At 41.7% G+C, this 144179-nt stretch overlaps 2 protein-coding genes and 1 long non-coding RNA gene across 4 annotated transcripts; 2 read left to right on the top strand and 1 right to left on the bottom strand.

Moving 5' to 3' along the window:
• Positions 1 to 53263: 53263 nt before the first annotated feature.
• HSPA4 (heat shock protein family A (Hsp70) member 4) lies at positions 53264 to 95952 on the bottom strand. Its single transcript, XM_079918970.1, has 19 exons — positions 95563 to 95952; positions 85081 to 85138; positions 82878 to 83018; positions 80918 to 81040; positions 75819 to 75918; positions 75036 to 75169; positions 72114 to 72358; positions 68099 to 68175; positions 66458 to 66609; positions 65859 to 65965; positions 65301 to 65434; positions 63900 to 64081; positions 62774 to 62863; positions 60869 to 61021; positions 59857 to 59982; positions 58969 to 59076; positions 57135 to 57254; positions 55664 to 55825; positions 53264 to 55481 (listed from the first exon to the last, which is right to left on the bottom strand). Exons 1-19 carry the CDS (start codon positions 95667 to 95669, stop codon positions 55278 to 55280), a joined length of 2523 nt encoding a protein of 840 aa, XP_079775096.1. The 5' UTR covers positions 95670 to 95952; the 3' UTR covers positions 53264 to 55277.
• Positions 95953 to 96046: 94 nt separating this feature from the next.
• On the top strand, positions 96047 to 118747 carry LOC307185151. Of its 2 annotated transcripts, none has more exons than XR_013827896.1 (5): positions 96047 to 96362; positions 101388 to 101522; positions 103223 to 103277; positions 110171 to 110250; positions 118620 to 118747. It is a non-coding gene; the product is annotated as an uncharacterized lncRNA (long non-coding RNA). The 2 variants fall into 2 exon arrangements; XR_013827897.1 differs by lacking the exon at positions 118620 to 118747 and adding an exon at positions 110764 to 111315.
• A 316-nt stretch (positions 118748 to 119063) lies between these two features.
• Positions 119064 to 140704, top strand: ZCCHC10 (zinc finger CCHC-type containing 10). The gene is made up of 4 exons (XM_079918983.1): positions 119064 to 119259; positions 133205 to 133366; positions 137007 to 137048; positions 137701 to 140704. The coding sequence occupies exons 1-4, from the start codon at positions 119219 to 119221 to the stop codon at positions 137966 to 137968; spliced, it is 513 nt and encodes a 170-aa protein (XP_079775109.1). The 5' UTR covers positions 119064 to 119218; the 3' UTR covers positions 137969 to 140704.
• Positions 140705 to 144179: the final 3475 nt, after the last annotated feature.

The raw sequence follows: 144179 nt of genomic DNA, 5'->3' as shown, positions 1-144179 counted from the left end.
TGCTTGTGTGCTGTTGAAACCAGCAGACCTTAGACGGAGTGCAAAGGGGAGGGTACTGGTTGACACTTTAATAATCAGCTTCCGATGGATCCTTGGAGCTCAGGAAGCAACTTCTGACCTCGCAGGGCTGCCGCCCAGCTGGTTCTCACACCATTATCTGATGAAGTATGTTCAATAGGTGGCAGATGACTATCTCAGGACTCTGGGTTATGTGCCCATTGAATCAGATTGCTAATAAGGAGGTTTTAATGTAGAGTATGAATCTTTGAGCAGTAACTGTTTACCTCAAGTTTTTGTACTAAATAACACAAAATGAATCCCTAAACAAAAGAACATCTGTCACAGCAGCAGCTTTAGTCAACATTGGACAGCTGGGCCAATCCCAAGTCTCTACCAAGCATAGAGAAGCTTTCTTAGACACACACACACACACACACACACACACACACACACACACACACACACAAGCACAAGCAGCCTTCTCCTGCTGAGGAGTGGACAGATGATAATACAGGGTCACCCAGACTTGCCACAAGAAGGTCTTTTTCACCTGCTCCAACCACACATAGAATCCTTAAGCACACCAAACATTTCTCTTTCTGCCATGGTCACACTGTCTATACTATAGGCAGAGATAACCTGAAACAAAAGAGAGTCTTCCCCAAGCAGGGAAGCATAGAGCGGGCTGGAATCCCCTTCCCAAAGTCCTTTTATTGGACCACAGAGTAAATTACTCTCAGAATCAGAACCCACATGACTCTACTCTGGGAAGAAGAAAGACCACAGACACCAGAGTCTGTCTGGTAGCATGCAAGAGGCTAAAATCTAAATTCGGCATGAGTTAGGGATTCTAAATAAGAACTGAACTAACACTATGCCTATCCTATATTTAACATTTGTGATGTGCCAGGCCTAGTGGTGAGCACTTGTCTCATTTTATTGTCACAACCACCTGTGGTTGTCATCTCCAACTTAGAGATGAGAAAACCCAGGCCCAAAGAGGAGAATGATGTGCCCAAGGTCACAGTGCTAGTATGTGATGGAATCTGGATTCAAATCTGCTGTCTCAATTACTAAGGGCCTTCCGGCAATTAAAAAATTATGCACACACGCCTTGTGAGAGGACACATTAAAGGAAAACAGATACAAGGGCCATGACTTTCCTAAGCTATCAAAAGTTGTCACTCTGTTAATACTGATGGACACTGTGGGCCACACTTCTTCCTCATCAAGACCCACAGGCTTAAGATTTGATCTCTGACCTTGCGGCATCACCAAGGACTTTCCCAGGATAGCTGGCACTCTCTTGGTGCTTTGCATGGGGCTCCTCATGCGAGATCCACGCCTAAAACACGGTATTTACGTAACGAGCATCTTGACCACCACATGAAGCACATAACAAGGCAGAAATAGGGTATCTCTGTTGGATTTCAAATTGCAACACCACTTGTGAGTTTAGGAACATGAAAATCTACTCGGCTTACAGCCCACCAACAATGGCAACAGGGAACAAGCAGCCCTGTGAAGCACACAGCCCTCAAGTGCAGCCAGAAATTCGCATCAAAGAGCAAACCTCAGAACGCAACGGAAAACTGAACCCTGACTTAAATTCACTTGAATCTCAACAAGCGCCCATTTCCATACAACGCATCCCCCTCTCAAGGGGTCAGGGCGGTTTCCTGGGTGGGGTGCTTCAGCAGCTGAGGCCAGGCTAGGATCTCACCTTTCTGGTGCTTCTCCACCCTCCCTCCACACATGCCACTTCCCAGTAGTCTGTGCACTCGGCCAGCCCGTGGAGCACAGGAACCCGCGGAAACACAGGGTGGATGCCAGTGAAAGCAGACAGCAAAGGGGCTACACACTGTGCTTCTTCCCAAGAACTGGAAGCTGTGAAGGGGCTTCATCCCACACTTGCCCAATACCTACTACACACTGCTGATGTTGAGGCTGCAGCCCAGCGAGAGCTGGACCTGCCCTCATACAACCAATGAGCTAGCGGGGCAGCTGGGCCAGTGAACAGCCGCTGACAGCCCAGTGTGATCAGAACTGTGATACAGGATGTGCAGGGTACACTGGGAGGACAGGCAGTCACTAGACCCAGCAGAGGGTGAGAGTCATGGCAGAATCAGGGAAAGCTTCCTGGAGAAACCTCTAAGCTGAGGCTTGAAGGATTAGAAGTCACCTTGACAAAGCAGAGAAGGCGGTGGGGAGGGGGTGTAGCGGGAGGAGGTGTCCCTAAAAGAAGAACCAATATGGCCAAAGAACTAAAAGCTGCCGCTGCTGCTGCTGCAGCTGACGTACGGCATGCACTCACCCCGAGCACCAAAAGGATGAGGAGCAGGTCCACCAGAGCTCAGCAGCCAAGACCCAGCCTCCTCTGAGCACACCCAGGGGGTGCAGACTTGCCTCAGGCCAGCCTGTCCGGCTGTGCACCCCATATCTGACGCATAGTAGAGGCCCAATACATGATGGCTATCATTCTCACTATTATTACTGAAGCCATATGGCTTCTCTTGCAATCATGTAAGTTAAGAATGAATGTTCTTCAAGCCCTGCTAGAGAGTTTCTATTACAATTAAGTATTAATTAACTTAACAACCATTGTAGAATTCCCATTATAACTCTGCATCATGGGTTTTCAAATTTAAGTTCGGTTTCTCCTTCCATTGCTTCCTCCCATCTCCCACAATAAGCTGTTTACCATTTCAATTATTTTAGTTCCAACCACTGTGATCACTGTACTTACAATTCAATCAGGCCTCTAATTTTAAGCATCTTTTTTGTGTATAGCACCAACAATTGACAAGTGTCCTGAATTTAACATCTGCTCCCAGCAGTAAACGGTTTTAAATTTGAGAAGTGAAAACACACATTAGGCAATTATGAGCAGTTCGCACACTGTGATTCATGGCTGTGCATCAGCAACTTCCTCCACGACAGCCACGGTCCTGATGGATGGGACTGCAGCCAGAAGCATTACTGCAACGCAGAGCCTGAACAAGCCACTTGGACACCCTGCTGCCACCAACATACCTTTTGACTAACAAAAAAACAACCTACTGTGCACCAAGAAACCTGCTGGACATTTTTCTAGGCTCTTTCTCATGTAATCCTAGAGTAAGCTGAATCTGCCCAGAACCTGGAGTAAAGACTGGATCTCATGCACTCAGACAGCCCCCTCCAGGAGTCTCATTGATGTCCACAGCCAAGAAACCATGCAAGGTGGCCTCACCCTGCCTTAGTGTCTCTGTGGCGTTATTGATGTTTGTGTCAAGGCTCTGTCTGCTGTTCAGGGGATGGTGGGGCAGGGGGAATCCAGCCAGAAAGTGTCCCACTGGGCTCACAGACCTCAGGTAAGAGGCTATGGAAAGAGCAGAGACAATTACAGCCAAAGGTGTTTTTCATTCCGACTTGGGAGGTGACACATCAGTTGAGACACGTGAGGAATCATTAAGTGCGCAGAAAGAAAGCAGCCATTTCTTTGGCCTCAACCAAATGTTAATTATACATAAATTGGTAAACTGTGAAGGGAAATAAGTATAAAATGCTAGAAATATACTATATTATTAAGACTGTCTAAAATTTTCAATTAGGAATTTTAATATCTATAATTCTCTAGGACAGAGCTCCTCTAATACCTCAGCCTTCCACTAGGGCTTCTAGAACTACAGCTCCATAATTTTAAAATTCTCCCATATCGAAAAGGACAGGAAATAACTGTGACTGCAACTTGGATAGTGTTTTACAGTTAATAAAGCATTCTCTCAAATCTAAAAAAAAAAAAATTCTCCCATATCATCAGCCTCTATTCAAAAGCCTGCCTTCTCTGCAACCTGACTTTCCATGGAAGATGCCGCTTCCCCAGGCCCTCGGGGATGGGAAGTGGAGTCCTTTCCCTCTCTGCTGTTACATCAATACTTCCCTACCTTCAATAGCCTCCTTATCGTGTCACCCATTGATTGGCAACTCATTCACCTAAGACTTGTGCGCCTGGCACCCATCATCCCCTTCACCCATGAATAGAGAGACCAATTCAACAGGTTTGTCTTTTTCCTCGTGTAAATTTGAATGCCTTTATATTTCATCAGTAATTATAATGATGGCTTAGACTTGGGGTGTATGTGCACGTGATTTTTTTAAATCACCCTAAGAAATTATATCAATCTATAGAGGGGTGGTCAGGAAAGGTCTTTACTACATTTGAGCACAAATCTGAAAGGAAGGAAGAGAAGGAACCGCAAGGTTTTCTGGGAAGAACATTCCAAGCAGCACAAACAGTAAATCCAAAGGCCTGCAGGCAGTAGCATGCTAGGCAAAGACACAGACCTACTAGAGACCGGACTTGAGGATATGGGGAGGGGGAAGGGTGAGCTGTGACAAAGCGAGAGAGAGGCATGGACATATATACACTACCAAACGTAAGGTAGATAGCTAGTGGGAAGCAGCCGCATAGCACAGGGAGATCAGCTTGGTGCTTTATGACCACCTGGAGGGGTGGGATAGGGAGGGTGGGAGGGAGGGAGACGCAAGAGGGAAGAGATATGGGAACATATGTATATGTATAACTGATTCACTTTATTATAAATCAGAAACTAACACACCATTGTAACGCAATTATACCCCAATAAAGATGTTAAAAAATAAAATAAAATAAAGAACAAGGATGCCAGCACAGCAGGAGTAGAGTAAACAAGGGGGAGAGTGGTGGGCGGGGTAATCAAAGAAATGGATCAGGATGGCAGCAGGAGGCAGACCACGGAGAGACTCCAAGGCCACGGCTTTTATAAGCCAAGGCTATGGCTTTTACTCTGATGGGAGGGTTTTGAGCAGAGAAGTGATGTGCCCCAAGTTGCATTTTGAAAGGCACGCGCTGACTTCTGGTTTCAGAATTGCCTCTAGGGCAGAGCTAGAGTGGAAGCAGGGGCTCCAGGTAGGAGGCTATGATCAAAATCCAATTAAGATACAGGAAGATAGAAGTAAGAAATGGTCAGATCTACCTTGAAGATTTATTTTGAAGGTAGAACCAACTAGACAGATAAAGATAGATGGTTAGAGAGATTGTGTAGGTGCGTATATGTATCTGAAAGCACATCCCCAGTCTATGGTTGAGTGAGAAGCATATTAGAGCCGAACATATGATCCTACTTACACTATAAAAATGACATATTTATACATGCATAGGAAGCTATTCGGAATGACACTCAAGTGCTAACAGTCATTTCCTCTGATGAATAGATTTAGAAGGGACATGGGAGAGCTATCATCTTCTACTTTATATGCATTTTTGGTTTAAACAATGAGTATATACACTCATCACTCACGCTGAATGGGACAGGTCATTTGGTAGTAAGCACCCCTCCGCAAGAGGTGGTGGCCCTGGACTGGAGGACCAAATGGTCAGCCCTCTGGTGACATGGGTAAGTCACCAAAGGAGTCAAACATCAGATAGCATATTGGACCTAAAGATTCTCTGCAAGCCTTAGGCGTCCTCCTCAAGATAAACAATCTTGTAGGATCCCCTCACTTCTCTGAGCATCAGTTCCCTCACTGGTAAGACAGGGATGACAGTACCTGCTCCAGTGGAGGCTTGAGATAATGTACATAAAGTGTCCAGGACTTCCCTGGTAGCACAGTGGTTACTGTGCCTGCCAATGCAGGGGACACGGATTCGAGCCCTGGCCCGGGAAGATCCCGTGCTGTGGAGCAACTAAGTCCACGTACCACAACTACTGAGCCTGCGCTCTAGAGCCTGCGAGCCACAACTACTGAAGCCCGCACGCCTAGAGCCCATGCTCCGCAACAAGAGAAGCCACCGTAATGAGAAGCCCACACACCCCAATGAAAAGTATCCCCCGCTCGCCACAACTAGAGAAAACCCACACACAGCAACAAAGACCCAACACAACCAAAAATAAATTAATTAATTAAAAAAATAAAAAAGTGTCCAGTACAGGACCTGACACACAGAGACTCTCAGTGAGCATCAACTCCCCTCCCCTACCCAACAAGGATTCCAGGAACGTCCAGGAGGTGGGGCTGCTCCCAAAGGCTCAAAACACCCTAATATTGCAGGCTCCAGCGAGACAGGAAGGGTGCTGGCCTAAAAGGGATTCCAGCACCCATCCCCCAAAAGCATGAGCGTCTCCCTCAGAGAGAAGGGCAAGGCTGCTTCCCGCTGACCCTCTCTAGAGAAAGGCAAAGAGTACTGTAGAAATACCCCCACTCTACTAGCAACAACGTGTGGCTGGACTCCCCAGAGTTCCAAGTCAAGGTCAGAAGTTCCTGACAATGTGTGATTTTCCTCTCTTGGCTTGAGAGAAGGCCATGGGGAGAGGAAAAGAAAAGCTGAATGCTATTTATCTAAAATCACTAATACTTTTCTGAGAAGCTATAAAATGTGCATTGCTCTTGACAAATGGATGTCGAAAAAGCTTTGATCTCCATTGTGGCTGGAAATTACCCGTTCCCTTCCTAATGCAGATATATGGTTTTCATGTCTCAAATCTGCCCAGTCAGATGCACAGCACATTCCTAATTATTTTGAAATGATTAAAAATAGAGCCATAAATCTATGCTTTGACATGACATGGTGATTTGACCCCCCAGACATAACGTAATGGGTTATTAACAATGCTTCCCAAATCTATTGAAATTTTTACCAAAGCTATTCACTAATTAATAGCTATTCAGACAATGATCATTTTTGAGTAATTATGAAACTGTGTCGCATTATTTTGTGATGAGAACATAATTATGTCCATTAAAATTATTTGTATAGTTTTTAACCTTCTGCTTAAAATAAATGAGGTTGGTCAAAGGGTAACACACACTTTATGACAATACCTAGAGTACTTCCCAAAGTTTGTTTTGTAGCCCAGAAACTTAGAGGTCGTCCTTCAGCTTTTTCAGAGCCCCTGGAAGCAAATGGCACTGAAGAAGTACCTGGGAGAGAGGGTCCCCGTGATCTTACAGGATTCACATCTCCCCTCTGTAGCCATCAGGCTGCTCCCCCTCAGCCTCTGGTCACCTCCAGCATGGCTCCCTTGCCCACCTCACCCCTCCAGTCTGTCCTTCTGGCCAAGCCCCAGCACTCAGTTTATATAACCCCCAGTCCGCCCAAAATACTATTTCCTGGCCCCTTGCCCCACCTCCTCTGACTTACTGGGACCTGCTGGAAGGCAAGCGCTCACCTCACTCACCCCTGTATCCAGCAGAGCCCGTGAGACAGAACTTGCATCTCCCAAAAGGCCATCACCAAGAGGAAGAAGGTGTAGAGAGCTTGCTTAGTTCACACTTGCATTTGAGGAGCAAGACTGAATGGGATGAGTCTAATAAGGACTTCTAACGAAGGCTTCACTTTTTGCTGGGACTATCTTAGGGTGTGTTTGGGTTGGAGGGGATGCGTGCCTTACTGCCCTCCCAATGAGTCGTCCCTTCCAGGTTCTAGGAAGCCTCATGCCTCAGATCTGGGTAAATCAAGAGGCCTCAAATCTGTAGGGCTTGTGTTTTAAAAATAATTGTCATTCATCTGAAATTCTAATTTAACGGGGCATCCTGCATTTTATCCTGAATCTCTGGATGGAGATGAGATGGATGCAGGTGTCCACCGGATGGGCACCTCCCCAGCCAGCCCAGGCGGTCTCTCTTGTTCCTAAGGCACAAGCTGCCGCATGGTCATTCCTATCCTCAACACATCAGGTATCCTGGGCTCAGGCTCAAAACTCTGAAGGGCCACAAATGAAACCTTACCTGGAGGTCTTTTTCATCAAAATAACTGTGTGCTCTTGCCTCAGTCCCTGCCCCTGTCCAGCTCCTGCATCCAGCTGACTCATCTCTTACCTAGAGTTCACCTTCACCTTCCAGGAGACAGCCTTCTCCACACCTTCACGCTCTTGCCAGCATCTCTAGCTGTGGCCACAAGAGACTTCACCACCAGAAGCCAAAGGCCTACGAGGATGGAGCTCAAAAGGGCCTGGCCCCTAACACTGGCTACCACAGGTTCCAAGAGTTTCCTTTGTAATGTGTGGGGAGCCGGCTGTGGGCGGGGGAGGGAGGAGAAGCAGGGGCAAAAGCTCACTGTGCAGTCAGGCCTGTGACCTGTCTCCCCCTCCTCCCCGTCCCCCAAGAGGTCTTCCCAGGAGAGGAGGCTTCCGGCAGCTTCCAACCAGTTCCCTAGATTCATTCTTTCATTTGGCCAATAAATACATATTGCACCCGACTATGGGCCAGGAACTGTTCTAGATGCTTGTTCTAGATGTTCTAGATGCTTACATCACAGAGAAAAAGAATAGAGATCCCTGCCTTGTAGCTCTGATTCACACAGCAATCCAGAAATGCCAAAACTCAGCAACAAAACAGTCATGGATCAAACTGGAAGTCAAACTTTCATCAGCTGTGTGAAAAACAGGTAATACTGACTTGGACTGAAAACATTAGATTATTTAAAGAAAAACAGAGAAAACTCAAACATAATAAAACAATAACATTAATAAATACATTTATGACTCTTCTTTGGGGAAAACCAGAGTTAAAACAGTCAAATCTCTGGCAAATAACAAAAAAGATATGCTAAATGATAAAAAATGAAGAAGATATAGGGAAAAAATTAAAACGTGTAAGGCACTCATAATACCTATGGACAATTAATCTTCAACAAAGGAGGAAAGAACATACAACAGGAAAAAGACAGTCTCTTCAGCAAGTAGTGTTGGGAAAGCTGGACAGCCACATGTAAATCAATAAAGTTAGAACACACCCTCACACCACACCATACACAAAAATAAACTCAAAGTGGCTTAAAGATCTAAATATAAGGACACTGTAAAAGTCCTAGAAGAGAACATAGGCAAAACATTCTCTGACATAAACCATACCAATGTTTTCTTAGGTCAGTCTCCCAAGGCAATAGAAATAAAAACAAAAATAAACAAATGGGACCTAATCAAACTTACAAGCTTTTGCACAGCAAAGGAAACCATAAACAAATGAAAAGACAACCTACAGACTAGGAGAAAATATTTGCAAATGATGCAAGTGACAAGGGTTTAATTTCCAAAATATACCAACAGCTCATACAACTCAACAACAAAAAATCAACCCAATCAAAAAATGGGCAGGAGATCTAAATAGACATCTCCAAAGAAGACATACAGATGGCCAAGAGGCACAAGAAAAGCTGCTCAACATCACTAACTAATAGAGAAATGCAAATCAAACCTACAATGAGGTACCACCTCACACCACTCAGAATGGCCATCATAAAAAAGTCTACAAATAACAAATGCTGGCGAGGGTGTGGAGAAAAGGGAACCCTCCTACACTATTGGTAGGAATGTAAATTGGTGCAGCCACTGTGGAAACATGTATGCATGTTTCCACAAGTATGGAGGTTCCTCAAAAAACTAAAAGTAGAGTTGCCATAAGATCCAGCAATCCCATTCCTGGGCATATATCCAGACAAAACTATAATTCAAAAAAATACATACACCCCAATGTTCATAGCAGCACTATTCACAATAGCCAAGACATGGAAACAACCTAAATGTGCATTGACAGATGAGTGGATAAAAAAGATGTGGTGTATATGTATACAATGGAATATTACTCAGCCATCAAAAAGAATGAAATAATGCCATTTGCAGCAACATGGGTAGACCTAGAGATTATCATACTAAGCAAAGTAAGTCTGAAAGAGAAAGACTGGGGACTTCCCTGGTGGTGCAGTGGTTAAGAATCCGCCTGCCAGTGCAGGGGACACAGGTTCAATCCCTGGTCCAGGAAGATCCCACATGCCACAGAGCAACAAAGCCCGTGTGCCACAACTGCTGTGCCTGCACTCTAGAGTCTGCAAGCCACAACTACTGAGCCCACGTTCCACAATTACTGAAGCCCGCATGCCTAGAGACCGTGCTCCGCAACTAAAGAAGCCACCACAATGAGAAGCCTGCACACCACAACGGAGAGTAGCCCCTGCTCACCACAACTAGAGAAAGCCCGCATGCAGCAACAAAGACCCAACGCAACCAAAAATAAATAAATAAATATATCTTTAAAAAGAAAACAAAGAAAGACAAACACCATATGATATTACTTATATGTGGAATCTAAAATACAACACAAAGCAACACATCTACAAAACAAAAACTGACTCAGAGATATAGAGAACAGACTTGTGGTTGCCAAGGGCAGTGGGGAAGAGAGGGAAGGACTGGGAGTTTGGGATTAGCAGAGGCAAACTATTCTAGTATATATAGAATGGATAAACAACAAGGTCCTATTTTATAGCACAGGGAACTGTATCAAATATCCTGTGATGAACCATAATGGAAAAGAATATGAAAGTTATATATATAACTGAGTCACTTTGCTGTACAGCAGAAAGCAACATTCTAAATCAACTATACTTCAATAAAATTTTTTTAATTTTTAAAAAACACTTTCACCCTCCCCCCCAAAAAAAACTGCAAGGCACTTAACTATTAATATTTTTTACTAATGAATTTGAAGATCTCAACAATATGGATGATTGTTTGGAGAAAATAGAAATTATAAAAATCAATCCTTTAAGAATTCTTTAAGATTAATAATCAAGGAAAAAGTTACCAAATATTTACTTCCATAAAAGTCTACATGTCCACATGTCAAATTTAACTTTTAAGAAACCGCTAATTCTTGTCACGTGAACAATTTTACTACCTGAAAAAAAGTTGAACAGCAATCTAATTTATTTTATGAATCTATCCTTACTCTGACACTAAAATCTGAGAGAAATATAAACAACATGGATTCTCCTCACTTAAAGAATAAGTGTAGAGGGACTTCCCTGGTGGTGCAGTGGATAAGAATCCGCCTGCCAATGCAGGGGACAAGGGTTTGATCCCTGGTCTGGGAAGATCCCACATGCCGAGGAGCAGCTAAGCTTGTGCGCCACAACTATTGAGTTTGCACTCTAGAGCCCGTGAGCCACAACTACTGAGCCCATGTGCTGCAACTACTGAAGCCCACGCACCTAGAGCCCATGCTCTGCAACAAGAGAAGCCACTGTGATGAGAAGCCCGCGCACTGCAAAGAAGACCAGCCCCTGCTTGCCGCAACTAGAGAAAGCCTGCACACAGCAACGAAGACCCAACACATCCAAAAATAAATAAAGTTTTTAAAAAAGAAAAGAAATAAGTATAGGGATTAGCATATATAAACTATTACATATAGAATGGATAAACAACAAAGTCCTACTGTATTGCACAGAGAACTATATTCAACATCCTGTGATAAACCATAATGGAAAAGAATATGAAGAAGAATGTATGAATATGTATAACTGAATCACTTTGCTGTATAGCAGAAATTAACACAACACTGTAAATCAACTGTACTTCAATAAAATAAATTTTTTAAAAAGTGTAATAATCCTAAATAAAATACCAGAAAATAGAATTCAATAGAATATTAAAAGAATAATGCTTAACAATAAAGTAGGATTCATCCCAGGATTGCATAAATGATTTAGTGTTAGGAAATTAGTCACATAATCTCCCAGATCAGGGCATCAATTTTTTAGTGACAGCCTTATGCTTAGACTCTTGTTAAATTCAACATGTTTACCTCATGAAAATTCTAAAATCTGGGAATAGAATGATACTTGCTATACATAATAAAGTATATATTATACAAAGAATTTATCTTCCATGAGGATCCTGGTTATATTCAAATAATTGTGTATTTAATTATATGACACTATCAATGGGAAGAAAATATATAAATACTCTCCTTGTTTATTCTATTTCTTTCACATTGTTGAAATAATACCTTTCGATCAATGTGTAAGGTTAATATTAAGTAATTCCTTCCCCTCCTCTTCCCATCAAGTTATCATTAACTTGGTACATCTCAGAACAAATAGCTTAAATCTGAGGAAATCAGACATATCTCAAATGAACAATTCACTTCACACCTACCAACGTAACACTCAAATTTTGATGTGAAAATCAGGAACAAGACAGGGAGGCTTGTTATCACCATTATTAACTAAGACTGTTCAGAAAGGCCTGATCAGTACAATAAGAAACAGCATTTAAATCTATAACTATTAAAAATGAGACTATACTATCATTTTCATTCATTCATTCATGACAAGATTGTATTCTTGTAAAATTCAAGACAATTTGATCTAAAAATGTATCAGAAATAATAAGAGAGTGCAGTACCATGTTACTAATAAATATGCAAAACTCCTGAGTGGGCAAGGGTGTGGTAAAACTGACATACTCATATGTTGTTCGTAAGAATTTTTAAGTTGGTACAACCCTTTTGGAAACAATTTGGCAATAGGTATTAGGAATCTTAGAATATTCACATAAAAATAAATAAATGACGGGACTTCCCTGGTGGCACAGTGGTTAAGACTCCTTGCTCCCAATGCAGGGGGCCCAGTTTCGATCCCTGGTCAGGAAGCTAGATCCCACATGCATGCCTCAACTAAGAGTTCACATGCCACAACTAAGGAGCCTGCTTGCTGCAACTAAGACCCAGCACAACCAAATAAATAAATTTTAAAAATAAATCAAAAATTAAATAAATAAATAAATGTTAATTCCCCTTATGACAGATACTCTTGCTTTCCCAAAATCTATTCCTGCTTCTTTCCTACTAATAGAATCTAGGGGCTTCCCTGGTGGCACAGTGGTTGAGAGTCTGCCTGCTGATGCAGGGGACACGGGTTCGTGTCCCAGTCCGGGAAGATCCCACATGCCTCAGAGCGGCTGGGTCCATAAGCCATGGCCACTGAGCCTGTGTGTCTGGAGCCTGTGCTCCGCAATGGGAGAGGCCACAACAGTGAGAGGCCTGCGTACCGCAAAAAAAAAAAAAAAAAAAGAATCTAAACTTTGGGGAGCAATGTACTCAGCCCAGATCTAAGGCAATCATGGTATGGTAGTCTTGTTACCTTTTGCCAGTGATGGGTGTAGGAGTACACATTTGACTTAGACCACATAAAGGAAAGTCTGCTCAAGACATTAATCTCTGCAAATAGAAAGCTCTTAAGAAGAAATCCCTTTTGCTCCTACCTTCTTCCTTCCTCCTTGGGATTCTACCAAATAATGATGTGATGCTTGGAGCTATGGCAGCTATTTTAGACCATAAGGGCATACATTATCAATACACTGAAAAACAGAAAGCACCTGTGCTCTTGATGATATCACTGAGCCACTCCTCCAGGCTGTATAGTCTTTCCTCTAAATTTGCATCTGAACACATACTAGGCATCCATCATTCATGGCTGTCTGACATCTTTTTAATAACCCCATGATATTTTGGCAGTCTCACATGAGTCTTACCTCCCTGTACTAGGAATCCAAAGATCCACTTATCAGACTTCCTTATTACTAGACTGAGGACGTGGGTCCCAAGTTCTGCCAGTATGACTCACCCGCATGAGACCTGGATTCAGAAGGGAGAGGTGAAATGACAGCCATGTGCAAAGAGCTCAGTTTTCTAGTAGTGTGCTGTTGGAGGCAACTGGTCCTCCTAGAGAATATGTGGCAGAGTTTCTGGAGCCCAAAACCCAGGAGTCATTAGAGCAAAGCATCAGGAAATGGCAGCAAGAGTGTTTCACTAGAAAGTCCCACAGTGGGATGGAGCAGATTCCAGCTGCACTGTTCCTGGTTATATCCAAGCCTAGTTCTCGGCATCACCACCCCCAACCCCCCAGAGATACCTATTATCTTGTGTAAAGATTCCTTTCTGCTTAAATATCCCCAGTAGATTCTCTCATTTACAAACAAGAGCCTGAAACTTTAATTCTACCTCTAGCAATCTATTCCAAAGAAAATAATACAAAACCTAGAAAGCACCTTACACATAAACATGACTATTGCTCTATTATTTATAATGGTTGAAAAAATTTTAAACAAGTTAAATGTCCCACAATGAGAAAATTATTAAGTAATTTATAATTAATCCAGTTGAAGTCTATAAAATATATATAATAATATGGAAAACTACTAAAACAAGAATGCAATAGAACAAAATCATATATAGTTTGATCACAGCCATGTTAATAGCAATGAGTCTCATAAGCATTCCTCCCACTTTTATTTATCCAACAAGTACCTCCTATGGTAAACACCTTAGGGGTATCTGCACAGCCCATGAGTCAGCCCATTTCCCTGAGAATTTGCCTTCCCACACCACAAGTGTGGGTCCTGGCACCAATGTTTGTGCCTCATGATCCCTGCTCCCTGACCACAGTTGACCAGACCTGGGGAGACCACTTGAGCCAAGCTGAGTCAGTGAGAATCTTCTCCAGGTATTTGAACTCAAAATGTTAATGTTAATTTCTTCATGTGACTGGAACTGAGTGCCAAGTGAGAGAGATGGGGAGAAGGGGGATGAGGGGGAGACCGAGGGAGGGGAGAGAGGGACAGGGAGAGAGTGGGCCACTTTCTAGATTCTAGTCTCAGCCCATTCCTGAGTCCCAGCTCTCTCCGTCTCTTTGGGTTGTGAAAGAAATTCCTATGCCCTTGTAATAATTTTTTGACACTAACTAGTTTGAATGGGCTTCTGTTCCTCAGAACCAAAGATAGTTTTACTAGCATATTTCTAACAGTGAAACCTTAGGATGCCGTACACAATCTGAGGGCACCTCACCCTCAGCATCCCTGACTTCTTTTCTGTCCACCTTCACCTTCCCAGAGGCTGCACCTTGTACCTCGGCCTGTGCAGCCCGGCCAAAGTCACTCCAGGCAATTTGGCCAAACCAGCTTGGACACCAAGCTCCCTTCATTGGACTGGTCAGAGTGGGGAACCAGAGAAGGATGAGAATGAGGAGAGCCAGAAGGTAACTATATAAGAATGGATTTGTCTTATGGAATACTACTCAGCCATAAAAAGGAACAAAACTGTGCAATCTGCAGAGACAAGGATGGATCTAGAGACTGTCATACAGAGTGAAGTAAGTTAGAAAGAAAAAAATATATATCGTATAATATCACTTATATGTGGAATCTAGAAAAATGATACAGATGAACTTATTTGCAAAGCAGACATAGAGACACAGAAGTAGAGAAAGGACATATGGATACCATGGGGGGAAGGGGGGGTGGGATGAATTGGGAGATTGGGATGGACCTATAGACACTACTATTAGATAACTAATGAGATCCTACTGTACAGCACAGGGAACACTTCTCAGTGACCTAAATGGGAAGGTAATCCAAAAAAGAGGGGATATATGTAAACGTATAGCTGATTCATTTTACTGTACAACAGAAACTAATACAACTTGTAAAGCAACTATAGTCCAATAAAAATTTAATTTTAAAAAAAATAGACTTGAGGCTTCCCCGGTGGCGCAGTGGTTGAGAATCTGCCTGCTAATGCAGGGGACACGGGTTCTAGCCCTGGTCTGGGAGGATCCCATATGCCGCGGAGCAACTAGGCCTGTGAGCCACAACTACTGAGCCTGCGCGTCTGGAGCCTGTGCTCCGCAACAAGAGAGGCCACGACAGTGAGAGGCCTGCGCACCGTGATGAACAGTGGCCCCCGCTCACCACAACTAGAGAAAGTCCTCGCACAGAAACGACGACCCAACACAGCAAAAGTAAATTAATTAATTAATAAACTCCTACCCTCAACATCTAAAAAAAAAAGAAAAAAATGGACTTGTCTTTACTGGAAGGAAAATAAAAATGTTGGAGATGGGAGTTGCTTAAAAAGCCTTGGCCAGAGCCAGAAGGAATAGTGAAGGAAGAAAGACAGTCTGGAGATTGGGCATTTTGAAAAGAAAGCAGAGATCTGAGCAGTTGCTAGAAGATCCAGTCTTCAAGGACACAAAGGGACAAAAGAGAACATTTAGGAAGTTTGCTAATAAATCCTCCTTGGTGATCCCATTAAGAAAACCTCAGTAAATCTGTTCATTTTCCCCATCGAGGCTTTGAGAGACTTGTGCATTTCTTCTAGATGTTTAACTGTATTGAGACTGTCTTAATGAAAAGAGGTCCAGTTTTTTTTTTTTTCTGATTTCAAAGGGGGGAAAAAACGATCCACGCACTACTTGGATGGAGTGTAGAGGATGAGATTTGGTGGTTGTGATCCTAAATATAAGAGGAAAGGGAGCACAGGAAGGTTTGTGCATTTTCTGAGGAGAGCGCCGCCGGCAAGCGCACATTCCCCCAACTTCCCAGAGTGCAGGATGAGCTGTGGTGTGCAGAAAAGCCCCATTGTCCTTCTGCACCATTTGCAACAGAAGCTCTCCAGGAACCCTGCTTGAAACGTAATTTAATTAATGGTGATGAGTTGACTGCTGATCAGGATGATCAAAGCCTTTGCTGATGCAGAAAATCCGGAACTTTGAAAGGACCAGAGCTGGCATGTCTCCCCCGATTTCCCCGGGCAGTGATGCAGTCCAACCAGGATGGAGAAGTCTGGTCTCCCCTCCACACCCGCAGGGCCCCTATCACTAGGGAGACAAAGAGCTTCCCATTCCAGCACCCATTCCTGCCACCTCCAGAGAAACAAGTCAAATCCAGAGATAGGAGGCAATCCTTTCTTCTCTCTGATGCTCATTTTCCTCAAAGGAGACAGGCTTTCCCTGTGGCCTCCTGGGACTGCTGAGAAAGGAGACTGGGGTATCAGAGAAAGCACTTTCTGGAAGGTCCATGTCTGCATATGTGAGGACAGTCCCACATGGGTCAGGAATAATGTCCTGAAAAGAAATTTATTTCTATCTTGTCTCCCCCATCCCATTAACTCAGAATCCTTTCTCCTCCTTCTCCTGTCACACTCTTGATTCCTTGATTATTTGGAAAGACCTATGAGGTTTGTATAGAAAGATGATTGACCTGTCATAAAGAATTCCCCACACAATCTAGCAAACACATCATCCCCTGCACCCCATGCACATCATGTCCCAGCCTGATCCCGACAACGGAGAGCATGGCCCACCCAGGGAGCTGACAGTTCTAATTAGGCAGAGAGACTTCACTAGCATAGCCATAGCAATGAGAACTCTCTGGAGAACACAACAAAAGCCTGGAGGATCTCGAGACATGTCTGTGCAAAACAGGGGAGAGAAATGTGCCAAGAAATGTGCTGACCATAAGATGTGATGTCCTCAACAGGCCCTGACAAATGCTTGTGTTGGAATGAGCACCTCATTCATCCTCTCCATTCTCCATCAACCACCACCCAGTTATCCATCCACCTAATCACCCATCTTCCTTTTATCCACTCCATCTATTTATGCATGCATGTATCCATCCATCCATCCACCCATCCTCCTTTCAGCTATCCATCCACAGATTCACCACCCTCTTTTTCATCCACCCTTTTATTCATCTATCTTTCCACCCAACCACCCATCTGTCCATCTCTCTGAGCTCCATCCAGCCAACCATTCATCCAACTGCAATGTTTTCAATCTCTAGGTTCATTTATGTCCTCAAAAAACCATCCTGCCACACATCCACTCACCCATCTATCCAACCAGCCTACTGCATGCAGGATCTATGCCAGGGTCTATGGCTACAGAAATGAGTACCAGCTGCTCCCCACCCATAAAGACCTCTCAGTCCAGTGAAGAGGGTCCTTTATGAATAAAGCCCATGCAGTTAGCTCCTCTGGAGACCTGAATGTGTTCTCTGTCTGGGATCCTCAAGCAGCACATTCTGGTTTCCCACCCCATCAGCTCCATCACAGCCTGGCCCAGGGACGTTTTCCTAGCAGACCCAGAAGGCAAAAGAGGGGAGCAACATCCCACGTGGAGCTGCCAAGAAGTGAGCTCCCAGCCACCCAGAGCAGTGCTGCTCAAGTCCCTGACCGGGTGGGGGGGAATCTCTTTTCAAGGTACAAAGGGCCCCTCATCTACACCGCTTCCTCCCTTCAGCCTCTAGATCAGTGCTGTCCAGTAAAAATATAATGCAAGTCTGGGGAAGGGGAAGGGGAAGCTGGGACGAAGTGAGAGAGTGGCATGGACATATATACACTACCAAATGTAAAATAGCTAGCTAGTGGGAAGCAGTCTCATAGCACAGGGAGATCAGCTCCGTGCTTTGTGACCACCTAGAGGGGTGGGATAGGGAGGGTGGGAGGGAAACGCAAGAGGAAGGAGATATGGGGGTATATGTATAACTGATTCACTTTGTTATAAAGCAGAAACTAACACACCATTGTAAAGCAATTCTACTCCAATAAAGATGTTAATAAATAAATAAATAAAATGCAAGTCACATATTGAATGTTAAATTTTCTAGGGGTCACATTTTAAAATGTCTTTAAAAAGGTGAAATTAATTTTAATATATTTTACTTAACACAATATATCTAAAACATTATCAGTTCCACATGTATTCAGTATAAAAATTATTGAGATAGTTCACGTATTTTGGTACTAAGTCTTCAAAATCCAGTGTGTATTTTATACTTATGGTACATCTCAATTCGGTCGAGCCCCATTTCAAGTGCTCAACAGCCACACGCAGCTCGCAGCTACCATATTTTAAGGCCAGACCCAGACATGAGGCCACCCTAATAATGTGGGGCCTTTTCAAATTGATATTTGCTAAGTGTTTGCTAAGCAGTTAATCAGAGAACTAGCTAAGCAGTGTGACAGGAAGGACAGGAAAACAAAGGGCACTGCAGATGATACTCACAGCCCCTCCTCCACTGTCCTGAGCAATTAAGGTCCAGCCCCAGACCGGCAAACCCTCTCTGCAAAACTCAGGCTCTGCAGTCACCAGACTGGCCTCCTCCAAACACAGTCTAACCACCTTGAGTTACTTAACCGTGCTCCCCGGAAGACTGTCCCCACTTCTTAGAAGACCCTAAGGGAATTCTTCCCAACCATAGGCAGTGAGACCTGTCATCACAGCTCTGTCCACGTTCAGGTTTCTCTTAGCTCCCCTGAGAGATGGGGTTCCAGGATGTTATTCAGCCAGCCCACCTCTCAACCAGCTTTATCCCTGCTCAGATTCCATTTTCTCTGTTCAAGTGAATTCTCTCTTCTCCAGGACCAGCCAATGAGGCTGGAGAAATATACAAATATTGGTCCCAGGACAGAGACTGCCCAGTTCTTACATACTTGGAGAACTTATAGTTTCTCTGAGACCCCCCAGCAGCTTATGGGGTACAGAAGCCTGTCTCATTCTAGAGATGAAGAAACTGAGGCTCAGAGAGGCTGAGTGCCTTACCCAGAGTTACATAGGGTATCAATAAAAGTGATGCAGCAGACTGGACCACAGGCTGCCCACTGTCTACGTCGCTGCCCTCTTCCCTCCCACCCTTCCCCACAGGCAGCCCCTCTAGACAAAGAGAACAGGCAGAGGAGAGGGCTCTCAGAGGGTCTCCTCCAAGGTCGCAGAGCCATTCCACCGCCAAGGCAGGCCCATGAAGAGGAGCCCTCACCAACCAGTCCCACCTTCCTCCCATCCTGTCTCCCAGAGACAGCACGCCTTGGAGAGCGTGACCTGCAGGTGCCTTCAACAAGCTCAGGGACTTCACACCTCCATGCCTCCACCCATGCTGCTCCTTCTGCCTGTAATGTTCTCCTTTCCCTTTCCTGCTCAAAAAAGTCCTTACAGCCTTTGAGGCTTGACCAGAGCTCAGCTCAGTTAAGCCTTCCGTGACAGCCCCAAGAAGAATGACTGTTCCACCTGCATTTTTCCCTGTGAACAATACATTTGCTGATTCAGGTGCCCCTCCATACTCTGACCCGCACAAAGAGCAGATATGGATACTGTAACCAAAACAGTGCCCAACAAGCAGGGACTGGCACACAGTAAGGACTCAGAAAATGTTTATAAATAATCAGGTGGGAAGCTTATGGTGCATTAATAACCTGTGTCACCGATGGGCTGTCTGGGTCCCCATTCTTTTTTTATTTTAATTTTATTGGCATACAGTTGATTTACAATGCTGTGTTAGTTTCAGGTGTACAGCAAAGTGATTCAGTTATACATACACATATATTCTTTCTTTTTTAGATTCTTTTCTCACATAGGTTATCACATAATATTGAATAGAGTTCCCTGTGCTACACAGTAGGTCCTTGTTGGTTATCTGTCTTACATACAGTAGTATGTGTATGTTCATCCCAACCTCCTGATTTATTCTGGGTCCCCACTCTTAATCTCAGCCTCCTCCCATTTCTCCAGAAGCCCATGTGCCTGTGGACATCCCAGCCTTGGTGCAGCAGGGCCATTGGGAAAACCCTGCACACATGTTCACATGCAGAGCCCCTCCTGGAGTGACTCTCCTGGGGTCCCAGCTTCCATCTTTAACTGTCTGTCCCCTTGGCAGCAAAATTCCCAGGGATCTGTAGTCTCTCCCCTTCCCTACGCACCCAATGAAAGCGACATCCTCTTGGATCTAGATGGGAGATATCAAAAGTCACAGGTAATTTAGTTTGCTCAAGAGCATATCGGGAGATTATTTATCTGTGTTCTCTAGAAAATGAAGGCCATAGTAGATCTCGCTGATTATATTACCCCACTGAGAGGCAGAAATAATCCTGAAAGTGGCAAGTTAAATCACTACTTTGTAATTTACTGAAACAAAACTAATACCAAAAGAAATATTTTCTCCACCGTTTTATAGCAATTTCACCATTAAACTGTCTTTGACTGCAATTCATAACAATGAATAAAGAATAGGAAAAAGAATATCTTCAACCCAGCCAAGAAATTTATTTTTCTGAACACTAAAAATTTTCCCCATTTCCTCCAGGCAAAAGCACTGGGTGTCATTTCCAGAGTAGCCACAGCCCACCTAAAATGATGAGTAGGAATGATGAGGGTCACACTGTGTGTGCAAACAGCTTCATCCTCCCTCCTCCCCTGAGAAAGCCACCAAGTCCTCTTGCTGGGACTGAAGGCTGGACGGCCCTCACTGGAGCAGCCCACATGAGTCAGCATGGCAGTGTTCCTCGTGCAGACTCCCAGAGAGCCTTGGACTCTGGGGGTCAGCATCTTTGGCCTTCAAGTCCAGGGGTATTTATGGTAAGGGCTCCTGGAGGGGGTGGGGACCCAGCTCCCAGGTACAGATGGACTCTGGGAGTATCTAGACATCAACCCACACAGAGGCTGGCGACGGTCACTGAGAGAGGGAGGCAGGACCACTGGCCTTCTTCAGCCACAGCCCCACATTGAAGGAACTTACCTCCTGCACTTTTGGGTTCCTGAATCTCAAAGAGAGCAGCTCCACAAAGCCTGGGATGGAGAGACAAGAAGGAAGCGGGGTACTGGGCACCCTGCTCAGCTGGGTGACCCTTCCTCACTTAGACACTCCCCTTAGGCCATCCCCTGCACCCCTGTGGACTCTATTCCCACGTGACCCTCAGATAGCTATCTCCGGCCATCTCTCTACTCCACGTGCCGGACTAAAATAGCCAACTGCCATCTTGACATTTCCTCTCAGACATTTCAACATCATTACAAAGTCATGGACATTTAAAACTCAACCATCCAAATTTGGGCTAGTGATTTTCTCCACCAAACCTGACTTTCCCTACTTAAGGGATTGGCACCTTCCTCCAGCCAGCCATCCCACAGGGCAAGCCAGACACCTGGAAGCCACCCTCAGCACCTCCCCTCTGCTCACACCACATGCCTGACCCTCCCAAGTCCCAGTGATTCCACTTCTTTATTGCCTCTTGAATAAGTGTACCTTTCTGCATCTCCACCTCCACCACCTGGTCCAAGCCACCACTGTCTCTCACCTGGACACCTGCACTCATCCCCTAATGGGCTTCCTTACTTGCATTCTGGCTCCTGGACAATTCATTCTCAATCAGGAGCCAGGGTCACTTACCCTCTGCTTAAAACCTTCAGTACTATCCCACTGCTTGTACATAAAGACCACATTTCCTCTCCAGCCTTCATGGCTCTGTGTGCTCTGGCTCCAGCCTGCCTCTCCCATTCCACCTCCCACTACAGACACTTGCTCTCTGCACTCCAGCTATCATTTGGTCTCTTGAACTCACCTCGACCATCCCATCACAGGGCCCTTACCCTCCATTCATACCCCACCTTTCTTGCTTAATTATCTCAGGTTATCCTTCAGGTCTCAGCTTAAACATGCCTTCCCATGGTAGGAAGTCTTCCTTACCATGTACACATTTTCCTTACAGCACTCATCACAGTTTACGATAATGCTTTCATACATATGATTATTAAATACCTGGCACCGCTAGAATATAAGCTCCATGAGGGCAGGGACCATAGATTTTGCTTATCACCATGCCTCCAGTGAGTAATTATTATGTAGATGAATAATGAATAAGGACAAAATCAGGGTTCTGTCATGGCCCAAGTGCCTTTTCTCAAAGGAAGAATATACTCTCCACATGACTCAGCCAAAATGTCAGCCCCCAGTGGCCCTAGATTGACCCTTGGCCCCAATAGCAAACTGACTTTGGAGCCAGCCCCTCATTTATTCCTCCCTTGAGTGAGAGTTTGTGGATGGCTCAGGGCCACTTGTCCACATACTTGAAGACATACACCCCAGTGCTCTCCCAGGCACACCCTGTAGGCACACCAGTGACACAATGGGAAAAGGAGCAATAGGCAGAGAGTGATCAAGATGGCAGAGTAGTAGGACGTGAAGCTCAACTTCTCCCACAAATGCATCAAAAATACATCTACACCTAGAGTCTGTCATACAGAGTGAAGTAAGTCAGAAAGAGAAAAACAAATAACGTATGCTAACACATATATATGGAATCTAAGAAAAAAAAAAGGTCATGAAGAACCTAGGGGTAAGATGGGAATAAAGACACAGACCTACTAGAGAATGGACTTGAGGATATGGGGAGGGGGAAGGGTAAGCTGTGACAAAGTGAGAGAGTGGCATGGACATATATACACTACCAAATGTAAAACCAATAGCTAGTGGGAAGCAGCCGCATAGCACAGGGAGGTCAGCTCGGTGCTTTGTGACCACCTAGAGGGGTGGGATAGGGAGGGTGGGAGGGAGGGAGATGCAAGAGGGAAGGGATATGGGGATATATGTATAGCTGATTCACTTTGTTATAAAGCAGAAACTAACACACCATTGTAAAGCAATTATACTCCAATAAGATGTTAAAAAAAAAAAAAACTACATGTGGAACGATTCCCACAGAATATCTACTGAACTTTGGCAGAAGACCTCAGACTGCTGAAAGGGCAAGAAAATATCCATGTAACCAGGTAGGAAAAAAGAAAAAGAAAAAAAAGAAAGTGAGGAAGGAATCAGGATGGGACCTGCACTCCTGGGAGGGAGCTGTGAAAGAGGAAATGTTCCTGCACCCTGGGAAGCCCCCTCATCAGCAGGGAGATTTGCAGGGACAGAGGGGACTTCAGAGCCTCGGAGGAGAACACAGCAGCTGGTTTGTGGCAGCCAGAGCAGAGGGAGAACTACCCAGACAGTCAGTGCTGCCACCCTGCACTCTCCAGCCTTAGACACATGACCCCCAGTGTGGCTGAGGGCTGGGTGCTAGAACTCAGGCTTCAGATATCAGAACCAGAGAGAGGACTGGGGTTGGCTGTGTGGAAACAGCCTAAGGAGGCTGGAATCCAGTGCGCCCACAACTGAGGGTGTAAGCAGAGAAAGTCTGGGCTGCCTTAGAGGCCAGTCGCCATTGTTTGAGGGGAGCATGAGGTGAGAGGAGGAACCCGGGTTGTAGTCTTTTTCCCTGTGTGCACACTTGCAGAGAGCAGGACACTACCTGTACGGGTTCCAAGTGCGGTCGCAAGCCTCCACCACCGCCCAACCAGAGGCCAGGAGTGGTCGCAGGCCCCTGATGTCTCCCTCCCGGACACCAGGAGTGGTTGCAAGCCCCCACTGCCTCCATCCCAGACCCTGGGAGTGGTCGCCAGCCACCACCACTGTCCTCACAGACTCTAGGAGTGGTCAGGAGCTACCTCTGCTCCCATCATGTGCTCCAGGGGCACACCTGAGCTGCCACTGCTGCCAAGAACCCTAGGACTGGAAACCAGCCACCACATCTGCACACCCCCTATCAAGGGGATAATGACGAGCACATGCTGAGGAAAGAGACGACAGGCATCGGTACTAAAAACAGCCCTCGCACCAAATATATTAAAGCCACACAAGCTACACAGGGACACCCATACATATAAATAGCCCTCCAGGATCAGAGTAGATAATTGTTTCTCCTAAACTCACAGAGTAAGAGAAATATAAGTAAAATGAAGAAGCAGAGGAACCACTCCCAGTTAAAAGACCAAGAGAATTCCCCTGAAAGAACAAACAATGAAACAGAGCTCTTCAGCCTATTAGACAACAATTTCAAAAAGGAGGTAATGAAAATACTGAAGGAATTAAGAAAGGCTATCAACAGAAAGGCAGAGTACTATAACAAGGAACTAGAAACTATAAAAAGGAACAAAGAAAAATTATAAAACTCATTTGCAGAGACAAAAGCTGAGCTGGAAGACAGAATAATGGAAATCACCCAATCAGGACAGCAGACAGAAAGCCAGATCAAAAAAAAAAAAAAAAAAGGAAAGAAAGCAAGCAATATAAGGAACCTATGGGATAATATAAAGTGTGCCAATCTATGCATAATAGGGATTCCAGAAGGGGAAAAAAGACAAAAGGGGATCAAAAATGTATTTGAAGAAAGTATAGCTAAAAACTTCCCAAATCTAAAGAAGGAAACAGATATCCAGGTACAGGAAGCACAGAGGGTCCCAAACAAGATAAACCCAAACAGACCTACACTAAGACATGTTATAATAAAAATGGCAAAAGTTAAAGATAAAGAGAGGATTCTAAAGGCAGCAGGAGAAAAACAAAGAGTTAATTACAAGGGAACCTCCATAAGGCTATCACCTGATTTCTCTACAGAAACACTGCAGGCCAGAAGGGAGTGGCAAAATATATTCAAAGTCCTGAAAGAGGAAAATCTGCAATCCAGGATACCCAGCAAGATTATCATTTAGAATAGAAGGAGAAATAAAGAACTTCTCAGACAAGCAAAAACTAAAAGAATATTAAACCTATCGTAAAAGAAATATTGAAAGTTCTTCTCTAAATAGAAAAGAAGAATCTATAGGAAAGAGAAAATCACAATCGGAAAGTAAATCATTAAATAAGCCAGTACACAGATTGAAAAAAAAATCAACAGAATTCTGTGGAAGTGATGATAATGAACAGCTAAAGGATTAACATGAAGATGTAAAAGAGGACATCAAAATCATAAAATGTTAGGGAGGAGAATAAGAAAATGTAGATTTTTTTTTCCTAGAATGCATTTGAGCCTATATGACTACCAGTCTAAGGCAAGTAGAGATAGGAAGGAGTGAGTATACTTGAAAAACAGAGTAACCACAAATCAAAAACATACAACAGATTCACAAAAACCAAAAAGAAAAGAACATAAGTATAATACAAAAGAAAATGAGGGCTTCCCTGGTGGCGCAGTGGTTGAGAGTCTGCCTGCCGATACAGGGGACATGGGTTCGTGCCCCGGTCCGGGAAGATCCCACATGCTGCAGAGCGGCTAGGCCCATAAGCCATAGCCGCTGAGCCTGCGCGTCCAGGGCCTGTGCTCCGCAACGCGAGAGGCCACAACAGTGAGAGGCCCGCATACCGCAAAAAAAAAAAAAGAAAAAGAAAATCATCAAATAACAAAAGGAAAAAAAAGAAAAAGGTACAAAGAAGAAATATAAAATCAATGGGAAAACAAGGTTTAAAATGGTAATGAATACACATCTATCAATAATTACCTTTGGGACTTCCCTGGTGGTCCAGTGGTAAAGAATCCACCTTTCAATGCAGGGGACACGGGTTCGATCCCTGGTCAGGGAACTAAGATCCCACATGCTGTGCAGCGTGGTCAAAATAAATAAATAAATAAATATCTTAAATGTCAATGGACTAGGGACTTCCCTGGTGGTGCAGTGGTTAAGAATCCGCCTGCCGGGGAAAAAAAGCCTGGGAGAGGGGGATGATGGCGGAAGAGTAAGACATAGAGATCACCTTCCTCCCCACAGATACATCAGAAATACATCTACACGTGGAACTGCTCCTACAGAACACCTACTGAACGCTGGCAGAAGACCTCAGAACTCCCAAAAGGCAAGAAACTCCCCCACGTACCCAGGTAGGGCAAAAAACAAAAGAAAAAAACAGAGACACAAGAATAGGGACGGGACCTGCATCAGTGGGACGGACCTGTGAAGGAGGAAAGGTTTCCACACACTAGGAAGCCCCTTCACGGGCGGAGACTGCGGGTGGCGGAGGGGGTAGCTTCGAAGCCACGGAGGAGAGCGCAGCAACAGGGGTGCGGAGGGCAAAGCGGAGAGATTCCCGCACAGAGACTCGATGTCGACCGGCACTCACCAGCCCGAGAGGCTTGCCTGCTCACCCGCCGGGGCGGGCGGGGGCTGGGAGCTGAGGCTCGGGCTTTCATCGGATAGCAGGGAGAGGACTGAGGTTGGTGGCGTGAACACAGCCTGAAGGGGTTAGTGAGCCATGGCTAGCCGGGAGGGAATCCAGGAAAAGTCTGGAACTACCGAAGAGGCAAGAGACTTTTTCTTCCCTCTTTGTTTCCTGGCACGCGAGGAGAGGGGATTAAGCGCGCCGCTTAGGAGCTTCCCTGGTGGCTCAGTGGTTGAGAGTCCGCCTGCCGATGCAGGGGACACAGGTTTGTTCCCCGGTCCGGGAGGATCCCACATGCCACGGAGCAGCTAGGCCCGTGAGCCATGGCTGCTGAGCCTGCACGTCCGGAGCCTGGGCTCTGCAATGGGAGAGGCCGCAGCGGTGAGAGGCCTGCGAACCACAAAAAAAAAAAAAAAAAGAGCGCCGCTTAAAGGAGCTCAGAGACAGGCGCGAGACGCGGCTATCAGCGCGGACCCCAGAGACGGGCATGAGACGCTAAGGCTGCTACTGCCGCCACCAAGAAGCCTGTGTGAGAGCACAGGTTACTATCCACACCCCGCTTCCGAGGAGGCTGTGCAGCCCACCAATGCCAGGGTCTCGCCCCGCACTCCGTGCCCCTCCCTCCCCCCGGCCTGAGTGAGCCACAGCTCCCAAATCAGCGGCTCCTTTAACCCCGTCCTGTCCGAGCGAAGAACAGACGCCCTCCGGTGACCTACACGCAGAGGCGGGGCCAAATCCAAAGCTGAGCCCCTGGGAGCTGCGCGAACAAGGAAGAGAAAGGGAAATCTCTCCCAGCAGCCTCAGGAGCAGCGGATTAAATCTCCACAATCAACTTGATGCACCCTGAATCGGTGGAATACCTGAATAGACAAAGAATCATCCCAATTGAGGAGGTGGACTTTGAGAGCAAGATTTATTATTTTTTCCCCTTTTCCTCTTTTTGCTCTTGGTGCTGCAGCCAGGAGTCAGTGCTGTGCCTCTGAAGTGGGAGAGCCAACTTCAGGACACTGGTCCACAAGAGACCTCCCAGCTCCACGTAATATCAAACAGCGAAATTCTCCCAGAGATCTCTATCTCAACACCAACACCCAGCTTCACTCAACGACCAGCAAGCTACAGTGCTGGACACCCTATGCCAAACAACTAACAAGACAGGAACACAACCCCACCCATTAGCAGAGAGGCTGCCTAAAATCATAACAAGGCCACAGACACCCCAAAACACAGCACCAGACGTGGACCTGCCCACCAGAAAGACAAGATCCAGCCTCATCCACCAGAACACAGGCACTAGTCCCCTCCACCAGAAAGCCTACACAACCCACTAAACCAACCTTAGACACTGGGGACAGACACCAAAACCAACAGGAATTATGAACCTGCAGCCTGCAAAAAGGAGACCCCAAACACAGTAAGATAAGCAAAATGAGAAGACAGAAAAACACACAGAAGATGAAGGAGCAAGATAAAAACCCACCAGACCTAACAAATGAAGAGGAAATAGGCAGTCTACCTGAAAAAGAATTCAGAATAATGATAGTAAAGATGATCCAAAATCTTGGAAATAGAAAAGACAAAATGCAAGAAACATTTAACAAGGACCTAGAAGAAATAAAGATGAAACAAGCAACAATGAACAACACACTAAACGAAATTAAAAATACTCTAGAAGGGATCAGTAGCAGAATAACTGAGGCAGAAGAATGGATAAGTGACCTGGAAGATAAAATAGTGGAAATAGCTACTGCAGAGCAGAATAAAGAAAAAAGAATGAAAAAAACTGAGGACAGTCTCAGAGACCTCTGGGACAACATTAAACACACCAACATTCGAATTATAGGGGTCCCAGAAGAAGAAGAGAAAAAGAAAGGGACTGAGAAGATATTTGAAGAGATTATAGTTGAAAACTTCCCTAATATGGGAAAGGAAATAGTTAATCCAGTCCAGGAAGCACAGAGAATCCCATACAGGATAAATCCAAGGAGAAATAACGCCAAGACACATTTTAATCAAACTGTCAAAAATTAAATACAAAGAAAATATATTAAAAGCAGCAAGCGAAAAGCAACAAATAACACACAAGGGAATCCCCATAAGGTTAACAGCTGATCTTTCAGCAGAAACTCTGCAAGCCAGAAGGGAGTGGCAGGACATATTGAAAGTGATGAAGGAGGAAAACCTACAACCAAGATTACTCTACCCAGCAAGGACCTCATTCAGATTTGATGGAGAAATTAAAACCTTTACAGACAAGCAAAAGCTGAGAGAGTTCAGCACCAACAAACCAGCTTTACAACAAATGCTAAAGGGACTTCTCTAGGCAAGAAACACAAGAGAAGGAAAAGACCTATAACAACGAACCCAAAACAATTTAAAAAATGGGAATAGGAACATACATATTGATAATTACCTTAAATGTAAATGGATTAAATGCTCCAACCAAAAGACACACACTGGCTGAATGGATACAAAAACAAGACCCATATATATGCTGTCTACAAGAGACCTACTTCAGACCTAGAGACACATACAGACTGAAAGTGAGGGGATGGAAAAAGATATTCCATGCAAATGGAAATCAAAAGAAAGCTGGAGTAGCAATTCTCCTATCAGACAAAGTAGACTTTAAAATAAAGACTATTACAAGTGACAAAGAAGGACACTACATAATGGTCAAGGGATCAATCCAAGAAGAAGATATAAAAATTGTATATATTTATGCACCCAACATAGGAGCACCTCAATACATAAGGCAAATACTAACAGCCATAAAAGGGGAAATCAACAGTAACACATTCATAGTAGGGGACTTTAACACCCCACTTTCACCAATGGACAGATCATCCAAAATGAAAATAAATAAGGAAACACAAGCTTTAAAGGATACATTAAACAAGATGGACTTAATTGATATTTATAGGACATTCCATCCAAAAACAACAGAATACACATTTTTCTCAAGTGCTCATGGAACATTGTCCAGGGTAGATCATATCTTGGATCACAAATCAAGCCTTGGTATATTTAAGAAAACTGAAATTGTATCAAGTATCTTTTCCGACCACAACTCTATGAGACTAGATATCAATTACAAAAAGATCTATAAAAAACACAAACACATGGAGGCTAAACAATACACTACTTAATAACAAACTGATCACTGAAGAAATGAAAGAGGAAATCAAAAAATACCTAGAAACAAATGACAATGGAGACACGATGACCCAAAACCTATGGGATACAGCAAAAGCAGTTCTAAGAGGGAATTTTATAGCAATACAATCCTACCTTAAGAAACAGGGAACTTCTCGAAAAAAAACCTAACCTTGCACCTAAAGCGATTAGAGAAAGAAGAACAAAAAAACGCCAAAGTTAGCAGAAGGAAAGAAATCATAAAGATCAGATCAGAAATATGAAAAAGAAATGAAGGAAACGATAGCAAAGATCAATAAAACTAAAAGCTGGTTCTTTGAGAAGATAAAAAAATTGATAAATCATTAGCCAGACTCATCAAGAAAAAAAGGGAGAAGACTCAAATCAATAGAATTAGAAATGAAAAAGGAGAAGTAACAACTGACACTGCAGAAATACAAAAGATCATGAGAGATTACTACAAGCAACTCTATGCCAATAAAATGGACAACCTGGAAGAAATGGACAAATTCTTAGAAATGCACAACCTGCCAAGACTGAATCAGGAAAAATAGAAAATATGAACAGACCAATCACAAGCACTGAAATTGAAACTGTGATTAAAAATCTTCCAACAAACAAAAGCCCAGGACCAGATGGCTTCACAGGCGAATTCTATCAAACATTTAGAGAAGAGCTAACACCTATCCTTCTCAAACTCTTCCAAAATATAGCAGAGGGAGGAACACTCACAAACTCATTCTACGAGGCCACCATCACCCTGATACCAAAACCAGACAAAGATGTCACAAAGAAAGAAAACTACAGACCGATATCACTGATGAACACAGATGCAAAAATCCTCAACAAAATACTAGCAAACAGAATCCAACAGCACATTAAAAGTGTCATAGACCATGATCAAGTGGGGTGTATTCCAGGAATGCAAGGATTCTTCAATATACGCAAATCAATCAACGTGATATACCATATTAACAAATTGAAGGAGAAAAACCATATGATCATCTCAATAGATGCAGAGAAAGCTTTTGACAAAATTCAACACCCATTTATGATAAAAACCCTGCAGAAAGTAGGCATAGAGGGAACTTTCCTCAACATAATAAAGGCCATATATGACAAACCCACAGCCAACATCATCCTCAATGGTGAAAAACTGAAAGCATTGCCACTAAGATCAGGATCAAGACAAGGTTGCCCACTCTCACCACTCTTATTCAACATAGTTTTGGAAGTTTTAGCCACAGCAATCACAGAAGAAAAGGAAATAAAAGGAATCCAAATCGGAAAAGAAGAAGTAAAGCTCTCACTGTTTGCAGATGACATGATACTATATACATAGAGAATCCTAAAGATGCTACCAGAAAACTACTAGAGCTAATCAATGAATTTGGTAAAGTTGCAGGATACAAAATTAATGCACTGGCATTAAATCTCTGGCATTTCTATACACTAATGATGAAAAATCTGAAAGTGAAATCAAGAAAACACACCCATTTACCATTGCAACAAAAAGAAAAAAATATCTAGGAATAAACCTACCTAAGGAGACAAAAGACTTGTATGCAGAAAATTATAAGACACTGATGAAAGAAATTAAAGACAAAACAAACAGATGGAGAGATATACCATGTTCTTGGATTGGAAGAGTCAACAATGTGAAAATGACTCTACTACCCAAAGCAATCTACAGATTCAATGCAATCCCTATCAAACTACCACTGGCATTTTTCACAGAACTAGAACAAAAAGTTTCACAGTTTGTATGGAAACACAAAAGACCCCGAATAGCCGAAGCAATCTTGAGAACAAAAAACGGAGCTGGAGGAATCAGGCTCCCTGACTTCAGACTATACTACAAAGCTACAGTAATCGAGACAGTATGGTACTGGCACAAAAACAGAAAGATAGATCAATGGAACAGGATAGAAAGCCCAGAGATAAACCCACACACATATGGTCACCTTATCTTTGATAAAGGAGGCAGGAATGTACAGTGGAGAAAGGACAGCCTCTTCAATAAGTGGTGTTGGGAAAACTGGACAGCTACATGGAAAAGAATGAAATTAGAACATTCCCTAACACCATACACAAAAATAAACTCAAAATGGATTAAAGATCTAAATGTAAGGCCAGAAACCATCAAACTCTTAATGGAAAACATGGGCAGAACACTATGATGTAAATCACAGCAAGATCCTTTTTGACCCACCTCCTAGAGAAATGGAAATAAAAACAAAAATAAACAAATGGGACCTAATGAAACTTCAAAGCTTTTGCACAGCAAAGGAAACCATAAACAAGACCAAAAGACAACCCTCAGAATGGGAGAAAATATTTGCAAATGAAGCAACTGACAAAGGATTAATGTCAAAAATTTAGAAGCAGCTCATGCAGCTCAATAACAAAAAAACAAACCACCCAATCCAAAAATGGGCAGAAGACCTAAATAGACATTTCTCCAAAGAAGATATACAGACTGCCAACAAACACATGAAAGAATGCTCAACATCATTAATCATTAGAGAAATGCAAATCAAAACTACAATGAGATATCATCTCACACCGGTCAGAATGGCCATCATCAAAAAATCTAGAAACAATAAATGCTGGAGAGGGTGTGGAGAAAAGGGAACACTCTTGCACTGCTGGTGGGAATGTGAATTGGTACAGCCACTACAGAGAACAGTATGGAGGTTCCTTTAAAAACTACAAATAGAACTACCATATGACCCTGCAGTCCCACTACTGGGCATATACCCTGAGAAAACCATAATTCAAAAAGAGTCATGTACCAAAATGTTCATTGCAGCTCTATTTACAATAGCCCAGAGATGGAAACAACCTAAGTGCCCATCATCAGACGAATGAATAAAGAAGATGTGGCACATATATACAATGGAATATTACTCAGCCATTAAAAGAAACGAAATTGAGCTATTTGTAATGAGGTGGATAGACCTAGAGTCTGTCATACAGAGTGAAGTAAGTCAGAAAGAGAAAGACAAATACCGTATGCTAACACATATATATGGAATTTAAGGGGAAAAAAATGTCTTGAAGAACCTATGGGTAAGACAGGAATAAAGACACAGACCTACTACAGAATGGACTTGAGGATATGGGGACGGGGAAGGGTAAGCTGTGACAAAGCGAGAGAGAGGCATGGACATATATACACTACCAAACGTAAGGTAGATAGCTAGTCGGAAGCAGCCACATTGCACAGGGGGATCAGCTCGGGGCTTTGTGACCGCCTGGAGGGGTGGGATAGGGGGGTGGGACGGAGGGAGACGCAAGAGTGAAGAGATATGGGAACATATGTATATGTATAACTGATTCACTTTGTTATAAAGCAGAAACTAACACACCATTGTAAAGCAATTATACCCCAATAAAGATGTTAAAAAAAAAAGAAAATTATAGGCCAATATCCTTGATGAATATAGATGTGAAAATTCTCAACAAAGTATTAGCAAGCTGAATCCAACAATACATAAACAAGGTCATACACTATGACCAAGTTCACAAGGATGGTTCAACATACACAAATCAATCAATGTGATACACCACATAAACAAAAGACAAAAACCACATGATCATGTCAATAGATGCAGAAAAAGCATTTGACAAAATTCAACATCCATTCAAGGGGTTTCCTGGTGGCGCACATTCAAGAGAAAACACTTACTAAAGTTGGCATAGAGGGAACATATGTCAGCATCATAAAAGCTATTTGTGACGAACCCACAGCCAATATAATACTCAATGGTGAAAAGCTGAAAGCCTTCCTGCTAAAATCTGGAGCAAGTTAGGGATGCTCACTGTCACCTCTTCTATTCAACACAGTATTGGAAGTCCTAGTCACAGCAATCAGACAAGAAAAAGAAGTAAAATGTGTCCAAATTGGAAGGGAAGAGGTAAAATTGTCATTATATGCAGATGATATGATACTATATATAGAAAACCCTAAAGACTCCACACAAAAACTACTAGAACTGATAAAAAAAATTCAGCAAGGTAGAAGGATACAAGATTAACATACAGAAATCAGTCACATTTCTTTATACCAACAATGAAATATCAGAAAGGTAATGTAAAAAACAATACCTTTTAAAATCATACCAAATAAAAAATAAAATACTTAGGAATAAACCTGACCAAGGAGATGAAAGAGTTATATGCTGAGAACTATAAAACATTAATAAAGGAAACTGAAAATGATTCAAAGAAATGGAAAGATATCCCATACTCTTGGATTGGAAGAATTAATATTGTTAAAATGGCCATACTAACCACGCAGTCTACAGATTTAATGCTATCCCTATCAAATTACCATGACATTTTTTACAGAACTAAAACAAATAATCCTAAAATTCATTTGGAGCCATAAAAGACCCAGAATTGCCAAAGCAATCCTGAAGAAAAAAAAACAAAGCAGGAGGCATAACTCTCCCATATTTCTGACAATACTACAAAGCTACAGTAATCAAAACACTGTGGTATTGGCACAAAAACAGACATATGTATAATGGAACAGAATAGAGAGCCCAGAAATAAACCCACACACCTATAGTTAATTAATCTTCTACAAAGGAGGCAAGAATATACAATGGGAAAAAGTCTCTTCAGCGGGTGGTGTTGAGAAATTTGGAAACCACATGTGAATCAGTGAAGCTAGAACACACCCTCTCACCATACACAAAAATAAACTCAAAATGGCTTAAAGATTCAAACATAAGACATGACACCATAAAACACCTAGAAGAGAACATAGGCAAAACATTCCCTGACATAAATTGTACCAATGTGTTCTTAGGCCAGTCTCCCAAGGCAGTAGAAATAAAAGCAAAAATAAACAAATGAGACCTAATCGAACTTACAAGCTTTTGCACAGCAAAGGAAACCATAAATAAAACAAAAAGACAACCTAAAGAATGGGAGATAAACCCACACACGTATGGGCACCTAATTTACAACAAAGAAGGCAAGAACATGCAGTGAAGAAAATACAGCCTCTTCAATAAGTGGTGCTGGGAAAACTGGACAGCTACATGGAAAAGAATGAAATTAGAACACTCCCTAACACCATATGCAAAAATAAACTCCAAATGGATTAAAGACTTAAATGTAAGACCAGACGCTATACTACTTTTAGAGGAAAACATAGGAAAACCACTCTTTGACATAAACCACAGCAAGATCTTTTCTGACCCACCTCCTAGAGTAACAGAAATAAAAATAAACAAATGGTGCTTAATTAAACTTAAAAGCTTTTGCACAGCAAAGGTAACTATAAACAAGACAAAAAGACAACCCTCAAAATTGGAGAAAATATTTGCAAATGAAACAAAAGACAAAGGATTAATCCCCAAAATATACAAGCAGCTCACGCAGCCCAATATCAAAAAAAAAAAAAAAAAAAAATCCAGTTAAAAAATGGGCGGAAGACCTAAATAGACATTTCACCAAGGAAGACATACAGATGGCCAAGAGGCACATGAAAAGATGCTCAACATCACTAATCATTAGAGAAATGCAAATCAAAACTACAGTGAGGTATCACCTCACGCCAGTCAGAATGGCCATTATCAAAAAAGCTAGAAACAATAAATGCTGGAAAGGGTGTCATGAAAAGGGAACCCTCCTACACTGTTGGTGGGAATGTAAATTGATATAACCATTATGGAAAACAGTATGGAGGTTCCTTAAAAAACTAAAAATAGAATTACCATATGACCCAGCAATCCCACTACTGGGCATATACCCTGAGAAAACCATAATTCAAAAAGAGACATGCACCCCAATGTTCATTGCAGCACTAGTTACAATAGCCAGGTCATGGAAGCAACCTAAATGCCCATCAACAGATGAATGGATAAAGAAGATGTGGCACATATATACAATGGAATATTACTCAGCCATAAAAGAAACAAAATTGAGTTATTTGTAGTGAGGTGGATGCACCTGTCATACAGAGTGAAGTCAGAAAGGGAAAAACAAATACCGTATGCTAAAGCATATATATGGAATCTAAAAAAAAAAAAAAAATGGCACTGATGAACCTAGTTGCAGGGCAAGAATAAAGAGGTAGACATAGAGAATGCACTTGATGACATGGGATGGGAGGGTGAAGCTGGGGCGAAGTGAGAGTAGCATCGATATATATACACTACCGAATGTAAAATAGTTGGCTAGTGGGAAGCAGCAGCATAGCACAGGGAGATCGGCTTGGTGTTTTGCGATGACCTAGAGGGGTGGGATAGGGAGGGTGGGAGGAAGCCTCAAGGGGGAGAGTATATGGAGACATGTGTATGCATATGGCTTATTCACTTTGTTGTGCAACAGAAACTAACACGGTATTGTGAAGCAATTATAGTCCAATAAAGATGTATTAAAAAAAAGAATGGAAGAAAATATTTGCAAATGATGCAACAGACAAGGGCTTAATTTACAAAATATTAAGCTCATACAACTCAACAACAACAACAAAAAACAACCTTATCCAAAAATGGGTAGAAGACCAAAATAGACATTTTTCCAAAGAAGACATACAAGATGGCCACAGGCACATGAAAGATGCTCAGCATCGCAAATTATCAGAGAAATGCAAATCAAAACTATGATGAGTTACCACCTCACACCAGTCAGAACACCATGTGATCTAGCAACACCACTCCTGGGCATATATCTGGACAAAACTATAACTCAAAAAGATACATGCACCCCTATGTTCATAGCAGCACTATTCACAATAGCCAAGACATGGAAACAACCTAAATGTCCATCAATGGACAGATAAAGATGTGGTACATATATACAATGGAGTACTACTTAGCCATAAAAAAGAACAAAATAGTGGCATTTGCAGCAACACGGATGCAACTAGAGATTATCATACTAAGTGAAGTCAGAAAGAGAAAGACAAATACCATATGATATCACTTACATGTGGAATCTAAAATATGACACAAATGTACCTATCTATGAAACAGAATCACAGACATAGAGAACAGACTCGTGGTTACCAAGGTGGGGGGGGGCGGTTGGGGGAAGGATGGAGTCAGAGGTTGGGGTTAGCAGATGTAAGCTTTTATATATAGAATGGATAACAACAAGTTCCTACTATATTCAATATCCTGTGATTATCCATATGGAAAAGAATATTTTTAGAAAGGAATGTGTGTGTGTATATACATATATATATATATATATACACACACACATACAGATATAGTTGTGTATATATATATGCATAACCGAATCACTTTACTGTACAGCAGTGATTAACACAACACTGTAAATCAACTATACCTCAATAAAAAAAATAAAGTAAAAAATAAATAAAATAAAAACCATCAGCCCTTCCCAAAATTAATTAATTAATTTAAATTTAAAAAGAAGAAGCAATAGGCTTCTCTCTCAGAAATTTGGGGTCCACTAAACTGGAACCACCTACTCCCTCATGGGCAGTTCCATCTGCCCTTGTCTGTCCCCACTCCACATGCAGCCCTCATCTTGTAGGCCTCTCAACATCCTTCAGAGAAAAACATCATCCCTAAACAATCCCCAGGAAAAAACATGTGTATGGGGAGACACTTCAGGCTAAGCCGGGCTGGGCTCATGACCAGCAAGCTTGACAACAGAGTAAAATGGGCTTCCTGGGTGTCCATCTGCTAAGACATTGAAGCATCTCCCAGGAGAGGACTTGTCCTGAGAGAAAAATGACCAAGTCTGACGAACTTAACCCAGAGACCAAGCCTGATGATGTGACCAGCTCTGTCCCTGATGATTCAACCTGGGTGTAAGAGAGAAGAGGGCTATAAATTAAAACCAACAGCCCCTCTCCTACAAACACTGCAGTGCTGCAGAACGTCAGCAGTCTGGCTGCACTACACTCCCTCCAGCTGAGGAAACATGAAAGAGAAAGATGTACCTTCTCTTCACTTCTGTAGAAGCTCAGGGCTATATGCATGAACCTGAAATACCCAAGAAACAGGCTCCAGGGAGAGACAGCAGCACCTTCAGAACCAGGAGGACCTAGCCAGAGTCAGGAGGGCCCAAGGGACCTACCAGAGACCAGCTGATGGACCTGGAACAAATAAGGAGAACACAACCCAGACACACCACCATGAACCCGGCTCAACCTGTTCAAGGACATAAAGGGCAATCACAAAATACATGGGGAGACCATGATGGGAAGCGGTTCCCGATGAGCTGAGAGTCAAAGAAATGTGTGTGAAGGTGGGCCAGCCAGGAGAGAGTTTAAATCCCCCAGTTACTTTACAAAATGTATAAAATCAAAATGGTCCCCAGAGACTCAGACCTTCCAAATCTAAGTCCAGGGAGACAGGTTTATGGATCATTATTAAACTGATGAGAACCAGGAGACTATTAGACATAAATCAGACAAATAAGCCTGCAGCCCCATCTGTAATGAGACATGGACACAGGCCAGCAGCACCTAAATCTCAGGGACACTGGTTCAGAGCAGGTGGGGGACAGGGAAGGGTCAAGGCCTGAGCTTCACTCCCCTCACCCCAACCAAACCCACCTCAATCCTTTGCCCTTGGACTTCAGGCTCGGGAGGCAGAAACAATCTGGTTCCTAGTGTGCTGAGTCTGATGCAATAGGCAGTTCTCATAGCTGCCAACTATGATGAAGGTGCCCAGCCAGGTCCGGAGAGAGGGAGGATCAAGCCCTGGAAAGAGCTGTTCCTGGAGGAGGCCGATCTCCTGGGGAAGAGGAGAACATTCAGTCGATGGGATTTTCCCGGGTTGGAGTTTGGATTGAGCCACAAAGCTCAGGACACCATGAAGAAAGGCCCACACATTTCAAAGAGAACAGCTCTGCCCACTTACTAAGACATGGCCAAGCAGGCCCTTATACACCCTGTCACCCCTCCTGCCCAGAAACTGTGGAAGGTCCCCTCCCAGAGGAGGAGCAGAGAGGATGCTCGGCCCCCAAGTCTGCGTGGAAACTTCGGGAGAGGAGGGAGATTCTCCCTCCTCCGCCAGGAGGGAGATTCAAGCTCATCCCCCTATATGTTTCCTGAACTGTGGACTCACAAGTCCTGGTGGCACTACAGCCCTAGAAGTGTGGCCTAGGGGAGGGGAAGAAGAAGACAGAATTCCTATATCCATTTTACACACTGAGGCTCCCAGAATTTACGTGAATAATCCAAGATGAGGCAGCTGGGTCAGCTCAGCCGCCTGGTTCTCCTCCTGCCTAGGTGGCAGATGCCAACATCTCCCCTAATGTCCCTCTACGTGGACCAAGCACACCCTGAGGGCAACTGGACGTGGGACCACTCCCCAAAGTCCCCTCCATCCTTGCCCAAGCGCCTTCTCCCCAGTGTTCTTCCGCTTCCCCACTGCTCTTCCCAGACTCAAGCGCCAGGCTGGGTGGGAGTGGACACCAGATAAAGGCCAGGCCTTTTACAGACCCCCATGGGAATCCTAGCACCAGAGGGCTGAGGACAAGGCAGACAACACCCCACGCTCCCACCCCAGCATCGCTGTGGGTCTTTTGTTGGGACAGATGACCATTGTGATGAACGAAGGGAAGGGAAGGGAAGGCAAGGACAAGCCTGCCCCCTGCTCCCATCTCACCCACACCACTGTGACCGAGCCACTCTCCTGCTACAGCACAGTTCCAGCCGGTGATGAAAGATACCCTTTTATTTTCCTTTACAAATTACTTTCCTGAGGGAAGGCATAAAACTGAACCAAAAGAGTTGAGTTTAAATAATTTAGAATGTTTTTACCTAGGAATGTCAGTGTAGGGTAAACAAAGGGAACAAAGTTCAGGCCCTCTCTCACCTGAGGCCCGTTCCAGGGCCTGAACTCTGCCATCCACTGAGACGGCCTTGGTACTGTTGGTTTATTCAATGAGCATTTATGGATTACCCATGACATCCTGGGTGTGTCATAGGCACTGGAACACAGCAATGAACAGGTGAGACGTGGTTCCTGCCTTCGTCTGAAGACTATGGCTCAGTGGTTCCTCCACTGAGCTTACAGTCTAGTGGCTATGATACCAGCAAATAGGACAAGTACAGACTGTAATCATAATCATAAAAGCTTACACTCCCTAAGCCTGACTCTATTGGTAGGCACTATTTTCAGTATTTTACATGTATTAACTCATCTAATCCTATGAGGAAAGTTCTATTATTATCTCCATTTTACACAGGAGGCACAAAGTGGTTAAATAACTCATCCAAGGTCACACAAGCCCAGAAATGGAGGGTCATGAACCACAAACACAGATGTGTCTGGTTCTAAGCCCTCTCTCTCAACCCCCTCACTCTGCGTCTCTTGTGATAAGACCATAAAGGAGACAAACAGGGTAACGGGAAAGAGCAACTGGGGGGAGACATTTTTACTTACAGGAACCCAGAACGGCCTCTCTGAGGAGGGATGGAGACCTGAGGAAGCAAGGAACGGTGGGGGCACCTGGGGAGCAGCCTGCCAAGCAGCAGAAACTGCACCACAAACTCCAGATGCAAAACCAAGTGTGGGCGCGACCAGGGAATGAAAGGAGGGCTGCTGAGGCTGGATGCAGAGCAGGAGGAGGGCAGTGGGCGCCGATGGGGCTACAGAGGAGACCAGACCCAGATCTCCTTGAGAAAGAGGGAGGCTTTGATTCAAAGCACACGAAAAGCCAGTCCATGGCGAGCACACGCTGAACCAGTGGAGTGAGGGCTCTGATTCCCACTGGATGGCGGGGGCGTGGGGCAGGGCCCTGACACTGAGTTCCATTTCCTCATCTGCCAGGGGGCCCTGCACGTTCTGGGGCCTTTGGGGAGATCACATAAGATAAAGTCTTATTGTTGATAGAAAGCAGAGATCTCATGCACTCCCCTGGGGAGCCAAACTTCCGGAGAGTAGCATGGAGCCGCCCCAGGGTGAGGGATGGGAAGGGCAGGATCCTTTCCTGGGTGAGGCCAGAGCCCCAGCTGCCCATGAGGGCACCTCAGAATCCAGCTGGCAGACAATGTGGCATGAGTTCCCTGCCAAGCTGGCCTCTCCTGCCACTCATTTCCCATCTGGGGCAAAAACTGTCTTTTTATTCCCTCCCAGATCTGCAAGTACCTGAAAACTAATTACAACCACAGTCCTGTGCCATGAGATCCAAGGTTTTCTTTGATAGTTTAGAGTTCGGGTGAGAAAAATACGGATGTATGCTGAACATGGAGAAAAGCGGGGTGAATTTTTGGGCCCCAGCCCATCCTCACCGTCTGTGCCACATGCTGACAGGGTTTCTCCCCTCTGTCACCACCTCCATGTACATCAGAGCCCTGAACCAGGGTGACGTGAGGAGGAAGAGCACGGCTCAGAAAAAAAACTGTTCCCTTAATGTGAATAAACACGTTCATAACAATGAAACCAACATTCACTGAGCCAGACACTTACTGAGCATGTTTCATCTAATCCTCACAACAAGTGAATGATGTAGGCCATGTTCTTATGCCCATTTTGTAGATGAGGAAGTGGAGCCTCAGAGAGGACAGTAACGTTCCCAGGGTCACACAGGTGACAGAGACAGGATTTGAACTGGGCCCTGCCCGACTCCAGAGTCTGTATTGTTTATGCCTCATCAAGAGGATTCCTTTCACAACCGAGATCCAGGTGGGCTTATCTCACACTGAATGCCTGTATGATTCGTGTACCCTGAGGAATAAGATGAGTTAGCGTTTATTTAGGACTTACTAGGTGCCAGGTGCGGCGCTAAGCGCTGACACACAGTATCTTGTTTAATCCCCGCAGACAGATTCTGTCCTTACCCCATTTCACAAGTCAGGAAGCTAACTGCAGGCTCCAGGGCTGGGTGGCAGGGGCATGGCTTCGGGCTCAGGGCTGTGTGAGCTACATGACCAGTCATGGGTTCGTTGCTGGGAACCCGTCACCCTGGAGTGCTCTGGAGCAGACTGAGTCAGGGATTTGTCACCATCACTGCCACCCCCCGGCCCGCCGCGAAGGAGGCCAGACTGGGGTTTGCAGGGAAGGGAAGCCTGTCTGCGGCCAGGCTGGGAGAGCTATCCTGGGCTATGTCCTCCCCAAAGAAATTGCCCAGCTCCAGCTCTTCCAGGCAGGTCAGCCAGACACGCTGTGTCAAGGCCATTGGGTCAAAAGAGAAGCCCCAAGCCAACCAGTTCCTCTGCCCTACGGCACCTCAAACCCTGGAGTGCAGGTCTGCAGACCTGTTAGGTCCCCATCATCCCTGTGTCCTGGGAATGCCCCACCACATGGACACAGAGAGGAAGTTAAGCCAGAACCCACCCCCAGACAAAGGACATTGAGGACCACCCCACCTCAGGTCCCCTACACCCAACCACAACTCCTACTGAGCCTTGCTCGGCACCTCTGCTCCCATAGGAGCTGAGGCAGGGTGGGTGGACCCATTGGTAGATGAAGAGTCTGGCCAAAAGACTAGGAGAACAACGTGACAGCTAGGATGGAGGCCCAGATGAGCCAGGAAAGACCTTGCAATACAGAGACGCTGCCCACTCTCCCAGCCCAGGCAGTAGTATGCAGTCAGCACCTCCTCCCTCTCCTGCACAGGCCCACACCTGCCATAAGGAAGGCAGCCATACAGAACCCACCAAACCCAGCGCCCTCAACTGCTCCTGTGGACAGCCAGCTGCCCACCCCTCCCAGCTCTTTGGTTTAGCCCTCTCCCTTCACTGCCTGGTACTAATATCCCACTTTGTGGGATCTCTCTGTGTGCCCAGAATGGTGCTGAGCCCTCACACGCAGTCTTGTTACTCCTCCTCATCATCCTCGCAGGCGGGACTATAGCATCATCTCCATTTTATAGATGAGGAGACTTAAATGCCTTGCCAGGGTCACCCAGCTGGTGCATGGTAGAGCTGGGACTGAAGCCAGGCCTGTCCAATTCCAAAGCCTTCCACCTTTTCCCTCAGCCTCCAGCCCTATCAGATCTCTCTGCACCCAAATCTCCAATGCACCAGACCCCAGAGTGCATCAGGCGGTGGGAACCACCACCACCCCTGCCCATGCTTGCACGGCCTCTTTCCCAGGGAGCTGTACCTTCTAACTTCTCTCCCCACCTCCTGTCCTGGGGCTCCCCAGGTTAGAAGCTCTTGGGCTACCCAGGAAAGCACTGACTGGCAGGTCCATGCTCAGATGCTTCAAACTCCCTGGCTGCAGTGTGGCAGCATCAGGCTCCCTAAATGTTGTTTACTAATAAATCCCTGAGAATGTATAACGAAGTTGATGGGGCTTGACTGATGGGTCCAGGGCAAAAGGGAGCCAATTACCCGACACTCTCTGCTATGATCTTAAAACAGATGTTGGAGTGTGTAAAATTATGGCTTGTGGTTGAGAACTGCAGATACAATTCCAACCTTCCCTTTTATTGCCACACATAAATGTTAAATGCAGCAAGATCTACATCTGAAATTCAGTTGTTGCCATTTTGTCCCATGTTTCTGAAGCCAAGGCTGCATTTGGAGTTGGTGTCCTGGTAATTACTTTGAAACCCCAGGAACAACATACAGAAACAAACTGGCACGAAATGCAGCAGAGGACAGGCCCCCAGGGCTCACCTCTGATGACCCCAGAGTACAGGTCAAAGGGGTCACCAGCCCCTGCCCTCTGGAGTTTATACTTTAGGTGACCCAAACCTGGTCCAGCAGACCACCCTTCCAGAACCCAAATCAGCCTGATTCTCGGCACATTTATACGGGCCAAATAGGAAGGTGAGTTCTTGCACATTTGCATGTGATTAGCATTTAAGGTTATACCTGGGCCTCTGGGACTTCCCTGGGCCACCCACAGCAGGGACTCCAGGAAGCCAGCACTGCAACCAGCACTGCTTACATCACGTGCCTCCTCACACAACTGCCCACAGAGGAAGTGGGAGGAGTGGATGCAGGATGGACACAGAAAAAGGAGTCTGCGAAAGTGGAACTCCCTGCACAGAATTCTCAATAGCAAAGTTTCTCGACATTTTGCTCAAACCCGGAGGCCCTTCCTGACAGACCAGCCCCTGGACCTGCTCACAGGGCAATCCCAGCAACTCAGCCGACCCACCCTCGTCTCTGAGCACGTGTGCCCTGAAGTCTCTGAGAAACCCACACATAAAGGGGCCAGTTATGGGTTGACTGTTTCCCCCACAATAAGATAGGGTGAAGTCTTAAACCCCAGTACCTCAGAATGGGACCTTATCTGGAAATAGGGTCTTTACAGTGTTAATCAAGGTGAAATGAGCTCATTAGGGTAAACCCTAACTCAATGTGACTGGTGTCCTTATGAAAAGGAGAAATTTGGACACAGAGACAGACCCACACAGAAGGAAGACGATGATAAGACACAGGAAGAACGCCATCCACGGGTAAGGAATGCCTGAAGCCATCAGAAGCCAGGAGATAGTCAAGGGCAGATTCTCCATCACAGCCTCAGAAGGAATCAACCCTGCCCACACCTTGATTTCAGGCTTCTGGCCCTCAGAACTGTGAGAGAATCATTCAGTTGTGTAAGTCCCTGGCGTGAGGGACTTGGTTACAGCAGCCCCAGCAAACAAACACCCCACTGTCACTGGGATGCTGACAGGGCAGAAGCGGGCCCCCCCTAACATGAGCCTCCTCCAGGCCCTGTGAAAGGCCCTACTAAGGTGTTCACGTGGTCCCATGTTTTTGGTGAAGTTGTTAACTGGGCCATTTTAACACAAATAGGGCTGAAAAGAAAGGAATTTTCATCAACACCAGTGGGCCTATGAAATAAGAAGAAAAAGGTTCAAAAATGGCATGAAGGGGGCATCACCAGAACCTCCACAGAAGCTCCCTCAAATACTGCCCAGCTTGTTCCCTAAGAGCCCAGTATGAAAAGAAGGCAGGAACATCCATCTACCTTTTCTCCAGGAGACAAAAACTGCCACTGATAGTCAGTCACATAGGTCACTACGTGAGAGAGAGAGGGCCGAACAGAAAAGACACAAATGGGGGCTTCCCTGGTGGTGCAGTGGTTGAGAGTCCGCCTGCCGATGCAGGGGACACAGGTTCGTGCCCCGGTCCAGGAAGATCCCACATGCTGCGAAGTGGCTGGGCCCGTGAGCCACGGCCGCTGAGCCTGCGCATCCGGAGCCTGTGCTCCGCAACGGGAGAGGCCACAACAGTGCGAGGCCCACGTACCACAAAAAAAAAGAAAAAAAATAAGACACAAATGACTGTCCCGAAAGATGACTTACACGTGTCCTCCAACTGGGAATGGCAATTGTGATGCCGACACCCACACGCTGGGCCGTTTTCTCTGAGATCCAGGGCAGGTGTTCCTCTTTCCCCCTCCCTTGCAAAAGATGAGGTCACCCAGCTGTCAGGGAGCTGAGGAATGACCTTGATCACTGCAATTATGAGTGGGGGGAGAAACCTTAGCCAAGTCCATTTTAAACGTTGGAAATTCAGGAGCCGGGTTGAACAAGGACAGCAAATGGCCAGTGTGTCCTCGAGTGAGCACTTCCAGAGACCCCTGGGGCCTGAGCTCCGCCTGCCCATCTTCACCAAGTCACCTGCATCCTCACCAAGGCCTCTCCTCCTGCAGAGCCCCCCAGCCTTCATCCTTCACCCTCAACTTCCCCTGCCGAAGGGCCAGGAGCTGGAGGAAGTGGTGGCTGGAGAGAAGACACATCCCAAACGGATTGTCCTGCTTGTGCTCACGGGATCCCCACTCTGAACACATGCCGTGCCTTTCTTAACGTATGGAAACTGTGTGTTTCCTAAAAAGCAGATTGATTCCCTCTGATTCTGCTCATAGCACACGTGAGCCCCCGCCTAATCACAGAAACCTGGCCAGATCTCTGGCCACCCTCCTCCACAGTGAACCACCCAGCCGTAGGATCACTATCTCCCAGAGACACAGGCCCTCTGCCATGACCCCACAGCCAACCACTCGGCCTCACACAGCTCCTCATCAGCCTCCCTGCTGCCAGTCCGTCCCCTCCTCCCCCCTACCCCCAAACAGCGGGACCTCTCTACAATGCAAATCCCATGAACTGTGTCCTTGCTTAGAAACTTACCAGGGCTCATCAACACCCTCAGGAGAAAATCAAGGCCGTTTTTGTCTCTTATGAAATATACAAGGATCCAAGCCCCAGGAATTCCCTCCCCAAGTACTTAGGACTTCCCAGGATGCTGCTTGCACAGGTGACTTACCTGCCACGTCCTACAAGGGGTGCCAGACATCAGCACAGGCCCAGAGGCTGTGCTTGTAGCCACAGACAGTCCCCAGACGTGAGACACCTACTAAACCACCTACCCCTTTGTCCTTCCTGTTCAAGAGAGCCACACTCAGGCAAAGGTGCCTGGGGCCGAGGCACTGCAGGCTTGGGGGCCAGCTGTCTCCACACACACACCCAGGTGTCCTCAAGCTGCAGCGGGCAGGGTGAGGATGTGCTTCTCCTCCCTCCTCTATCACCAGGCCGGATTCCTGGTTGCTTTATAGACCCTCTCATGGGTCCCTGTGGCCTTTCCTAGAATCTGACCTTGCTCACCACCACCCCCATCTCTGGTGGTGTATATCATCTTCAATTTCAAAAGGCCCCGAATCCCCATATAAAATAATGGCTGCAAAAAGGGTTTGTGGGGAGGGGTGTTTTATGTGATTCCACCCAGTGGCCCCCCACCCCTCATCTTTGACCACTCCCTGCCCTGCCCACACTTTCCACCCAGAGCTGTTTGTCGATCCCTGCACACCTTTGGTCACTCTTTCTCCTCTGTCTAGGGCTCCTGCACCAACCGCTTCCTTTTTACTTGCTTATGTAGCTGCCGCCCACTCACCCTTTACCTCTCAGCTCCAATCCCACCCTGGGATTGATGGTCAATTACCTATTTATTTGTAGGCCCCAGCAAAGGACGGGCTACAGCAAGACAGCTCTGGGCCCTATTGTATTTACATCCCTGGGACAGGGCAGAGCCCCAGGGCTACTCAGAGAATGTTTGTGGAAAGGACCAGTGAGCCAACAAATGAAGTCCAGGCTCCCCATTTGTTGCAACCTCCAGGTTTCCTGCGGCGGTTGCCATGGCTCCCAGGTGCTGTCCTCTGGTGGCCACTGCCGGCAGCCTAGTCTGAGAGGTGGGTGCCATCACAGCAATGCCAGATTGTCGGGAACCATTTATTTTGTAAACTCAAATTAACAGGAAGCAATTTCATTAACAGATAGTGCTGCCTGATGAGTTCATTCCAATTCAGGGCTTATTTTTAAAGTGTCCTTAAAAGCTGTGTGGAGCAGGCTGAAGAGCTGAGTCTGATTTAATGGAAATCGCATGATATTATGTCTCAGCTGAGAATATCGAAATGCCGAGGCTTTTCCCTTGAACTGTGAGGACTCCTCCAAGCTACAGATATCTCCTCCAGTTTGAGGAGGGGGTAGACAGGGGTGTGCATACATGAAGCTAGGCTCTGGAGCCTGTGGGCCCAATTCGAGAAGGGAACTCAACCCAGCAAATGCTTCTCCACCCTGGAGAAGCTCTTATTACAGCCAGGAGAAAGACACACGCAGAGTAAGAAATCACAAGACTTACCTACCCTGTGAGGGCCAGGGAAGTAAGATGCACCGTGGAGATAGGCCGAAGGCCACTGGTCCTGGAGAAGAGAAGCCCCACACACTAGTGCCCCAGTCACGCCAGGACAAGTGTAAACTAGATGTTGTGTCCAAAGAGACGCATCACCCTGCCATCACAAGTAGTCTCAAACAAATTCCAAACTTGACTTGGCATTTCCAGAGGAACGCTGCACCTTCCTCGCCTCCTGCTTCCCACGACTCTCCTCCAGTCTCTCCCTTTCCACCTCCAGCCCACAACCACCTTCACCCTCAACTGCGGATTCTGTCAATCAACAGCCTCATTCACTTCCCCTTCACCCATTACCCAGGTTCTCTATTCCCAGAACAAAAGCATCAGCATCACCTGGAACTTGTTAGAAATGCAGATCTTCGGACCCCACAGCAGTCCTTCTGACTCAAAAACTCTTGAGTGTAGGGCCCAGTAACCTGGGTTTTAACAGGCTCCCCAAGGCTTTCAGAGGCACAGTTGAGCCACTGCTTTACCTCAGAGGAGAGCCCAGGAGCTGATCCACAGGGAGGATCCTCCCCACCACTCTCTGCCCTGCTGCTTCAGTTCAATCTCTTGTACCTGTTCTCCTGATTTGGCATTAAAGAAATCTGGAGAACAAGTAGCCAAGACAGAACTCACAGAGGGTGGGCAATTGCAGGAGATAATCCTCTTTAAATGGTTGGGGGTGGAGGAGAAGGCCTGGGGACCCTCATACACTAGGGAACCTTGTGTCTTTCATATCACTCAAACGGGGATACCTACCACGAGGCAAGGAGGGGACACTAAACTAGGTGTCTGGAGGCTCAAATTTACCCCAGTTCTTCTGAAGCTGGTCTTAATCCTCTGCAGCAGAGCCCAGGATTCAGAGAGTCATACAGCTGATTCCTGGGAATCTCTATGCACACCTGGAGACCCTAACCTCTACAGAGGTCAGGAGCAACCCCCTTCTGGGGCTACCAGTGGGATCACACCGAGTCAACAGGATAGGCTCAAGTCATAAGTAGTGTCCTCTGGCACTAGGTAGGATGGATTCACGTGCAGCTCAGGGGCAGGAAGCAACACTCCCTCTCCAACCCAGGGGCTAGTGACCATGCCCCCCAGAAGGAGGTCAGTGCCTCTCAGCTCCCTAGGCTGCCCATCAACAACGTTCCTTAGGAATCTGGGCTACTGGCAGGACAAGGGCAAGAAAGAAGTTTCCTCCACAGCCCTGGGACTGCTTATACCTGGGTCAGCTGCTCCTTGCACTGCTAATAGGGCATAAAAAGGCAAATTACATGCCTGGTGCTCACAATACCTTTATCCCTCTTGTTTGTCTAGAATGTCTTCCACATCCATCATTTCATGTAATGGGCAGAACTGGTGTGATCACAATTACACAGATGAAGAAACTAAGGCTCCTAGAGGTCTTTTTCCAAGTTAAAATATGGTCCATGATCAGCATCACCTGGGAGCTTGTTAGAACTGTAGTCTCCCAAGACCCTACAGAATCAGGATCTGCCTTTTAGCAAGAGCCCCACCTGAATTTGAGAAGCACTGGGCTGGGTACTTACTCAAGATCTGGGGCCAGTCCAATATTCTTTTTTTTAATATATAAATTTATTTATTTACTTACTTAGGCTGTGTTGGGTCTTCGTTGCTGTGCGCAGGCTTTCTCTAGTTGCAGCGAGCCAGGGCTACTCTTCGTTGCAGTGTGCGGGTTTCTCATTGCAGTGGCTTTTCTTGTTGCGGAGCATGGGCTCTAGGGCCTGCAGGCTTCAGTAGTTGTGGCAGGTGGGCTTAGTAATTGTGGCTTGCGGGCTCTAGGGTACATAGGCTTCAGTAGTTGTGGCATGTGTGCTCACTAATTGTGGCTTGCAGGCTCTAGAGTGCAGGCTCAGTCGTTGTGGCACACAGGCTTAGTTGCTCCGCGGCATGTGGGATCTTCCTGGACCAGGGCTCGAACCCGTGTCCCCTGCATTGGCAGGCGGACTCTTAAACACTGGGCCACCAGGGAAGTCCCCAATATTCTTTTACAACAAGTGGTGCCACACTTTGAGTGATAAGGACCTTTTACTAGCAAAAGTCCATAAAAGTTCTCTGCTTTCTCACCTGGGGGCTCTGTTAAACCACACTTGTTTTGCTCTTAGCTACCCTGGAGAGGAGATGGAGGTCTGCATTCTTTGAACTCTGGGACTCCTCAAGGAATAAAGCCTTTACTGGTGTCACCCCAGGCAAACGAAGAGCGATGCCGCCCTCAAGTGGCAGCTTCAACACTGCAGCTCACACAACACCAAATCAGAACTGACTGGAGGAAGGCCATCGTATTTTCAGGGAGCCAGATGATGTAATATGCAGAGCAATTGTTTTGGGGGGCAAAAGCCCCATATTCTAGGCACACACCTTTCCAGAAGATAAACGTTTTTCAAAATAGCTGGAATAGGGATTCCTGACTCTGCCATCCACCTGCTCTGTCAGCTTCGCCTGCTTTGGCTGTTTCCTCATCCACAAAGCGGAGAGTTGAATATGTTTTCAAGAATAGTTCTCATGTTCTGAGTTTTTTATTCACTGAAAATACTGCACGTGTGTATTCAAGTATCCCGTGCTTCATGCTGGCTGCAGGGGGCAGTTGTGAACTAGGCAGAGTCCATCCTTCAGTTGAAAGATATAGAATAAACACAGACAGGACCCGTCACAGAGGAAAGGCCCCTCACCCAACCTGGGGCTTTGTTTATGACTGCATGGGCCCTCTCAATTTTCTAAGTTCTGTTACACACAACCCTCCTGGTCTTCATGGCAGTCTCACATGATTTCTAGAAGACTGCCTACCGGCATTGCTGAAAGGTACCCTATCATTTGGGTCATCCTTTTCTGGAACATCTACTGATCCTGCTCATCCTCAGAAATGCTCTGCTGGGATTTACATCTTGGAAGCTGAGGCATTGAGGCGGTTTCCCAAGTGTTTCTAGCTTTCTCTCCCCTGAGCATTTAGCCAAGTCTTGACCAAATAGTAGACCAGTCTATTTTAAATTTTAAAGTGCATGTTGAGGGAGCTTCCCTGGTGGTGCAGTGGTTAAGAATCCGTCTGCTAATGCAGGGAACACAGGTTCGATCCCTGGGCCAGGAAGATCCCACATGCTGTGGAGCGACTAAACCCGTGAGCCACAACTACTGAGCCTGCGCTTAGAGCCCTCAAGCCACAGCTACTGAAGCCCGTGCGCCTAGAGCCCAGGCGCCCATGCGCCGCAACAAGAGAAGCCACTGCAACGAGAAGCCTGTGCGCCACAACGAAGAGTAGCCCCCGCTCGTCGCAACTAGAGAAAACCCGCGCACAGCAACGAAGACCCAACACAGCCAAAACTAAATTAATTAAAATAATGTGCAGGTAGAAAAAACAATGTATGCGGTGGGTAAGGGCCTGCTTACTTGTGATAAGAATTTTAAGTGCTCTCTCCCTCCATTGATCCAGGACTCCATATCTTACCAGTCTACCTGGACTTTGAAGGATGTACACACAGACACAACTAATGGAAATGGCCCCAAACATAGCTCCATTTTTTTTTCTGCTTGTTGTCCTTGAACCTGGCAAATCCCAGGTTAGAAGTATTTCCCCTTCTCTCCCTCCCTGCCCTTACAGCATGTGTCAAAACTGGAGTGACAAGGTCAGGATTAGCGTGGCACTTGCTCATGGTTATTGGACGGATCTAGAAACCAGTCTGTATTTTCACATCCTCTGAGATCTTCCCTTCCCTGATCCCCCAGAAATGTATTCCCTCCGTTACCATCCTGGAAATGTTGCTCCTATCCCAACAACATGGCTGTTTTTCCATTTTGCCTCCTACCCTGCTGCTTAAGAGGTCACCTCCTTGATTTCTAGTTACGGCACCTGCTCCAAATTGCAGTAATCCAGCTCAGAGGACCAGGGCATTGAGTCATATCCCAGGGCTGCTCCAGCCAGAGGCAAGGGAGCACCACCCAGGAAAGGAATGCCATGGTCTCCGGGTAACTGAAGGAAACTATCCCCTTTTGCACACAAGACAGCGGGCCTAGGATGCTGCCCACCTCCTTCCTCCCCAAGTAGATCCCTCATTTCAACTAGGCCAAGCTTCCTGACCAGATACTCTCCTCCACCTGAGGCCTCACTGCACGCCCACAAAGCCCAGCTACCCTTCTAAAGCATCCTCTCAGCATCTAACCCCACTGGCCACTGCCACCTCTCACTTCTCAAATCTCCCTCCTCCCTAACATGCCTCATGGATGATCATTTTGGCAGCTGCTCGTTTCCTTCAAAGCTTCCACTTCCTCTTCCTGACACAACCAAACACCATCCTTTACTCTCTAAAGCAGGAAGAACACACCCTGACGCCCAAAGCTTCCTTCCACACCCAACTGCAGCTTCAGGATCTCTCGATTCCATGTCTGTACAATTTCCTAATCTTATCCAGACTCTCACAAACATCTGCACTGACTCCTGCAGACCGGAAGCTCCACATGTCTATTATGTCTTTTATTCCAGGTTTGAAACCTTGGAGCCATTCTTTTTGAAATATATTTTTAATTTAACATTATAAAATTCCAAAATGCTTATTACAGAAATCTTAGAAAATACAAACAAGCAAAAACTTACAAACAGAAATCACTCACAATCCCACAACTGGGAGAAAACCATTTCATTTTGAAACACCTATCCAGTTTTGATATTTATGCAAACACCTTCCATGTTCTTTCCAAACATGGGAAGCTGTGCGTATTGTTTTATAACCTGTATTATAATTTTACATACGAAATGATCTGTTAAGCTACTTAAAGAAGAATGATTGAAATCAATCAAGTATACAAAGTGTACTACCAAAAGCCAGCTCAATATAAAATGTCAGTAGGCCCCTGAAGCCTAGCCTGAGTTGCCTTGTCATTACCCCGTAAAGGTTAACTACTTCCTCTACTTCTAACAGCATGGTTGTTTTAGTTACTTTTCCATCTTCCCCCTTCCTCCTGTACCAAGACCTACCACTTCCCCCTTCATTTGGCTCATCCCCCTAAAACGTGGATTATTTTAAAAGTTCCACTACCTCCAACTTCCCCCAGGCCCCACTCACCCTGCACATATCACATGAGCATCCCTAAAACATTGTCACTCTCAGGTCAGGCTAAAAGCCCCAGTGCTCCACACCAGGACTCCAGTCTCTCAGCCCTACCACCTCTGACAGCGCCCCAACAAAAACCCCTCAAGATGTTTGATAGGCATGTCAAAGGCCACTGGTCTAAAGCCTCTGTGTGAATTCTCATCAACCCGACGGGAGCCACAGAAGTTCTTCACGTTAAGCTGAAGCTGCCCCACTGCAAAACCGTCCCAACAGCCCTGGCTTGCCTCCAACACCCTCTTCCCCAGTGACACCGGGGATGCTGGTATCTCTCCTGGGTAAACAGGTATGCTACTCTTTCCAGGTGATTCCAACAGCCCTATAAAATGGCTACACTCTGGATAATCACTAGCTAGCTGGCTTCCCACTCATATTACCAGGTGTCCACTTTTCTCCCTAAGACAGAGGCCCAGAAAAAAAAAAGACTTTACTCCAGACACTTCTTGAAGGTGGTGGACACAGGCCCTGTTGGTAGGCCTGGCACCGGGACTATTAAGTAGCAGGACTACAGCGAGGAAGGCCCCAGACCCCTCCCCATCTAGGCCCTATGCTTTGTATAGTTAGTGTCTCTTCTGGTGGCTTCACCCCCCTTCAACACTCAACACCACCCCACATACACACCAAGACACACATACATGCACACACTGTCACTGGTAACTGTCACTGGTAACAACTGTTACTAGCACATTCTGGGCCATGTCCTGTTCTTTGAAGGGGCAGGCATCAGTCCTGGCACTGGCCTTTATAGGGCCGTAACCCACCTCCTGCTAATACCAAAACCCTCAAAGGCCCAGTCACAGGAGCAAGGTAAGGATTTCTAAGTCAGAGAACTGGGCCAAGACTCAGCATGGGAGAATAAGTATGGAAAGAGCTACTTTTTACCACCCAGTGTGCTAAGCCTCAAATGTTCTTCAGAATGGAGGTCTCTGACAAATGTTAACTCCTTGGAATTTAGCTTAGAGGACTCTTACCTCTAGAGAAGAGTTTTTATTTAAAACACAAAAACATACAAACACACACATACACACCCTTCATTATGAAATTAAGAAAACCATTCCTTTGAGTGTAAGACAGGTTTCTTTTTATTAAGTTTTCCTAAAACTTGTCTCATGTTTACTGAATGTTTTTCTTTGTGTAAGAACATAACCTGGAGCTTTAACAAACCAATTGGGACAATGCAACCTGGATAAATGCTTGTCTGCACACAAGTCATTGATTACGATTCTCTGGCCTGGCCTCCATGTAAATCCAATTGGTCTTAAAGCCTATCTAAACAGAGAGCAAGCAGACCACATCATCTTATTTCTAGTTTAAACTTTAAACCTCAACCTCACCCCCATCCCAAGACCCACACCCTCCCCCACACACAAAAGAAAATTTTTAGAAGAAATGGCCATTAGGAACTGAGTCAGTTGCCTAAGAATTGGCTTAATCCTGCAGCCAGCACTCCTAAGTAGCTCTTGGCCTCACAGCAGGCCAGCTGGAACTCTTGAAGCAGGACAGGTAGAGAATGGATAGAGGAGGCTCTAAGAACAGGGCCAAAGTCCTGGTGCTGCGAGGCTTCCACACATGCTTACACTCCAACATAAATACACTTCCACCTTCCTCCTCTAAGTGATGTTTCTCTATAGCACTTTAGAGCTTGTAACACTCTAAATATTTTAGTGCATGAGATGGACAGAAACATATTCTAGATATGCAAGGTATAATCTTATTTCTAACAACATAGGCCAAAATTAACAGAGCAGCTCTCTGTTAATACAGATTAACAATTACAAAGGTCCAAAAAGTAACCAACAAAGATTGTAACAGTTTCTAGGGCAGGTACCAGCTCTGGCCTCTAATACTACAGGTTTCCCTTAGTTTCCAAAATGCCTCACTCTTATCAACACTGCCCAAAGGGCAGTCACAGGGAATGCTTTGGTGCTCCTGACACTGGCTGCACAGTAAGAATGAGGTGTTGCTAAAGTCAGCACCACACTTCTTTAACACTTATTTCAGACTCATCCAGTACAATCCAGTGCATCTTAGTTTTCTGTATGATCTGTCCGCTGTTTAACACATACAAATTGGCAGATTCATGACAGATATTAACACAACACATAAGTGATTGTGAATGAGCAAAAAAGAACTTTTAACTCTTGTCGTAAGACTTCAAGCTATACCTCAAATTTACACAGAACATCTCACCTGAATAAGCAGGCCAGGATACAAATCTTCACACCATAATTAACAAGAATCAGTCCCTCAGTTAAATTTACCAGGCCTATATCCAACAGCACATCTACCCAATTCTAACCTTCCGAAGAGAAAATTATTTAGACTTTGATACTTGGGATATTAGTGGACATACTTTCAGGAACATACATTCTTAGGAAGAGCCTGCAGGTCTAAAATCCTCAGTTAACAACTTGCTCCAGGTGAAAGGATCTATTTTCCCAGGAGCAACACACGGCATTTGTAATAGGAGCTCCTTTAACTGGGGGAAGATGGGAAGATAGGAAGACGGGGTGGGAGTCCCAGCGGAGCTGACTGACACGTGATGAAGCTCAGAGCATACCTTTTAGTTGTTCTGTTAATCCATGCCATGCTCTCTAGTCCTCAGAAACAGAGGGAGACCCCTCCTCCATCCCCACACCAAGCGGGGAGCCTTTGTGGCAATCTCCACAGCAGATCTGTGAAGCACAATTAGAGTTCCTGCCATATATGTCATAACAAGTCTGCTTGATAGCTAGGTATAGCTTGTGCTATAGCTCAACTTTCTAAAACAAACTTCTCTTTGTATAAGCATGATTAAACATAAAAGGAGTGAAGCATAAGCTCAGTAAGACTCACTGGGCTTCTAAATAGTACCATTATGAAAAAGATACAATGCACTTCATTTCTGTATCTAACTATTTCGAAGTCAAAATGCTCCATACATTACCTATATCTCCCGCCACCCAAATCCCCTAAAAACTAAGAAATCTCCAGTATTTAATTGCTCTAGTTGATATTTAGAACAAAGTTGACAACTTAAAGCTTTATAATAGTCTGTTTTAATATAAACAATTGTTGGAATCAATCAATGTCCATTTCAGGAAGCTTCTTGTCTGAATCCGAAGGCAGAGCTGTGTCTGTACCCTGCTCAGCAGCCTGAGGGCCTGGGCTGTCTCCTTGTCCATCCACTGGTCCATTCTGCTCTGCATTTTTTTGCTCCTCTTTTGGAGGTTCCACTTTGGGTTTCGGCTTTGAAATTATAGGGCTACAGATACTCATCAGCTCCTAGAACAACAGGAGAGAAAACTGTGGTTTCTTGTAACAAATTTTACATGGCATACTAAAATCCAAGTCCACCCTATCCCCAAGCCAGAAGCAAAGATGCAATAATGAAATTCTCTCCTATTAATAATATAATAATGAGACTGACTAGAAAAGACTATTAAATCTTTAAAATCATACATTACTTTAATTTTAGCTTCAATCTCTTTTGCCTTGACAACTGGATCCATGGTCAGACTCTGCTTGTTCTGCAGATTCAGCTTGTTATTCATCCACTCCATGGCCTCATTTGTGCTTTTTTCTACCTTCACCATGTCAGCAGCATCCAAATGGTCATACTGGTCCTCCTGCAACCAGTAGCCAACCAGACAAGTGTCAAAGGATGATACTGTCCCTACTCAAACATTGCCTAGTTCTTCACCATCTTTCAAAAAGTTACAATCTTTCCCAAAATGAAGCCCATCTAGCCTCGCAAACTACATAGACATTCAATTCCCGAAGAATTCAGAAAAGTAACCCCAATTTTTAAAACACAGAGGAAATACATTTAAAGGCCAAAATTACACAAGGTGGTAATTAAAATGCTTCAGCAGTATACATAGCACATGCTTTACACAAAACCTTATACAATGCAAAAAAAAAATTACATGTCATTAGGTATTAGGCCTGAGATTTAGGCATCCTTGTTAGGAACCAAAATAATAATGAGTACAGTTTTTTATAAGAGGCCTTTCAGGGCTTCCCTGGTGGCGCAGTGGTTGAGAGTCCGCCTGCCAACGCAGGGGACACCGGTTCGTGCCCCGGTCCGGGAGGATCCTGCATGCCGCAGAGCGGCTGGGCCCGTGAGCCATGGCTGCTGAGCCTGCTCGTCCAGAGCCTGTGCTCCACAACGGGAGAGGTCATAGCAGTGAGAGGCCCACGTACCGCAAAAAAAAAAAAAAAAAAAAAAGAGTCCTTTCGAAAGAAGCACAATTTTTTAATTAAAAGTAATTTTTTTAGAAAGCTCAATTTATCTGTCTTAAAGTTTCTTACACTGACAATACATCAAGATCCTTGAGTATAGCAGTGGACTTAACCAAACTATTTACCAAAGTTTGGGAGCCATCGAAACTCTGGAATCAGACCTCAGGCCAAATCCCAGCTCCCCCAATAGTAACCTTGGGTGAGGATTAAAGATGTTAGAAATTATCTATAAATGTTGATGCTACCACCTACTTCATAAGGGTACTGTGCAAATTTAATCAGATAATATATTTATGGAGTATATATCATATAGTGCTCAAAAATAATGAAAGTAGTTTATTGTTGAGACAGTCCTACATCTGCATAACAAACCAAATTATTTGCCTAATGTGTTCTAACACCAAAATAGAGCAAGTTAAGTCAATGATCAAACATTTCAAAACAAGAAAAGGAAGCTGAATAATACTGCTCAATTCCATAGTCCCCTTATTAAAGAGAAGCAGCAAATCCCAGGGTTGTTAGTAAGATTAGATAAAATATTATACATTACATTAACATCCAAAAAGAAAATACTATCATTAAACAACTGTTAAAAAGAAGACAAACAAATGCTACGTAAATGTCTCAATACTTAACTCTACCGAAACAACAGTAGGGAAGAGGAGAAGAAAAAAAAAAGAAAAAAAAAGATACCTTGTTTTTGAAAGAGCTGATTACTTTCATATACTGTTGGATTTGTTTCCCTAGTTCGTCAAATAATTTTGGTCTTTCTTCAGATTCCTGGAATCGTATCTTAATAGGCTGACCTAGATTCTTAACAGAAGAGAGAATATACAAATTCTTCACAGGGGAGTTTAAACTTTAAGAGTATTATCTTTCTACTAAGACTGATTATGAATTAAAATACGTTTAATCTCCATGTTCTATATATAAGAAGTTGAATATTTTTCCCCAGCCAATTGAAATATATCCTCAGTCTACATGAGAATATACCTCAATACTGTTCCAAGTGGAGCCACTTCAACTTGTCACTTGAACCCTAGTTCTCAAAATACATTAGGGAGACAACCAAAAATTAGGTGCCTCCAGACAGTGATATGGTATACTTCACCATATATGAAGTACACTTGGAAAAATAAAAAATAAATTTTCTTTTAAACCTGTATCTGACAAAGCCTCCAGCTGTAACCATCAATTTACCAGATAAGATTAAACACCAGAGTTGAAAAGGAGCAAAATCCAGACCAGGAATAAATCCTCGAGCACGAATGATCAAGTTTTTTCATCAACTAAGTAAGGGAGGAGAAATGGTGGAAGGAGAAGTACAGACACAGATTTAAGAGACATATCAACAGAATGTATGGACCCTGTTTGGATCCTGAGTCAAACAAACTAAAAAATAATTTATGAAGCAACTGGAACCTGAAAACAGACTGAATATATGGTGATATTAATGGTGACATTAAGAAATTTTTATGCATGTGATAATGGTACAGCTTAAGGCTACATTTTCTCTTAAATACACGCTGAAATATTTTTGGATTAAATATAACCTGAGAGACTTGCTTAAAATAACTGGGAGTGGAAACGAGCAGAAATGAAACAAAACCAGACATAAGTTGACAACAGTTGAAGCTATAATTCTGTCTACTTTCACGTGTTGGACATCTCCCATAATAAAAAGTAAATCAAAAACCTCAATGGCAAGGATCTCACTAGAGACTCTTTATATTCTTGCCAGAATGACAGGAAACTGCAGGCACTGTCCTTCAGCAATTCCATTCCAGAGGTTAGTCACAATGGCCCAGTTTGACAAGAAACTAAGTAATCCAGAGAAATGCAAAAAGTTCTTCTTGTGTATTTGCATCTTTTTCCAAACAAAAGGCCTCGGGCTTCCCTGGTGGTGCAGTGGTTGGGGGTCCGCCTGCCGATGCAGGGGGCGCAGGTTCGTGCCCCGGTCCGGGAAGATCCCGCGGGCCGCGGAGCAGCTGGGCCCATAGGCCATGGCCGCTGGGCCTGTGCGTCCGGAGCCTGTGCTCCGCAGTGGGAGAGGCCGCAACAGTGAGAGGCCCGCGTACCACAAAAAAAAAAAAAAAAAAAAAAGGCCTCAACTCAACTTTAAATAATTCTTTGTACTTTTAACTCTAAGGTGTAACTATCAGCTTCTTTAAATACAAAACCAGACACTTCTGCTCTACTGAGAATCAAAGCTGTATACACGCAGCCCTGCTCCAACTGCATTGCAAGTACCTTTAGGACAGGGATGCATCTTGCTAGTCTTTCAATCTCTTGACACCAAGAACATAGTCAAGCTCCAATTCAGTGAAACAGTTTAGGGCTAAACTCAATTTTCAGAAAAATTCTTTTGCTGTTACAAAGTTGTGAAAGAAAGTGAACCTAAGTGATAAAAAGTATAGCTCTTCAGTCACTTTCAATCTGCCTTCAATTACTTAACATGAGAATTACTCTCAATTTTGAGATACTCTCCATGGAAACTACAGCATTTCTGCTTTCAAGAGTCACTCACTTTTAATTCAGCCAATTTATCAACATAAACTTGCTTTGGCTGGTCTTCTCCATCCTCATACAACCAATTTTCAGTATCTTCTAGTTTTAAGGTAAAATTGTTACGGTCCTAAAGATGAAGGAAACATTGCAATTTAGTCAGTCAAAAATCAGTAGATTCACAAATGAAGAAACAGGCACAAACTATGATATATATGGATTTTCTTTAAAATATGGGGGAGTGGAGAGATGGGGATATGGAAAACAAGACTGACAAAATGTTATTTTGCTTTATAGGTACAAAGGGGTTTATTACACTATTTTCTCCACTGTAGGGGACATATGAATATGTTTGAAAATTTCAGAATTAAAAACTACATTTAAAACTAAGTGAGTTACATAGTTAATAATACTGTAGTGCATATATGAAAGTTACTAAGAGAATAAGTCTTAAAAGTTCTCATCACAAGAAAAGTATGTGTAGTGACGGATGTTTAACTAGACTTATTGTGGTAATCATTTAACAATGTATATGAACATCGAATCATTATGCTGTACACCTGAAACTAATATAAAGTTATATGTCAATTATACTGAATTTTTTTTAAGAAGTGAGTTAAAATAAACATCAGGGAAAAGTGAACTGATTTAAAGAAAAATACTAGGTAAATAATAGCATGCAAAAATGTATCAAAAAGTGACACACCAAAAAAAGAGTGATGCACAACATCTAACCTGTGGGAAACACTCCATCAATAGAAAATAAAACGATATAAAACTTTTCCCCAAAAAAGTGCATTTTTAATCATTTTTCTGTATACCTACAGATACAAACTTCCCCTTGTTAACTACATTTAAGGATCCTGCCGGAAGACGCACACTAAGTAGACACACTGCAGCACATACTTACATCTTCACTCACAAACTTCTCATATTCACCACTAAGCTTGTCTCTCATTTCGTACACGTATTCTTCTACTGCATTCTTAGCATCATTCCTCTCCTTCTCTAGTTTATCCTGCATGATCATCTTACCCTGTGAACAGTACAGTTAGACATTCAGAAAACTGAGACAATTTCCCCTTAACTATTAAGTAATATAAAAATAGAAAAGCCTTCTTCCTCAAATCCTTTTAGTTCTGCGAATCATTCACGGAAAGAGAGCTGGAAGCATCAGTCCTTAGTAAATTATTAAGATCAAGTGAGAGTTCTGTGGGTGTACTTAGAAAAAAAGAGCAATAGAAGAAATATCAAGATGTTGAAACTCAAAAGCAAAAATAAGGAAAAGAATTTAAGACAAGAGAACTTTAAGAAACTATTAGCTCAATGTCACAAGGTGAGTATACTCTGCTTGTATTACATACCCAGGAAAATCAAATTATTCATATAGTATAGAGGCTAAAGGGTCTATGAAACAAAACTATTCTAAGATCCAATGTATATATGATGAGAAACCTCACAGACAATAATTAATTGAATAACTGTGCTCCAGGGTCCCAAACCTTGCATCGCTCACCATAACTAGAGTTACATATTGACTGGCAACAGGGAAAGGAACTAATAAACAAAATATTAAGGCTAATGTAATTTCTCCTGCTGATCAACTTCCCTGACCCTGGCCTCAAACATCCCAATCGCTAGTGAACAATCAAACTCACACACCCAAACATGAATGATACCTCCCCTAAATGTCAAAGATCTCAAAACAGAGTTTTTAGCAATAAAGACATAATATCACCATAAAAGAATTTTGATGTTATGTCTTGGGATCTATTAAACTTGTCCTCCACTACCCCAAAACCTAAAACTGTTCTCAAACCCCATACAACCTAAAATACATGAAGGTCACTAGATACAGAGTTTGAACGTTACGGTCAAGTTAACTTTTTAGCTTATTGTTCTAGAAGACTTAAAATAACCACCTCATTTTCAATGTACAAGTTGAGCATCTCTCTGTCTATCTGCCATAACAGCTGATTCTCAATTGGCAGGTCCACAGTACTGGTCTTCACTTTTGCCTTCTTGGCTTGAGGGGGCTGGTCCATCTTTTTGTCTTTTGACCCAGCTTGAGAGGTCTAAAATAACAGAAATCATTAAGAACACTTATACAGACTCTTAAACTTCCAAATGAGTCATGTTTCAAAAGCTGGTTTTGCTCTTTTATTAACTTAGTTTGTGTTCTTACAATATCTGGAAAGTTAAAAATATAAATATTTTTGCCTATAAATAGTCAAATCCATAGAGATAGAAAGTAATGGTGGTTGCCAGGGGACGGGGGGAGGAGGGATAGAGGAATGGGTAATTGTTGCTTAATAGGTAGTTTTAGTTTGGCGAAATGAAAAAGATTGTAGCACAATGTGATTATACTTAACACTACTGATCTGTACACACACATACACTTATTTACATACATACACACAAAAACAACCTGCCATAATCCCACTATCAACATATAATCACTATTAAATATTCTCTAATTTTCTTCCACTCTTATCTAAACATATGAACATGCATAGGAAATTAGTGGGGAGAGGGTATGAAATTTTTAAGGATCAGAAATCCAGTACTAATATGACTTCCAGAGTATCTGCACCTATTTACATTCTCACAAGGAGTAACAGAATCCATTCCACTGTACCCCGGCCAAAAAAAGGAATTCATTTACCATGATCTATTATTTTCGTTGGGTCAATAACCTTTTTTCACAAAGTTATAAGGCATACTTATTTCTTCAAATAGCCTAGTCATATTTCATCCAGCGTTCTCTTGGGATCTTTGTGATTCTTCCCCCCAAGTGATTGACTCTTCTAGCTTTTTTCTAATCTTCTATTATTTGTCTATGCAAGCTTTTATTGTTGAATCTATTCACCTTTTCCTTTGTGATTACTTTCATTGCTTTTACGCTTTGAAAGCTCTTGCTGATCCACAAATTGGCGGGGGGGGGGGGGGGGGGGGGGGCAGGCGGGTCCACCTCTCTCCTTTCTCCTCCCCGACCTTCCCAAACACAGAAAAATACGTACTTCTCTTGCCCACTGCTGCCCCCAACCCAGGCAATAACAGGTCTTCCACCTTGGAAAAGGCCTACAGTACACTAAAGCATCTATGAGGATGATTTCCTCTGCATTTTTTTTTTTTACAATTATTTGCACAGCTAAAGGAATAAAATTTGTTAACTGACATGAAAATGGGTACCAGACTTAAGCCTCCTAAAGGCTCTGCCAAACTTTTTTAAATGCCACAATCAGAAATACATTAGAAGGTGAAATTATACACTGCAATGTCAAATAATTTGAAAGAAAAGCTGTTTTCAATGCTGATGACAAAATTTAAACATGAAAACTCAAAAGTTAAAGAACAGGTTGTAAAGGATCCAAAAATGCTACATATTCATTTAAATACTTGGGATAAATATTAACATTATTTACAAAATATATTTCAAAACATTATTATTGAAAACTGTATTTCAACAAAAAGACAAGTTTCAGAGAGTTGACAAAACTTGAAAGAAACATCTTTCATTGTTTATTAGTAAAGAATAAATTATGGGTAGGATGACTATTAGTAACAGCCATTCAGAAACCAGCATGAACCAATCACTAGCCTAGTAAAACTAGGGCTTCTGAGTGCTTCCTTCCCACAAACCATCCAGACTGAAGTTCAAAGACCATTTTGCCAAAGATACTTTCCAACCATACTACAAAATCTTGCTTTAAAGACTGTTCAGATAAATGAAGATTTCTAATATAATTCCCTTCCAAGACATAATATGTCAGCCAAAACCATTATGTAAAAAGACGGCAAATCATACTCTAAAACACAATTCATACCTCCATTTCTTCAGACTCTGCCTTATTTTCTGCTGGTGTCTGCTGCTGTTGCTCTTCAACATGTGGTTCCTCCTGATCCACTTGCATCTTCTGAAAAACAGGTCACATCAAATCCTGAAACTAGGAAATACTAGTGAAAGACTAAGCAACCTTCATGACACATTGGCAAAATCACATGATGTGGAATTCCTACTAATTACCAACAATCAGACAACCCAGACTGAAATTCCAGCTATAACACATATGTTACACTTAGAACATGAAAGTTTTCCTCTCTGGATCTCGGTTACTACATCTGTACAATGGAAATAACTCTTGCCTTGTCCTTATATAAATAGGAGCGGCTATAGAACTACATTGTAAAACCATAGCAGTACTTATAAGCAAACAGCGTGGCAATATTTAACACAATAAAATCTGAAGAAAGCATGAGTTTCTCCTAGCTTCCTCATGAATACATTTCTCTCAAAAGTCTTAACTTTTTCTAGCAGTTTTTAAATCAGCCTTTCCATCCTCAAAAGTACAACCACTGTGTACATTAGGGGAGGTGGACACCTTGAAAATTCTGTTAAAGGTGTTAAAAGAACAAAGGCTGACAGAAATGACAAAGAAGGGAGAAGTTTGTAGAGACCTTGAATCACACTGGCTTTCAATGCCTGCAGCACATTATAATGACCTCGGAGGCTTTTAAAACTGACACCTGGGCTCTAGCCCAGACCAAGTCGAACAAAATCTGTGGGGATGAGACCCCAAACATTTATAGTTTTATAAAGCCTTGATTTTTATACACAGTAAGTACAAGACCCAGTGCATGATTCCAACAAATGAGTGAATTCTATGCTACCTGTGGAAATAATCAACTGAGACTCAGCATTCCCCAGTAATCAGAAAGAACCAAGAATAAGTCAAATTGAGAGGTGCATGGTCTGAAGGAGGAAGCCAACTATGTCCCACTTCTATACAAATTCTGTATAAAGACTTTGTGCTAGTTCACATATGATGGGGTACGTATGCAAACCTACTCTCAGCAGCTCTGTCACCCAGTCTATTTGCTAGAATTTCTAGACAAGTGTCACCTCTGAGCCATTATGAATGGCCTAAAATGGTATAAGATTGTCTAGATTACCTCCTCCTCCTTTGCATTCTGATCTGTTTCCATCGGTTCCTCATTTTCTTCAAACTTGTGCACTTCCACTAGAGATGCACTGGACACACTGAAGATGCCATGGACATTTACTCGAACCTTGACTTTCACTTTTGAACTGGAGCCATCAGACTGAGGGGTTACTTTCTGAACTGAAAACTGAGCTAAGGACATAAGAAAGACAAAAGAGAACACATAACCTAAGAGGATGAATTCAAACACAAATACATGCCCATACTGCCAGGTTATGTCCATTTCTCAGTGAAAGGTCAGTAACATGATACTTCAAATAAGCGAAGTGGGCACTCTTAGAATCTTACTAAATCATCAGATTTCTCCTTCCTCTCTCACAAAGAGTCAAACTCTTATTTATCTTGTCTCAATTAAGGACTCAAGTACCTCCTAACTCTTCAAACATGTCCTTCCCTCCAGTGCCTTACTCCAATTCATCTTTATAGGCTACTGCCAGATAAATTCCTAGAATAGATTTGTCCCACTTTCCTCTACTGAAAACCCCAGTGATTCCATACTGCTTGTCACTTATCAAGAAACTGACATTTCTAGATTCAGTTACTATACCAGGGTTTTGCTTATGTTTTTTAATTCATAAAACTCTGTAAAGTATGAATTATCACACCTAGTCCTGTTTTACAAATGAGGAAAATAGAGTAGGTTAACTTTCCAAGCTTCTAAGTGCCATTCAAGATATTCCTAATACTTTACCCATGTATTCTAGTTCCATAATTATCATATTAACTCTAGTTTCTCTCTCCTCGACTGGTATTATATCCAGATTCTAAGTTTCTCAGAGTCAATGAAGACTCAAGCCAACATGGTTCCATAACCTGTGATACTGATCATCACAATTTTCTAATGATTTTCTGTGTACACCTAACTCTATGTTAGGGTCAGAATTGAATCTCTTCAACTCCTTTCAGTAACTAGCACCACATTATGCACAAGGTATAACAATAATGTGCATTAACCAAGAACTACAGCCCAGGGAGTTCCCTGGCAGTCCAGTGGTTAGGACTCTGTGCTTTCACTGCCGAGGGCGTGGGTTCGATCCCTGGTCGGGGAACTAACTTCCCGCAAGCCGCACAGAGCATCAATCAATCAATAAATAAATAAAAATAAAAACTAAACTAAAAAAATTTTAATTAAAAAAAAGAAAACAAGAACTACAGCCCACAATAGGAGATCCAATTAAATAATGACCATCCTGCTGGTTCTAAACCTGGTAATACGACTGCAAGTGGTTTTTTTGTGCGTGTGATCTAAAATACCTAAATTTCAGCATACTCTACTTGCTTTGCTATTCCAGTTCTCCCAAGCACACATAATTTTTTTTTCTTTTTTTTTAATTCCCAATTCTTTACTTACCTATAGCAGGATCTGGATAGGGCAAATCCTGAGGAGCGCTATAATAGGCCTCAAGAGTGAAAGGTTCCTTTCTATAAAATGTGAGTACTTTAGAGAAAGGAGCAGCATGATTTTTTGAAAAGACTTCACAGTCACTGAACAGAGAGAGGAAAAAGACAAAAACACAAATTTAGGACATTGCTAACACTTTTTACCCATGTATTCTAGATTTGTAATCACTGTATAGCTCTAGTTACTCTTCTCAACTGGCACTGTTTGCAGATTATAGGAGTTCCTAAGAAAAAAAATATGTATGTGTGTGTGTGTGTGTGTGTGTGTCTAGTGTCAGTTTTAAACATATATATATACTTCAATCAGCACATAAAAGGCACCAATTATTTCAGCAGGATCAAATAAAAGAAGCTAGTAAGGACACAAACTTATTTGTGTGATGAATGACTAAATAATCACTTTGCTTCATGCACTACGGCAAAATATTACAGATGTGTATAACTTGAAATGGAGAGTATTTTCTAAGACTTAACACTTAAGTAAAAAATGATTAAAAAACATTATTACCTTGACCCTTCTTCAGCTGGAGAATTCCATCTCAGAGATACTGGATATGGTACTACATCAGTGATAGAAAATTCTCTGACTTTGAAAGCAGGCGATAAGATTGCACACTAGAATAATAATTTTTAAAAATTCCATTTGGCAAGTAGACATACGAACTAATTATTACAATACCTATAAAGAATGACTTCAGAAGACATCTACTTACATTAATAACTTAATAGTACCTAAATAAGTGGTTTTATAAATGTCTATCATTTGTCAAACCACCCATATAATCTAGCTATTCCTCATTACTTTTCCATTAACCTCAACCTTTATTTAACTGATGTATAACACTACTTCATGCAACAAATACGTCAAATTCTAGTGGTATTTCAGGCTTACGTATGTTTCTAGTAACTTATTTCATCTTGTTACATGTTATATAGTACAAACAATTCCATTTATGAACACAACTTCTGATACCAATTTTAAAACAGAAGTTTTAGAATCTTAGACCTTAAGTCACTGAGCTGATCTCAGACTAGCTGGATACATAAAACCACTGCTGTATTTACAATGACCTATAAATGGCTACCTGTGAAAGAAAGCAAGCTCACCTGCAATGCACAGCCTCTAGTAACAGCTTCATCGGCATTTAGTGTTGTACTAAGTTCTTTACCAAAAAATTTGCTGATTTTCTCTTTCACTGCAGGGATTCGTGTTGCACCACCAACTATCTCCACTGCATAAATATCTTCTTTCTTTAACTCTATTTAAAAACAATTAGAATAGACATTTATATTAAAAGAATCTTTTAATTAGTATTTTACAGTGAAATAAAAAGAGCAATATAACATCTTATCACAACAAAATAATTCACAAATGTATAACAAAGCCCCACCACCCCTAATCCCCTCCACAATAACACGTGAGCGCGCACACACAGACAGGTGCACGCTCAAAATAATGAGGGCAGAGTGGCACGACAATATTGGGACTTAAGAGGTGAGAGTCAGGAATACCTAATGTCCTACAGTACACAAATCCTACAATCTTGGAAACAGCCTCACACAAATAAATGTTAAAACATCAATAATTGAGCTGGCCATAAGGAAAATAAAAGGGCCTCAAAATATTGGGACTATCCCTGACATGGCATGCAAAAAAAAAAAGTATGCAGATGCACATCTAGTCACTCCAGCACTCCAGCCAGAGTATAAGCATAGGCCAGATTATAACACAGGTACAATCTCCTCATATCAGAAGGAGAGAAGGTACACACCAAGGCTCTGCTGTCACTCATAAAACACCTCTTAATACCACCTGGTTGGGAACTCCCTGGTGGCGCAGTAGTTAAGAATCCGCCTGCCAATGCAGGGGACACGGGTTCAATCCCTGGTCCAGGAAGATCCCACATGCCGCAACTAAGCCCGTGCACCACAACTGCTAAAGCCTGCGCACCTAGAGCCCATACTCTGCAATAAGAGAAGCCACCACAATGAGAAGCCCACTCACTGCAACTAAAGAGTAGCCCCCACTAGCCGCAACTAGAGAATGCCCACGCGCAGCAACAAAGACCCAACGCAGCCAAAAATTAAAATTAAAAAAAAAAAACAAAACCCACCTGATTTCCTGGTCACATTTTGTGCAACAAACACTGACAATTTGTTGAGAAGGGCTATTTAAAGAAATGGGCTGACCCAGTATGGAAAGAACATGCCCATCTGTGATAATCATTCTGATTTAAGAGCTGAGCCTGTGTCAAGATTAGAGTACATCTCAACACCATGAAATAGCAACCAACACAAGAGTGGACTCTAGGAAAAGGTTTGTCAAAGGTTTGCAGAACATTAGTAATGCATTCCTAAATCAAACTTCCACCTTTTAGCCCAAGATAAAATTAAAGCATCCTGTTAAGTATGTGATTATCATATCCTCCCTTTACTTATTTTTCAACAAAAGATTCACTGACAAAAAAAACCTACAAGACTACCACAGCAACACTGCTAAAGACAATTTTTACCACCATGAAATACCTGAGACTTTAAATCCATCTTTGAATCTGAATTACATTTCCTGGGAAAACTATCAGATTTCCCTAGACACTACTGGAGGTCCTCCAGGGGGACGATATTGATAAAAAGAAGTTTCATATTGCACTGAAGTAGTTCATACAATGAAAATTTGTAAAACTGGGAAAAAAAAAGTAATTAACATTTTCCAAAGAGTCCAAGATGAACAGTCACAATAATACTTACTGGCCTGTTCCAAAATACTGCGGAGTGGTGGCTCCACTCTAGCTAAGAGATCATCACACATCTCCAGAAATTTGCCTCTATGGAAAAGAACAATAATAGGTTAAATCACATTCCACTTTTATGTAAAATAAATCTCTATAATCAAAAAGACAGATAACAAGTACTGGCAAGGATGGAGAGAAACTGGATCTCACACACATTCCTGGTGGGAATGTAAAATTGGTGTAGCCACTTTGCAAGAGTTTGGCAATTGCTCAGCATGTTATATATAGTGCTCCCATATGACCCAGCAATTCCACTCTAGGTATCTATCCAAGACAATTGAAAACACATGACCACACAAAATTTGCACATGAATGTTCATATCAGCATTATTCACAGGCAAAATAGTGTGAAAAACCCTATTATCCATCAAGTGTATTCAGCAAAAAGGAACAAAAACAATAAAAGTGACTGATACATGCTGGAACATGGATGAACTTTGAAAACAATATGCTAAGTGAAATAAGCCTATCACAAAGAACACGTTATATATAACTGACCCCATTTATATGCAATGTTCAGAACTGCCAACTCCAAAGAGACAGAAAGTAGATTAACCACTGCCTAGGGCTTGGGGGAGGAAGAACAGATGGGGAAAGACAGCTAATGGGTACAGATATTTTTTTCTCTTTAATTAATACACTTTATTTTTTAAGACTGGTTTTAGGTTTACAGAGAAATAAACAAAATGTACAGAGAATTCCCATACACCTCTTACCCCCACACCCAGTTCCCCTGTTAACATCTTGCATTAGTAAGATACATTTCTAACAAATGATGAGCCAATATTGATACATCATAGTATAAATTAGGGTTCTACATGACTTGACAAATGGTGTAAGTACTCACCATTACAGCATCATACTGAATAGTTTCACTACCCTAAAAATCCTCTGTACTCTACCTATTCATCCCTCCCTTCCACTGAACCCTGGCTAACCACTGATCTTTTTACTGTCTCCATAGTTTTGCCTTTTCTAGAAGGTCATATAGTTGTCATATAGAATGTCACATAGTTCTAAAATGTCATATAGTTGGAATCATACAGCCTCTTCAGGTTGACTTCTTTTGCTTAGAAATATACATTTAAGGTTCCTCCACGTCTCTTCACAGAATGATAGCTCATTTAGAGTTTCTTTATGAGGTGATGAAAATATTCTTAAATTGGGTTGTGGTAATGGCTGCACACTTCCATGAATATATTAAAACCCAGTGAATTATATACTTTAAATGCGTGACTTTTATGAATTACATCTCAAAAAAAAAAAGAAAAATAGTGGAGGTATAGAATGCACCCACCAGAATGGCAAAAATTCAAGATCACTAATACCAATATTTGGTGAGGATGTGTAGCAACTGAAACAGTTTAAAATGACGGTTTGGTGGTCCAGTGTTTGAGACTCCACGCTCCCAATGCATGGGGCCCAGGTTCAATCCCTGGTGGGGAAACTAGATCCCACATACCGCAACTAAGACCTGGAGCAGGATGCATGAATGAATGAATGAATGAATGATTATTTTTTAAAACTCTTAGCTTTGTCTAAATAAATAAATAAATTGATGGGTAGATGGAAGGATGGATAGATGAACAGATCAATAGGTATGTGGAAAAAACAAGTACAGTTAATATTATCAGTAGACCCTAAGTGGCAGGATAAGGATGTTCACTGTAAAATTCTTTCAGTTTTGCTGCATATTTGAAAATGTCCAAAATAAAAACATGAAAAGCAAAGGTACAGAGAGCATTCTAGAAAGATGGCAGCAGCAGCAGTAGAGGTTGTTCCTTTTTTTAAAGTTTTATTGAAATTTAATTCACATACCATAGAATTGACACATTTAAAGTGTACAATTCAATGGCTTTACTATATTCAGAATTGTGCAAACATCACCACTATCAATTTTAAAACCTTTTCATCACCCTAAAAAAGAGTATTTTCATCACCATTAACATTATTCTCCCAACTCCCCCACCAACCCAACAGCCCTAAGCAACCACTCATTCTGGACATTTCATATAAACAGAATTAGACAAAATGTAGTCCAGTTTAACTTATTTCTTTCATCTAGCATAAACTTTTCAAGGTTCATCCATGCTACAGTACGCATCTCTACAACATTTTTTTAATTGCCAAATAATATTCCATTGTATGGACATATCACATTTTGTTTATTTTATCAGTTGATGGGCATTTGGGTCATTTCCATTTTGGGGGTATTATAAGTAGTGCTGCTAAGAACATTTATATATAAATTTTTGTGTAAATGTGCTTTCATTTCTCTTGGGTATGGAGTGGAACTGCTGAATCATATGATAACTCTATATTTTACTCATTTTTATGTGAAATAAGTATTTGAGCTTTTATTTTTTTAATGAATTTATTTATTTTTTTTTATTTTTGGCTGCATTGGGTCTTCGTTGTTGCACACAGGCTTTCTCTAGTTGCAGGGAGCAGGCGGCTACCCTTTCGTTGCGGTGCGTGGGCTTCTCATTGCAGTGGCTTCTCTTGTTGCGGAGCATGGGCTCTAGGCACACAGCCTTCAGTAGCTGTGGCATGAGGGGTCAGTTATGGCTCACAGGCTCTAGGGCGCAGGCTCAGTAGTTGTGGTGCATGGGCTTAGCTGCTCCACGGCATGTGAGATTTTCCCGGACCAGGGCTCGAACCCTTGTCCCCTGCATTGGCAGGCGGATTCTTAACCACTGCATCACCAGGGAAGTAAGTCCCTTCTGAGCTTTTAGAAGAGAAGTGTGCACTGCCACTAGAGATGCACTGGACACGTTGAAAATAGCTTGGTGATTCCTCAAAAAGCTAAACATATGATTACCACATGACCCAGCAATTCCCCTCCTAGTTATACACCCAAAAGAACTGAAAACAAGATACTCAAACAACCTGTTCATGAATGTTCATAGAAACACTCGTCACAATAGCTAAAAGGTGGAAACCCAAATGTCCATCAACTGATGAATGGAAAAATAAAATGTGATATACCCACACAAATGTAGTATTATTTGCCATAAAAAGCAATGAGGTACTAATACATGAATCTAGGAAACATTAAGTTAAAGAAGCCAGACACAAAAGAAGCCAAACACATACTGTATGATTCCCCCTAACACATCATAGATACACAAAAAGTTGCTGTTTAATAATAATGAAAACCATCACTTTCAAGTAGAAGAGAGAGGTGACTACAAATCTGGTTACTAGGCACAGTAATCTAATTGTGGCAGATTAAAAGCAATTCTGACTCCATCACAATTTTCTGAAGATGGCTCAGGCCACCCTTCTCCAAACAAGCCATCAGTCTTGCCTGAATTCTACCAGTAGAGTTCACATACTAAAGAACATCCAAGCAACCTAACCAGATAACAGAAGCATTCTGGGTATTTCTGAGGATAGCCCTGAAATGTCAGTTACCCAGAATTCTTGTAGTATTATACAAAAAGACCCGTTGTCCTCAAGTGATACTGAACTACTCAAAACCACCAATTTCTGAATCAATGACTAAAGCAAATTGTTTAATCCTGCACTAAAGCACTTTGCCCTGAATTTATGAAAACTGGTAACTCACGTGTAATACATGCACATGTAAAGGAACTGCCAATTTCCTGGAAATAGTCTACATTATTAGACTAACCAAACCCAGCCTTCACATCAAAGGCAATATCTGGACGTCCCTGGCGGTCCAGTGGTTAAGACTCTGCGCTTCCAATGCAGGGGGTGCGGGTTCGAACCCAAGTCAGGGAACTAAGATCCCATGTGCCATGCAGCACAGCCAAACATAAAAATAAATAAATAAATACTTTTTTTTTAAAATAAAATAAAGGCAAGATCCTGAATGGCCTCTGATTTTTACCTATAGAACTGAAGTTATATAACATCCATATAATTTCAACAATTAGCTAATTAAGGCTAATATAAGTAGAGAAACATCACAGTTCAGTTTACCACCAAAATATTAATATGATTACCTATTCATAGTTCCAGATACATCAACATCATTCATAAAACATTCGATGCTCAAAGGAAGGTCTGAAGCATTTGCACTCATCAATTTCTTGAGTTTCTCACACTCCTGAGACAGTCGTAATAATGCACGGATTTTGGACTTTATGTCTAGCTTGTATTTCTTCCCAAATTCCTCACAGAAGTGATTTACTAGCACCTCATCAAATTTTCTGCCTCCCAGTGTTGTGTCAAATGCAGTGGCCAGAACCTTTGAAAAAAATATAATTAATTCAAAAACTAACCAATTTAAAATTTTATCATGGTATATATTTAACTGGTAAACTGTAATAAAAAGGCGAGAAGGGACATTAAGGTTGAAACAAGGCAATGCGCATGTGTCATTTAATCATGGTTACAACCACTATGGAAAGAGACATTGCAATCCCCAATTTACAGATGATACAAAGACCTAGATAGATCAGATAGGTCACAGGTCACAAAGTTATTAAGTGGTAGAAATAGAATTCAAAACCCAACCTCAATTCCAAAACCTATGCCTTCTCCACTACACCAATCTGACTCCAAGCAACAATTATAATTCAAGGCCCAATACACTAACATGTCATGTACAGTTCTAGTTTTATTGCTACCACAAAACTGTGAATAATACCAAAGGCTTATTTAGTTCTACGCAATTTACTACCAGAAAATATGCTAAAGTCCGAAGTCACAGCTATCTGTTTCTATTCAACATAGAAGACTAATTAGGTTAGGTTATCCTTTTCCAAATCTCTGGCAGATTAGAAGCAAACTAGATCTAATCAGATCCAATAATAGAAGACTGGCTAAATAAGTGATGACCCACACCCTTAAAACAATCTCTTCAAAGAATGTTAAATGTCCTCAGGAAGTTTTTCTTAATAAGTGAACTCATAGGAGAGGAAAAAAAAAAAAAAGACAAGACACAGTTCTGTGTAATTCCAATTTTGTTTTCATAAAAGACTAGAATGAAATACACCAAACTGTAGTAAGATCATGAATGTCTTTTCTTTATACATAAATGTTCCAAAATTTGATTTTATAATAAGTATTTTGATAATTAAGTTTTAATTATAATTGGAAAACTGACAAGTAACAGCTGATAATGAAGCAGAAACTAATACACATCACTTTGACTCAAAGACAAGACTAAATTATGGCCAGTATCTTCTGTCGAAAAAGGTGAGAGGGTTTCCCTGGTGGCGCAGTGGTTAAGAATCCACCTGCCAATGCAGGGAGCAACAATGCCAATGTTGCTGCCACACGCTGCGGAGCAACTAAGCCCACATGCCGCGCAACTACTGAAGCCCGTGCACCTAGAGCCCTGGCTCCATAACAAAAGAAGCCACCACAATGAGAAGCCCGGGCACTGCAACGAACAGTAGGCCCCGCTCACCGCAACCAGAGAAAAGCCCGCGCATAGCAACGAAGACCCAATGCAGCCAAAAATAAATAAATAAAATTAAAAATAAATAATTAAAGTTAAAAAATGAGAGTACAAAATGGAATTTAGAAATAATCCTATTATGGATAAAAGTAAAGCTTAAAAAGTGAGAATAACACTTGGTCCATCATTCATATCTGTAAAAATCGTGAACCTCTTATTTCCCAACCATCCCAAAGATTTGTACTAAAAAAAAAAAACATAAACCATAGAAACAAATCAGAATATAAAGCAGAGGCAAGCCCAGTTTTCAAAGAAGCAGGATTGTAACAGAAACTCAAAATGCCCTCCAAACCTAACAAGTACTTATTTTGGGATAGGTAGTCCACTCGACCAACTCCTAAATTGGAAGCAGAATTAGACTTGGCACTAAGAACCTTGATACAGAACCCAAATAATTAAATACTCAAAATATCCTTGGCTCTTAAGCAAATTCTAGATAAAATCACCAAGCCAGAGAACTGATTTTATATCCCACTGAGGAACTAGCATATACCACCAAATTTGACTGTGACTCACAGACATAGAAAACAAACTTATGGTTACCAAAGGGGAAGGGCGGGGGGATAAATTAGGAGGATGGGATTAACACTACTATAAATAAAATAGATAACCAACAAGGACCTACTGCATAGCACAGGGAACTATACTCAATATTTTGTAAAAACCTATAAGGGAAAAAGAATCTGAAAAAGAATATATATGTATAACTGAATCACTGTGCTACATACCTGAAACTAACACACTGTAAATCAACTATACTTCAATTTTAAAAAATAAATTTAAAAAAAACCCTCACTGAACACCTAAAATCTATACCTTTTACTCTATATAAATTTGACCTTAATAAAGAGACTAATACAGGAAATGTGTATACATATTTTTTAAAAATTTTTTCAACTGTGACTATGATCACCCTCTGGTCCCTCTCTGCCATTAACACTGTTAGACTTCTCTGTGTACAAAACTGCTTTCTCCAGAGCTCTAATGTCTCCAGACATGTAGAATATCACTCCTAGTCTGGTTTCTTTCGGCCACCCAAGTTCTAGTCACTCCATCCTGTTCCCAGACCACTCAAAACCTTAAGAGAATACGTTTATCATCTCCTCAATCCTCAGTGTAAGATATATGAAGGGACTACATGTTAAAGATTCCTCCTAGTAAGCTTGCAAGGCAAGCATTATTTTCCCCACATTATAGGTAAGAAAAATAGGCTCAGGACTCTAAGAGTTTCTTCCTCAAGGTCTATGCTCTTTGCTTCATACCATGTCAACTCTTGATAAATTATTTTGGGCTTACAACTTCCACCCAACCCCTACCTACCTAATTCCAGGTTCAGATGGCTCATACCAAGTTTCCACTAGTGAAACAAAATTCTTTAACCAATTATTTTAAGTTGTCTCTCATAAATTCCTAATTAACATACACTTGTAATACAGTCTTCTGGAAAAAATATACTTACTTTAAGTTTTCCTCTATTAAACGCACATACAGAAACTTGATAAGAAGAATGCCCCATGTCTACAAAAACTACATTTCTTGGTTTCTCTTCTAAGGCAGGAAGATCTTGTTTATAGATTCCATATGCAAGAGCAACTACACAATAAGAAAAAAATTCAACATGTTATCATTTAAGTACTAAACTTAAAATTCATTTAAGTAGGAAAAAACAGACTCTGTATACAGATCCATGAAAGACTCAAAATCTTTATAAGCTCTGCATGATTTATTCATGAAGAACACTAACTTCAAATAGTTAAATGCCGACATTCACTTAGGCTTCCTTACGTTTCCAATTCCAACAACTTTGACAATTTTTCCCAAAACCACTTCCTCCACTTCTCCAAACATTTCTTCCCATGCTTCTACCATCCTTGTGCCATCTCAACATTCCCATATATTCTACCCCCTGAGATGTTGCTTTATACCCCACCCCTGTAACTCCACCAATCCACAAGCTGGAGAAAAACCCAATATTTAAACCAAAGCAATACTCCAAACACACAATAAATGCGTTCCTTCCCAAACAAGCATGCAATTAAATACCAAAGTAAGTGCTATGAGGATACAGAAAAAGCACTTCTCAGGTGAACTCTTCACAGAATGTGACAGAGTATCCAAAAATACTATGACACACAGGTGGTAAGTGCTCCAAGCAAAACAGGGAACAAGAAACCCTAGGGTTTTAAGATTTCACAACCTTCAAGATGGAGTAAGTCAAGAATTTCAGTTAATAATCTCTTACCTGCAGTAGTTTCATTCATTAATCGAAGGCAATTGAGACCAGCAATCTGTGTTGCATCCATCACTGACCGTCTTTCTGCATCAGTATAGAAACAAGGAACCTATAAAAAAATTTGAAAGTTTACTGTATTATGGAGATCCCTCATTTAAAATATACCTGTCAAACAACAGTAAAATCCAGAAACGTCCTCAAATACTTACAGCAATTTATTCTGTATATGACCAAGGAAGTATTTCAAACCAGTAGGAGAAAGCTGGACTATTCAGTGGTCTTGGGACAAATGGACAGCCATACAGAAAAAATAATAAAGTTGTATCCTTACTATACACCTAATACCAAAATATATTTCAAATCAAAATTTTAAATGTTTTTTAAAAATCATGAGTACCATAATAAAAGGGAATCTTTACCGTCAAAGAAAAGATGGAATTTTCTAAATATAACACAAAACCCAAAAGAACCGGCAGGTCAAGGCGGGAGTCCGCCAGTGGCCAGTGCTGGGTCCCAAGCCGGGGCCGGGAGATCAGTGGCACACCTGGGCCAAGGGCTGCAGCGGGCAGGGCTGCTCGCTGCCTCTCGCTCGCCTGGCAGCAACAACGGCAGACATCAGTGAGGCCCGTGGGGACTGGAGGCGCAGCCCGGTGGGTGGGACGTACAGCTGTCCCTGGCTCGCTCAACCTGCGTGATGCTTTTCTCGCCAACAGTGGCTGGGTTTCACTACCTTCAAGATCTTCGTGCACCTGGCTGGCCCTGTTGGTGTTCTCTGTGCTACTGACCCTGCGTGTGGACAGCCTGGCTCCAAGCCTCTCCTGGTGAAACGTGTCTGTGCCCTTCTTCGCCGCTAACAGGCTCAGCACCTACTTCCCCACTATCATCTCCGTGCATCTCTTCCAGGACGGGGAGAGAGAAGCAGCTGGCCATGCTCAGCCTTTTCTGGGTCCTTAGAGTTCTTAGCCTCAAGTTCATTTTCAAGATGTTATTATGCCAGAAGCTGGTGGAGCAGACTCGAGAGCTCTCCTTTGACCTGATCAAGTCTCTAGTCTTCATTCTCCTGAAGCTGCTCTTGACCTGCACCTGCTGGGTCAACCAGCCTTGCAGAGGATAAGCTATTGACAGAATGCCCAAGCTGAAGTCCCTCTTCAACCACACCACTGAAGAAGTCTGGGTCTGAAAGCCACCTGTGCCCTGCTGAGTACCCACTTTTCTCTGTACTGATCATGTCTGAAATAGTTGCCTCAGCAGGGCTACAAAGAGCAGCCTTGATCCTTAAAATGTATTCCCTCTTGGACTTCCCTGGTGGTCCAGTGGTTAAGACTCCGCACTTCCACTGCAGGGGGCACAGGTTCGATCCCTGGTCGGGGAAGTTCCACATGCCACATGGTATGGCAAAAAAAAAAGTATTCCCCTTTATTTCATGCTTTGAATAACTAATCCTAAAATGAGATCCTGATAAGAGTCCCAGGCCAGACAGTCCTGAACTCCTCTGACAGTTGTAAACTGCATATAAGTAAAATGTTCTGATGAGCTCTGAATATTTTCATGGATCCTGGGAAAGTACCCATTGTGCAAAGGCTGCCAAGCTGGACTTGGGGTTTCCCCTGGGTAGCAGCACTGACCTGGAAGCGCACTGCTCCAGCCCCCAAGACAAGACTTCCTTAGATGCTTGAGCTCTAAAAAGTGTAAACCAGCTTGTGAATCCTCCCCTGTGCCACTGGGGAAAATGGTCCTTTCTTCATTCCAGCCCAGGCAGACAAGAGTATGTTGAATAAGCATAATTGGGACTCTCTCTGGAGACTTGAAAAGAACTTGCTTTCAAGGCGCAGCTTGGGTTCCTATCCCAGCAGATGGCAGTGCCACGACTTTTCCACCACCCTGTGGCCAGCACTGTTAGCACACTGAGACAGATTTAGGCATCCCTAAGGGATCAGAGGGAGGGTAGGTGCTCTGATGCTCATAGGCACTGAGACCTACAAACACTAAGTTTACAAATGGTCTCAGCCCACCGAACTAAGGTCTTTGGTTTGATGTCAGGTGCCAAATGAGAACATCTGCTGAGATAAAAATAAGAGAATGTTTTGCTGGGGAAGAGAAGAAAAGAAAAAGGCGGGGAGGGGGGTTGATACATTTGACTCATTAAAAAATTCTAATGACCAAATGGGGAAAAATATTTGCTACTCACATCATAAAACAGCAAAGAGTTAAACTCTCTAATATTCGAAGAACTACAAATCAAAATAAAGACCATACACTCAAAATAAAATGAGGAAAGGATAGGAACATTTCACAAAAAGCAAAATACAAAATGGTTCATAAATTTTAAAATGTTCTAGCTTACCTAAAGAGTAAATATCAGCATTAAAATCACACACACTTTGCTATGATTATTTATCTATCAGAATTATTTAATATACCAATAAGCTGTGCTGGTGAGGCTGTGGTCAAACAAGCCCTCTCAGGCATCTGATATAAGTGTAAATCAGCACAAATTCTCTAAAGGGCAATTAAACAACAGCTGTTGAAGTTTAAAATACACATATCCTTTGTCCCAGCAACTGCACTTCTAGGAATTTAGCCTATAACCTACAAACTTATCACATAAGAGCAAAATGATACTTGTTAAAGTTTACTCATTGTAGTATTCTTTGCAATTAAAAAAAAAATCTGGAAGCAACCTGGATGTCCAACAAAAAGAGACTAGTTAAACAGATTATGGTACACATAAACTGCGACACTGCTCCACTAAAAGGAACGAAGCACCTCTTTACTGCTATGGAACATATATAAGGTAAATTGTCCAAAATATACTAAAAGAAAAATGAAAGTAAAAAAGGACCTATACATATTTGCCTGGGTACATAAAAACCTCTGGAAAGATCTGTAACAGGGTGGTAAAACTGGTAACCTCTAGGAAGGAAAATCTACTTTACTAGGTAACAGATGTGCTAAAGCTTCCCATATACCCTTTTACACATTTCATTTGATTTGAACACGAGGGCTACTATTACCTTCCCCCAAAAATAAAGCTTATATTTTAACAATAATCAGTTTATAAATAAAGCAAAATCCACCCAGGCCTTATTTACATAGCAATCAGATATACCATAGTACCAAAATCTAGAGCAATGACTGTGCAGAGAAGACTGTGCAGAAAAGAGTTCACAGAGGCCAGAGACCACTATCCTTAGGCCCGATGGCAAGGTTGGCCCTTTTCTGCATCTAGGAATCTGAATGATAAATAGTTCCCTAAATCAACAGAAAAATTTCCCTAAATTATAAGAGTGGTTCACTGTGCCTAAACTGTACAATGTAGTTTATGCTTTACACTTAATTTGCTTCTGGAAGTCTGGAATTTCGGTACATGCAAGGCATAACATGCCTATGTGAATGACCTCCAATAGAAATCCTGGACTCCAAGGCTCAGGCAGAACTTTGCTGGTGTATGACATTTCATACGTTTTGTTACAACTTGCTGCTGGAGGAATTAAGCACTTCTGGTCTGACTCCAATGGAAGGTGACTCTTGGAAGCTTGTATCTGGCTTCCTCCAGACATTGTCCATGTATGTTTCCCCTTTACTGATTTTATTTTGCATCCTTTCACTATAATAAATCTTAGCCGTGAATATGGCTTTATTCTGAGTCCTGTAAATTCTCCTATCAAATCACCAAAACTCTTGAGGACCCCCAACACATAACTTAATTCATCACCTTTTAACTTGATCCCAAAAGCTGGAAAAGCCACTCAGGCAGTCTTGCCATTTTACATAAATTTTACTTCTAGGGCTTCCCTGGTGGCGCAGTGGTTGAGAGTCCGCCTGCCGATGCAGGGGACACTTGTTTGTGCCCCGGTCTGGGAAGATCCCACATGCCGCGGAGTGGCTAGGCCCGTGAGCCATGGCCGCTGAGCCTGCGCGTCCGGAGCCTGTGCTCCACAACGGGAGAGGCCACAGCAGTGAGAGGCCCGCATTCCGGGGAGGGAAAAAAAATAAAAAAAATTTTTTACTTCTACATGGAGCAAAATTCAGAATCAAAGTTAGGGCGGTAGATGGGGGGAAATGGGGACAAATCACCAAGTCCAACAGAGATTTGGGGGAAGGCAGAAACCATCTAAGAAATACAGTGCCTGTATTGAATCTGAGCTCTTTAAGGGAAGTAGCATTCTTATTCTTTGCATCTCCAAAATGTGGGTTATGAGCCATAAGCCAATTCTTCCTGACAAATGTCAGTACTACTTTACTAGATAGCCTAGAACCAAGGAATCCATCAGTCAAAAAACTGTGAGGTGAAATAAGCCACCTAACAGTGCTTGCTTTGACAACCAATGCACCAAAATTAAGACAAAAGATGCCAGTAAACAACAAGGTCCTACTGTACAGCACAGGGAACTATATCCAATATCCTGTGACAAACCATAATGGCAAAGAACATACATATGTGTAACTGAATCACTTTGCTGTAGAGAAGAAATTAACACAACACTGTAAATCAACTATACTTCAAAAAAAATTTTTTTTAATAAACAAAAATTTTAAAAGGCATAGGAGGCCAAAGAGCTAAAATATCAGATAACAGCGGCAGAATGAGGAGATTCATTGGAAAGGCCAATACAACCACCCAAATTTCAACAGTCCCTATGGACTTCACCATACTACAAGCACAAAGCTACAAACAGCCAGGCTTCCATCTAAATAGGGAAATGGAAAAGACAAGATCAAGTCTACTGCTGCCTTGCCTTTAGTGCTAGATACAAAAACAGCAAAGATACAGAGATAGAAATGAAGAAAAAAACAGCATTTCTAACTGAGAGTATTCAACTAATTCAACAAACATGTGTCTACCATGTGCCAGGCACTATGCTAGGTGCTAGAAGGAATCCAGGAAGAAGTGGGCTGAGATAAGCCTTTAAACAGACAGAATAACAGAATCATGAGCAAAAACTAGGGGGCAGAAAAAAATATTCAAGAATATGAGAACTAGTTTGATGAATTCTTAAAATAACCATTACCACCTAAGACAAAAAGCAATTTTATTTTCAATTAATAGCTTTCTTCTTTCTGCTTCTTCATGCAAGATCCCAATAATGTATAGGGATCAAACTCACCGAAACAACACAGTCCACAACAGGCTTCTTAAGAACACTTTCCGCTGTCTCCTTCAGTTTGGACAAAAGCATGGCAGTCACTTGCTCCGTGGTAAAATTTCGCTCTTCCTCCATGTATTTCACCTGCAATAAAAAACCAAAAGGATCTAAACTTAATACTTCTTCATGTCCTAAAAACCTAAAATGAATAATCTCTAAATCATCAATGGAACATTAACTCAGGAAGGAATTAAGAAAGCTAGTTTTAGAAGCGAAAACAACTTGAAGGTCACTTTTAGCTTTTTAATATGCTTGTCAAGCATGATACCTGGAGATGAGGACCACTATGTAAATGGCACGTTGTGACCACCAACAAAACTTGAAGACAATTACCTGGGCAGAAGCAAATTGGTATAGCTCACTATGACCCACACTGTCCCTCCATAAAGGGATCTGGTGGTGGAAACTATTTTACCATCTGACGTACTGTGTGTATTTTACTTTGTTTACTGTGTTGACTTTATGATCATCGTCCCAATTAGGATCCAATCTAACGCAATGGTTTTTGTCAGATTTGTTCACTGTCATAGCCCCAACACGGAGGACAAACTTGACACAATAAATACGTGTTGAATTAAAGAATAAACAACAAACAAAGCTTCAAGATATCCTAAACCTGGATAAAGGTATGCAACTTTGACAACAGTTACAAACTTTAAATGTTGAAAAGACTGCCTAAGTAAGATAAGGTCCTATTCCACATGCCCATACTCCCCAAGTACAACCCAGACCAGAAAATGTCACTTTCTTCTTTTAGTTCCTGCTCCAACTCAACCTGAACACCACCTTCTCACTCCCCAGTCCAACCATAATTTATTCTGGTTTAGAATTTAACAGTGTCTCACTTTATTGCATGATAAAGATCGGAAAATAACCCTCCCAGTGAGCCTCTTTCAAAGCTACCTCTTCTTCCCTCATTTAAGTCTTTGTCAATTCCTCCAAGCTCATACTTGGATCCACTTGTTCCCAGGTCTTCTCCCTAGTCTCTTTCTCCTTTGGCACTTGTAACGCTTCTGACTAAATCTGCCAATACGCATCCTATTTCTTTCTTGACTATAAGTATCCCCCATTTCCTCAGCTCCCTTTCCTTTTTTCCTCCTCTGCACTCCATATTTATCCATTAGCAGGCCCATTCAAACTGTACTAAAATTATTGCTGAAAATACCATAAGTAAACCCGTGATCATTTTTCAGTTATCAAAATTCTTCACTTCCAAATTCAACTGAATTCTCAGCTACAATGGCACAATTAACTACCTTTTCCCCACAATTCTCATCATCTCTTGGATTTTGAACCTGTTCCCATGATCCTTATTTCTACAAATGGGGTGTCTCAAACACCACATTTCCTCTCTCTAAACTCAGTTGCCTGAAAAGCTCAAACAACCTTCTGGATTCCTCTTACCACCTGAGTGCAAGAGAGACAAATGTGTTCACCGTACCCATCCCTCAGCCTCTAATCTTTTTTGTATGATCAGTTCACTGCATGCTTCACAAAGAGACTCTCCTAGATGGTGCAGAGATAGCAAAGACTAAACTCCATTTTCCCCAAAAGAACAACACCTTTCCAATCCTACTGTCAAGAGTATGACCACATATCTGGCGGTGACTTTAAAGTGTTGATTTCTTTGCCTGCTCCTCCGGAAGTCATTCACTAAAATCATACCAGCAAGACTGCTGCATTAGTCAACAAGACAAGTAGCAACTTCACATCATTACCACCTATCTGTCCAACCCCTATTAACAGTGCCACCTATGACTCCCAAATAAAATCCAGATTATTCAAAAACTGCCAATGGTCTTTACTAGCAAAAGACTTTCCAAAGCATTTGTAACCATTTTCATTACAACTTGAAAGTAGAATGGTATAATATACAATGACCTGTATTTCAATCATTAAGGTATTATCTTGAAAACCTTACCTTTATACCTGTTAACCCAGTGGGCAACTGCACAATATCATATGCAAGTTTAGATTTTTCTGCCTCCACAAATGGATCAGAGAATGCTCGGCCATGGAATCTTTTAAATCCTTGGACTGTGTTCTTTGCATTGGATATTACCTAAGAAAAAGTGTATCAGAGTCAAAGAGTGGAAAGACTAATAGCAATGAAATTATGAAAAAAAAAATTCAACAATCTCAGGATTAAATTAGAATCATTTTCCTTCTGAGTTAGTTTTCTTTAGCACTAAACCTTTCTGAACGATGCCTGCTAGCTTGTGAAGTGAGGAGTGAGGGACCTGTACAGGTCACATGCAGGGCTAGGACCGGAGCCCAGATTGCCTTACTTCCTCATGAAGACAGGTCATTACCCTTATAAAAGTATTCTCTGTTCTTAAACTTCTAACAAACATTTACATAAAATAATTTTTATCTTTTAAAAACTACCCGTAGTTTGTTATTTGAACTTTCCAGGGGCCAATCTGGCAGTATGTATCAATTCAGTTATTCTAGTGAAGAAAACTTACCATAATGGAAAAAAAGATGACACTAAGCCCACAAAGCTAATGCAAATAAACTGATAGAGCATTATTTATCACAGCAGAAAACTGCAAAGAGCCTAGAGGGTAAATGACAGGAGAATGGGTAAATAAATTATGGCATATCCATACAATGGTTAATATTATTTTAGAAGTCTGGAGACAAGTATCTATATGATATGATGTCACTTTCTTGGGGTGGGGAGAAAAACATTTATATGCTTAGAAAGAGTACAAAAGGTTACACATTAAGATATTAACAGTGATTTTTGGATAATGGTAGTATGCTAACTTCTAAATTCCTCACACTTTTACATCTATATTTTCTAATTTCTCTAGAATAAAGTATTATAATTTATGGGAAAAAATGCTGGCAAAGGACATTCAAAAAATTTCAGAATGAACTTCTGCTTAAGACTTATAGGCTCCTCTTCCCAATGCAGAAGTTAAGTGCAACAAGTCCCAAGGAAGAACAGCAGAGCTCCTCTGCATCAGCAATGTCAAAAGGCACAAACAGAAGTTCTTTTGTAAAACAATATGAGGGCTCCAAAGTCAGGCCCTGTTTCAGTAAGCTGCCAAGTAGAAACTCAGTATCACAATAACTATGTCAACCTAGAACTAGGCAGCCAGTTTAGTACAATAACTATTCTCAATAATGAAAGCAAGTTTAAAAACAGGAAGAATTCACTGGACTTTTAGAAGGAAAGACGTTTCAAAACAGCTCTGTACTTGCTATCTACTGTCTCCTAAAACATGTTGAACTTTCTGAAAATGAGATTATAAAACACCCAATTTAATTAAATTGGCCAAGCACAATTTTCTTGGGCTTATAAATCTTAGGCGCTGCCTGGTCCAGAAAAAGAAACAGTTATTCATTCTATACGTTGCTCCAGATTGAACTATTAAAACATCTAACATGCAACTCCTTAATTTTACAGCAACCTCAGACACTCAGGGAAATAGAACTCTTCAGGTTCTGCTGCTCTGGTTACAGAGGAACCAGCAAATATGTCAGGTTCCTGGTTTAAAAGTAAACTAATGGTAAGTGTGCTTCTACAAGTATGTTTTCCTTCCTTGAGAACCTTGATCAACACTGACCTTAAATATGAATATGATGAAGACAGAACAAGACACTTTAACGAGCATTTAAAATACCCAGGAAAGGGCTTCCCTGGTGGCGCAGTGGTTGAGGGTCCGCCTGCCAATGCAGGGGACGTGGGTTTGTGCCCCGGTCCGGGAGGGTCCCGCATGCCGCGGAGCGGCTAGGCCTGTGAACCATGGCCGCTGAGCCTGCGCGTCCGGAGCCTTTGCTCCTTAACGGGAGAGGCCACAGCAGTGAGGAGCCCACGTACCACAAAAAAATAAAATAAAATAAAATACCCAGGAAAAAATTTAAAAAATAAAATACCCAGGAACAAGCAAACATCCTAGCACTTTGCATTAAACAGATTATACATGTTCATGCTATTTTAAAAAGCTATTTGCTTCTCACTCAAGTACGTTAAGAAGGATCAGGTTCATCTCTCAGTTGTACACCCAGGGGCTCACAGTGGTGGGCACATAATGGGCACTGAAATACTTGCTGAATGGGAAGGATGGACAAACCACAGAAGAAAGTCACTTTAGGGAAAAACAAAGTTCTACCTGGCTTTTAGCTGCTGCTCCAATTGAACGATTCTTAGGACCAAAAGAAATGCAAGCCCTAGAAGACAAAACAAACATTTAAACATCAAACCTTACTGCAATTATTACATCCAAAACCAAAGCAGGCAAGGACTTCCCTGGTGGTCCAGTGGTTAAGACTCCGCGCTCCCACTGCAGTGGGGGGGAAGGTTCGATCCCTGTTTACGGAACTAAGATCCCAAAAGCCTCGCAGCACAGCAAAAAAATCTGCTTAGCCGAAAAGCCCTATTTTTGTTAACTGCACACAGTAAGTCTATGATTTTGACCTTTCTACTGAGTAAACTGTCCATGTAATGCGCTGCTTCTTAGAATAATGGGAGTTCATCACTTAGATGTTGAAGTACAAGTTTGGTATGACCATCTGTCTGAAATACTGGAGAGAGGTGGACTAACCAGTCTCCACTGTCCTCTAATTCTTCAAGTCTGGTGTTCAAAATTCCAATATAAAATAGTATACCCTCATATCAATACATCAATAAAATGTTCTTTGTGTTTAGAACAGCTCATAACTTCACCAAGAGAATAGTCTATAAACCCTGAAAACAACGCTTGTCCTATTGTGAATATTGAATACATAAAAAGTTATTTTTCTAGAACTAGTTTCCAAGGACTCAATTTCTTTTTTTTTTTTTTAAAGACTCAATTTCTGACAAGGAACTTCATTCCCACTTCTGAACACATTCTTCCAAATCAATTCATACACTGCCTGCTGGTTTGATGTATATGCTGCTTATTTTAGAAAGCAAAATTGAAACTTGCTTAAAGGTATAAACACTTTAAAACACTGTGTTTAAGCTTAAAAAGTCAGTTATTTTGGAGTTGATGTTTTTGCTATCATGGCCTCCATGCTTCCCCCTGTTTTTCACTCTGGAACCTTGGATATATTTGTCATCTCCCTTTCCAGTAGCTGATTTCTCTCAAGCTAAAATAAGATCAAATTCACCCATGCCACCCCCAAAAAATCCAAAAGACAAAGCTCTTCCCAGAGTCCATTTCTCCCTCAGGTTAGTAAAGCCTTCTCTTCCTCCTACTTAATAATAATGACTGCATAAATTGCCTATATGCACCATCTCATTTAATCCTCATAAGCACCCTATCTTATTCCCACTTTATAGGAGAGGAAACTGAGTCCAAAAAGGTATTAATAAGTAAATTTGTCCAGAGTCATACAATCTGAAAGCAATGGGCGTCAGGACTATAGATCGTTTCTCCATACTTCACACTCTAGCTAGCTTTGACCCTCTCTCTATCCCCCCTGGACCCCTAATTCTTCGAATTTAGTGGAACGAGTAAGAATAAGAGCTCTGCAGCCATACTGCCTTGGTCCAAATCTGACCGCACTAGATGACCTACTAATTAAGTAGAACTGTTTTACTTAAACTTACCAGCCTTGTACAAACTGGCAGAATGCTCAGCCTCTCTGTGCCTCAGTGGTCCTTTCCAAACAATGGTGCAAGAGTCCCTGTGAGCCAATCTCCCAGAAAAGTTACAAGCAGCTATGCCCTGAATAAATGACACAGCCTGGAATTTCATCAGATTTCCTATGAGCCCTAAGCTCTATGGGCCTAGAACATGCTGAGGGGTAGCCCCTCTAGAGCACAGGTATCAAGCTCAGCCTTTCTGCAAATATACCACCTATCACTTAAAAAAAAAAAAAATCCTGAGTACCACTTAAATGTCTCCCCTATTACAGCCCTTTAGGAAATTGCCCACCGTAATCTTACCTACTCCATTCACCCTGTCCACTCCTTCTAGCCTATGCATGCAAACCTACATCTTTCTAAAAGCCACCAGATCTGAATTTCTAACATGCATCCCACCAATAACTCAATCCCAACATAACTAAAAGCCAACATTATTTATCTTCCATTGTTTCCTGCAGCCCTGTTTTCAAGCCTTCATCTCCTCAAAACAATACTAGCTCTAAGAATGAAAAAATTAATGTTCCCAACTTTATTGTATGTCTGTTGAAGGGTTAATTTCCTATTCTACCTTGGTAACTCTGAATCTGTCTTGCTTCTAATTACCTTCCAAACAAAAACATTACCAGCAAATAGGGTCCAGATTCCGTAATGTAGAACCTAAGGCCTCTCACAATCCCAACCCCACCCCCATTTTCCAGGTGCAATCTCAAGCACACAGTGCCCCAACACAAGTCAAACAGTCTTCCAATCCTCCTGCTTTGCTCTACCACTTTTGCCACCTGAAATGCCCTGGTCCTTCTAAATCTCACTCATTCTCCAGAGACATCACACACTTGTGATGCCTTCCCAATCCCTCTCAAGTAAAACTTGTTACTACCTCTTAAAACTTATTAGACTTGGCTTAAAACTTACTGGACTTTGGGCAATGTGAATGTAGAACATTTCCATCATCACACAATGTTCTACTGTACGGAGCTGCTCTAGGTAATATTCTCTTTGAAGTCAGTTAACATTTTTACTTACTCTTAAAATCTACATCTGCCTTAGAAGTAATAGATAGGAAATGGTTCGTATATCTTGAAAAGCTAAATAAAAGTTTGTCTCAGTTCAAATTATTCATCCTTTTATTCGTCTATATATGCACACACTACAAACAGTTCCCAACTTCTTACAAAGCAATCAAATGTAACTAATGGAACATCAATCTTTACCACATAATATGGCAATTACACCTCAAACAAGGCATAACTCTTGCAAAGTATGGGCAGAATTCACACTTTTCTTATCGTATTATAGAAAATCATTAATATATTATTACATAATTCTTACATTCTAAAAAAAGTTCTATAACAAGCCAACTAGTACATTAAAGAAAGGAATCCTTAGCTTTTCCACTTTATGGTCAATTTGATTGAGTTGAACACATGTACAGTAAAAAGAGCTCAGGCTCTAGAATTAGACAGTATGGGTCTGTATGAATCCCTTCTCTACCTTTCTAGCTGTGTGACCTGTTAATTAACTGCTCTGAAATTCAATTTGTTCATCTCTAAAATGGGGGAAATTACCGCACCTATGTAATATGGTTGCTATAAGGATTAAATTTGTTGATCCACTTTTAAAGGACATTTATCAGAGACTGGCACATCATAAATAACATTATATATTACTAAATCTCCAATGAAACCTTGGTCTGAGTTTCATACAAAAAATATATACCGGGACTTCCCTGGTGGCGCAGTGGTTGAGAGTCCACCTACCGATGCAGGGGACGCAGGTTCGTACCCCGGTCCAGGAAGACCCCACGTGCCGCGGAGCGGCTGGGCCCGTGAGCCATGGCCACTGAGCCTGAAGCCTAAAGCCTGTACTCCGCAACGGGAGAGGCCACGGCAGTGAGAGGCCCACGTACCGCAAAAAAAAAAAAAAAAAAAAATATATATATATACACACACACACACACACACATATATATACACACCAACTAGGGAGTTCCCTGGTGGCCTAGTGGTTAGGATTCTGGGCTTTCACTGCCATAGCCTGGGTCTAATCCCTGGTTGGGGAACTGAGATCCCACAAGACACAGGGCACAGACAAAAAAAGAAAAAAAAAAAAAAAAACAGAACAAACCAAAAATATACCAACTAGTTTGCTATGTAAATTGTGCTTCACCTTCTCAAACTATCCACTAAAACCCACTCAGCCATCTTTAAAATCATGAGGAATAAAAAGTTCTACCATTTCCTTTTCAAAAGGACAACTGAGGGCTTCCCTGGCGGCGCAGTGGTTGAGAGTCCGCCTGCCGATGCAGGGGACACGGGTTCATGCCCCGGTCCGGGAAGATCCCACATGCCGCAGAGCGGCTGGGCCCGTGAGCCATGGCCGCTGAGCCTGCGCGTCCAGAGCCTGTGCTCCACAACGGCGGAGGCCACAACAGTGAGACGCTCGCGTACCGCAAAAAAAAAAAAAGACGACGACTGAATGAGGGTAGATATGTTAAACAGCACAAATTGAAAGGGTTTTTTAAAGTAAAAGCTTACATAAAGAAATCTAATATTTAAATGTGAAAAAGGCCCAAAAAGATTACGTCAAATTTTAGGGCCAACGCTAGAACCTATTCCGTGCTTTCTAGTGCAAGCTCATCGTAGAAAATTAGAAAAGTGTAAAAAAGAACATAGGGATTATCAGTAACTCTACAACCAACACCCTCCTACCAGAGACGGCCATTACTATTTAGGTAAATACTGCTATGCAATCCTAATAAATTAAGTAATTCTTTTAAAAAGAGAAGCTAAATACCCCCATTAAGTTTGTTTCTCCTCAACAAACACTCTAAAAAATCTTCAGTGTCTGAATGATTCTGTCAGGATTTGGATAGGGAACAGATATTTAACGGAAATATGTATTGATACTATTTCCCACTCACCAGGAAATTCCAAATTTTCACATAGCCTGCATGCAATCCCTATGTAGGAAGCCTCTCTTTCATCCAAGCAGGTCAAGCTCCCTTGTCCCACGGCTTTCATTTTTGAGCCTTCATATGCCAGGCAGTGTGCTAAGCATTCTACACTTGATTCTCCCAAATACTCTAAGACAAGAACTATTACTGACCCAATTTTGTAAATGAAGAACTGAATAAAGGCAAGTTAATGTGCCCAGAAACATAACTAGTACTAGAGCTCAGGATTCAAAATCAGGACTACCAAACTCCAAGTCCCACACATACATTTTTTTTTTAACCTTTTTTTTTTTTTTTTTTTTGGCTGCATCCTCCTTGCAGCGCACAGGCTTCTCTCTAGTTGCAGCACGCAGGCTCCAGAGAACGTGGGTTCTGTAGTTTGCAGCACGCAGGCTCTGGCATTGAGGCGCCCAAGCTTAGTAGTTGTGGCGTGTGGGCTTAGTTGTTCCACTACACGTGGGATCTTAGTTCCATGACCAGGGATCGAATCCGCAACCCTTGCACTGGAAGGCAGACTCTTTACCACTGGACCACCAGGGAAGTCCCCATACATACTTTTGTACTGCCTACCAAACCCTCTAGATTTATTCCTACTTCTATACCTTCACCAGACTGTCCCAATCCTTTCTTCATGTATTCTAATCCTGTTTGCTCAAGTCCCACTCCTGCCTTTCCTTATCACTCTATCTCCCACAGATATGACTTGTCCTCTGAACTTGTATAATTAAGGTCTATATTTAATAACCTTGCCCATAATTGTACTCTCTATTCTTATTCTATTTACTGTTGCTTTACGTCATTCATATTTCCAACTAGAATGATTACATCTCCACAGCAGGACTCTATCTTACACTTCCTCTATACTTTTCACAAGGCCAAGTTAATGCTGCTAAAAATGGCAGTACTCAAGACACTTGCTACTTGACTGATATTACCTTTTCTCCATTCCAAATTACAGGCTGACATTACACAAAGTTAATTTAAATCAAGTTCAAAACTTTTCTGTTCTAATCTTTAAGTCCTAGAAATAATCATCTTTTTAAACCAGAGAATAGCCGTTGTTCTCTTTCCTGGGTAAAAGATACCACTGACCAAACATTTATGGATATTCTGATAGGATGTTATGAACAGCTGCAACCGGCACGGATCCTTAAAAGGTACAGTTTCACGTTTATAAGTGTGTGTAGGACCGCTCTCAGAATATTCAGACAGCTGTTACTCTAATTCAATTTCTTAAACAATATAAGAAAATGAGTTTTTCAGAGAACCTACAATAGTATTTAGACTATCAAATAAGAGAAGCAGGCAAGACTGGCATGGAAATGGTTATTAGGTTAATCAGACTACCCCACGGTCACTGCCTTAGCCCAGAGCTAGAAAATACCCAAAACAGTTGATATCGAACAGATCAAACAACTCATACTAGCAAGATATGCAGTTCCTTAAGAACCACAAACTCCTGAGTCAGTAAGATTTACACATTAAAAGCTACATATTTGATAAACCCTAAAGGCAAACTTCCATAGATTTAATTTTACTGTCCCAATATATGGTCCATTAATGAACAGAATTAATAAAATATACAAAAAGGTAATAATAACAATATGAGCAAATAATTGGGCAGTATTTACTATGTAACAGGCATTATGCTAAATATTTTATATAACTCATAATCCTCACAAACCCCAGTGAAACAGAGAAATCACTTACGTTCCTGGTGTAAATTAATCCCTTAAATTTTTGTAAAGTATTCTGGCAATAGGTACTGAAATTTTAAGCATATATATCCTTTCACCAATTTCACATCTTGAAATCTATCCAACAAAAATAAAAGTATTAACATGTAAACATAAATATAAAAGACTTGTTGAAGACTATTTCTAATTGCAAAAATTTAGAAACAACCTGAACATCTGAGGAAAGCATGTTAAAGCCATAGTATGGACTATTATGTACTTAAGGAGGTAAATTCATATTTACTGACTCTGAAAGATGTCTAAAATATAAGTGAAAGAAAATAATTACAAAATATAGTATGATCCTATTTGTTTATATGGGCACACACATCCCCACATATATTTGTAGAAGTCTAGAAAAAGTTATGCAAGGATAGACAGCAAACAGCAAATAATTAGAAACAATTTTACTTAGCACTTTATTTTTGTTGTTGTTGCTAAAGCAAACAAGTATTTTATGAAGTCAGAAAAAGTTTTAATTTAGGAAACCCAATTTAGAACCTGATGACATAAAGTTCCTGTAGATTACACCTACCAATTCTATATACAAAGTTGTATTTTAGTTCTTAAATGAGTCTAAGAAACTACTTTGATAACCTCAGTTAGACATGAGAAGTGTTAGCAATCTGAAGCTTTAGTTAACCAATCAACTTTCCTATTCACTGAAACCAAAAGATCCAGTCATCCTGACGCGCTTAGATCTACAACGTGTAAAGATATTCACTCCATAGAGGAACACTTTTCTTGCACAAATAAGGTATCAGATATTAATCTGCCAGTTAGCCAGAACCCACCTTACTTTCAGCTTTTGCTCCCAAGGGCAGTTATTAACAGACAATTTCATCTCTTCAAATTCCTAATATACTGTTTTATGAGGAACTAAGTCCATGAAAATGATAACTATTCATACACAAAATTATCTTCTTAGGTAACTCATATCTACCCTATAAATTTTGTACAGTACGGCCCAATTAACTCCTGTAATGTTTGGCAGTCCGTTAACATTTTTATTCCAAAGAAGCTTTAAGGTTGTACTCTTTCTAGTGTAATAATCCAACTAAATATAAAAATAGGCTTTCCATCTTATTCCAAAGCCTATGGTCATGAAATATCAACACGACACTCGTAAGTTAAAACTCCAAAGTTTATCTCTAAGCCGCCCACACTTTTCTCCCATGCTTCCACACTGGTGGAGAGCAACATAAACTCCCACGTGGACCAAATGATTGCAATATCCTCCTAAGCATCATCCGGCTTCTTCTCTTGCCCTTCTCAAATAAATTCGTTCTCCATAAAAAAGCCAATCACATCTTTAAAATATCAATTGGATCACCTCCCACAGCACCTAGATAAAAATCTTTAACATGATTTACAAAGCCCTGCCATAATCTAACCTGTCTTGCCTAACTTCTCTGCAGATTCAATTCACAGCATTTTTTCAAGTGGCTATAATCCTCTCAGTCTGTCAAGTGTGCCTCAGTTCTTCCTCACTTGCTATTCCTTCTGCCTGGAACAACTCTTCCTCGCTCCCACCACGAACCTCCATGGTAAAACCCTACTCATCCTCTGCGTTTCATCTTAAATGACACTTCTTTAAGAAGCACCTTCCATCACCACCCCATATCCAATTTAAATTAGGTCCCCGTCATTGCTTTCCGTACTTTCCCATCTGGACCTTTACCACAGTCAGTAATTACATATTTGTTTAGCATCTGGTTTTCTCCACTAGCCATGTCCATGATGGCAGGATCTTACTTGTTTATCAGAGTACCTTTAGTGCTTAGCACAACAGCTGGCATATTAGAAGCTACTCATTATCTGCTGAAATGAAAGGAAGCCTAAATTTGGTGGGAAAGCAAGGGTCTCTTCTAGGTAAGGCTCAACTGGCTCCTCAAAAATGGAATTCAAATCCTGTTGCACCCACAATTTTAAATGAGTTACTTTCACTATACCCAGCCCTCCAGAACCTGCATCTCATTCCACTCTCACACTAAAACAAACCTATCTCACATTCCCTGTGTACCTCTGAGATATAAATCCATTCTTCCATAATCACTACTTAAAAAAAAAAAAAATCAACCTTTCTGCCCACCATGTTCTACTTAGCCAAAGACTCCAACACAGAAATCTAAGCTAATCGAGATCACAGTTCAAAAACTACTTGGGGGCTTCCCTGGTGGTGCAGTGGTTGAGAGTCCGCCTACTGATGCAGAGGACACGGGTTCGTTCCCTGGTCCGGGAAGATCCCACATGCCGCGGAGCGGCTGGGCCCGTGAGCCATGACCGATGAGCCTGCGCTTCCGGAGCCTGTGCTCCGCAACGGGAGAGGCCACAACAGTGAGAGGCCCGTGTACCGGGGGAAAAAAAAAAAAAACTACTTGAATGTATGGCATCCCTCTAAGTTCCTGGAAATATAGGAACATGTAAGGAAAATTACTTTTAAGTATTTAAACATATATTCTTATCACAATTACATGGTGTATCTGGTCACCCATCAAATAGTCTTTGGGACAAATTTAACTGTGATCTGGGAAGATTAAATTCTTTTCTGAAACAACTCTTTCAGTTCCAAATAATGAGATTCATGGTAAAACTGCTGTAGTTACTATTTGTTTAAAGGAGAAAAGGGGTCATAAGAGTCTAAAAGAAAGGACAGGAATACTTCATTCCAATATTTGGAATTCTCTTACCTTTGGAGCTAAAGTATGTTCAATTCTAGCTGGGAAAAGACCAAAAAGTTACATGCCTAACTCAGTGCTCTAGCCCTCTTAATTTCTTGAGGAAAACTATCTCTACAGATGAAGCAAACTAGGATCCAGAGAGGAAAATAACAAATAGGAAATTAATGCTTAAATACTTAAAAACTTCATTGTACAATACACTTCCCTGGAAATACAAATTAGACCCAATGTTAAAAACTATTAAGATGGGAGGGTTGGGGATTGGGCTGTGACTGCTAATGAGTACAGGGTTTCTCTTGTGGGATGATGAAAATGTTTTAAAATTGTGTTGATGGTTGCACAGTTTTGTGTCTACACTAAAAACAAACTGTACACTTTAAAAGGGTAACTGCATGGTATGTGAATTATATCTCATTAGTTAAAAACTATAAATAAAATTGAGAAAGGAACATCAAACTGTGGTTTTGGATCTGGGATGGGTTTTGCGGGAAGCAAATGGGTTACGTCTAAAATAAGGGATAGAAATTTGATAAGTTTAAGGGAAATGTTGTCAGTCTTCTGGGTAGCTAATATCAGTCTGGTATAGGGAGCAATCGAGTTGGCCAGAAATTGCTCAAGAAGTGTAACAAAAGGTAGGGTGAAAAACGAGCCTTAAAACAGAGGCCCTTAATGAGACACAATGAGAACCTAGCAAATAACAGAAACTTCTTAAAGAGATTCTGTCCAAGAGGAAGACAATGGATTGAAAGGTGTCTCTACGTACAAGACTCTTACCCTATCCAAGGAAAGACCTGGGTCAGTCATGATTTCTTAGCGCTGTGTCTATACTGGCTCCATAACTTACCATAGGTTCTAAAAGTCAAAGTGAGCCCCTGAGTCATTCATTAACAATTGCAGCCAACACCCTGGTTGGAATGTATTACAGTGAAAGCGGAACGCTGTTAGGGATAGGTGCGCAAAGAATGACAGCAAAGAATGACCCAACATTCAGTTCAATATACTGAAGCGACGTGAAAAACCAAAGCGAATGCAAAAGGTATCCAAAAGGCATCGATTTTATTAAATCCTTTTCTGATATCTTTCCGCGCCAATCCTATCTGGAGATCTCTGGTGCTCCGACTCCCTCTCTTCCGGGCGCCACCCCACCCCCCACTCACGTGGGACTCCGGTCTCTGCACTGTCTTACCGCCTGCCGGCAGACGCCAGACCTGTTCAATTAAACTTTTATTAAGCTCCTGCTGTGTGCAAAGCTCCCAACTCTGTGCTGGGCTTTTGAGACGTCAGTACGCCCTGGGCCTATTATGTGCCCTCTAAAAGAGAATCTCGGTCCATCCCACATCCCGGGCCTGCCTTCCCCCCAGCTCCTACCCACAGCCTCCGCTGGTCCAAGTACCCACTCGGAGCCCTCGCTCGGCCGGCGGGCCACAGAAAAAAGGCCTCGCCCCTGGCGCAGACCCACACGGGGGGTCGCGGCCCCTAGTGACCTAAAACGCAGTGGGGGTCCACTACCCACCGGAGCCTCGGCTCGGAACGGAGGTGACTGCCCGGCCCGCGTTCCCCAAGCCGCGAGGGTCACAGACCCGAGCAAGCGCTACCTCCCCACCACCCCCCAACCCCCAGTGCACGCGGCTACCCTGGCCCACACTCACGGCGTGCAGCGGTCGCTGTATTCATTAGCGATCGTTTCGATGCCGCCGGCGCGGGCTACAGCGACGTAGCAGCTCTGGAACCCCAGATCTATGCCCACCACCGACATGGCGCCGGCTACAGCTAAGGCTCGAGCCCGGGTCCGGCCGGCAAGACAAGACACGGACCCCGGCGGGGCTGGCGCGCGTAAAGCGGGCCGCGTGGGCCAGGAAACTGGGGCTAGTGGGAGACGTGCGGAGGGCCACACAAGAGCCTAGGTTGTTAGAAGGAGGGCCGCAGCGGAGGACACTACTCAGGCCGGCTCCGGCTCAGCGGCCGCAGCCTGGGCGCCGGTAGCGGGGGCGGAGAAGATCTCGAAAGGTCTCGTCGCTACGAGAGTAAAGAAGCAGCGCGAGAACTGAGAGGGAATGTTCTCGCGAGACTCCGGGTCAGCCGCTTTTCTTCCTGAGGCCCCGCCCCCCAGTTACGTACACGTGTACGTCACTCCCAGGCCCAAGAACCTGGGAAGGGCCGGCGAAAGACAGTTGGGAGGCGGGGTTGGCCATTGAGCATGTACACGGACCCCGCCGCCGCGCTAAGGGCGGCGGCAAAGAGCAGTGGAGCACCTCCCCTTCCAGAAGAAAGTAGGACAGCCGGTTTGAGGCAAAATACTGAGGAAGCGCTTTTGTCCTACTTCCGCTTTTTTCTTTATCTCAAAGGAAGTTCTGGTTGTGGCACCTCCTACGCCGCACCTTGTGTTGGGAAATGGGAGCACAAACTAATCTTAAAAGTCCAGAGGCGTCTCTCATCTGCTCTCCTTGAGGTAGGTTGGTGGGTAGAGAAGGCCGCCGTTGGAACGCGGCCTTCGGCAGTCTTAGCTAAGACGCTGTCAAAGTCAAAGACAGCGCCCTCTGCGGCGGAGGGGAGGACTCCACCCTCAAGTCCACCGCCTTGTTTTTTTCGTTCAGCCTCGTCGCACCGTTTTCTAAACCACTCCTGTCCTTAGATCAGACTGAGGAGCCTACGGCACTTAAGCCTTTCAATCCCCAACCCATTCTAAGCACATGTCTTGAGCTGGATGCAAGAGACACTGAGGTGGATGACATGCTCCTAGGTACGTTCAGACCAGCCGGTAAGTGGCAGGATGAAATGAAGCTAGCGAATCATCAGGACCCCTCGCTTGCATGGGCACCTGGAAGAGCAAGGAGTTGCTGAGAGTTATGGTGGCTTCCAGTTGTGGAGCGGAAGCCAGCTGTCAATCGGGAAGCAACTCTTTGTAATGAGCATTTCTGATAAATCGCTTAAAGATAGAAGACAGGGAATTTGAATTTCCATGTCTTCAGTAATTTGATGTGATGTCTTATTCTAAGTATTTACTTTGTAAATACTTAAGCATTGTATAAGCTTCAACCTCACAAAACCTGAATCCAGTACAAGAGTAGCTAGACAGGTAAATGGGGTCCCAGTACCTGGTGGCAAGTTTGTCCACACATAATGGGGGAGCGGAGGCGAAAGGGCAGAGAAAATTTTTTGTTTAAATTTTTCTGGTCTTGCCATAAAATATGAATTTTATTTCACACCTGCTGCCTAAGAAGGTACCTCAGTCTCCAGGAGCAATGCCCAAAGCCCACGTTGGGTGCCTTTAAACTTGCTAATCACCACACGGTTCTCACATTTTGGCTAAATCAAACCTGTTTTTGTCTTCAAAAACAAGCACTGAGTGCTCCCTGAGGCTGTAATAGGAGGTGTGGAGGGAGGAAGAAAAAGCCTTTGAAAAATAGAACAAGGACAAACAGATGCTTGTACACCCATATTCACAGCATTATTCACAATAGCCAAAAGGTGGAAACAACCCAAATGTCCGCTGATGCATGAATGTGTTTTTAAGATGTGGTATATACGTATGATGGGATATTATGCAGCCTAAAAAGGAACAAAATTCTAACACGATGCAACATGGATGAACCTTGAAAACATCATGCTAAGTCAAAGAAGCTAGACACAAAAAAACAAATATTGACTAATTACATTTACACAAGGTGCCTAGAATAGGCAAATTCATAGAAACAGAAAATAGAATAGTGGTCACTAGGGGCTGGCTGGTAGGAGGGATTGGAGAGTTACTGTTTAATGGGTACAGAGTTTTAGTCTGGGATGATGAAAAAGTTCTAGAGTTGGATAGTGGTGCTGGTTGTACCACAATGTGAATGTACATAATGCCACTGATTTGTACACTTTAAAATGGTTAAAATGGTAAGTTTCCTTATGTATATTTTACCACAATTTTAAAAGTAAAGAAAAATAAGAAAAATTGTACTTGACCTTCCTTCCTCTATCTCCTATTTTTCTCCCACCTAGGAGGATATCAATAACACCAAAGATGTTACTGGCTTTACCTATGACAGAGTCCTGTCTCCATCTGTCTACTCTGGGGTATTAAGCACTGGACAAACAAGCCAGTCTGTAAACAGATAGGGTAGGGGGTCCACAGAGAAAGAGAACCAGGTATGGCTTTCTTGACGTAAGAAAAGCCATATTTGGCCGAAGCCATTTTTTGATCTAAGCCTGGCCACAATGCTTGTCGTTGAACAGGTCTCAGTAATTAATGATCGTAAGGGAAGTGAGGGAATGCAGGAACAAAGGAAAAGCAGTCAAGAAACAGTAGTTCAGCAATAAAACAGAGTCCTAGTTCCTCCTCAAGGGATGTACATAATATGATACACATCTTCAAGTTCTACAGGAACTAAGGCCCCCACCCAGATGGAGGATGGAATGATGTTGATCTTTTCTGACACTTGTGGCTTTAATCACCTAAAGCTTTGTCCCAGTTCAATGTTAAAAATCTCCTCAGCTCAAGGCCCTTCATGAATATGCATATACCACACAAGGCCTTTCATGGATATGCACGTACTCTTGGCTTAAAACTTCCCCAGTTTTGCTGTTCAGGGAGACACTGCTTTGGGAAAGATCCCCGGTGTTCTCCTTTCTAACTTCAAGTAATAAATCCTTCATTCTCCATATCTTTGGCTTGGTTGTGTCTTTTGGCTCAACACCCACCAAGAGGGGAACCCAGTTTTGGGGTAACAAGCCTGACCTAGGCTGAAGTGCCTCAACTACCTAGAAGATCACTACGTCTGGGTTGTGGACTCTGTCTCTGCCTTCCATCTTGTGCGAGGCCTCCCCAGCCTTTAGCTAAACTGGCAAAAAACATCCCTATCTTTTTGTGTTCCAACTTCATACCTACCTGCCTTATTTGCCTTGGCACTGCTTTCAGTTTAAAATACCATTGGTTCTATCAATCTTTTGAACAATTTGTCCTTCTCAAAATGAAGCATAACATCAGTTACAGAGAGCACTCTTCCTGCTAAAAATAGTGTATTTGATCATCAGACTTATAGCTCAAGAGGCTATTCTGGGATATTTAAATAAATGAAGTCAGAAAAGGTTATTTAAGAATTCCAAAGAATCTAAAGGAGCAAGTTTCCAAGAATCGATTGTGAAGCAGTAAAGTTGCCAGAATATTTAATGTTAAAGGCACCATGGGTGTAGCACAAGTTCTTTTCATTTAGCAGAGCATCTTGAGTATTTTAGAAGGAAGTTGTTAAATGCCTTTCTCTGATACAATGATCAAATTTAGTTCTAAGCAATTAGCAAATTTTTTGTCTGTTTGTTTTCAGTACACAGTGTTCATAGCCTGCCTACCACAAGACAAAAGTTTCTCAGTCAGTTGGGAATTCATAGTCTTCCCTGCCAGGTGTCCAGTGGAATCCTGTTCTATATTCTGGAGCAGGTTCTGGAATCATTTGCTTCACAAGTAAGCTACAAACTCAGATAATGGTGTTTTCTGGCTTCCCTGATATCACAGTGAGTGGACCAATGCCCTTAGCAGAACCAGCGCTCCTTTCTTAAACTCTAAAACTCTAACAACTCAATAATAATGGTAATTACTTCATCTCTAGCTCCTACAGTATGTGCCAGACATTGTGCTGAGTGATTTGGATATCATAATCCATTTAATCCTCACAGCATACCCATTAGGTGGGTGTCATTTTCCAATTTTGAAGATGAAAAAACAGACCTGATGAGGTTAAAGAGCTTGTCCAAGGTTATATAACTTTTAAAACTCCAATTTCTAAATGGCCTCCTACAACTACACCACTGTTTTCTTTAAGCTCATGTTCCTTGTAAAGGCTCCATAGAGTAAATATGGGAAACAAAAGAATAAGAGAAATTAATTCAACTAGTCATTCATTGTAGACCTTTTGGAATACTTTCCTTACTTTCAGTGTTTTTGTTATGTATATATGATGGTTGAATTTGGTTGTGCCTTTTTTATTAGGTTAAACCAGCCTTTCCCAAACTGTGTTCTATGAGATATGAATAGGTTAATAATGTCATTTTGGGCTTCCCTGGTGGCACAGAGGTTGAGAGTCCGCCTGCCGATGCAGGGCACACGGGTTTGTGCCCCGGTCCGGGAAGATCCCACATGCCGCGGAGCGGCTGGGCCCGTGAGCCATGGCTGCTGAGCCTGCGCGCCCGGAGCCTGTGCTCCGCAACGGGAGAGGCCACAGCAGTGAGAGGCCCGCGTACCACAAAAAAAAAATAATAATAATAATAATGTCATTTTAAAGACTCTGAGAAGTCTAAAGAAAACCTGTTTAAATGTTGTTTAATTATAAGTACAAGTATAACAAGCATAAATATAAGGAGTTGTAGGGCACAATTTAGTCTCCTGGTTTTTTCCCTCAAGTATTTTTCTAATCTTAACACTCTTCTGATATAGAAACTACCATTACAGTTCACTCCTAGCCCCAAATTCGCTGAAATCCTAGTGTCCTTCCTCACACTATTATACCGTCTGCTTACATAGTAGCACTATGATCTCATTCTGAGGTCCTTTCCCAAAGCCTCACTCTTTTGCCTTTATTCGGGCTGATTACACTTATACATACGTCCTGCAGTATCATCAGTATCCCAAACCTTTCCCTCTTTGTAATCTTAAAATGCTGGGTGAACTTTGCAAAGATTTCTCCAGGCCACACAGACTGATACCATCAGGAAATTTTAACCCCTTCATCTAGGCCTCTTGATCACTGATAATTTTCCTGACCTGATTCATAGCCTCCTTACCTATAAGCTCCACCCTCTCCTCAACCAGCCCCAGACTCAGCCTTCTTCCACCTCTATAGCAGCTGACATTCCAACTCCACCCCCAAAGTCCATCCTCTTGGTCTGGTCTGCTGAGACCAGAAACGTGACTCTCACCTGCTCAGACTCACCTGCTCGGCTGGGCTTTGCTCTGGCTTGTCCTGTTCCTGAGTACAGAGGGACCCCCCCAGGGAGCTATCCTGCCATCTCATGTCTGCAAATTACAAAACTCTTTTACCATCTTTTGTTTAAAGTGTCAAATTCATCAGGACTCAGTGTATCCTGTGCTGGTTTCCCTTCAGCTAAATACAGCTTCTTTGTCTCAGGACAGAATGCTCTTTGCTTCTTGCTCTAAGACTCAAGGACAATGATTTTAAAAGGCCCTGTGGCCTCAGATAATAATTCACTTTTCAGGTTTCCTGATTAAAGAGGAATCTGGGGTATGAATATGTGTAATTTGATAAAGAATCAGTGTTACTATGAACAGTGTTACTATGAAAAATTTCATGTGGCACTCTGCCCAGGCATGGCGTCACAACCACAGGAGGACCATTTATTTTCTTATGGACATGTAGTTAATGTTCAAATGCAAAGTGAGTTCAAAATCTAAATATATCACCGACGATTACAGTTTGACACTTGAACGCCAGCAGTGCAAGCTCTAACTCAGAGGAGAGTGACTAACATGTTTTCCTGGCAGTGGCACAGGAATCCATCCCCATGGCCAAAGGCAGCAGCAACAGCTACAGCAGGCTGAAACAACAGAGGGGATGACTTGAGCTCACTGGAAGCATCAGTTTCTCTTCCAGACAAGACAAAGACAAGCCTGAAAAAGGTAGCGGGAAGAAACTTCCACTATGGAGATACTGTGAAACAAAAAGCATGATAAGAACTTTATGTATTCTTGAAATGCTTTGAAAGAATAAGGCACTCAGCAAAGAGTAGAAATGAGGTTAATTAGTCATTCTTCAGAAATGGATGACTGGCCCTTTAAGAATACTATTTAGTCTATTAAATATGGCCATATTTTGTGCCATTTCCACTGAAGGCAAGAGTTATTTTTGAAAAGAGCAATGAAAAGATCCCAGCTGAATATCCTTACTTGATTCAGTAGTTTGTGCCAGTGAACAGAGCTTGGGATATCTTTTTTTATTGCAATAGTACTAGCACTTGTTTTGAGAAGTCAGGAAAGCGTAGTATATTCGTCTTTCTCATGTCATCTTACCCCTAAATGAGATGAGATCCAGGGCCCCAAGAAGGCCCCATCACACTAAAAGATCTCTTCCAGTCATTTAGAGTGTCAGTAGAGTGACAAAAATGCCTCCATTAGGGCTTCTCTCTTATGTTTTTTCTTAGGGCTTCTTCTCTAAAAGTAAAATCCCCTTCTAAAGCAGAGAGGACACGGTGACAATCTGGCATCTCCATGTAAACAAACAGAAAGTAAAACTACGTGGTTGAGAGGAAGTTCATGAATGAGCTCCTCACTCCACCCCCTGCCCCCCACCTCTCAATCACACACACATAGCACTCAGCCTTTACTTTCAGATCCCTTAGGTGGGTTACTTTCTCTAGAATTTTCAGTGGAATTTCCTAAAGCACTGAAATATTTGAGAGCTGCTGGTGCTTGTGAAGCAAGGCTGGGCACTTGCCCTGCCTCTGTGAGAAGTAGCTCCCTTTGACTAAAGGCGTGGTTGCTGGTAGCAGAGACATTCTGTTCCCTCTATAAGAGGCAACACAGTGTAATGAAGCAGTAATAATTACAGCTGTGATACTGGTACCAGAAAAGACAAGGACAAACAGAAATAAAATTCCAGAAACATATCCAAATATGAGAATCCAGTATATGATACTTGGCATTTCACACTAGTGAGGGAGAGGTGGTGTTGAGATATTAGCTAACCATTTGGGAAAAAAATTTTAGATCCCTACCTCAAACCGTATGCAAGAATATATTCCTGATAAGTCAAATACTTAAAGGTTTACAAATTAAGTTTCAAAAATAAAAACATAGACATATGGGAACATATGTTTATGTATGACTGATTCACTTTGTTATAAAGCAGAAACTAACACACCATTGTAAAGCAATTATACCCCAATAAAGATGTTAAAAATAAATAAATAAAATAAAAACATATGATTACCAGAAAATAAAGGTGAATATATACATTATATATATTTATGCAACCACACACACACATAATGATCTTTTGTAAGGACAACAACAAAAGACAAAAACAGTAAAAGCAAAGATAGAAAAATGAATGCAGAAAAGACCGTAAACAAAATGAAAAGCAATAAATACAAAGTTCAAAAAGATTACCGCCAGACTGTAAAATTAGCTAACTTAGTTAACTTGTAAAAGATTGTAGAAGATTGATATCACAAATGGTATTTGTTTGGGAGAGATGCAAATGATTTCTATCTGGTAGAAAAGATACTCCCAAAGATTATGCTTTCATTGCCCTGTAGAACAATAACAGGTTTTGTATTTAACTTAGCAATCTAATTTCAGCATTGTTTCTTTCACTTCAGGATCTTGAGTTCTCCATTGAATGATCTTTACTCTCCTGCTGGTCTCCTCACTGAGGTAAATAAATCACTGACATAGCCTCACTATATATATTTGTATGTTTTTAACTTTTTAAAAATTATATACTTTGTCCTGAAAAAGTTAAACATAGAATTACCATATGATCCAACAATTCCATTCCTAGGTATAAACCTAAAAGAATTGTAAACAAAGACTCAAACAGATACACATACACCAATGTTTACAGCAGCATTATTCACAATAGCCGAAGTGTGGAAACAAGCTAAGTGTGCACCAACAGATGAATGGATAAACAAAATGTGGTATACACATGCAATGGAATACTATTCAGCTATAAAAAAGGGATGAAATTCTGATATATGGTACAATATGAATAAACCTTGAGAGCATTATCCTAATTGAAATAAGCCAGTCACAAAAGGACAAATGTATGACTTCCTCATATATGAGGTACCTAGAATAAGCAAATTCATAGAACATAGAATGGAGGTTACCATAGGCTGTGGGAAAGGGTGAATCAGAGTTATTTTTTAATGGGTACACAGCTTGGGGTTTTTTTTTTGGGGGGGTAGCGTTTTTCTGTTGTTTTCTTTTTTTAGAAGATGTTGGGGGTAGGAGTTTTTTAATTAATTAATTTATTTTTGCTGTGTTGGGTCTTCGTTTCTGCGCGAGGGCTCTCCCCAGCTGTGGCAAGTGGGGGCCACTCCTCATCACGGTGCACGGGCCTGTCACTATCACGGACTCCCTTGTTGTGGAGCACAGGCTCCAGACGCGCAGGCTCAGCAGTTGTGGCTCACGGGCCCGGTTGCTCTGCAGCATATGGGATCCTCCTGGACCGGGGCCCAAACCCGCGTCCCCCACATCGGCAGGCAGACTCTCAACTACTGTGCCACCAGGGAAGCTCTCTGTTGTTTTTGTTTGCTTGTTTTCGGCCGCGCCGGTGAGGCTTGCTTGATCTTTTTTTTTTTTAATGAATTTATTTATTTATTTTTGGCTGTGTTGGGTCTTCATTGCTGCGCGGGGGCTTTCTCTAGTTGTGGTGAGCGGGGGCTACTCTTCCTTGTGGTGCACAGGCTTCTCATTGCGGTGGCTTCTCTTGTTGCAAGCACGGGCTTTAGGCACGTGGGCTTCAGTAGTTGTAGCATGTGGGCTCAGCAGTTGTGGCTCACGGGCTCTAGAGCAGAGACTCTAGAGCACAGGCTTAGTTGCTCCACAGCGTGTGGGATCTTCCCAGACCAGGGTTCGGACCTGTGTCCCCTGCATTGGCAGGTGGATTCTTAAGCACTGTGCCACCAGGGAAGTCCCAGCTTGCTGGATCTTAATTCCCTGATCAGCGATTGAACCTGCGCCCTCGGCAGTGAAAGCACCGAGTCCTAACCATTGGACTGCCAGGGAATTCCTAGGTACACAGTTTCTATTAAGGATGATAAAAAATGTTCTGGAAATGGATAGTGGTAATGATTGCCTGACATTGTGAATATACTTAATGCCATTCAATTGTATACCTAAAAATGGTTAAAATGATGAATTTTATGTTTTGTATACTTTCCCACATTAAAAAATTTTATTCTTTGACAACAACTTGGGAAGAAATATCCTTAAGGTATGTGACATCAGGGACTTCCCTGGTGGTCCAGTGGGTAAGACTCTGCGCTCCCAATGCAGGGGGCCCAGGTTCAATCCCTGGTCGGGGAACTAGATCCCACATGCATGCTGCAACTAAGAATCCCGCATGCTGCAACTATGAGCCTGCATGCCACAACTAAAAGATCCTGCATGCCACATTAAAGATCCCACGTGCCACAGCTAAGATTCAGTGCAGTCAAAATAAATATTTTTTTTAAAAAAGGTATGTGACATCAAATATTCTTTATATATACATACTTGTCGTAAGTCAATCATAAAAAATGGACCAAAGATTAGAAAACAAAGTTCACTAAATAATAATACATAAGGTCCCACAAGCCACATGGTGCAGCCAAATAAATAAAATAAAATGGTTTAAAAGAAAGAATAAGTACAAATGACAAATAAATATAAAATGTTCAACTTCACCTGGGATTTTTTAAAATGTTAATTAAAACAACAGTGAAATTCTATTCTTTATAGCATATTGGAAAAACTATATGATATAAAACAAACTGCAATACACCTTACTGGCAAAGGTATCAGGGAAAATATGATCTGGTTCTGTCGTTCTAGAGAGCATTTTGGGAAAAGTGTGCATACTCTGTGACAAGAGTTCTACTTCAAGGAATATATCCTTACAAAATGATGGGCAAGCATACTTCCCCTGTGTATACAAGAGAGGGAGTATAGTAGACTACTTAACCCTACAGCCTGGGCTTGAATACCAGTTCCAAGTGGCTTATAGTCTACAAGCCTCAGTTTCCTCACCTACAAAATGGGGGAAATAATAGGACCTACCTCATAAGATTGATGTGACACATAAATAAGACAGTTATTATAAAATGTACATTACCTGACACAGAGCATATGCTCAAGAAATATTAGAGGTGGTCGTTACTGTTGTTGCTCTAATAGGATATTGTGTGAGATTTTTCCCAGTTGTCCCAGAATTGGTGATTAGGGCCCACAGGTGAGAACAAAGAAGTGAAAACTAACCTGCACCCTTAAGAAAATTGCCAGTAATTGGAGCCAGGCAACTCCCCAAGAGACTAAGCAGAAACAGGCTAGACATTACCAGCCTCCTCCCTACTCCAACCACCCCACCCTTCCAGGTCTCTGTAGAAGTGAGGAGGAGTGAAGGGCACTTGGTGATTTGCTTTGCGGGGAGTGCAGAATTACTTCATGATGAGGAGGGATTTTCTCTTCCCAGCAGGAGAGAGGCAGAAGGTGCTCTCTCCAGGGAAAACAAATGAGAAGGGAGGCTCTTGTAAAGACTGGAGAGAGGTACATAGGGAGGGGAGACCTCCATTCCATGCCTTAGTTGGCCATTTGCTGAGGCAGCATGCTAGCCAGTTTCCCCCTTTGAACAAAGGAGGGGCAGATATGAACAAAAGAAAAGAAAACTGAAGACAGCAAGCTATATGAAGGGACCAAGAGAGGAAAGTAATATGGTGTGACAAGGAAATAAGTATTCCCCCTGGATCTACCGCACGTTAGAAGAGGTGGCTGAACTTGAACTGTTTCACCAGACCCTACCCAAGAAGCTGCTGGCTGGGAGAGACCCTTGCAACAGGAGGCAGCAGTTGAGAAGGAATGGTCAAGCTGGAGCTGGGATCCCCTCATCAGGGAACTATGGAGTAGGAGGCCCAGAGGGGTCCTCCAAGGACATCTATCCTGGACATGTGCCACACAGTGGGTATTAGCACAGAGACCCATCAGCATAGACTAGAGAAACAGGGACAGTCAACAGAGAACCTTACAGACACACTCAGGCAAGTATAAAACCTTTTGATTCCAGATTTCTATTATTTGAAGCTAAAAGTATCTTAATATACTTCTTTCTCTGTAGACCCAATTTCTCTCTCTTCATGTACTGGCTGCCTGTCAGCTCCGAATGTACATGTTTCAAGTCCAGCCCTATGCAGAGATGAAAACTGAAGACCTTCAGTTCTATTATAAAATTCCCAGGTAATGGTCCAGCTTGGCTCAGTCAAACTGGTTCAGTCAGGTATACCTGAGAATACAGGGTCACTAATCCCAGTCTCAGAAGACTGTGTCATCATGAGCTGGAAAGGCACCCCACACATGTCTCACAGTGTTGATGCAGTGGAAGAAGATGTTGTCCCAGAATCCTAGAGCACTGAGGAATCCAGATAGTCCTGGGTGGGCTTTGAAATAAACATTATATATATAGGGGAGGGCATTTACTATACTTCACTTTCCAGAGAGCTTCACAAGGTAATGTGTAGGGACTGTGGGAGTTTGGAAGGGCAGAAGGAACTGGATCTGAGAAGAAATGAGAGAGGTCATTGATTGCCACAGAGGGAGAGAGTGGTCATGTCATCTACAATGTGACCACCCTTTACAGCAGCCCATAAATCTTCAGTAAAATCATGAGCCACTTGGTGTGATGGGATTTCTGGTGGGCACATGAAAGGGGAATGCAACTTCATAACCAGGTGTGACCTGGGGCAGGAACCTAAGAGGAATTAAACCGCTAGAAGAGTAGAGTAGTCTTTGAATTACCCCAGACCCTGGATATCAAAGCCAGGTTTACCCAATTCTCTAAGTGCACTGAAGCCTCTAGGTGACAACTGGGTTACGATTTTAATGGCAGGGAAAAAGAAGGAAACCACAAAAGATTTCACCAATAGCAGCGTGATTAAATAACCTGTGATTAAATTAAATCTGGCTAACTATCAATACAAGTTAGAATCCTGATCCTTCACAGGATGGGGCTTCTGTGCTTTTTCTGCAGTTGGCCTGGTGAAATGGAGCAGTGAGGAATTTCAAAACTCGCGGATGTTCTTTAGATTCTAAGACTTCTAGTCTATATTTGCTTCTTTGGAATCAAATTTCCCTGGAACTTTATTACAATGGTCTATTTTCTTACCATACTGATTCATATACCTTCAAGCCTTAAAGCTCTTAGATGGTGGGAGCAGGGATTTCTGTGACCTCTAGCCCACATTAAGGCAAATTGGGCTTTGAGGGAGAATGGGAGAAGTGGCAAGTACTCTGAAAAAAGTTGTCGAAAACAGAATGAAGGGACTTCCCTGGTGTCGCAGTGGTTAAGAATCTGCCTGCCAATGCAGGGGACGTGGGTTCGATCCCTGGTGCAGGAAGATCCCATATGCCACGGAGCAACTAACCCCAAGCGCCACAATTACTGAAGCCCGCGAGCCACAACTACTGAAGCCTGCGTGCCTAGAGCCCGTGCTCCGCAACAAGAGAAGCCACCGCAATGAGAAGCCCGTGCACCGCAACGAAGAGCAGCCCCCACTCGCTGCAACTAGAGAAAGCCCTCGCGCAGCAACGAAGACCCAACGCAGCCAAAAATAAAATAATTTTTTTAAAAAAGAAGAAAATCAGAGATATAATTTAAAAACAGCCCCACTTTCTAAATGCAATAAGTATCTTCATGTAAAAATTATTGGGATTAAAATTCACTTTGAGGGAGTTCCCCGGAGGCCTAGTGGTTAGGATTTCAGGCTTTCACTGCTGTTGCCCGGGTTCAATCTGTGGTCGGGGAACTGAGATCCCACAAGCTGCGCAGCGCAGCCAAAAAGGAAAAAAAAAATTCACTTTGAGGATTTAGCAATGATAAAAAGCCCTTCATATGGATGCTAAACAGACTTACTGGGGTGATCATTTAGTACTATATAAAAATACAAGTCATTATGTTGTACACCTGAAAGTAATACGTGTCAATTATACCTCCCAAAAAAAGTCCTTCATGACATCTATTTTTAAATAGATTCATGAAACTTCACTGAAGAAAATGGAAAAGAAACAGAATAGTTAGTTTTTTTATTTGTTTGTTTGTTTGACCATGACATGTACCTTGCAGGATTGAACCCAGGCCATGGCAGTGAAAGCGCTGAATCCTAACCACTAGACCACAGGGAACTCCCAACAGTTAGAATTTTTAAAATGCAGAGACAGGGCATAAATGTTTTGTCACAAAAATAATCCTGGTTCAACATGTAATGAATGGAAAGGTGTATAATACCTAAAATGGAGAAGATTTACAAATGCTGGTAATACTTGGAAATTTGAAGCAACTCTTAACAATGTCTGGAGTTGATTCAAATTTTCCAAATTCTCAAAAGATTGCTAAAAACCAGATGGTGCAAAAAGAAAATCTTTATAGCAAATTTACCCATAGCAAGTACAAGAAAAGGATCTGTTGACAACTCCAGAGCCGTCTTGAACTTGAAGCACTATATAAAGTGCTTCTCACAAAAAATTTTAAGTGCTCTTAGGATGTACCTCCTTTTTTTTAGAAAGAGGCTATCTTGCCGCTCTTATTCATTAAAAAAATGTAATTACTATTTTCTGTTTTGCTTTAGACACCACATAAACTGAATCTTGATTTAGTATTTTTCTGATTAGCATTCTAATGAAAAATGATTTAGAGGTATTTATTTTTAAGTATTTTGGCCAACTTGGGTTTTTTCACTAGTAGCACTAGTAACGTGGAAAAAAATTTAAAAAGCTTTTATCAGTTGTTTTATCTATCACAGAAAGGAGTGTTTGGTATGGTAAAATATTACTCACTTCATATTTTTTAAACCTTAAGATATACATTCAAAGACAATACTAAATTTTTACAAATGTTTAATCTATGTACACATAAGGACCTAAAAGTAAATTCTGTGTTTTTCCATATTTTTTACATTTACCAGAAGTAAAACTTTTCTTTAAAAGTCAAAAACTTAAGAAACAATTCTGTCTAGAAATAATTCTGCCACAACTAAGAGTTTGCATGCCACATCAACTAAATCCCACATGCTGCAGTTAAGACCCGACACAGCTAAATAAATAAATAAATAAAATTCTCGAGAAACATTGTCCATGATATTTTAAAATGTGTTAGAATTAGTTAAGTTTCAGTTGTGGGACTTCCCTGGTGGTGCAGTGGTTAAGAATCTGCCTGCCAATGCAGGGGACACGGGTTCGAGCCCTGGTCCAGGAAGATCCCACATGCCGCAGAGTGGCTAAGCCCGTGTGCCACAACTACTGAGCCTGTGCTCTACAGCTCACGAGCTGCAATTACTGGAGCCCACGGGCCCACGCATCGCAACAAAGAGTAGCCCCCGCTCGCTGCAACTAGAGAAAGCCTGCGCACAGCAACAAAGACCCAACACAGCCAAAAATAAATAAATAATTTTTTTTTTTAAAAAAGAAAACCTCAAACATCTCTATACGTAGATAGTGGAAAGTAACATGCATTGTTTTCTCAATCTCTATTTTAAGTTTTTCCGTAATGAAAATGGATCATTTGTGTTTTAATAAAGGCAGGAGGGGTGTGGTTTCAAGACTCGAGCTCAAACCGGGATAAAGTCATTTTTGCCTCAGGACCCACGTCGCAGAAAAGGTACACTAGAGGGGGTGGGCAGCCAGAGGCATTCGATGAATGAGGGTATGTCTGGAAGAAATATTAGATCATCATTCCAAATTTCACATGAACTTTAATAAATCAACCATCATATATCTGACCTTGCAATTAAAATGTTTGGATTTAGAGCACAGAAGTTTATATCCTCCTCACCAGAAAAGGGAGAGAAAGAGAGCTGAGATGGGTATTTTCATTTCAGCTAGTTTCCTTTGTGTTTTTTTTGTTTTTTTTTCCTTTGTTTTTGCTATATGACATTTCTATTTTAAAAAAATATTTAAATATTTATTTATTTATTTTTGCTGCTCTGGGTCTTAGTTGTAGCACACAGGACCTTTTTTTTTTTAACATCTTTATTACAGTATAATTGCTTTACAATGGTGTGTTAGTCTCTGCTTTACAACAAAGTGAATCAGTTATCCATATACATACGTTCCCATATCTCTTCCCTCTTGCATCTCTCTCCCTCCCACCCTCCCTATCCCACCCCTCTAGGTGGTCACAAAGCACCGAGCTGATCTCCCCACACAGGATCTTTTAATTGTGACATGTGAGCTCTTAGTTGTGGCAGGCATGCAGGATCTAGTTCCCCAACCAGGGGTCGAACCCGGACCTGGGAGCACGGAGTCTTACCCACTGGACCACCAGGGAAGTGCCTATATGACATTTCTAAATGTTTGGCCACCTGTAGGCCTTTGTAAAACACGTTACCTCTCCCACTGTTGTCTACTTGTGAAAAATTTTACATGGAAATATCTTATGAAGAGGTCCTGTTATAGGATATAATGTACAGCTTTTGTTTTTTCTGCTCAGCATTCATTCCTTAAAGTATTCCTCTGATCTTCTTCATTCTGGTGGCTTGCTAACTGTGGGATCCCACCCCCTACCAGAGGGATGGGCACATCTCACTAAGAAGCCAAGCAAACTCCTACAAGGGAACTTCACTGTTGAAATGAGGCACACAGGTACCACAGGGGGTTCGACCTGATCATCTGCTGGCAATTGCCTAAAAAGGTAGCACACAAGCTCCTATGACTAAGATCTGGACTTTTCTGGTTCAAGGCCTTCTCAAGGCTGTACTTCCTCTTTCTAAATTATGAGCCAGCCAATAAACTACTAATAAAGTCTTTGTTTATTTAGCCAAAGTTTTGTTTTGTGTTTCTTGCAATTGAATCCTAAAATATATAAGGGCATTCATTCTATATTATCGCAAAATACAGTCATTCCTCAGTATCCTCAGGGGCTTGGTTCCAGGACACTTTCCAACGCCCCCGAAAAATCCGTGGATGCTCAAGTTCCTTATACAAACCAGTGCAGTATTTGCATAAAACCTACACACATCCTCCTGTGTACTTTAAATCATTTGTAGATTATTTGTAATACCTAATACAATGTAAATGCTATATAAATATATACATTTATATAAATTTATACATTTATACATTATAAATGTATAAATTTATGCATTTATACATTTATATAAATGTAAATGCTATATAAATATACATTGTAAATACATGTAAATACTATGTAAACAGTTGCCAGTGCAAATTCAAGTTTTGCTTTTTGGAACTTTCTGGAATTTTTTCCCCAAATATTTTCATTCTATGGTTGATTGAATCCATAGATACCCAACCTGCAGATAAGGAGGGCTGACTATAAACAAAACTGGCTAGAGGGGAAGGAGAGTTGTATAATGGAAAAAGCTCAGGGCAGTGGGCCTTGGATAAATCACTTAACAAAGAGGTCTGAGTCTCAGTCCCTTAATTTGTAAAACGGGGATCCTCTGGGGGCAAGGCACAGAAACTTGACTTGAACCATCTTAATCACAAAAGAGATTTACTGAAGGAAGGCTGTGATAACCCAAAGAATCAAAGGAAAAGGCAATCAAGTCTAGGTAGGTCTTTCTGTCTCTCTTCTCTACTTCTCTCAGCATGTCAACTTCCGTTTCTCCTAAACCAGCAAATCCTGGACTCAAAAGCACACAGCTTTATATCACAGCAAGGCATGTCATCAAGGCCCAAGGACCCGAGCAGCTGTGTATGAAGATGAGAGAATACGATACAATTTTTGAGTATTTAGTTTTCAAGCCCCCTTGGAAAGTGGAAATAATTGAGGAAGGCAGCTCTTAGCCCACTCCAGGGAGCTTTAGGCACCACTCTCACCCACAAGCCCAGAGGTGGATGGAAGGGCCATCCTTTTTTTCATTTGGAGAACCAGAGCCTCATATCCACAGAGGCCCGAATGGCTTTCCACCAGTCCCCTTGCATGGCCACTCCCCTTTACAAAACAAATGGTCTCCCTGCTCTGAACCTCTCCCTTACTTAACCAAGTTAGTCAAATTCTCTTATCCTACTGGAAGGAGAAGAGCTCTTTTTGTGGTACGCAAAGGCATATGAAGGAAGAACCCACATTTGATTTTGCACCAGGGTCCAATTTTACAGCACTTTTTCCTGAATAGTTGCAATAACTAGTTGTAAAACATAATGAAAGGGCAAAAACCTTTAAAGTTGGTGGATCTGTTCTCTCCCCTCTTCCTGATGCTGGTGGAGCTAGTTTCCATTGTGGTTAGTCTCACATTCTTATGAAAACACATTCACCAACTTCTGGTGCAGGATTGTAACAGGGACGAACTAAATGGGACTCCATGTTGGATCTGTTTCTTTGACTGTAACCTTTGCTCTCTGTTGCTTTTGTTATTATAATCATACATAATGACCTGCCACAGGGAACCCTGCCCCTCTGCCTGAATGTTAAAGTGCCTTTGTTCAGGTCACAGGGAGACAATCTGACCCTGCCCACCTGTGAATGGCTGCAGAAAAGAAGAAATTAACACATCCCCTTCCCGATGATGGCCAAGCCAGATAAAACTAATGCATTACCTTTTTACTTTACTTCCTCACCTCCTCCCTCTCTCTGTTCTATGAAAGAAACTGGCATCCAGACCCCGATAAGATGGTTTTTGGGAGACCCTAGTCTGCAGTCTTCTTGGTGTGCCGGCTTTCCGAATACAGTCGCTGTTCCTTGCCTCAACACCTCATCTCCCGATTTATTGGCATGCCGTGCGGCGAGCAGAGTGAGCTTGGACTCGGTAACAGGATCAGCTACATAATATGTAGGGCCCAGTACAAAATTAAAATGTGAGACTCCCTGTTCAAAAGTTATTAAGAATTTCAAGACAGCAATAGCAAAGCATTAAGCCAAGTGTGGGACTTTTCTAAGCACAGGTCCCTGTGGAGTGTATCGTTTCCCTGCTCATGAGGTGGCAAGCTATGTTCTGTGCTCAGCTCTCTAACCACAGATGCTCATGAACCGGTCAGGGCAGGAAACAACCATCCTGACCAAAAGCAACCCAGTTCAGAGATGCAAATCTCCCTCCAGCACATCCATCCTTTTACATCCACCTTTCCCCCACATCTTTCTTTTTTTTTAGTCAAAAGTTCATAGCTTTATTTATAACAACCAACAACTGGGCATGCTCTATGGCACATCAACAAGTTAATGGATAAGCAAGTTGTCGAATAGCAATAAAGTTGAGTACAAGTTAGCATTAAGAATTAAACTATCGGGGCTTCCCTGGTGGCGCAGTGGTTGGGAGTCCGCCTGCCAATGCAGGGAACACGGGTTTGTGCCCCGGTCCAGGAAGATACCACATGCCGCGGAGCGGCTAGGCCCGTGAGCCATGGCTGCTGAGCCTGCGCGTCCGGAGCCCGTGCTCCGCAACAGGGGAGACCACAACAGTGAGAGGCACGCGTACCACAGAAAAAAAAAAAAAGAATTAAACTATCTATAATTGTAATAACTTGGGTGGATCTCAATATGATTGAGTGAAAAAAGCATTGTTAAAAAGAACACTGTATTATTCCATTCATATAAATTTTAACCCATTGCAAAGTATCTACAGTGACAAAAAGCTGATCAGTGGTTTCTGAAGGATGGTGACAGAGGGGTGGTAATCAGGAATTACAGTGTTGCATTAAGAAACTTTTGGTGGTGATAGATATGTTCATGATCATGATTGTGGTGATGATTTCAGCCTTATAAAAAGCTTATAATATATAAAATATTTTATAAATATCAAATCTCATCTTCATACACTATAAATATATGCAAGTTATTGTATACCAAACCTCAATAAAGCTTTAAAAAAGTGTATTGTCCCAAAATGAATATATCATGGAAAATAAATACCACATAATAAAATGTGCCTTTTGTCTATGTCTCCTACTGTTTTCTAACATTGAGTTATGAAATAAATCCAACTTTGTTTCACAGCAGCATAGTGTCAATTAAAATCATTAGCTGAGGTAAGGTTTAATTCTCAAAACCAGTCTTTCAATTTCAGTTTCCTTTTCTTTTTTTTGTTTTTTAATTTTTTTTTTATTGGGGTATAGTTGTTTTACAATGTTGTGTTAGTTTCTACTGTTCAGTGATGTGAAGTAGAGTTCCCTGTGCTATACAGCAGGTTCTTATCAGTTATCTGTTCTATACATATTAGTGTATATGTGTCAATCCCAATCTCCCAATTCATCCCAACCCCCCTTTCCCCCCACATCTTACATAACTATAAGACACTTGGTGGAAGCTTTCCTAGGATAAAAGGATAGTCTGCTTAAGTCTTAGTAGTGTTCATTTTTTTCCTTTTTTTTAATTGACGTATAGTTGATATACAATATTATATGTTACAGGTGTACAGTATAGTGATTCACAAATTTTGAAGGTTATATTCCATTTATACTTATTATAAAGTATTTTCTATATTCTCCTGTTGTACAATATATCCTTTTTTTTTTGGCTGCATTGTGCCTTCGTTGCTGCACGCGGGCTTTCTCTAGTTGTGGCGAGTGGGGGCTACTCTTCGTTGCAGTGCACAGGCTTCTCATTGTGGTGGCTTCTGTTGTTGTGGAGCACGGGCCCTAGGCGCGGGCTTCAGTAGTTGCAGCACGCAACCTCAATAGTTGTGGTGCACGGGCTTCGTTGCTCCGAGGCATGTGGGATCTTTCCAGACCAGGGATCGAACCCATGTCCCCTGCATTGGCAGGTGGATTCTTAACCACTGGACCACTAGGGAAGTCCCATACAATATATCCTTGTAGCAAACCTAATAGTTTGTGCCTCTTAATCCCCTACCTCTATCTTGCCCTTCCCCCCTTCCCTCCTAAAGTGTTCATTTTTGCCAGCTAGAAATTACTTGCAGCTTTCACAAGAGTTTTAAATTTTTCTCAGCTTCTACCCATTAAGGTTTACAGTACTTAGTGTCTGAATTTTAGCCTGGGCCCTCTGGACAAAGTTGTGAGTCCCTCAAGTCCATGGGCCTCAATGGGAAAGAGCTACATTGGCTTGGTCTTGCCGTTGAAAAAAAAGATTTTTTTTTTTTTTTTTGGCTGTGTCGGGTCTTAGTTGCGGCGCACGGGATTAGTTGCCCTGCATGTGGGATCTTAGTTCCCTGACCAGGGATTGAACCCTTGTCCCCTGCATTGGAAGGCAGATTCTTAACCACTGGACCACCAGGGAAGTCCTGAAAAAGCAAAACATTATTGTATTGTGTGTGTGTGTGTGTGTGTGTGTGTGTGTGTGTGTATCTGGCCCCTGTATCTAGATGCTTTCAGTTAACTCTTGTAGGTTTTCCAGGTGTGCAAACCAAATCACCACAAAAAATGTCATTTGCTTCCTCCTCTCTATTTCTTATATCTTATTCTGTCTCTTGCCATTTTACATTTGCTGTAGTGCAATTTCCTTCTTTTTTTTTTTAAAGCTCTTCCTGAGCCATTTGTTTCCTTTTTTTAAAATTAATTAATTAATTTATTTTAGCTGCTGTGGGTCTTCACTGTGGCACGAGGGCTCTTCATTGCAGCCCACAGGCTTCTCTAGTTGTGGTGCATGGGCTCTAGAGTGCAAGGGCTCAGTAGTTGCGGCATGCGTGCTTAGTTGTGGTATGTGGGATCTTAGTTCCCCAACCTGGGGTTGAACCTGGGCCCCCTGCATTGGGAGTGGGGAGTCTTAACCACTGGACCACCAGGGAAGTCCCTGCAGTGCAATTTCTTTTAAAATTAGCTGACAAATGGGAATTCCCTGGCGGTCCAGAAACTCTGCGCTTTCAATGCCAAGGGCCAGGGTTTGATCCCAGGTCAGGGAACTAAGATCCTGCAAGCTGCACAGTGTGACCAAAAAAAAAAAAAAAATTTTTTTTTTTTAAAGTTACCTGACAAATACATCTTAATATCGTTTTGTGGAAAACTTGAAAGTTTGTGAATAAAGTTCATCTAGAAAAATAAATACCTAGGAGCAATAAAGAAAACTGAGGAAAAGAAGAATATTTAGGAGGGACTTGCCCTACCAGATATCAAAATATTCTATAAAATTATGGAAATTAAAGCAGTACAAATCCTGGCACAAACAGATCTTTGGAAGAAAACAGAATGTCCAAACAAATTAAATTTGTACATATTTAGTTATGAAAGAGTGGCATTTCAAGTCAATAAAGAAGTGATAGGGCTTCCCTGGTGGCGCAGTGGTAGAGAGTCTGCCTGCCGATGCAGGGGACACAGGTTCGTGCCCCGGTCCGGGAAGATCCCACATACTGCGGAGTGGCTGGGCCCGTGAGCCATGGCCACTGAGCCTGCACGTCCAGAGCCTATGCTCCACAACGGGAGAGGCCACAACAGTGAGAGGCCCGTGAACCGCAAAACAAACAAACAAACAAACAAACAAAATATATATATATAGCCATAGGGACTTCCCTGGTGGTCCAGTGGCTAAGACTCTGCACTCCCAATGCAGGGGGCCTGAGTTCGATCCCTGGTCAGGGAACTAGATCCCACATGCATGCTGCAACTAGGAAGTCCGCGTGTTGCAACTAAGCGTCCATGTGCTGCATCTAAAATATCCTGCATGCAGCATCTAAGACCGGGGCAGCCTAAATAAATAAATATTTTTTTAAAAAGAGCAAAATGTATAATCTATCAAAATTAAAAATTCACATTTTTAATGTGTTAATATTAATTAATTAAATTAATTAATAAAATTTAAAAAATAAAATTAATAAAATTAATTTTTATTATAAAAAATTTTTTATTATAAAAATAAAATTAATATTAATTAATTAATTAATAAAATAATTGTTTAATTTAATTAAAATTAAATTTGATAATTTAATTTTAATTATCAAAATTAAAAATACACATATCCTTTGACCCAGCACTTTTACTTCTAGGAAGTCAAGTTACAGAAACATGGGTGAGTGCTTAAAAATCTGTTCATTCCATCTTTGTGTTAAATGATGTAATTGTTCAACAACAGGATACTGGTTGGATAAATTGTGGAATATCCATGTAATCCATATAACATAATACATGAAAAGAATGAATTGGATCTGCATGTGCTGATATGGGAAAAGATGTCCATAAACACAGTGAGGAATGAACAAAGCAAGCTGAGGAACAGAACAGAGAGTAATATTCCACTTTTTAAGGAACAAGATGTGCACAAAGGTTGCATGACATCACCTTCTCTAACTCCCATTGCTGAATCACTCTTTACCCCTTACGCTAAATTATTTTTCTTTAGAGTATTCACACACGTTGGACATTGCGTTTGTTTATTGTCTGTAGAAAGCTCCATGTGTACAACGACTTTATTTGTTCAATGCTCTGCCTTCAGTTCCTCAAACATTTTAATTGAAAAACATAAATTAAAAAAAATGAATGGAGACACAGAAACATACATACATATATATATTTCAAAAAGTTATCTATACGCAGACCTACTAGAGAATGGACTTGAGGACACGGGGAGGGGGAAGGGAAAGCTGGGACAAAGTGAGAGAGTGGCATGGTCATATATACACCACCAAATGTAAAACCCATAGCTAGTGGGAAGCAGCCGCATGGCACAGGGAGATCAGCTCAGTGCTTTGTGACCACCTAGAGGGGTGGGATAGGGAGGGTGGGAGGCAGGGAGATGCAAGAGGGAAGAGATATGGGGATATATGTATATGTATAACTGATTCACTTTGTTATAAAGCAGAAACTGACACACCATTGTAAAGCAATTATACTCCAATAAAGATGTTAAAAAAAAGTTATCTATATTTCAAAGACTGGATTTAAGAGAATAAATTTCTATGACTGACACTAAATACTAAAATATCCTTAATTAATATTTGTATAATCTTTTTCCAGTTGAAAAAGCAGTTTTACCTATATAGCCTTATAACGTCATTATGAAAAATATAAACAACATATATTTGCATTTTATAATTTGCTAAAGTCATTCTTTCTCTTTTTCTTTCTTTTTTTTTTTGCGGTACGCGGGCCTCTCACTGTTGTGGCCTCTCCCGTTGCGGAGCACAGGCTCCAGACGCGCAGGCTCAGCGGCCATGGCTCACGGGCCCAGCCGCTCCGCGGCATGTGGGATCTTCCCGGAGAGGGGCACGAACCCATGTCCCCTGCATCGGCAGGTGGACTCTCAACCACTGCGCCACCAGGTAAGTCCTAAAGTCATTCTTTTTCAATTGATGGTCCCAATCTTGTTGAACTCATTCCTTTTTATTTTGCTATCCAAACTACTTCTAGTGTCCTGAACAATGCAGTTTTATTCATTTATATTTATATTTATATATATATATAAATTCATTTGTATATAAAGATGGATAGATGGATCCCTCATTCGAGAATGTTCTTCTCTGACTCTCCACGCAATATACGTGGACCCATCCTTAAAATCCCTCATTCTGACCGATCAACCTGCCTCATTCCTCTCCCTCAAACTACAGACGCACACAGGAAACACAACAGACCAGGCCCTAACCACTACTTGCCCCAAAAGCTGACCCATTAACTCTCCAGGCCCGACTGGTCCCGCCCACGCCTACGGCCTCCGGGGTTCTAAGTCCCCGCCCCCTCCGAGGAGTTTCCCAAAACCCAGCGCGGCAGGCCTCAGCCGCGCTAAGATGGCGACTCCCATGCATCGCCTCATAGCCCGGAGACAAGCGTAAGTTAGGGCCGGAGTCGGGCCGCTGGGCGGGCTGGGGGCGGGGAGAAGCGCGTCAGCCGGCTAGTGAGCGGGCGACGGTATGCGGGGTCGGTGTGGGATCCTCAGCGTGGTCAGGCGGAGGTTGGCCGTTTTTCTCACACGTCGCCTGCCCGCGAGGGGCTCGGGCCGGGGCGGTAAGTTTGATGTCTGTGGATTAGCGATTTCGTGGAAGACGGCTGCGTAAGACCGCTGGGCGGGACCTAGGGGGTGCCTGAAGAGAGTCTCGTGTTTGGTTCCCGCGAAGGGAACGCCCAGGAGTTGGTCGCTAAGAGTTCTATGCCCCTTTGCCAACCCGGCCGCCCACCCCACGCGTGACCGGGCGAAACCTGTAGCCCTCGTCCAGCACCGCCTACTCTCGCCGACGTAAACCTTCAGCTTCCTGTGCAGCCTCCAGCCCACTGGCTTTTCCTGCCCCATTCCTATCGCCTTCCCTAGGAACAGCCTGACTTTTCTGTCAAGCTCTCTTCTCACTTTCTGCCATTCATTCTCCAACAAATATTAATTTATGCATTACCTATCGCTCTATGCCGGTATTTGGGTGTAAGTAAAAAGAGGTGTTCAAGACGGAATCCCTGCTTTCAGGAAGCTTACATTCTATTGGTGGAAAGAGTCGATAAACTAAGCATTTTAAGTAAATACAGTTGATGATAAGAGCTTTGAAGGAAATAAGAGGTGATGGAAAGAGAAAAAGGTACAGGTTAGGTTGGTTGGACTGGAAAGGCATCTCTGAAGAGATGGTATTTGAACAGAGATCGGAAATGTGAGAAAGGAACCAGTCATGAGAGGATTTGGGGAAAAAGCACCCAGATTAGCATAATTGTTTTGAGACAGCAAAGAACTTAGTTTTTAAGAAACGAAAGATGGCCATTGTGGATAATGAGCGAGAGAGAATAGCACAAGAGGTTTTCTGTGAACAGATAATGCAGGAGTTTGTGCCAGATGTCCCTTTCTTGTGAAACCTTTTTTTCTTCTATCAGTCTGCATACCCAAACAACGTCCGACACTTTTTCACTCTGTCAGCTTTTCATGGCATCACCATTTGCCCGTTAATAATATATCGCTCACAGTCTGCTCTAATGTGTATATTTATATTTCTTTTTAAATAAATTTATTTATTTATTTTTGGCTGCATTGGGTCTTCGTTGCTGCGCGCGGGCTTTCTCTAGTTGCGGCGAGTGAGGGCTACTCTTCCTTGTGGTGCGCGGGCTTCTCATTGCGGTGGCATGTCTGGTTGGAGAGCACAGGCTATAGGTGTGAGGGCTTCAGTAGTTGTGGCATGTGGGCCCAGTAGTTGTGGCTCACGGGTTCTAGAGCGCAGGCTCAGTAGTTGTTGGCGCACGGGCTTAGTTGCTCCATGGCATGAGGGATCTTCCCGGACCCAGGGCTCAAACCCGTTTCCCCTGCATTGGCAGGCAGATTCTTAACCACTGCTCCACCAGGGAAACCCCTGTATTTCTTTTTTTCTAATTAATTTATTTATTTTTGACTGTGTTGGGTCTTCGTTTCTGTGCGAGGGCTTTCTCTAGTTGTGGCAAGCGGGGGCCACTCTTCATCGCGGTGTGCGGGCCTCTCACTATCGCGGCCTCTCTTGTTGCGGAGCACAGGCTCCAGACGCGCAGGCTCAGTAGTTGTGGCTCACGGGCCTAGTTGCTCCGTGGCATATGGGATCTTCCCAGACCAGGGCTCGAACCCGTGTCCCCTGTATTAGCAGGCAGATTCTCAACCACTGCACCACCAGGGAAGCCTTGTATTTCTTTTTATATTTATATTTTTTATTCTAAGAGCCCTGATCCTTCTCTTCTCCCTTTCATCAGACTACCTCTTATGCCTGATGAGGTTCCTTGAACATAAGGATAAAGACTTAAGGAATCAGAATGAATTAGTAGTATGCTTGGCGGAGGAAGAAGGCTTTGAAGTCATATGGTTCTGAGATCAAGAATGGAGTAACAGTAATACTTAATAGATGTGCAGTAAATGATGTCACCAGGGTCTAATCTCTCTCAGGTTTGCCCTTTTGGGTGTTGGTTCCATACTTGGTTAGATCACTCCTTTGGTCCTAAGATGGCTGCAGTATCTAGGGTCCTTTATATCCTTTCAGCTTCAAGTTGATAGCATCTCATTGTCTAGGTTGGGTTACATACCCTACCCTGAACCATGTCTATGGGATTATGAAGCTTTGATTGACTTGGACCTCATTCTCTTCCCGGGATAATTGAATGGATCCTTATAAACCAATGGGTGGTAAAAAAATAAAATAAAAATAAACGAATGGGTGGGTAGGTCAGAGGAGGTAATGATTGCTAGATTGACAAAACCAACCAATGTCCACTTAAATATGAAGCTGAAAGTAAGACTTCTGGTGCTTTTAACATAAGTTTTGGAGTATCACACAGTTAAACAAATGTTCTATTTCTGCAGTATGCTTGTATTTGGTACATGAGCTACACAGAAGTAAAAGACAATCTTAGCTTTAGGAGCTTCTAGTCTTACTGGAAAGAAAACATGGTGTATAATGAAACCTGTCATGGTTTGCAGACTGTCGGGACAATTCCCAGGGAGTTGGAGAGGGAGGGCCTTTAGAGGCAAGGGGAGTCCAGGAGAATTTGGAATATTTTGGGGGGGGGGAAAGCAGACGAGGAGCCTTTACTTTTCATTTTATATTCATCAAAAAGATTTAATTTTATTTATAAAGAGCATATAGCACTTCCATAAGAACAAGTCTTAAACTACAAGTTATGAGAAGTGAGAAAGTACTATTGACATTGTTTTTAAAAGTCTTTGGACTAAAGGAGGAAAGGGGGGAAATTTGAACTTTTCATTCAGCAGATCTTTCAGGGATCTGCTGAATGAATCAGATTTCACTTTGAATCAGATTTCAATCAGATTGAACTTTGAATCTGATTGAATCACTTTGATTGAATCTGATTGATTCACTGAATCTGATTGAATCACTTTTTTTCACTTTGAATCAGATTTCACTCACATATAATTATATGCAGCATGAGAAGATAGGAGTGAGTTATAGAGCCCTATTCCACTCTGAATGTGTTTAAGGCACTTGACGCATGTGATTGCTCCCCAGCATAACAGAGATTTTCCAGGTGACATGGCTGTACTGCTGCTGGTAATCTGAGAACCCCTGGCAAACAGGAGTGGTGCTTAAGGACTGGAAGTAGGCAAATGCTGTTTTGATTTTCAAAGTGAGAAGGGTAGATTCCACAAACCAGACCAGTGAACTTGATATCCATTCCAGCCAAAATTCTGGCTCGATTTATTAAATACGTGCAGAAAGAAAAGCCAAGATCATCAGGTATCAAGTCATTACAGATTGATACCCTTTTTGCCTTTTAGGTATTTGGATTTCAAAAAGCCATCTTGAAAAGTCTCTCACAATATTCTTGTGAAAACAGAACAATTAGGTACATCAGTTGAACATCATGGACAAAGAGTATTGTTTAATGGGTTTAAGTAAATATATAGCGGTATCCCATGGTGGCCTGCAGAGTTTGGTCCTCAGTTTGGTCTTGTCAACATTTTTATAAATGACTTGGATGAGGACACATGTGCGTGTTTATCAAACCTGCAGTTAACACAAAGCTGAGAGGGATAACTAATACAATGGATGACGCAATCCCAATCCAGAAAGGTCTTGACAGGCTGGAACTCTATGTTGAGTCTAACAAGAAGAAATTTAACAAGGGTAAAAGTAAGTATTGTAATAGTATTTTTTAAAAATTTCCATGTCCAACTGTTTGTTGCTAGTATATTGACTTTTGTATGTTGACCTTGTATCCTGTGACCTTATTAAACTCATTTAGTAGTCCTAATAGCTCCATTTTGGATTCTTAGGGATTTTCTAGGTAGATAATCATCATTTATATTATATTTTTTGTTTATTTGGTATGTACATTTTTAAGATTTTTGTTGCATATTACCAAATAGCCCTTCAGAAAGTATCTGCAACTTACATTCTTACCAGCAATTAAGAATGTGTATCTTACTACATTTAGGGGTGCCCATTCTCCATCTTTGCCAACAATCGGCTTAAAAAACAGCTTTGCCAATCTGGCAGAAATGGTATCAAAGAAGGTGGTTTCACCCAAAAAGGCTGTACCATTAAAACACTTCCTTAAGCCTTAGCTTAGAATATAGAAATGGAATATTATTAAATAGGGTATTCAGGGCTTCCCTGGTGGCGCAGTGGTTGAGAGTCTGCCTGCCGATGCAGGGGACACGGGTTCGTGACCTGGTCCAGGAGGATCCCGCATGCCACGGAGTGGCTGGGCCCGTGAGCCATGGCCGCTGAGCCTGCGCGTCTGGAGCCTGTGCTCCGCAACGGGAGAGGCCACAACAGTGAGAGGCCCGCGTACCACCAAAAAAAAAAAAAAAAAAAAAAAAAAATAGGGTATTCATTTGAAAAGAAATAAATGCTGATCTTGTGTTTATTTTGAAATTATAGGTGTGCCTCATTCAGTATTCTATCTGGAAGATTTAAGTATTTTTAGGGGTGTTAATGTTTAGAACATCATAGGTGGGCTTTAGGTATTGGTGAATGTTTTGTTTATAACAACAAAAAGCAAACTCCACAGTGCTGGTAGATAATATTTTTAATGGCTGTGATCTCAGGTTATAAGTTTCTTAATATTGGGAAAACAAACTATGAGTTGGAGAAGACTTTATTTCCTTGATTCTGAGAGGCTTCCACACTCCTCCATATTTTCATTGTTAGGAAATATTGTGAAAGGCTTTGAAATGGATTAAAAAATAAAGATTACTGGCTGATTTGTCTAATTCCCTGTCCTGGCTAGTGACTCTGTGAGGGCCTGTGCCTCACTGTCTTTGATATATATATATATATGTTTTGGTTTTTGTTTTGTTTTTTAATTTATTTTTGGCTGAGTTGGGTCTTTGTTGCTGCGCGCAGGCTTTCTCTAGTTGCGGCGAGCGGGGGCTACTCTTCGTTGCGGTGCGCGGACTTCTCATTGCGGTGGCTTCTCTTGTTGTGGAGCACGGGCTCTAAGCACGTGGGCTTCAGTAGTTGAGGCTCACGGGCTCTAGAGCGCAGGCTCAGTAATTGTGGCCCACGGGCTTAGTTGCTCCGCGGCATGTGGGATCTTCCCAGACTCACGGGCTTGGTTGCTCCGCGGCATGTGGCATCTTTGCAGACCAGGGCTCGAATCCGTGTTCCTTGCATTGGCAGGCGGATTCTTAACCGCTGCGCCACCAGGGAAGCCCTCTTTGAGCTATTTTAAAATGACTCTGTAAATTGTAGAAAGCTGGTAGAAAAGATTCTTACCCATGAAAAGACAGTACAACTGATTCTTGCCCTGTGTCTATTGACCAGTTTTGTTTGGGTTTTTTTTGACCAGTTTTTAGCTATCTGTAAATTCGTTTCCTGTGTTCCTGATTGCTCATATATGTGTGTTGTTTGGATTCTGTTTTGAACCAACTGCAACATCTTACTGGTTCCCTTATTAATTAATGATTAAATAAAACCTTTGACATGTGTTCACTTTATATTTATATGAGAGTCATGATTTTACATTTTTTACTAATTATCCTTTAATGTTTTTGAATTTATTATTTCTGGAATGCATATCACAATTGTGTATATATTAAGTGTGTTAGTGGTTCTTTTTGCCTGAAAAGTGGGCAACTTAATATTAAGTCCATAGAGTGTTTTATTATTGATAGCCTTAACAATTTGCTACATTACACATTCAGATAAGCTCTGAAGTTATAGTCGTGGTTCTGGCAGTTGCTTACTGAAATTTATGAACTATTACTATTATGGTAAAAAGCTGACTCTTCTTTATTATCTTTCAATACTACCACTCAGGACTTCCCTGGTGGCGCAGTGGTTAAGAATCCGCCTGCCAATGCAGGGAACGCGGGTTCGAGCCCTGGTCCGGGAAGATCCCACATGCCGCGGAGCAACTAAGCCCGTGCGCCACAACTACTGAGCCTGCACTCTAGAGCCAGCGAGCCACAACTACTTGAGCTCACGTGCCACAACTATTGAAGCCTGTGCACCTAGAGCCCGTGCTCGCAACAAGAGAAGCCACCTCAATGAGAAGCCTGCACACCACAACGAAGAGTAGTCCCTGCTCAGCAACGAAGACCCAATGCAGTCAAAAATAAATAAATTTATTTAAAAAAAGAAACTACTACTGAGTAGTATTTCCTTGCTTGAAACATTAGTTCTTCATGTTAGGATTGGCTTAATTTTTGAACAAACGCTAAAAATAAATTACTGTCAAAATTACAGAAGCTGGCTGATGATGTGGGAATTCATTAATGAAAAGCATACTATAAACAATATATGTCCTCTTAAACCCTTGCCTATTTGAACAGTCAGTCATTTTAGAAACATTTACTGAACACCAATTATGTGTTCTCCAGGGATAAAAAGGTGACTGCTCTAGGTCGAAATTAAGAATCTAGCATCCCATCATGCAACCATGTTTTGAGAAAATTTAAATTGCCATGTTTCGTTAGTCCAGATAATTGATTAGCCTAATGTGTGGATTGATATTCACAACTCCCATTTATTTGTCTATTACTTTATGCCAGATTCCTTACTGCTTTCTATACAAACATCCCAGTCTGTAGAATGGGGATATTGTTCTCAAACTCATTGGGTTATCATGGGGATTAGATGTATTTATGTATAAATACTACTTAGCTAAATTCCTGGCACACAGTAAGTATAAACCACGGTTATAGTCTTATCTAATTCTCACAATAACCTAGTGAAGTAGATATTATCCCATTTTTTAGAATAGAAACTGAAGTTCAAAAACTAGCTTGCTAATGAGCCTAAAGCTGTGTAGTGAAAGAGCCAAGATTTTAAAAAAATTTTATTGTTGTGAACTATAACACATCTACAAAAAAGTTCAGACAACATAAATATGTCCTTAATAGGTAATGTTTATAATTCTTTTTTTTCTTTTTTTTTCAATTTTTATAATTCTTAACCCATGTAACCACTACCCAGATCAAGTATTTAATAAAAAATTGCCAATATACTAGATGCCACCAAGCTTTCCCAATCACAACCTCCTCCCTCCTTCCTAAAGTAACCACTATCCCAACATTTATGGTAATTACTAACTTGCTTCTGTTCTGTGCTTTTACCATCTAACTATTCACTAGAGTTTAATTTTGCCTGTCTTTAACCTTTACACAGAATCAGACAATTTAGATTCTTTTGAGTTTAGCTTCTTATATCTAAGCTCCATCTGAGTTATATTAAGCTGGAATTTGTTCATTTTTATCACTATGAAGTATTCCAGTGTATTCTATACCACAGATCATCCATTCTTCTTTGATATTATTTCCAATTTAGAGGATTTTACAAATCTTGTTGTTAAGAATATTACTATAGTTCTTCCTCTTCCTCTTCCCTACTTGAACAAGTCAGTCCTAAAGCCATGAGGTGGTATAGATCCATGCAGAGGACTGACTTGGCACTGGAGTATTAGAGCTGAAGGGGAGTAACTAGGGCATCCACACAGGGACGTGAACTGGCGTGCAGTGCCAGCAGGGTGCAGAGGGCATCCAGTTGAGTGAAGGTCCAATGCAGGGCACCAGATCCCAAGCAGAGTGAGGGGGGTTTCCACACAGGGAGGGCCATTTAACACAAGTTGTCACCCTAGTGGGGAGAATGTCTCCATGGGGGAGGGGAGGTATAATTTGATGTGGGGTGGCACAGTCTAAATAGAAAGAGAAATGAGTTCATGTGAGGTGGACTGGCCCGGCAGTGGAAGTCAGAGCCCAAGCAGGGTGAGGAGCATGTTCACATGGGGAGTGTGGGAGGACAGCAAAGGGCAGAGTACCAGAGCCCACATGGAGTAAAGAGGGCATCTGTAAGGGGGAGGGGGCAACAATGGGCAATTGGTTGCATAAGACAGATTGACCAAATAATTAAATCTGTTAAGGATAATGGGAGCCAGATTTCTCACTGAAGGAGGAGGAGGTATGGGGAAGGAGAAAATAGAGTAAATTCTGTGAAGTTGAATTGGAATTAAAGGTATCGGTATGAATTCATGGTTTTCAAAATATATAGTTAAATATAGCTGTAGATGTGTGTATTTGATACATGGATAGTAATGTGTGTGTTGTTCCCTAGCTCTGTCCACTGAGGGTAACTGGGAGCAGCAACATTCCAGTTACAGTGAGCACATGTGTGCCCTGATCTTGACTCTGAATGTCATCAGGGTTCCATCAGGCTGATTTCAGGCCTGGAAAGGCCTGATTTTAGGACAGGGAAAGTATAAGATGAGCCTGGAATTTTTTGTTGTACCAGAAAGCAAGGAAGTGCTCAAAGAATGAAGGAACCATGTCAAAAGAACACAGAATCCAACTTGGAGGGATTCCCACTGACCAAATCTAGGGCAATCTGAGCATCAAAATAAATCATGGTAATGGATAGTAACTCATTCAATAAAATAGAAAAATAGACTTCATACTGATAGATGAATAAATGAACTAAAAATTTAATGAGCAGGGTATTTATGTACTTTCAAATACCAACCCACAAAATACTTATTAATTGCTTTATTAGATATTAATTATAGTTGTATAACAAATTACCCCAGAATTTAGTGACTTCTAACAATAAACATCTCAGTTCTGTGGTCAGGAATTCAGGAGTGACTTAGCTGCGTAGTTCTTTTTTCTTTCTTCTTTTTTTTTTTGTAGGGGGGGCTGCCTCAGGTGTTAGTTGTGGCACGCGGGATCTTCATTGAGGCATGCGTGATCTTTTGTTGTGGCGTGTGAGCTTCTCTCTATTGGCATGTGGGTTTTCTCTTTTCTAGTTGTGGCACGCAGGCTCCAGGGCACATGGGCTCTGTAGTGTGGCACGTGGGTTCCAGAGCACATGGGCTATGTAGTTTGCGGCTCGCGAACTCTAGTTGAGGCGCAGGAGCTCAGTAGTTGTGGCGCGCGGGCTTAGTTGCCCTGCGGCATGTGGGATCTTAGTTCCCCAATCAGGGATCGAACCCGCGTACCCTGCATTGTAAAGCGGCTTATTTACCGCTGGACCACCAGGGAAGTCCCAGCTGAGTGGTTCTGACTTAGGTTCTCCCCACATGTTTGTGGTCAGGATGTTGCCAGGGGCTGCAGTCATCTGAAGACTTGACCACAACTGGAGGATCTGCTTCCAAGATAGCTATTCACAGGGCTGTTGGCAGGAAGCCTCAGTTCCTCACTACGTGGGCCTCCCTAGAGGCTGCTTGAGTGTTTTCATGACAGGGCAGCTACATGAGCTAATCTTTAAAGTCACGCTCCATCACCCTGCTTTATTCTGTTAGTTAGAAGCAAGTCACTAAGTCTTAGCCACACTTAAGGGGAGGGTAGTTAGGCTCCAACCCTTGAAGTAAGGATATCATAGAATTTGTGGACATAATTTAAAACCACCTCAATTACAAAAGGACAAAAAATAACTTTATATTGCAAAATCTGGTTGACCCTCCATAATGAAGGGATCAAAACGAACATCATCAGTAACAAGACAAATTGTAGTCTTGTGTCACCTGACAGGAATACAGTGAGAAGAACACGGCACATTTCTGTTATATTCCTGCCAAAAATACATGGCTTGAATCTAATCATATAGAGATATCAGATGTTGTAGCCAGCCTCCAAGATGATCTCCAGTGATCCCTGCTTCATGTGTACTCTCTTCCAGAGAGTACCAGAGTTGGTCTGTATGACCAGTAGAATATAGCAAAAGTAATGGTATGTCATTTCCAAGATTGGGTGATAAAAGACTGATTTCTTTCTTGAGTTATCTTGGTTACTCTCCCTGGGTAAAACCATGTTGTAAGCAGCCCGATGGAGAGGCCAGCAGGTAAGGAACTGAAGCCTCCCGTTAGCCACATGAGTGAACTTGGAAGCAAATCCTCCAACTCAAATTGAAGCACATTCTACAAAATAACTGGCTGTAATCATCAAAAAGTGTCAAGGTCATGTAAAGCAAGACACAGGACTGAGGAACTCTTCCAGAAGAAGGAAGAGACATGACAACATGTGCAACATTGATGCAGAACTGGATTTTGCTATAGAGAATGTTTTTGGGACATTTGATGAAACTTAAATGGGGTCTGAAGATTAAACTTAAATGGGATCTTGAAGGTATCAACATTAACTTCTTGATTTTGATGGTTACATTGTATATATGAGAATGTCCTAGTTTATAGAAAACATGCAGTAAAGTATTCTGGTTTGATGAGGCATCAGGTTGGCAACTTACAAATGGCTCAGCAAAAACAGTTCACAAATGATTTAGGAAAAATAGTTCTTTGAACTGTACTTAACAGCTTTTCTATAAGGTTGTGACTATTTCAAAACTTTTAAAAGCTACGTAAAGGAAAGCAATATTCCAATATTCTTACACATGTTATCTGGTATAGTTTTTTGTAGATTTCTGTTGTGTAAGTACCTGCAAGTGGAATTGCTGGACTGTGGAGTATGCATTTCTTCAACTATAGTGGTTTTTGCTTTTTCTTATGTTAGTAATGAGCACCTTTTCATGTGTTTATTAATTTGTTTCCCAATCCCATTTTTGTACTGCCTTTCCATCTTCCACTTTATCTTATTTTTCTATTGTACATCATTTCCTTAATGATTCATAAGAGTTCTTTGTATACTTAAGATGAAGCTGTTGGCAAAATGTGTTACAAATATCTTCTCCCACTCTTTGGCTTCTCTTTTTACTCTCTTTATAGTATATTTTGATGAACAGAAATTCTTAATTTTTGAAAATTCTTAATTTTAGTAATTCTAATTTATCAATCTTTTATGATTAGTGCTTTTTGTAAAATTAATGTATTTATTTATTATTTTTGGCTGCGTTGGGTCTTCGTTGCTGCACGCGGGCTTTCTCTAGTTGCGGTGAGCGGGGGCTACTCTCCATTGCGGTACGCAGGGTTCTCACTGCGGTGGCTTCTCTTGTTGTGGAGCACGGGCTCTAGGCACGTGGGCTTCAGTAGTTGTGGCACATGGGCTCAGTAGTTGTGGCTTGCAGGCTCTAGAGTGCAGGCTCAGTAGTTGTGGCGCACGGGCTTAGTTGCTTCGCAGCATGTGGGATCTTCCTGTACCAGAGCTCGAACCCGTATCCCCTGCATTGGCAGGCGGATTCTTAACCACTGCACCACCAGGGAAGTCTTAGTGCTTTGTTTTTGTTTCTTAAGAATTCCTAACTCAAATATGTCACTTTTTTTATACTATCTTTTAAACCTTATTGTTTGACCAAGTTTGTAATCATTTTGGGCTTATGGTTAAGTCTTATTTTTACCATGTGCATAACCAGTTGTCCCTACATCATTTATAATCTAACCTTTCCCCCCACTGCTCTTTAATGCCATGGTTGTCATAAATTGTTCATGTATACATTAGTCTATTTCTGGACATTCTGTTCTGTTCCACTGGCATATTTGTATATATTTGCTCCAGTCTCACATTCTAAGTTATTATAGCTGTATCATAAGTCACTGTCTTTTATTTTTTTCTTTCAGTCTTATTGAGATATAGTTGACGTACAGCACTGTATAAGTTTAAGGATAATGATTTGATTTACATACGTCATGAAGTCACTGTTAACAATAAGTTTAGTGAACATCCATCATCTCATATAGATACAAAATTAAAGAAACAGAAGAAAAAAGTTTTTTTCTTGTGATGAGAACTTTTAAGATTTACTCTTAACAATTTTCACGTATAACATACAGCTGTTAATTTCATTAATCGTGTTGTACATTACATCCCTAGTACTTATTTATCTTATAACTAGAAGTTTGTACTTTGACTGCCTTCATCTGGTTGCTGCTCCCCCTATCCCCCACCTCTGTTAACCACAAATCTGAACTCTTTTTTTATGATTTTTTTGTTTGTTTTTGAAATATCATTTACCTACAACGCTACATTAGTTCCAGGTGTACAACAAAGAGATTCAATATTTCCGTACATTCCAAAATGATCACCACAAGTCAATTTATTTTAATCTAAGTCTTCCCTACTTGTTCCTTTATAAGGGTATTTTGGCTATTCTTGGCCTTTTGAATGTCCATATACATTTTAGGGAATAAGTTTAAGTTCCATACCAAACAAACACCTGTTGAGATTCTGATTGGCATTGCTTTGAATCTATAGATCAGTTTGGGGAGAATGGACAGTTTTTACAATATTGAGTCTTTCAGTCTATGAACATGGTAATCCTTTTACTTAGCTACTTATTTAGATGTTTAATTTCTCTCAGTAATGTTTGTTTTCTGCATAGAATTCTTGCACATATTTTCTTTCACTTATTTATAAGTGCTTGTTATTTTTCAGAATGTTATAAATACCACCTTTTTTTTTTTTTTTTTTTTTGCGGTACGCGGGCCTCTCACTGTTGTGGCCTCTCCCGCTGCGGAGCACAGGCTCCGGACGCGCAGCCTCAGCGGCCATGGCTCACGGGCCTAGCCGCTCTGCTGCATGTGGGGTCTTCCCGGACTGGGGCACGAACCCGTGTCCCCTGCATCGGCAGGCGGACTCTCAACCACTGCGCCATCAGGGAAGCCCATAAATACCACCTTTTAAATTTTTATTTTTAACTGTTTTTGTTAAGTAGAAACTCAGTTGATTTTTATGTGTTGACCTAATATCTAATAGAAAGTTTGGCAAACGATAGTCCACTGAATCCTGCCTGCTGCCTGTTATAGGCTTGCAAACCAAGAATGCTTTTTACATATGTTTGTATATATATGATCAATTTGATGATAGAGAACACTAATTTTGAACCTCAATTGAGTGAAATGTTATAGAAAAGAATTCCATTCTTCTCATTAATAAACCTCTTTTATTGGAAATATTTTCATTAATAAAATATTTGTAGAAATTTGTTTTCTCTCTTGTGATATAAATACCTTTGTAATATATTAAATTTTGCCTCTTGGTCTGCAAAGCCTAAAATATTGACTCTCTGACACTTTATAGACAAAGTTTACTGACCCCAATATAAAACCTTCCTAAACTCACTTATGAATTCTAATTATTGAAAAATGTTTTGGGACTCCCCCGGCAATCCAGCGATTAGGACTCCACGCTCCTAATGCAGGGGGCAAGGGTTTGATCCCTGGTTGGGGAAGTAAGATCCCACATGCCGCATGGCAGGGCCAAAAAAAATTTTTTTTATCTGTAGAGTCTGTTGGATTTGCCATTTACATGATACATCATCAGTAAGGAATGACAATTTTATTTCTTCCTTTCTAATTCCTTTATCTATTTTTCTTCACTTGCCACACCTTAATTCAATTTCAGGGACTGAGATTTTTCTTAGTCTCCTAGGTGACTAGAATCTGGGCTGCACTTGATAAGCAGTTGCTTTATTCTTAGAGTAAAGCCCTTCAGAGTCCCAACTCTGAATGCATAATTTGTCTCCCTTGCTCCTTGTAAGTGATGCTTGCTTACCCTCCTGAGTTGGGAAAAAAACCCAGAGTTGACTTAAACGTAGGACTGACCACTCTGGGTTTCCAGCTTCTTCCATATCTTGGCTTGGTTATTCTTTAATCTCTTGTTAGTTCTCTGATACCTCGAGCACATTGTTAAAAATGTTTTGACTGTCTTTTCTAGTTCTGAGCTGAAGAGTTGGTCTGAGTTACCTGGTCTGCCATTACTGGAATGGAATTGAGGAAAGAAGATTTGTACTCAGTTCTGTCTAACTCCCAGGTCCATGCTCTTAACCACTTACTATATTGCTTTGTGATTAAATCTAACAAATAATTTAAAGTGTAAAATGGTGCTTATTTTTGGATTGTACCTTTACATAAGCATCATTTTATGCTTATATTGTTCATGCTTCTCATGACAGAAAATGTCAGGTCAAAAATTTAAGGCCTGTATTCTATTTTTTACTCTGCAGTGAAGCAAATAAACAACATGTAAGATGTCAGAAATGCTTGGAATTTGGGCATTGGACTTATGAATGCACAGGAAAAAGAAAGTACCTACATAGGCCTTCAAGAACAGCAGAACTAAAGAAAGCTTTAAAAGAAAAAGAAAACAGATTATTATTACAGCAAAGGTAAGGTTACATATGGTATCCAAAGGAATATTTATTTGTATTTATAAAATTTATTAAGGGACTAAATATCTCACGGTGGTTATCCAGATTTAGATTATATTGTAATATTAGCTAATGTTTAATGAGTGTTACTGTGTGCCAGGCACCGTACTAAGGTCTTTACAAGTATTAGCTTATTTCAGCATCACATCTATACCGTTAAGGTAAGTACTATTATAATTCCCATTTTACATATGAAGAAGCTGAGGCATGGAGAGATTCAGTAACTTGCTCAGTGTCACACAGCAAGTAAGTGGAAAAGTTAAGTGTTAAACCAACTAGCCAGTCTCCAGAGTCCATGCTCTTAATCACTTTGCTTTTCTTGCCTCAACTGCCAATGAAATGACAGCAGAATACTATGAGGTAGATTATATGAACTGATATGGAAAGATATCCAAAGTAAGTACCCAAGATACTTATACTAAGTATATAAACAAGGTAGAGAACAGTATATATAATATACTATCATTTATGTTAAAAAGGAAGAAAAAAGGAATAATGGAGCTTTTTTGGGGGGGGGGAATATAAGTGGTTGATAATAGTGGTTCTTTTCTAGAAGGAGAACTGGGTAGGAGGGAAAAATTGTTATTTATCCTTTCATGCCCTTTGAATAAAGCTTTTCAAATTCCCATGAAATAAGTAAGCTTATGTTTCAGAGTAACTGAAACAGGAAGGTGTCAGGTCTACTTAGTGCTGCATATTAGAAGTAGCACCTTCATGAGGACCGTTAGCAATATAATAGTGTCTTAAACATCTGGATTTTCCAGGCAACAGTCTTCCAGTTTGTGGACAGGAAGGCTCTTCAAGGGTTATACAGGAATAGACAGGTAATCAGTTTCTAGATTATCAATATTCATATATGTTTCTTCCAAAGATAAATCTGTATGAGACCTTGCCTACCCCTCTCTAATTTCACAAAAGAAAGGCACACCTCTCGCCTATCTCTAATCTTACCTTGGTATATTGTGCTCACGTATAAAATCCTAGAGACTTTTCAAAATACTGGTGTTTGTAAGAAAGTAAAAGGCCCAAATTATTGGGAGCAAGTTCTTTTGTAATTTTTTTTCTCAGCAAAATTGAAGGAGGATCTAATTGAGTTGTCAATTTAAAAGTATATTTTAATGATACATCGTTACGTGACTTGTGGAATATAACATGGGAGGAATTCAGAGAACTGAGTGACATTGCTACAGCAAAACTCTTTCTATTCCCATCTACCTGTTCAGGTTAACAAGCTTTCTCAGGGTGCAATCTGTAAAAGTTAAATATAGGAATTAAATTGATACTGAACCCTGTCATAGTCAAGCAATAAGATCCATGGATACATAAGCTAGAAAAAAAAATCCATGTCATTAAGAGGTACAGTTCCAGTGAAATTTTTTTATGTATAATAGTTACAAAAAGTTATAATATATTTTACATTGTTTTAATCAATTTGTATAGTAGTAATGATAATAGTAATTCAACTCAGAATTTTTAAACACTTTTAAAACCTTATGATCACAAGTAATTAAAAGATACAATATTAAGTTATGTCTATATTTTTACTGCAGAGAAATGTAAGTGATCACTAAAATTTTCAGGCATGAAAATATATTACGATACATTCTGTGGGGAAAGGAGAATAAAAATTCAAGTTCAAAGAGGAAAAAGGACAGTGTAAAAGTACCAATTGTTAAAGATAAGCTTGTTCATTTATTTTTTTAAAATTAATTATGATACATATCAAATTTTGTGGTATTTACAGTTACCAAAATGATGTAACGATTTTCTTTTTAAAATATCAATATTTAATATATAATATGCCAGACTTTATAACCTTTGAGGGGAAAAACATAATTTTTCAAACTTCTTTTATTAGGAATGTAAGCAAAAAATGTTTGAAGACCTCTGTCCTAAAGAATAAAATATAAGAGTTATGAATAATTTCATTTCAACATTTACTTTTGTTTTTCTAGTTGTATTACACAACTATCTTGGTCTTAAAAATACATAGAACTACATGAATTTTAGTTTTGGCTCTGTTACGTAAAGACTGCTGATTTTTTGGTTCAATGATAAAATTATGGAAGTGTGTGAATTTCAGTGATCTTGCATTCTTGTGGTGTGACTTAACAAATGTACTTCTACCACTTATTTTACTGCAAAAATTACAATTCTCCAGTAAGTAATTCCATCGTGTAAAACAGCTTTACATAAATACATATTTATATTTGAGGACCCAGGAAATAAGGATATAATGTTATCTAGGAAATATAGAGAAGTTCAGAATATAAAAATGTTAAATTTACAGGACAGTATATAGTAATAGAAGTAAATCTGTAATTTGAAAGCCTGATTTACTATGCATGTTGTTTGGCAGCTGTATAGCAGCAAGCCATTTGTGTATTTCACTCAGAAATCTCCAGACTTTGTTCTTTATAAATAATGTGAGGGAACACAGTCTTGAAGTATTAAGTCTCTGGTTCTTAAGCAGTAAATAACTGAACGTTTGGGGGACATGCAGAAAAAGAAGTATTTTGTTTGTTTGTTTGTTTTTGTTTTTTGGCCTTTCCTCGCGGCATGCAGGATCTTAGTTCCCAGACCAGGGATCAAACCCGGGCTTCCTGCAGTGGAAGCACAGAGTCTTAACTACTAGACTGCCAAGGAAGTCACAAGAAATAGTTTTTAATTATTTTTTAATTATTTTTACTTTTTATTTTTATTGGAGTATAGTTGATTTACAATGTTGTGTTCGTTTCAGGTGTACAGCAAAGTGAATCAATTAAGAAATGGTTTTTTAAATTAAAGGTTGCTTTTTTTTTATATGAAATGGCCATTTATAATACCATTCTAGAAACCCAAATTATAAATTACAGCTGTTGTGCTATTACTTGCTTTGTTCTGTTGTTCACTAAATAGTCGATTTAGCCATGTCAATCTAAGTTCAAAACTAAAAAAGAGGGGCTTCCCTGGTGCCACAGTGGTTGGAAGTCCGCCTGCCAATGCAGGGGGCACGGGTTCGAGCCCTGGTCTGGGAGGATCCCACATGCCACAGAGCAGCTGGGCCTGTGCGCCACAGCTGCTGAGCCTGTGCTCTGGAGCCTGTGAGCCACAACTACTGGGCCTGTGTGCTATGGCTGCTGGGGCCCACGCACCTAGAGCCCATGCTCCGCAACAGGGGAGGCCACCGTGGTGAGGGGCCCGCACACAGCAAAGAAGAGTGGCCCCTGCTCGCTGCAACTGGTGAGGGCCTGTGCACAGCAACGGAGACCCAGTGCAGCCAAGAATGAATAAATAAAATAGATGAGTTGGGAAAAAACTAAAAAACAATCAAATTGGTGCGTTTGGTCATCTTAACTACTAACTTAACCTCGCTTCTAAAGTACAGTTGATAACATTTGTCTTGCTTAAGTGCTGGTTAAGTTGACTGTATGTACCATATACACCTGCAACAGGAAACTTTCCTCTTGATTATAGCAATAAACACTGGACTCTCAGTACATGTTATAAAAGACAAAGTGTTTTTCCAATGAAAAAAGTTTTGGGGATAGCAGAAGCATTTGAGCTGTTTATAATCACTGTATTAACAGGAGCTTTTTCCCCCCTTCACATTTATCAGCATTGGAGAAACTAATGTAGAAAGAAAGACCAAGAAAAAAAGGTATGTGTGGCTTTAGTATTATATAGATAATATATAATACTAGTTGGAGGGATGGGGTGTGTGATTTTAAAGTAATAGTTAAAAGATTTGGATCTGAAGTCTCTTGTTTGCAATTCATGATTAAATATCATCCTGTTTTCTGATATGTTCCTCTGTTTACCTATCTGGAGTTTCTTCCTTCATTTATCCTTTTTCTCCAACTTTCTAGAGTCCTTATACCTGGAAATAGTAATTTCTCTTGTCTTAGATTAGGAAATGTTATTAGAGTGGTAAGAAATTATTGACCAGCTGTATCTGGTATAAAGTAGTTAAGGTTATGAAGCATTTACCACTCTACATGAGGTTTAAATAAACCCAGTTGTTAAACTGCAACTTTATTCTAACATCATTCACTCTGGAGCATAGTATAGTAGATACACTTATCTCAGACTCCATCCAAGAGAGTTAAATTGCTGTAGTAAAAGACCTTGTGGTTGAGGGGAGAGGGTGGGCACGGTGGGATTATTACAGTTAGGGAATCCTCAAAACATCAGATCTAGAGATAACATGCTAGCAAAGCTTCAGTGTATATATATATACATAATACTCAAGTGAAATTGCTTTTAAACATTCTATTAAATGTCAGCTTCTCATGCATATAATTGTCTAATAGGTCTAAGAGTGTAACTAGTTCCAGTAGCAATAGCAGTGACAGTTCAGCCAGTGATTCTTCGTCAGAGAGTGAAGAGACCTCTACCTCATCCTCCTCAGAGGACAGTGACTCTGATGAAAGCTCCTCCAGTTCATCATCTTCAGCCTCCTCCACAAGCTCTTCCTCGTCCTCCGATTCAGACTCAGATTCCAGCTCTTCCAGTAGCAGCAGCAGCAGCACAAATAGTAGCTCTGAGGATGAACCACCAAAGAAGAAGAAAAAGAAATAGAATTGTTCCATCCATGTTGGACTGATGGACTAAAAGCGTTAATGCGATTCTCAGAAGGGAATTTAGAATGTGTTAAGACCAAATAGGTTAACTGATCAAAATTTTTAGAGTTCAAAAGTTTCTAAATGTTTTACATTGTAGGAGCATAAAGAGTATTAATAATGGATTATATATATAAAGACTTTTTTATTTTAGGGGTGAATCTTTTTTTTTTTTATCTTTAAAATATATCTCTAAAATTAATCAAAGCTGAAATCTAGTAAATCTTTTTTTTTTTTTGGCGATACGCAGGCCTCACTGCTGTGGCCTCTCCCGTTGCAGAGCACAGGCTCCGGACGCGCAGGCTCAGCGGCCATGGCTCACGGGCCCAGCCGCTCTGCGGCATGTGGGATCCTCCCGGACCGGGGCACGAACCCGTGTCCCCTGCATCGGCAGGCGGACTCTCAACCACTGTGCCACCAGGGAGGCCCCTCTAGTAAATCTTTTTGTGATGAAACCTATCTTTTCTCCCTGTGAAATAAATGCCATACTTTGTTACATGTTAGTGCTATGTATCAGACACGTTTTCAGGATAATGCATCAGAATATCTATCTGGCGGTGAATTTCTAATGCTTTTGGCTGTATGTTACTATGTAAGATTTAATACCTCTATAAGCTTAGAGTTTTCCTACTGTTAATACATGTGCTCTATTTTTATGTTTATGTTCAGAAAGTTCTTCTGACTTCTTCTAAGTGAAAAGTTCAAGGAATCTATTAATAAATTTATACCTTTTTGATGGTACAAGTTTTAAGTTACTGTGTTGTATCATTCATTTTCTTCTGGTTCTTAGAGTTACCCTTTTATGACAAAAATTATTCTAGAGGAACTTAAAAAGGAACAAAATTCTGAAACTACATAGGGCTCTAATCTTGGTGCCTTTTGATAAATTCATTGTATCAGAAAAGAAAACAGTCATTTAAAAAGCTAATTTAGGGCTTCCCTGGTGGCGCAGTGGTTGAGAGTCCTCCTGCCGATGCAGGGGACACGGGTTCGTGCTCCGGTCCGGGAAGATCCCACATGCCGCGGAGCGGCTGGGCCCGTGAGCCATGGCCGCTGAGCCTGCGCGTCCAGAGCCTGTGCTCCGCAATGGGAGAGGCCACAACAGTGAGAGGCCCGCATACGGGAAAAAAAAAAGCTAACTTAAGTAAAAGTGATATAAATACCTTCGTGTGTTGATATGCTATAAAAGGTACCATTCAAAGGGGAAAAAAAATGGTAGGAGGAAGAGAGGTAATTTTTACAGAAAATTAGAGTGATGTTGGTTGCCTTTTACTAAAATATTAAGTTTTCATAAAGATTGCCTTTTACCATTTTGCAATTGTGGTATGACAGTTCATATGGTAACTGGTCGTATATGACAGTCTACTGCATAAATATGAATGACTTGGATTAATCTGGTGTGTTGACATAGCATATACACAGTTGACATCTAGCATGAAAGTTTAAAAAGAAATACTGCACAGTATTTCTTAAAAGTAAAGTACCAGGCCATGGTGAAATTATTTGGTTTAACATCACATTATTTTGTGATGTCTTTTAAACTTTTTGGAAAGAGGTATCATTTGTAGAAAAATCTTGATTTGGGTTAAATATAGGTTTTTTAAAACTACAGATGTTGTCTTTTTATATTTTTATGAAAAAGCAGTAGAAAATTACTTTTGAAGAAAATGGACTTCTATTTAAATGTTTAAGTATATGTATGTTGTGAGCTTAAAGAGCTGTAATTACCTGTTTTACAGAACCGTTGCTTTCAATGATTGTAAATAAACTCTCAAAACATCATTTTAAGGCTCCATACAGAATGTGTCAAGTGACAGGCAAATTTAATAAATTACTAACGAAATACAGTTTACAATGTAATCTCTGTAAGGGCAATTTTAGCAGTTAAACTTGGAAGGGAAACAAATGTGTACATAGGTTACATCACTTGCAGTTAAATAAAGCTCAGTTTGTGCTGACGAGCTTAGTAAGCTGCTTTTATCTCTTTGCTGTTTTACTTAATGCCACTTCTTATCTATTTACATGGTAAGAGCATTTAAATTCTAATTATTTTTACTATTACAGATGTTAAAAGGTATACCTGGGAAAGTACAGAGGACAGGAACTTTATTCTAGTCACACAGTTTACTCAAAAAAGCAGAATCAATGGCAAAGTGGAGAGTAACTTCCAAAGAGTTTCTCTCCATCCTGCCTAAAAGCAGAACTCTGGATGTTGAATCCCTGGCAAATGTAATAAATGTATTATTTCTCAACCACAACCACAAACATATCAAAAGGAGACATAATTAGATGATAGGTTTCACTCCACAAACATTTGTTAGTATGACTATATAATATAGTAAATTTGTCTTGGGATCAAAAGATGGCATTAGGCCAAGTTAGCACTGGAAATGGAAAAAAATACAGAGAAGGTGTACTTTATAGTCATGGTTTTATTTACTTTTTTTTTTTTTTTTAATTGCGGTATGCAGGCCTCTCACTGTTGGGGCCTCTCCCGTTACAGAGCACAGGCTCCGGACGCGCAGGCTCAGCGGCCATGGCTCACGGGCCCAGCCGCTCCGCGGCATGTGGGATCTTCCCGGACCGGAGCACGAACCCGTGTCCCCTGCATCGGCAGGCAGATTCTCAACCACTGCACCACCAGGGAAGCCTCGCTATTTACTTTTTTAACTTGCTGTTTTGAACTGACTGTAGATTTACAGAAAATTTGTAAAAATATTACAATTTCCGTGTATACCTCACCTAGCTTCCCCTAATGTTAGCATCTTATATAACCACAGTACAATGATCAGAACCAAGAAATTAATATTTGATAAACTACTGTTAATTAAATCAAAAGCCTTACTCATATTTCATCAGCTTTCCCAGTAATGTTCTATTTCTGTTCCATTATATTACCCAGAAAGTACATTTAGTTACTTCTAAGTCTGCGGCTGAGTTCCTTAGTCTTTCCTTGTCTTTCATGCCCTTGTCACTTTTGAAGAGTATTGATCAGTTATTTTGTCTAATGTCCCTCAATTTGGGTTTGCCTAGTGTTTTCTCATGACTGAACTCATGTTATGCTTTTTGGAAGAATATCACAGAAATGAAGAATTCCCAATGTCAATAAGTCATTTATTATTGGTGATGTTGACCTTGATTACTTGGTGAAGGTGGTTTCATCAGGTTTCTCCATTGCAAAGTTACTGTCTTTCCCCTTTTAGTTGATAGATATCTTGGAGGAGATACTTTGAGACTTTGCAAATTGTCCTTACAGTCAGCCACTACTTTTAGTGGATCTTGTCTAGAACAATTATTACTGTGATGTTTTGCAAATGGTGATTTTCCATTTCCCTCTTTACTTCTACACTAATTGGAATTATACTCTAAGGAAGAGCTGCCTCTTCTCCCCCATTCATTTAATCAATGGTACTGTGGACTCCTGGATGTTTATTTTGTTCTGTGGGTTAAAATTCAATAATAGTGTTCCTTTGTTGCTCAAATTCTTACACCTTTGGCTATTAGAAGAGTTCCTTCACGTAGGCTCCTTCATTCTTTCAACAAATCCTCATCTTTTTGTTAGGACTTCCTTACTTTGTGGGACCACAAGATGTTCCGGGTTCATCTTGTGGACTCCTTGCCCCATCTTTGGAAGCAACCACTTCTCCAAGGGGCCTGCCCTGGTTTTTAATTGGAGAATGGTGTTTAGAATCCATGATCTGGGTGCTGTCTTAGTAGGTTTCTTATACATTTTGTATAATAGTGTTCTAAGGTAGGTAGTTAAGACATGGAGACCTGCCATTAGCAGGAAGAAATTAGTTAATTCAACATTTCTCAGGTTAGCTTTTTTTGCTTTCACAGGACTCTTCCTCAGCAGCAAAGCTCTTTGACAACAGGTGGAAGAGACAAAGTCTTTAATTAAAAATTGCCATTAGAGACTTCCCTGGTGGTCCAGTGGTTAAGACTCCGTGGTTCCAATGCAGAGGACGGAGGACGAGGTTTCGATCCCTGGTCGGGGAAACTAAAATCCCACATTCTGCGCCATGCAGTCAAAAAAAAAAAAAATTTTGTCATTACTTCCTCCCATCCCCCACTCTATAGTATATCTAAATTGAGACATAGGCCAAATATATATCCATATTCAGACCTTGGGTTATAGTGCCTTAATTGAAAGAAATTGGCCCAAAGTAATATTTCAAATTGTATTTTTATATACTGTCCTGTGAGTTTATACATCCTGGGAAAATTGTGCCATAAAAAGATTTAGGTGTGGGGACTTTCCTGGTGGTGCAGTGGTTAAGAATCCGCATGCCAGCGCAGGGAACATTGGTTTGATCCCTGGTCTGGGAAGATTCCCACATGCCACGGAGCAACTAAGCCCGTGCACCACAACTTCTGAGCCCGCACTCTAGAGCCCGCGAGCCACAACTACTGAGCCCACTTGCCACAACTACTGAAGCCCACGCATCTAGAGCCCGTGCTCCGCAACAAGAGAAGCCACTTCAATGAGAAGCGCGCGCACCGCAACGAAGAGTAGCCCCCACTCTCCGCAAGTGGGAAAAGCCTGCGCGCAGCAGCGAAAACCCAAGGCAGCCATAAATAAATAAATAAAAAGATGTAGGTGTGGTCGTGGTGGTGGTGGTGGTGTGTGTGAAAGAGGGAGAAAGGCAGTGTGAGAGAGGAAGAGAGAAAGGAAAGCCAGTACAATACCTGGGTTGCAGACATTCTCAGATGAATTTTAGGAGAGGTTACAGATGGAAGTTGAGGACCTGGAAATTGCCAATGTCCTTGAAAAGTCTTTTGTGTACCCCCAAAGACACTTGTACCTGCTATTCAAGGTAATCAATAATAAACACAAACAGTATAACTCCTATTTGGAAGGTACTGTACCACGATGTATAAATAACACTTCAACAGTGATTTCCTTGGAGTTTACTATCCGTTGGGGAGACACACACAAAATCATTGAGAGCAACGGAAAGAAGACTTTCATTGAAACATAGCAAATTGAACCCATGTTTATTACACACCTAACTAAAATGGTAGAAAAGAAACAAAGAGCATAAACCCATAAGGCAAAGAGAAAAGTAGAGGAGATGAAACATGAGAAATTGCAACTCTTTTGGAATCTGGAAAGTTGATAGAATCCTGAATGCCAACTTAAACAACAAAACAAGGCCAAATTGTTGGTCTACAGTGACAGAAAGTCAACAGTAAGCAAACCAATTTATGCCACAGAACTTTGCAAAGGCTCCAAACTTGATGGTACAATACACTCATCAGCCAAGGTGCAGGGAGTGCTCGAAGACAGAAAGAGTGGTGCTAAGTTTATGTAAGAAACTGTGCCCCTGTGTACTCCTCTCCTGTTTGTGCTGTTTCAGTGGGTTTATTTTTATTATTATTATTTTTTATTACTTGAATGTGACATACTGTGAGTTAGCAGTAGTATACACCTGGGTTCAACCTGCTATGATTAATGAATACTATGTTAATTTAAAATTAAATAAGACATAGTACAAGTTGCCATATGCTACAAGCCACTTGGGTTATAGATAATAAATGCTATTAAACCTCGTTGATAAATCCCCAGCACTGGATCTTACTCTCCCCAAAATTCTGGACAAAATCAAGAATGAAAAAGCATGGAACTATTGGGTAACATTTTTACATGGACATTGTGGTATACACTTGATAAAACAATTCCCTTCCTTAAGAAGTCCTGAGGGTACTCTGAAAAGATTGGTTCTGTACTAGGCAAATCCATAGGATCACTAAACATATAAGCCAATACAACTAGATACTTGCACAAAGAAAATCATCCCTAACTAGTTAGCTGCCTTGAGGGGAATCAGTGTGTATGTGGACAAAGGAGAAAACACTCATTCACATAAAATTTAACAGCTAGTATTAAGTACCTGTCTTTGTCCTCTGAGGATTCATAGGCTATTAAACACTTATAGACATGTCTTAAGTGGTGCAAACTTAAGTCACTAGAGAGCTTAGAGTAGAAAATTGCAGGGAGAGTTCGGTAAAGCCTTTCAAGGGAGGTGTATTTGGCTGAGAAAGAGTTGTTTAGCCCATGCAAATATATATATGTGTGTGATTAATACTCAGATATATAAAATATAGTTAATTGATCAGCTTGTAATCAACATTTAAATGTCCAAGAAAAATTGATTTTTTCACATTTT

The sequence above is a fragment of the Stenella coeruleoalba genome (assembly GCF_951394435.1).
Source record: "Stenella coeruleoalba genome assembly, chromosome: 3".
Taxonomy (NCBI): Eukaryota; Metazoa; Chordata; class Mammalia; order Artiodactyla; family Delphinidae; genus Stenella; species Stenella coeruleoalba.
The sequence above is the reverse complement of the archived record's forward strand: the minus strand, read 5'-3'. Positions and strand labels throughout refer to the sequence as shown.

What these genes read in the sequence shown, in the direction of transcription:
- ZCCHC10 (XM_079918983.1), top strand. Translation starts at nt 119,219, where the DNA reads ATGGCGACTCCCATGCATCGCCTCATAGCCCGGAGACAAGC. An exon ending in AGATTATTATTACAGCAAAG is followed by an intron (nt 133,367 to 137,006) that starts GTAAGGTTACAT and finishes CACATTTATCAG; the next exon opens with CATTGGAGAAACTAATGTAG. An exon ending in AGAAAGACCAAGAAAAAAAG is followed by an intron (nt 137,049 to 137,700) that starts GTATGTGTGGCT and finishes ATTGTCTAATAG; the next exon opens with GTCTAAGAGTGTAACTAGTT.
- HSPA4 (XM_079918970.1), bottom strand. Translation starts at nt 95,669, where the DNA reads ATGTCGGTGGTGGGCATAGATCTGGGGTTCCAGAGCTGCTACGTCGCT. An exon ending in CTAGAGGCTGTGCATTGCAG is followed by an intron (nt 65,966 to 66,457) that starts GTGAGCTTGCTT and finishes TTATTATTCTAG; the next exon opens with TGTGCAATCTTATCGCCTGC. An exon ending in CAGAGTCTGAAGAAATGGAG is followed by an intron (nt 61,022 to 62,773) that starts GTATGAATTGTG and finishes CTGTTATTTTAG; the next exon opens with ACCTCTCAAGCTGGGTCAAA.